This window comes from Myripristis murdjan, chromosome 15 (assembly GCF_902150065.1).
Source record: "Myripristis murdjan chromosome 15, fMyrMur1.1, whole genome shotgun sequence".
Taxonomy (NCBI): domain Eukaryota; kingdom Metazoa; phylum Chordata; class Actinopteri; order Holocentriformes; family Holocentridae; genus Myripristis; species Myripristis murdjan.
The window spans coordinates 22,388,317-22,532,495 of NC_043994.1; the positions used below are offsets into that span (position 1 = coordinate 22,388,317).

Consider the following 144,179-nt stretch of genomic DNA (forward strand, 5'->3'; position numbering starts at 1 on the left):
CCTTACTGCTCCTTTAGGGCAGCTAACGACAAATAACAGGCTTGATCGTACATACAGCATATTGGACATTGTCCTTGGAGGCTGAAGACATGAAGAGAACCAGACTGGGGGTGATGTTTTTGATTACTGACCTGCAAAATCACATTAGGCTATGAGAACTTCACAGCGTCTTCAGTTGCCACAGGAAAATGTCCTTTGTTGGGCTTTAAGCAGGGCATCTTCTTTACAGCTTTAGTGACTCAGCTGAAGTCACAGTTGAACTGTTGATCTCCACATGGATCTCCATCTGTGAGCGTTCTTAGAAAATCTCATCTTCATCAGCACACCACAATGTGAAGAGGTCTACCTCAATCCTGCAGCCCTTATTGGCAACAAAGCCCACCAGGATGGTGTCTCTTTGACTAATCTCCACAGATGGACAGGGGTCAGAGGGGACAATCACTGGTGTCAACAGAGAAGGGGGGTAAGCAGAGATACCTGTTGTCCACCTGTGTTCATAGGGAAGGGGTGAGACAGATCGTCATCACTAACTCCCCTCTTTGTGTCAGAAAGTTGCCTGTATATCTACAGACTGAGGTGTTCGAACATAAGCTGGCATAGTTTTACTGCCATCACTGGGATTATGATGTAGAAAGCTGAACAGGATCCTGACTTAAGGTGTCCAGCTGCTGACGGCTGAAACCACCTTGTCCTTCTTAAAGACAGTATCAGGGACTTTGCTTGTGGATCAGATAAGTTGAAGATGGTGCAGAGTGGTTTATATCATCAGATGCTGCCACCTTCCTGATGCTTAGCTATAAAATCTCTTTTGTGTTTTCTGTATCTCTACTTACACAGGTATAAATATGTTATACAAATATAAACCTTTGTAAAGGCCATGTCCAAGCTATTGTCCAATTTAATGAGAATATACCTTACATTGGAGCACAAGAAGTTTTGCTTCCCTCTTTCAGTTCGATCAAGAACTTCGCTTGTCCATCCTGGTGTTTCTTTATTGTTTTGCATTTTCAACCAAACTTGTGGGACATTCCTACTATGGGTTAATTTAATAACAAATTTTATAGCAGTATAGCAGTATAGCAGATCATTAGAGTGATTATTTTGTTACTCTTCTCTTAGCAAATGGTATTTGTTTTGTTTTTGTTTTTTTTTTGTTTGTTTGTTTTTTTTTTTATTTGAAGGCATTGTTTGAATTCTTGAATTATTGCATTTAACACTCAGTTCTGCAGAGGATTTGGCAGTAGATGACAGAAGAATATGCATGCTATCTCCAGGGCAACAATCCCTGACAAAGATGTCCAGTCTGAAGTCCCAGCTGGTAATAAAGCATGGCAAGATGATGTGATCACAGTGTTCTGCTCAATGTGTTGCTGTGTTCTGTCTGGCATGATATAAAATGTAATTAAATATATATATTACCTGGTAAAATTCAAATGAAAGCTAAGGAAAAATGTGATTTGGGCATTTAGCAGGATTTCTCCCAACAGTGCAACAGGAGATATTTCTCCTTTCAGTGCAGTTATGAAATGTGCCTAATCCTCTTACATTTAGTTTGGTTTGTATTAACACTTGTGGCCAGGCAGATGTAGGTGAAACCATCTCCTGGAAACTTTCTTTGACACTGCAACCGAGTTCCCGAGTTAGAAAAATAGGACAGCATTAATAAGTGTACAGTATATTTGTATATTCAGAGAGTGACGCAAAGTACAGGGCAGTAGAGCTGGAGGAGTGGAAGAAAGGCATTATGGCTGAACTAAAGCAAGCCCCTCCAATGGATACAAGAGCCCATTCAGCTCAGAAGATCAAGGTCAGCTTGTAAAGACATCATTACATCCTCCCTCTCATACAAACAGCAACCACAGATGGAGAGGAAGGAACAGACATCTAATCCAGAAAGTCAAACACACAGCTGACTGATTTACTGATCTCCATAAGCGTCTGTCTATCAAATCGATTAATAAAATAATCTATATGTTTTATGATTAAGGTGCTGTTGTCTTTATCTCTTGGTTTCTTGTGCGTGTGCATGTGCTTTGTGTGTCACTATGTGTCGGTTCAGATTTTTGAAACTGACTATTCATGCACATCTGTGTGAAAGGAGACAACAGCATACTGGGTGCAATGATACAGTGGAGGAGTATTATCCATGACATAACTGGTGATAATTACTGAGGTGTGGGGGGACGACAATTTCCTCATAATCTGGGTGGTTCTATGTTTCTCCAAAATAAACACTGAGCTTGTTTTATCAATAAATGCACTGATAAAGGCCCAAACTGAATCAGACATGGAATTTAATAACTGAGCACTTATAAACTATAGTAAAAAGAAACAAAAAGAGACCATGTGGTATGATGATGATGATGGTGGTGATGGTGATGAATTATTATAAAATAGAAGGGTAATAACTTGCACATAGAACAAACATACATGGGAACAACTATTAATAATCATCATACTGCTAAATGATCTACAAACCCAATTCTGTCATTCTAATGGGCTATCTGAGATATAATTATTTGTGCCCCCCACCCCCTTTTTGTTATAAAACATAAAATTAAAAGCAAGAAAAGATAATGGGGCATCTTTTAGAAAAAGAAAAAATCTAAAAAGCCTTGAAGGCTGGGTATTTCTCTGAGCCTAATAATCCCATTATGATCCCATTGAGAAGAAAAAAAAAAAAAGAAAAGGAAAAAAAAAAAAAAGCTCTGTCAAAGCAGGGAGCATTGACGCAAGCATGCCTTGACGTCAGTAGCTGCAGTGAATGAGGGATGGGAGGGGGGAGCTGGAGAGAGAGCGAGAGAGAGAGAGAGAGAGAGAGAGAGAGAGAGAGAGAGAGAGAGAGAGAGGCGTGTTTGCCTTCAGAAAATACCACGAAATACCAGCGTCATTGGCATAAATGCAACTGTAGCCCTTTGCATGAAACCGCCTTGGTTATACGCATGAATGCTCAAAAAACCTCCAACTGAATTCAAAACTGTGGCCATAACAATGAATTGACACATTTTGGGTAATACTATAGGTGCTGCGCTGGAAATCTAAACCAGATGTAGTAAATGGAATATGATCCACTGACCCGGGAATGTTCATAAATAAATCAGTATATGAGAGAAAGGGGGTGTTCAACTGGTGTCAGACACCTGTCTGTGACTTTCTCAAGAGAAAAATGAATATGGGAAAGTATAATTCCATGATTGTTGTGAGAGGGTATCATCTGCACAGGCTGTGCAGTTTTTCTCCCGTTTTATTGTCTCTCAAATCTGCCAGGAACACAGAGTCCTGTTGCTGCTAAATGGACAGTGGAGGCTTGGAAGCTGTATAGTAGCCTCATTTTTACTCGTATTTGCACAAGTGGCAGGTGCTTTTCGGTTTGGCACTTGGAACTGGGTCGACCAGAGGGGAAAACTACCATCAACTAATTTGTAAGACAGGCAAGTGGCGTCATTGCCTCCCCCCCTCTATAGTGCGCGTAGCACCAGTGATTTTCTTTCCTGGACTATTTATTTAGAGTTTATTCTCAAGTTGCTCCGTGACTCCTGCAGACACGAGTGTAGAAAAACAAAGAGGATTTGGGTTTTTAACACCATGCATGTTTGGTCGATTTGTGTTTCCCCTGCACCAGGAGTGGGAGGTGTTGCGGAAGAACTAACAAAGTCAAGTAGACTATTTTCTACACATCGCTGGACTGATGGTGTTGTTGTGAAAGAAAAGGTATTGTACCGCGCACTCCCCCCTTACTATGGCTCAGTGTATCCAAATATTCGCTGGGGAGGGATCCTCTTTTCTTTCACAGATGTTGGAAAGCATTTGCTATCCACAACTTAGAGTGCGTGTCAAATGTTGCTACACAGTAGTTTAGAGGGCAGACCACGTCCAGTTAATCTCAGTTTACACTGGCCTATACTCTTCAAGATACCCAAGAGTTCCCGTTGTGTCGGCTGTGCGTCATCCATGCCTGATTAGACTTGTAGTCTGACGTCGCCGAGAACTATTCAAGCAAAATATCTCATGTAATATTGAAAATGAAAATAGACTTTTTTTTTTCTATCGTGAGCGAAACCATCCGGAGTGACGAAAGGGACCTTTTCAGGAAGAAGTGGATCAACAAGTTGTTCTCCAGTGCGTAATTTCCATTTGAGCACGGTTCGACATAATCCTCGACACACGTGATCGACAAATCACTTCAGCTGCAAATATTTCTCATTTGTCAAGAGAAATAAGTCCCTCTCTGTCCGTGGAAACACATCTTGTCCGATCACGGCTGGGATCAGCAGGTCCTGCAGGCTGACCGTCTCCATGCCTCACTGCCTCTCCAGATGCCGGCTGTCCACCACATGGTAACTTTGCGCACACAGCACGCTGGAAAACGGGCATACAGAGAAGGGATCTGAATGAATGGGACTGAGATTTATTCGCATTTGTCTTCTCGCCTCCCCCTGACAGTTGTATGTGTTTTATATCCTGCTGGTTGAAAGTACCTTACACTATCAGCAGAGAACGATTCAGCGGTGGATAGATTGCCCACGTCGTTCAAACAGGGAGCAGCAAATGTCGAAGAAACGGAAAAGTCCTGACGATCAGGGCGTCGAAGAATCTCCGCCTGCAGGATGCAGCGATCAAGGTAAGGAGTCATGCTCCAAAATGGCAGTCTGAAAGTTGAACTACAGTCTAGCCCAGAGTACAGGTATGTGGTTTCCTCCGGGACCCAATTAAAGAATTTGCCTGTTTGTGGTGACATTGCTGTGGCTGTAGAGATGAGTATAATCAGGGGTGGCCACGCTTGGTCACCTGGGTGCACAGCCTGTAGCTGCTCGAGTGGCAACGACGTCTTCATCGAGTTGTGCAATGTTCACTTCATCATTCAATCAACTCTCACCCACAATAAAAGTATTCTCATCCTCAGAAACCATATGGATTAATGCTGCTGATTACTTTTGAATACCTCACACCAGTTCTTCAATTTTAAACATGTTAGTGGTGTTACATTAAAGGTGCAGTGCAGTCTTAGTCTGATTTGTGGCTGTCAGTGAGTGTAAGAGTATAATGTTCACTCAAACTGTCTTAAGGCATTATGGAGTTACAGAGGCTGGCTGTACTCCTCCTCACAGTGAAAGTGCTAGCTGTTGAGGTGGCTGGGTTGGTGGCGTGTCTGTCTGTCATTCAGGCAAAGACAGACCTGTGGATTTTCAAAGCGGGAGGATGTTCCCCCCCAAGAGGAAGTGGGCGACCCCTACTCTCAGTGATTATGCTCTGTCATGTTCAGGACATTTTCACCAGGATTACTGGCTTTCATGATGAGGTTAATTTTGTCTTGTGCAGGGTGAGTTTAGAGGAACGGCCAGTGATGTTTGAAACAAACAAGTGGCTAACCTACAGCCCTCAATCAGTGATCACCACTATAAAGAAACAACAAAATGATTTTCCTTAGTATAGATAAATAAATACATTTGGTGCTCCTTATGGTGTACTGTTAATTTAAATGATAAGGATTTATTTTAGACTAAATATCCGGGGTGGGTTTAGTGGGAGTGAGCATAGCTGAAGAGGTAGGTCACCTCATCTTTTGGATGAAATCCGTTCTAATTAAGGTTTTTAATTAAAAAGACTTTTTTTTTTTTTTTTAAATACCATGGCTGGCAGTGTTGCTGTTTATTGAGCCAGCAGACAGGAGTTCTAAGTTCAAGGCCAGGCAAAGCTTCATCTATGAGGAAGTACGGTGTTCGATAGCATGAATGGTACAACTGCAGCAGCAGATATGGCCTGCGTGAGGACTAGAAGTCTGTGGTGTTCCCTTTTAATTGCACCACATTATGGCACACTGAAAAATTCATAGGCATGATGGCACATTAGTTTCTTATGTTGGTGTCTGTACTGTGTGTATGAATAACTGAGCGTTTATACGTAATTTTCTGTCTACTTCTCTTTCAGTTTTTGTTTCTGAGGATTACAACATGTTGAACTTAGCACCGAGGCTTATCATGCAGTCTCATTTTGTGCTTCATAACAGGGCCATATTTTATACCGTGATAATACCACTCTTCAGTATGTCCTTGTGGATGCAGTGAAAGTACTGAACACTGCCACAGCATTTTTCTGCGTTTGTCAGGTCCTGTTGAAATGTTTGCACACAACATTTGACACGTTAGTATCAAGAGTTTGTGATTCTGTGTCTTTTTGGGTTTAAGCCCACACGCGAGTTTCCCCTGGAGAACACGGAAGGAAAACCGGGCGCTTCCTTCCCCCACTGTGCCTGGCATCTGTGACCACTTAGGGGGTATATTCTGCTACCCCTCCCTCTGAAACCCTGCCATACTGCACACTTTACTGTCACATGCAGGCCTCGCCATGGCTTGGTGGAGAAATTTATCCTAAAAGCTGATCTAGACTTTAAACCAAATTGTAATGTGAACATTAGGCTTTAGATACACATTTATAATGCAAAAGCCACACAATGTATAATATAATTTTTCTGAACTTATGAAAGAAGCATGTATGAGTTGACACTGAAAATATGACTTTTGTCACAGATTCTTCTAAAGTGGGGCAGTGATGTATAATCTGTCACATATCTTCAGAGCACCTGGTGCAGGTTATCACTTGTAATATGGGTTTAATTCCCCACTCTGATAATCTGGTGTATCAAAGACAAACCTTTCATGATGATGACGTGGATCTGACTGCCAACTGTATTAAATAGCTTAAATGCTGCAAACAACATGCAAGCAAGCAAACCAGTTTGAAATTAAATCATGATAGCAAAATTGGATTAAACAACAGTTTTCTGAGTGATCCTATCAGATGTTTCCTGTTACAAACAAGCAAAGCCGTTCTATGAAGACGTTTGTGCGCAGCGTCACAAACAGAATCCGAGAACTAGCATTTGCACTTCCAGTATTCACAATGGCTTTGCACTGTTGCTGTCACGGCCTCATTCACCGTTGCCTCCGAGTACTCAGGCTTGTATTTCCTCGTGGAGATCGTTTTTGTTCACTTTGATATCCACGGCCAGGCCAGGAGTGGAACCATAGAAATGGGGGCATTGAGATTCATATCAGGACCACAAAGCATTTATTGTCTTGCCTGTTGGTGTGCAGCCTGGACCTGTCGATTACAGGGACACTCCTGGTTGCTCACAGGGCTCCTCCCCTGCCCCCCCACCCTCAAACCCCACCCCCCTATCCCCCAACCACCATCACCACTGGCCAGCAGCCTTCAGCCATACCCACACCACAGCTCTCCCATTACAGTGTTACGCCAGTGCAAACTGGATACTGAAAGCACATAGACAATGCCTGGCCACATGCAATGACCCCTTAACCCCTCACACACTGAATGATTTGTGAATCCACTGCTGTTTCCAAGTAGCATCTGAGTCAGCAACCCCTGGCAAGCTCGCCAAAGTTGCATCAATTTTGTCAGTTTTCTGCAGCCGAAATGAACTGAGCGTCTTGTTTTCGTAGTGGTAGTGGTGTAGTATCTTGCACCTTTATTCCGTTCCTATTTGATGACGTATCTTTTGTGTGAGCAGCAGGGCCACAGTTGTCGACGGCTAACAATTTCCAAACTTTTTTAATAATAATAAATAAGGAATATTGGTCCTGGGTACAGTATACTAAACTCTGCAGGATTTTTACAGGTGAAAAATTCCAGCAAACATGTACATCTGAAATAAAGACATCATACCAAAATAGTCAAATATGATATGTCATACAAATATAATTTAAAGATAAAATAAGCACACGGATCCAACAGGAAACAAAATGAATGTATGCTCTTGTCCAAGTCTGGTATATATCAGTATACAATCCGGGTCTAATGTAATATACTTTAAGTGGATAAAGGTCAGAAAAGGAAAAAAATGTATGTGTATGATTAAGGCAAAAAAAAAAAAAAATCACTAGATATGAGAAATATTTTTTTAAATGGTGTAAAAAAGCTGATTGTTAATGTCCAGAGCCTTTTGAAAAGGCTGATAAAAGCTTCTGAATTTTCAAAAAAGTACAGGGAGGTAATGGTGGGTGGCAGGATAGCATTTTCAATGTGTCATCTTTGTTTTCCCTGCATCTGAGCCGTTTGAGCAAATGGCTGCCATGCACTGCCTACTAAAACAATGGAGACGCTCCCACCTCATTAACAATACGTTAAGAAGAACATTACAAAATGGCATGCCACTCACTGGAACAAAAAGCCCCTGTTCCTGCACAGCAGAAGATCAGTTCATTGAAGGCCAGTTAGTGTCTCTCTCTCCCACTTTGCATTCACCCGTCCTGCAGTGTAACTTACTTTTAAGAATATAATTCCAGATCTTGTGGATTGGTTTGTCTTAATGGATTAAACTGAGGAACAGTCCAGCCTCATACTCTGGCATGGCTTTCCAGCGGTGCGCCATGTGTGTCTCTTTAGCTTGGCAGCCTGCCCGGGATGCTCAAAGACTTTGTGAGTGCAGCAGAGGCTCGCAGGCCTGTGTTTGCCACCCTCTTGACGTCACAACTTTGGCCAAAGGCTCAGAGCACTTAGTACTTTAACCACATGCAAACTCACACACGTACAAGCGCATGGACACACACACACACACACACACACACACACACACACACACACACACACACACACAAACACAAACACACTCTGACAGACACACAGATACACACATCCTTCCATCCTGCTGCTAACCTCATTCAAGAATATTCTCCGTAATTTTGCTTAAAGACAATATTATAGAGCAAATGACAACCTGAGTGTTTCAGGGCAGCATTTGTTTTCTTGGTTGCCTGTGGGCTGTTGACCGTGTTCAGTTTGTGTAAGTATACCACCTAGTGGTGTGGCTGTGAACTGCAGGCCATAATGGTGCCCTCAAAAGACTTGAGGAGGGAAAGTATCCAAGACGTATTGACTATCATCTCATCATATTTATTACATAATTAAATTTTTGCCAAATGCTGACCTTTGCCCCAAATTTGACAACAGTTCTCAGATGCTGCCATCTGTGCCCACTGACAGACGGACACTAGGTGGAGCTAAAGTATTAAAAGAAGAGGAGCAGGGGGTAGCATCAGAGAGATTCACCAGGGAGAAGACAGCCATTAACTTTGGTTTGAGATGTATGTGGAGTTAGAGTTGGTGTGGATCAGGAGACGCAATAACATCATATCTTTAAAAAAAAAAGCCATGTTATCACAGTTTCCTATGAGACCTCCAGTGTCGAACAAAAACTTCAACACAATTTTAATTTTATTTTTTTGAATTAGCAGATGACATTGATTAGTGTTTGTAGTAAATTATCTTCATTGCAATGTTTTAATGAAGTCATCAGATGTTGTAATATTACATACCTCATTTATGATTTTCGTTTCTTGGAATATTTCACATTGAAGTGATTAAATACGAGTGGCTCTTCCTATTTCTGTTTAGAGCAAGTGGATGTAGATGAAAAAAAAAATACAGTACAGATGATAAAAAGGCGGTGTGGCACTTGAAATGTTTTACGTTAATAATCTGTTATACATTTCAAAATGCACTTATCTAGGTGTGAGTGAGGTGCGTGTTAAGTACGTGAATGTGTGTGTGTGAGCGAGAGAAAGAAAGTGTGTGTTTGTAAGGGTGTCCTGAGCATGAATGGATTGTGTGCATGCGTCCATGTGTTATCAGTAAACAGGCAGACCTGACGTCTGGCTGCTCAGCCATCTTGGCCAGTTCTGATGTCTGGTGTGGAGAGAGATTGACAGGCCTGTACGTCAGCACCCATATTTCTCACCTATGATTCATACTGACTTTGTTTGGCTTCTGATGAGGGCTGCTGGCAGCCGGCTACCGTTAGTCCCCGCAGCCACTCCTTACATTCTTTGAGCTCCGTACAGAGCTCTTTCTTTTCTTTTATTTCTTTTCTTTAATGGCATTTCTATTGTGAGGCACGAATAATGTTGCTTTTATCTGCATTTAAAAATTAATGGTAAACTCAAGGATATTTCATTAATTTTAATAATTCTATCTTTTTTTTTTTTTTTTTTTGCATCAGTCTCTACATGGTAGCTTCTCTCAGCATTTAATTGAGCTGTACCCCATAGAATTAAAGTTCAATTCCACAGAATTTCGACAAATATATATTTTTTTTAATCAAACATAATAAAGTTCATTCATTAGTGTCTCTTTTTTTTCAGCCTGAGCTCAACTAAATTTTACTGTGATTTTAAGAATTTGTGGTTTGTGCGCCCATTAGCGGTGCCATTCCCAAATTAGATTGTCATATCAAAGAAATAACAAAGTCATGATTCTTCTGCTCTGCTCTCATGACATGTGAAAGCACATGAGAGGAGAGGAGGCTGGAATAAAAACAGAGCAGGGAGAAGAAACTGAATAAACACCACATGTAGAAAAACAAATGTAATTTTATTTTATTTTATTTTTTTCAATTTGAAAATGCTGTTAGCTGTGTTGCTTTGTCAAAGGTCCATGGAAGGCCTCTTGCTGTGTTAGTCTGTTACAGGAGGGCACCTCGCTGTACACACAATCTATACACGACATGAACAGTCACAAGAAATCCAGTGACAGGCTGTATGCATCACTTGGCTGCAAGTAACGGCCTAATTGCTCCACTGTTGATGTGTTTTGGTGGTTAAAAAGCCACTTTGGGGTCGGGACGTTCAGTCCTGGGTGTTAGGAGCTCAGCGCAGTGATCAGCAGGGACTGTTTGGAGCTGAATGGTAGCATCTTATAGCGCTGGGGGGGGTTACTTGTTGAGCCAATAACAAATCATCCATCAGTGTGTGTGAGGTGCAGAGCAGTTTGATGGTGTGGCTGTGGTTTGGACGTCCTGCTCACGTCACAACCTGTCCTATCTGATCTGAAAGTGGCTCTAAATCATGATTTAGCCCATAGATGCACACAAATCATCAGGCAGATTGCAAAGACTAGCAATATTTTTGCCAAATGAAAAATGATGGATCACTTGCTGAAAAAATGGAATTTCTATTTTTATTTTTTCATCACTGGATTTCAACTGGATAGTATTTGCAGCTATGCGGTACACCAAAATATGTGTGTGTGTTTGTGTGTGTCTGTGTGTGTGTGTGTGTGTTGTGCGTGCGAACACATGGCCGTGCATGTGCCCACTTGTACGTGCACATCTGAAGACACACGTTTGACCTCGTGCCTTGCCTGCAGTTTTTTACGAGATTGCACAGTGAAGCGTTTTACATGCGCGAGTGAGTGACGTCAGCAGAGCCAATGAGCAGTGTTTGTTTTTTCCCCCTGAGACTTCTGACCACATGCTCATCATCATAATCATCCTCCAGAATTACGGGTGTCATAATCTAGGTCAGGAGTGGCGCCAAAAGAAATACCGTCCGCTAATCTAAATAACCAGAGTTTGCATGCGTGAGAGAGGTGTGTGTGCATGTGTGTAAATGCTGAAAAAGATCCATCATTCATCAGTCAGTATGCACGTAAGAGTAAATATTCATAAATATTACTCTCTATACTACAATAGCATTCTATACTGTCTATTATTGTATTGATTGATGTATTCTGTACATCAAATATGTATAATACCATGTTATACCATGTCATTACCATGTTATACTATACTATAATCCTACAGTATCCTATCCTATTCTGTGCAATACTACAGTATACTTTACTATACTATACTATACTATAGGCCTACTATATTATTTTTTAATAAATTGCACTGTCATTATGAATTTTTTTGTGAACAGTTACATTTTTCCAAACCGTGGCTGCCTCATTCCTTCAAAATAAAACAAATAACTGTGAGACTATTAAGCAGTTATTATTAAGCCATCCATCCTTTTAATACATTGCAGAAAAGCCATTTTGGTATTGGCAGTATTGGCATTTGTACCAGCTACAAGCTGCCTTTTATATAAATACATACACACCTTAAAATAGCAGGGTGTTGTATCTGGCTGTCGTGAAGAAGGAAAAAAAAGACGTTTAATGGCAGAATGTACAATTCTGAGCCCATTTTCAGGCTTTTCTTTTTTTAAAAAAAAAACAAAAAAAAAAAACAGTGATGTCTTAGTATGTTTGCACTGAATTTGGAGGGGAGTGAAATATACAGCTGGGAGTGTGCTAATTTAAATGTCATCACATGGGCCTGTTTACGTTCGTAAAACATATAAAGTATGTCAGTACATTTTAACGTGTGTGTGTTTGTGTGTGTGTGTGTGTGTGTGTGTGTGTGTGTGTGTGTGAGACAGGAGTTGAGGCAGGCGTAATTTGTGCCAGCTCTGTGACGTCGGGGACATGAGGCCCAGGCGGGTGCTGTGAGTGGCAGTAACAGCGTCTCCTGCTTGAGCCTGCCCCATCTCTGACTTCATTGGCTCCAGCTCTGACGCACTAAACCCCCCCACACCCCCACCCTCTCTCAACCCCCCCTCCCTGCACACTTTTTTTCATCACGTTTTTTTTTTTTTTTTTTCACGCATTTAAATGGTTTTTTGATTCATGTGCTTTCTGCAGTTCCCCCACTGCAGCTTTCCACACGGCTCAACATCACATATCTGCACCACCTGTCTGTTGTGCGCTCTCTAAATGCTTTCCTTCAGTTTCCTCTCATGCAACGACAGAGCAACCCCCCCCCCCCTTCTGTCTTGTCTTCTTTCTTCTCCTCCATATTATGCACATTAATTCTCTTCCCCTTTGAATTTAATTGTGCAGTATAGTCTCTTGAATTATGGTTAGGCACTGGGAGCATTAGCGGCCGTTACGGTCACATGAAATTTATCAGCGTGTGGCGCACAGTTCCAAGAGGAAAGGTCCCCAGCTGGTCAAGAAACTGCTGCATTAAAAGAGTTAAAATGTACAATGGACCATGTTCATCCTAGATGACGTCATTCGGCCTTCCCAGCCAATCCCTGGTGCTCTAGTTAGGTGCATTCATAAAATCCAATCTGACAGTGTTTAAAAAAAGGGTTAGATGGCACATATGGTGAAGGGAAGATAAAATAAACACAACGTCAAATTATTCATTAGGCTCACAGTTACATGACGAAGCCCTCCAGTAGACTGAAGTAAATTTGGCCAGTTTTGATTTAAAGAAGTTATATTCATGCAGAATGGTGAGGAGGTGTGTGAGCATGCTTTGCCATTTAGCTGCATACACAAATGTCTGCAGCTAAATGGCATTTGCCAGTGCTAGCGTTGTATCTTAATGATCTGAATATGGGTAAAAAAAAAAAAAAATTCAGGCAGTCCTTTGAATTTACAGATGGTTCATTTTGCTGAGTTTACGAGTGCCAGCTCACAAATCTACTTAATGTTTTGGTGCTTTGCTGGTAGTCAAATCGACCTGTTGATGGTGTCATGACCCTGACCTCTGACCTCTGACCTCCATATGGAAGGGTCAAGTGGAACGTGAATATCCCAATAGGAATCAATAAAGTGTCAAATAATTTCATTGCAAAAGAAGAACTACTGAAACGATATACTGTATCATCAAACCTATATCATTTAATACAACATTTGCTGCACTGTGCAACACCATTTTTACAAACAGCACCGCTATAAAACCACATAGCAGTAGTGTTGCACAAGTTTCATCTACATTTAATTGCATTCATCACAGCTGAATTACAGTAGATTTTTGCCTCTGTCATCCCTCAGTTTAGGAAAATATAATTGATCCCCATATCCAAGATTTCCACTTGGACACAATTTGTTTCTTCTTAACACAATGAAGTTATGAGTAACACTACAACGACATCCACAGAAGTGAAGTGAGCCTTCTGCTAACAGGAAGGAATAATTGTATGTAATGTGTTATTTTGACATATAGGCCTAATTTGTGTTTCTAGTTGTAGTGAGTAGTGAGTAAAAAATAATCCAATCTCACTCACACACTTTTTTCCACTATACCGGGCTTCTATGAGATACATGACCCTATTTGGAAACCACAGCATATCATATTTTTCAGAAGCGCATGGTACAAGAATAATATTTTGTTAATACCGCATGTTTGATAACTGATGCCTGCATTGTCTCCATTAAAACATCCCTTTGGTTTTATCTTTTGGGAGCTACATAATGTGACAGCTAATGTATTAGGGCAAAATTAGCCTTAGACATTTTATTGATTTTCTGATACATTTGATATTATAGAGATCTTTTTGACAGTGGGATGATTTTTTTTTTATGTATGTAGCTGATGAGAACAAACCACAGATGGACTCGGATTTAATTAGCTAGCTGTAAGACATCTGTAAATGATCACACATATGTCTCATTTAACTGAGCTTTACTTCTTGTAGAGCTGCTCCTGTTTGCTGTATTTCTTCACTACAGCTTTCATTTTTTTTTCCTGAATGGTTTATCTTACTTGCACTTTGTCCTCACAAACCTTTTCATGGATATATTTACACTCTCACTCAGTGCGATTTAAGCCTGTGTACAATAGGTGTTTCTGTAATTATTGTAGTTCTCTGCTGTGTGTGTTTCGAGGGAAGCCATGTTCTTGTACAGTCGTGTTTTAAACGTGATGCTGTTTAGTGGTGTCTAAATGTCTTAATGAGCACAAGTTTCCCTTTGGCTGACCCAAGGCAAAAAAAAAATTAATAATAATAATTTATATAGTGTATGAAAATGGTATAGCATATGGTGTGCATATAATGAAAGTACAACAGTGTTGTTAATGTGGCTGTTTGGTTTTAATTATTTTATTTGCTTCCTGTATGTTTCATCTTATTTTTTAAATTACACACACACATGCACACACATGTATAGATAGATAGATAGATAGATAGATGAAAATGTATTGATTTTTTTTTTAACAAGGTTGCCTTATTTTATTTTATTTTTTTTATTATATAATTGCTTGCTGTATGTTTTGTACTATGTATTCTTTCAAATTGTAAAGTATATTGTTGCTGAAGGATGAGTCTGCAATTCAATTAAAATTGATTGATTGATTGATTGAATAGGATGATTAGGAATAGGATGATGATTGGGAGGATCTCATTACTTTCAATTATTTGAGGCAGTTAACAGAGTTTGTCTAATTACAGTGCATATTGATTTATTCATCTAAGCTTTATTTTTACAGTTAAGCCCAGCAGAGATGAAGCAGATCTCTTAGTGTGTGGCCGAGACCACGTATTTAATTCTCAGTGCAGATCTGCACCAGGCATATCCCACCTTCTCCGGGCCACAGGCTACAACACTTTTCAAATGACTGCATGATTCAAATATTATACACTAACAGTACAGTATAGAAATTAACTATAAAACTCTTGAGTTTAACTGTTTCTTGTCCTCTCTGTATCTGTTTCAGATTATTATTAGGAACCTATTGCTCGCAAGACGTTTCTGCCTCTTTGCCAGAAGTCATATGGCTTTTTGAGAGAAAACACATTTCAAAAAGAGCACAAATTAAAACAGCAAAATTCAAAATTACCTCTAAGGTGTCTCTCTCTCTCTCTCTCTGTCTCTCTCTCTCTCTCTCTCTCTCTCTCTCTCACTCTCTCTCTACATCTTCAGTATGTTTTATTAACTCAAAACCCAACAACCCAAAAAACACAACATGTCCTGGATTTTTTCACCCACAATCACGGGTCACAATAGGATAAAAAACAAACAAAACAAAAAAACAAACAAACAAACAAAAAAAACATAAAATAAAAATAAAATAAAAACAGCGAGCTAGAGTCAAGACAGGGAATGAAGTGAGGGAGCAGCGTAGCGACCCAGCAGGATGCAGAGAGAGTGAGGGGGGAGAGCAGCGGTGGTCGAGCGAGCTAGACAGTGAATGAGGAGAGGGAGCAGAAGTGGCGAGAACAAACATTTTTACATTTTTAGAGGTTTCGAATCACTGCCACCATGAGGGATTCTTCATCATACAGTACCAACTGTGCACAAAAAATATGAGGCTGATAGACCCAGTGGACACAGAGACAGACACACACACCTAACCAAATGCTTGATCCCCTCCAGGCTGTCCCCTGACGGAGACAATGAGAGGAAGAGGAGAGAGAATGGTGACATTAATGGTTTCTCAGTTTGCTTCAGTGTTTTTCATTAGAAATAGATAAATAGGTAGTACATTCCAACAAAGGTCAATTGTACTTGTCTCACAGACAGTTGTCCTCTCATTTTGATTTCTCATGCCCTAATGATGGTTTAGAAGGAGAAAAAAGAAAAAAACAGGAACAGGTTACCATTCAGCAATAAACAAAGATGTCATCTTTTCTCCTGGGATTGAGGAGACATCTGAGTGAGCAACAAACCTTTCCTCCGGGTATGTCTGATATACCCCAATCTGACAGCAATTATTCAAAAACGACAATTACGAAGACGACAGAGGGCAGGTAATGATTTGCTGTGATAACCTAAATTATGCACCCATCTCATATTTGTCCTAATGAATTACAGTGTGGTGACGTGCATTGACGTCACATCTGAGACGGTCCGCATTGCAGTTGCATGCAAATATGTGGATGCCAGGGCTTTGTATAAATGTGGAGAACTCCTTTTTTTATTATTGCATTTTCTGACAAATAAGAGTAAACAGAGGCAGTAACATGCTCATTGGTTGTTGAACTAGTTGCGAGCCAAGCTGTGAAGATGTGCATAACTCCCTCAGCCCCCCAGGGACCCTGTATTTTCATGGGCCTGCCTCTGATGTCAATGCTCCGGCTGTCCTGTGGATTGTCAGAACAGACTATTCAGTTGGGGGGGAGGGGACTGGAAGTCTCTGTGGTGTGTGTCTGCTGCATGTGATATGTGTGTGTGTGTGTGTGTGTGTGTGTGTGTGTGTGCGTGCGTGTCAGTCTGTGCCTGTGTGTGTGCTTGTTTGCATGTGCTTGCATGTGATCTGTAAATGTTTCACTTACATCTATCTGCGGTTTTGTGTGTGTGTGTGTGTCTGTATATGTGTGTGTGTGTGTGTGTGTGTGGGCAGCGTGCAAAAAGCTTGTACAGTGCCTCGAATCAAAAGTGTGCTTAAGTGGATTGGGTTTGTAATGTGGGGGTAGGGGGGTTCGGCTGTGTGTGAACAAGTGCACAGACGTCTGAAGATGTGCAGCTCTTGCATCGGGAGACAGAGGCCCCAGTCATCATGGATGTTCTCTAAAAACAGCCGTGGGGGGGAACAGTAAAGCACGGCAGCCGACGACCTCACTCCTCCTTCAGCCGCTGATCTCCTGATGGACAATAGCAACTCCGGGCTTTCACCAGCCGCCTTATAGGGACCCTCTGCATCACACACACACTCGCTCGCACACAACCTATATTAAAACAGACGAGATTACCGCTTCTTTCATCATCACCTTTTTTGATTTCCATAAAATTTCTCCGTAACACACATGGTATCCATTCACAGTTGGATGTGGGATTTGGTGGCAGGATAATGTTGACAGAGAAAAGAGTGCGCACAGGGCCTGTCCAAATTGATAGAGATCAAGCTGCAGAGAGCCCTGGCGGACATTTTGAGGTTTTCTTGGGTCTGTAGTGCTTAGTTCATTTATTCCGGCTGTCTCCACTATGAAATAAACATTCAATAAAAAGAGATTGTGAAGCTGGAGTAGACTTAACCTCTAAAGAATATCTCTGTAATTGTCTGCAAATGTATATCTATCTATCTATCTATCTAACCCTAACATGAATAATTCCAGGAATTAATAATTACAAAACTATGTAGTTTGATAGAAGCAAAGTGCTCACACTGGAACATGTTAGCATCTCTGAAGTGGCCATAATAACAGCAAAGCATAGGCCTGTGATTAAAAAGATGCAGCGATTAATTGCAAAAGGTTTTTGTCAACAGTTTTATCTAACAGAATCCCAGCATGCCATGGGGAAACAAGCGAGCTGGTAAACTAGTCCCTTAGTTGCCCAGCAGAAATGCCAGGCGGCTCCCTAGCAACCCACAGTGTGTCCCTAACAAAATGCAGCTTGCTTTGTGTACTTGAAATAGTCCAAGGAGCATTTGACAGCCCAAGATTGGCTGAGATCATTCTGTTGCTGTTGTCTTTTCCCAACCATTCATCCAAAACTACATCACCATTTATATATATTATATTCCACTGCAATGGATGTTTGGATGTTTAATTTAATTTAATTTTTTCTGATACTTGTGATGTAGCAATAAGGCGTATTTCATACCAAGTGGAATCTGTAATGCTGAATTTTAATATGAATGGAATCCAGATTTCATTTGACGATTCAGACTGGTCAATTATAACCTGTTGTACAGTCTTTTTTTTTTTTTTAAATGAAAATGTTCTGCTTCACCACTCCGGGGAGCTCCGGGTCAGAAGGGTTCACTGGTGGGGCAGGAATAGGGTTGTGGCATTCCTTGTGATCCACCACATTTCCCTATAAATTCTTCATCCATAACCATCTCACATAAGCTCATAAACCTCCTGTCATGAACTTTGCAGTGAACTTTACAAAGCACTAATAATTTTCCATGCATAAGCTACTTGACGTTGAGGGAGGAAAGCACAGAAGTGAGGCATGAAGGAGCTGACAGAGCATCTGAACTTCTTGAACTCCAAGGTTCTTCTCATTCCTCCAGTGCCTCTTTTTTCAATGGATTTTGTTTTGACTGAGTTTGACAATGATTATACAGCCTCAAATACCTAATATCTAATATCTGCGGTTTTGTGGTAATTCAGAATAAAATCTCATTGATGTTGAAAGGAATATAAAACCAACTGATTTGGAGTTTTTGTGGGAATATCCCAGATTTAAATGTTGAATATCTCATCATATTAAAGATGCACAGATTTCCCTCAGTGGCTCAGGAGCTGTTGCATGTCTTGAATTGTTTTCTCTCACCTATGGAATATTTCCTACATCGCCTGATTTGTGTGCATCATGCAGTCGTTGCATTGGGACTCCTTCACGGTGCTTTATTCATAGCTACATTAACATATCTGCTCTGCCACAGATGCCATAACAATAATATAAAGAGATTCTTAGTCAAATAGTATTTAAAAATGTAGAAAAATCTGTCTGTGTGTTGACTAATTTGACACAATACTTTCTGTGCTCAGATGAAGCTAAATTTAACTTAGATATGTGGCATATCTATCTGCCTAGCCTACAAAAATCTCAATGTCACATAAGACTGTGGGCTAGGCTGAAATTATGACTGAGTCGGAGGGATAACAGACATGGGAGGGGTGCAGAGCAGCAGAGAGAGACATGCGAGGAGAAGAATGGAGGGAACGCGATGAGAGGGAAAAAGAGACAGAGTGTGCCAGTAGGAATACATTATGTTATGCATGACCTCTGAATGGACCAGCTGCTCCGGAGTGTAGGAATGCCACTGATTGATAGCACAGATGCTGACGTAACCCAACACAGCTCCCACGCCTCTCTCCCTCGATATGATCAGTATGTAATGCCGTGGCCATGAGGGAGGCTGGAAGTCTGGCACAGTTTATGCTGTATCATGTTGCCGGCTCAGAGCTGTTTAGGTGCACCGAGTGCTGATAACAGGTTCACATCTACAAAGGTTGTAGAGATAGCGAGCTCTGTTCATGCGAGACTGCGCTCTCTCGATCCACAGCAGCGTGGGATCACCCACAGAGGGGAAAAAAATTTACAAAACTATTAAAACAGCCATAATTTAAGTAAATGTCCGTAATTGTTGATGTTTTGTACTTTGAAATCAAAGCGAGGTCTTTAAATAGGCTAAATATTATGTGCATTTTGTGGATTGATAGCACAAAGTTAGTCCAGTGTCAGGATTGTTTTGCTCTGCCGAGGTTTTGTAAGTGAATTATGTGTTCCTTTCATACAGCAGAGCATGGATAGTTATGGTGCAAATGAAAACTTTAGTACACACACACATACACACACTTTAGTACTAGTACTATTTTTTAAGGCTCACTCGGTGCAGTTCATAGACTGTCATACATGCAGCGATTTGGGAAATGTGTGGGCCCCTAAAGATGTCAGGGAAAGGTCAGACAGATACAGGAAGTCCTTTGAATAACTCTTGTAGTGAAAATATGAAAAAAATATAAACCAAAATCGAGTAATGGGACAACTCCGCACTGTAATATCTCAGCAGCTGTACTGCTGTTTCTAATTCTAACATGCTTTAAAACATGGCTGCTTGTCTGTGTTGCCTTCACATTATACAATATGTATAACTTTTCATCATTCATGAGAGTGCATCTGTGTTTTCAGTTTCCGTTCTCTCCCTCCATCACACGGAAGAAGGTTTTTCTCCACTTAACATAATAACCAAAATGTGAGAGTTTTAAGTTCAATTTGTTGATCATAATTTGAGAAAAATGGGATTATAGTGATAAATATTAAACGGGATTATAACCATAGTCTGCTGTTAGATATTTTAGTAGTCATGTCTAAATATTTTAATTGCACTGCAGATGCAAAGCCTTTGCAGTGATTTGCAGACTTAGGCATTTGCTAAATGAATGTATTGCATTGATTTATTTTATCAGGCCAATTCGGGGTGATATTTACAATTATAATGTATGTAAATGTACAACTGAGTTGGCCAAGTGAAATAAATCAATTTAATACATTCCTTTGGTAGACGCCCAACTTTGTGAATCTCTACAGATATTTTTAAGTCAGCAGCTGAAATATTAACAGTGATCCAGATATAGAGAGACATATTTAACATCCACATTCATGATGCAGCATAAAAACAGCAACAGGAAAAAAAAAATCTTAAATCTTAAATAAAATCATGGGTCAGACCAGACACAGAGTAGACGTTGGAATGATAACATTTTAGAGTATCTGTTTTTGTGACGCATGGCATTCTCCTTCTCTTTCTCTCTCTGTCACTCACACACACACACACACACACACACACACACTGCCTTTCTGTATTTTTATACATATGTAAATGAGCTGGATCTCAGTGAGTGTGTGCATTAACTGCACATACATGTTTAACTTGGCTTTTATTTTTTATCACCAGAGATGTCCTCTTGACTTTTTGCCAGTTCTTGCTAATTTGATTGAAGGTGCTTGCTGGACTTTGTACACAAGACTTTTTGAAAAATGAGTTTCTAATGCCTTATATGATTTTTTTTTTTTTTTAATGTTCTCTACGGATCCATGTATTTGCTCCTCTCCAGGGAGGTCAGAGGTCAGCTACATAACCGCACCTCTGGAGCTGATAGGGATTCAGTGCCTTGCTTTGGGACACTTCGGCAGGGCCGTTTACTGGGAATTGATGATTTAACCGAGTCTCTTTGACGACCGGGCCACCATGTTTCTCCCTCTGACTCATTGTCTGTGAGACGCTCCGCTGCCTTGCCTTGCCATGCTGTAAATTTAGAGGTTGTCCATTCCCTGGGAAAAAATACTCCCGGTAAAACCTCTCCCGCCTCTCCCTGCTCTCCTCCTTGACCAGCGAGTCGTGGATCAGGAAACAGCAGCGTGTCTCCGGAGAGCACTGGGCATGTGGCTCGGCCCCTTTTACGCAGCGACACCCAGGAACAGGAACGGCAGGCTGGGAGTCAGCAGCGTCAACCGTGAGCCTCCCAGACGCGTCAAGTCAGGCAGAGGCAGCCAGAAAAATAGCAGAACCTGGGCGATTTGCTCTTCAAAATAAAAGTTCAGAGTGTGACTTGAGAGGGAAACGCGAGCTGGAGCCCCCCGTTTTGTCGTCTTTACAAACGGGTAGGTCAGATGGTAGCCATTCCTCCAAGTTATCTGATTTGTATCTTGGATCTTGCAACATTAACTTGCATAATAATGTAACTGTGTCTGAATAGGCTGTATGATCATGTGCATAGAAAAGGACATTTTCAGGAGGAGGGGGGCATTTAATTTTTTGATTTCCAATAGATTCCTCAGAGAATACAGTCGCAGGTTTAACTTTGGTGCATTTTTCACTAAAATGTCCAACGCGTTCGGCAATGTGCCTTTTATTTTGAAAGTTCACACAGGAAATCACATGGTATTATTCTGATGGCTTTGACAATGCTGCGCTCCTGTCTCTCCCTCTCCCTGTGTGTTTACTCCCATTTCTCTCTGTCTATGCGTCGTCGTCTCGGGTCCTCCAGTCTGCTGCACATTCACAGCGGAGCTGCCACGCCGAGGAGGCGGACCGACTGTAGCTACACCTCGGCCAGTGGTGCTGGGTAATAGCGCTGGTGGAGGGGGAGCAGCGGATTGCTCTTGCCTTTACCGTGCACAGCATCAAGCATTAGGACATCATCACCCCGACGCGTCCTGGAAGAATAGTTTGGTTTTGCCAGACGCACCAAGTTGCAGCTGCAGAGGCGCACTTTTCTCCGTGGCTTCTCTCTCCTTTTGCGCTCACAATCCGACATGGAAGATGGTCCGTCTTCAACAAGCTGTTTCAGAAGGTTAACGGACTGTTTCCTGGGTGCAAGTAGGTACTTTTCACTTACACTTTCAAACAAGGGGGGGGACGCAGCAATTTATCTTTTAAGTCTATGTGTCTTGAATAAAAAGTGCTTGGGATTTCAGTCTCAGCAGGAAATGGAAACCATCAACCCTACACATCATAAACGTGTAGAAACCTTTCGAATATTTGATGAAGATTTCCAGCAGGCATAAGTTATTTACCCATAGGCCTACCCAACTTTATGAATGACAGATTGATAGCTGATCTAGATTAGGACATGGGTGGGGACTTCATTGGAGGGATGTACCACAGAAGAAGTGTGAACGATTTGGAAAATGTAGTCTGTGCCTAAAGTCTGTTTCATAAAAAAATAAAGTCTATATATAACGGGCTACGAATTGGATTAGAGCTGATCCTTGGAGGCTCTCAGGAGACAGCAGTGCTACAATAAGACATGGCATCAAAAGGCGAAGTACAGGCTGCATGCACTGAGGTGAAATAATACGTAGCTTCAATAAAAACAACAACAACAAAATAGCTATTATTCCCATAATATTCCTATAGGGACTTACTGTGTGTTTGGGATACTCAGTATTAGATTTTTCTGACCTAATCTTACTCCATGATATTTTATCTCCCATGGAATCAATATAATATTTCTATAACAGGGCAACTACTTTAATATTCTTTACGGATGTGTTGTTTTGCTGTAATAATTATTTGGCATCCCACTAAAAAAAAAAAAAAAAACAAGAATGCTCTAGTATCCACTGTACACAATTGCGTTTATTTATTTATTTATTTTTGCAACTTCGAAGTGCCCAACACACTCCACATTTACATAATTTTAATAAAAATTTTTAAAAAAGAACGAAACCACTTGAAAAATGTCTGCCATCACTAGAGAAAGCCTTAAAAAGTTTGTGCCAGTGTGCTTGTGGTGTTTTGTCAGCCGCAGCAACCATAATAAAACTCAGTAAAATATCCCTTTAGTATTCATATAGCGGGGTATACCCAGTCTGTATCACTCATAGTGAATTTATAGCGATCTTGCTATTTTATGTGCTATTGTTTTACTGTAATATTCCAACTGGGACTTAACTTACTTGTATAGATTAACGCTCCCTCTGGTTTTATTATGTGGTAGTTATTTAAGCCAGGATTTTGTTTTACAGTAAGCTGCACTTTTTGTGTGCCCCATGAAAAATACTGTGGTGATGCCAGTGGTGGAATGGCACCTCAAGTGACCTTTTTAGTAACAACACAGTAATAACATGTTAGCAGTTTGGGGCCTGGGTTGCTCAATGATGCCAAAGCACACACATAGCAGTAAACTGCAGTCATGGAATGTAATATTGAGATATGTAGGTATCCCGCTTGCATACAGACCAAAAAAGGACAAGCATTTCAGATTTCAGAAAGATTGTGCACTTTCTGAAATTAGAAAACAACTACATGTGGGTATCTGTGGCTGTCATGCAGTATGAGGTGGAATACTCCATATGTCGCCTAAAATGTCTAAACTTAACACTATCAAAACTAAACTCGTGTTTCATTCATCATTCACACCTTAATCTGTGAATCTAATATTTTTACCCACAAGTGTGTCATTGATTGCCCACTTCCATGTCTTTTCCTGCTCTTTTACAGTAGTGTTATGATATCAGTGTCACAGCTCGCATTTGCACCTCTTTTTTCAAATGTTGTGCAGCTGTCAATTCATCTGGCCTAAATGTAGGATTATCTCGACACAGTTTTGTTGCCCTGTCGCTGCGCGTGATTGGCCAGGACTCAGCGGATGGCGTTATTGTGTGTGTAAGGGCTTTTGACAGTGACAAAAACCACACGCACAGGTACATTTCTCAACTCAGGGCATGCTACCTGATTAAATGTCTTGCCTCTTTCCCGTGTTTATTTTTGATATTTCCAGCAGTGTTTGCACAGCGTGTTTTGTATAAATGTTCGCAGAAATGTGATACATTGCCTAAGTATATCAGGAAAGTACACAGAGGCAGAGGAGGAGCGCTGGCCTTTTTGGGCTCGGCAGCATTGTTTTGTCATCGTTTGTCCCCCCTGAAATGGGATTGGTTGCTGGACTGTCCTGCTCTGAAGGCGCAGCCAGCAAATCCAGTCCTCTGTGGAGAAACAGCCTCCAGTTTGTAAAGGCAACAACAGCATCAGCTCAGTCAGGCTGTGGCTTCTCACATAATTCAAAAAACCCACAAGCGTTAGTCCTGTGATATTGAGGCATGTTCCTTATAGCTTCATGCTGCATCCATATGTGTGTGTGTGTGTGTGTGTGTGTGTGTGTTTATATAAATGTTCAACAGTGCTGGTCAGTATCAGAGGTTACTCTGGGTTAGCCATAATGTGATCTGTCAGGCATTTTCAAACCCAATTGGATGTCGACGAATTGCTTAACTCAGTGAAGAAGGCTGCATTGTCAGGCAGGAAGTGCTCATGCTGGACATTTCCTGCCGCACCGCGTGCCATCCATCTCACAGCGCTTGCCCTCTCTCAGAAAAACATCAGCCAAGGCACTGAAGATATGACTGTGTGCAGCCAGTGGATATCTGAACAGTTGTATGAATATGAATGCTTGATTGAAGTAATTCCAGACTGGACTGAGTGTACGCCAAATCGCTTCTCTATTTGATTTGTCCGCAGTGTTTATTTAAATTCGGAGGAAAATCAAGCCAATGAAAATTAGCTTGTTATGTAATTTGCGCCCATTTTATGTCAAGATCCATGGAGGACTGGACAGGCGCCAGGGTACAGTGCATGATTTTTGAGCGCTGAAACAGATGACATTCTCCTCAAGCCGTCCGTTGACCCTTTGTCGACTTGTCGTGGGTTGAAATCTGAGGGGATGGGAAAAGGCCACATGCGTGTAGATTTCTTTACAACTTGTCCTTGTGTCAAGGCTCATAAAAGAACACGGCGTTGAAGAAGAGGCCCGGGATCTGTGGTTCTCATTACCGGGTCCCCGCTGGCCGCTGTTAGTGTGGCTGCAGAGTTCAGCGTCAGTCCAGATGTGGAGCGGGGAACATGACCCTGTCGCTGATGTGGCTCTGGGGGACGGAGGCAGTGCTACATCAAACCAGCAGTTGGAAGAGGACGCTGACTCCATGACAGAACCTTCAGCCATATTGCTCTGATGCATTATCAACAGTGTGGTATCTCCCACGACTGGCCTTCGTTCGAGTTTCCCTTGATGTGTTTTCAGACAGTTTGTTCAGGTGAAGTTTGGAGTTGCACCCTCTGAGCGGGGAATGATCTCAGTGTTTATAACTTCACCTTGATGGCCCAGAGGACAGGGCCTCTCCTACTTGAGTCTGAAGGTTGACCTGATATGTGTCTAACTGCAGTAAGAGTGGCGCAGCTTGCCTGTGACCACACTATTAGTCTGCGGATCAAGGGACATGCCTTATCTACATCTCGGTTTGCCATTTATAGCCCTTACCCTTTACGTTTAATGACCTGGACCATGGCAGTGGAAATAATGCAAATTACATTTCCATGGAAATCTCTCTCTCTCTCTCTGTGTTTCTCCCTGTCTCTCTCTACCTCAGTCTCTCTATCACTCTCTCTCTCACTTTCTCTCTCAGTGTGAGAGGTGTGAGCTTGCATGTTTGTGTGGCGGTGTTTGTTTTCACCATGTGGGGGTGTGTCTGTGGAAGTGATGTGACTGCAGTTGACAGTGGAATTACCACTTCAAACCCAGGGTGAAACAGCATTTTTTTTTTTTTTTTTTAATTTGGCACCTTTTCACTGACTGACTGTATTGATCAGCTACAGCTTGTGGCACCGGGGCACCTCACCTTTGGCTGGCCATAGAACGTGGGGTTGTCGGGAGAAGTGTGTGTATGCGTTCTGTGTGTTTGTGTTTGTGTGTGTGTGTGCGTTCAGCGGCATAGACACACATACTCAGTTTCACAGACACGGGCAGAGTGAATAAACGAGGTGAGCGGTGTGAGAAGAGTCGACGCGCTTTCATCTTTAAGCCTTTGCTCTTTCTTCCGCGTCGCCACTTGCTGAATGTCAGTTTTGGACGCCGTGCTCCAGCCCTCCCATAGATAAGATAAGAACCACATGCTCTTCCCACCTCCTGGCAAGGGAGTCCCAGGCGGACCTGCTGACGCACGCACCCCGCAGCCCCCCTCCCTCCCCTTTCCTGCCTCAGCCTCATGTCAGGAAAGTGAAAAGTAGTACCTTGGCAGCTTGCCCTTGACTCCCTGCCAGAAGGAGTGCGCTTCAAGAGAAGTGGTCTTTTCCCTTTTTCTCTCATGTGCATTTATTTATCTATGTGTTGCAGAGGGGGAACATCTCGCTCACTGAACATCAGCGCCGCTGGGGTCGGCCTCTGCTGTTGACATTGCTCCTGGACATCCACGGACAGGAGCACCAAAGACACTGTTCACCTCCGTTTGAGCGCGATCACACAGATTGTTAGCTAATTTATAAGGAATAGAGACGAAGCGATTGATGAAAGCGTGGGATGGGTGGTGGTTATTAGCAGCGCTTTTAGTGCTTCCCTAACCAGCAGCAGCTTGCCATGTGAACACAGTCCTTACGGTAAAAAGCATGCATTAGAATTTGTGTAATACTTTCACAATCGTCACACAGTCATACTGAGTTGAATGGAAGTGGATGGGGAAGTTGATCAACCGTTCTCCATTTCTCCCCTCTTAGATAAAAGCTAGACATGTGACACAGTGTTTAGTGTGGCGTCAAACCAATGACAACGAGTGCAGGCTTTTGAATTAAAAAAAAAAAAAAAAAAAAAGGTAAAATAAGGACAGACTTACAGATGCACAGAGAGAAATGAGGCCTTGCTTCACAGGGGTTTCTTTTCTCCTCCTATTCTCTCATGGACCCTCCTATAAAGAGCTGGCAATGTCAGAGATACTCTCAGGGCTTTTCCTTTCTTGTGCCATCAGTGAATGTTGACCTGCAAAGTGTCTTAGCATGAATTTGAAATATTAATGTCAGATTTATGTCTATACTTAAAATCTGCTACCAATTCTAAAGCACAATGTTTTTTAAAGACTTCTTCATTCAATGAAAGTGCATTTCCTCATACAGCAATTACTTTAAGTTTACAACATTACTACAACCATTTACTTTTCCATATAAAAAAGACTTGCCTAATTGATTTCCTTCATAAAAAATGCCAATACACTAGAAGAAAGATTGAGTTCCAATTCAAGAACTTACTGTTTTGAAGCTTTTCAATATGTTTTAATGCCTTAAAATCAATATTAATATCAAAACTGGTGCTGATTCAGTAAATATTGTTTTCTGATACCCAGCCCCCACTGTTTGTAAATGCATACCCTGACAAAGTGGAGTGTGTTCATGCTGAAACTTGGATCTGAGAGAGCAGAGAGGGGCGACCCAGACAGACTGTGATGGGTTTGGCCTTCCCAAACCCAGGGTGTGGTGTGCTGTAGTCAAGATAAGTGTTATGCAACAATACCTCACTGCATGAACTCAGACTCCAGTTTTTACACAGGAAGCCCATGGCTGAGTCAGGCAGAGAAGGCTGTGCCAACTTGGGCTTCAGCCTCTCACAAACACGCTGCACAACAAACTGCTTCCTGCACATATACATGCTGCTAAAGAGTGACTTGTCAAACTCATTTAAGCGTAACCGTAAACATGCAAGTAGGCGGTTATAACCTGCCACAATCTCCTGTACAGACGGATGGATATATACACAAGAGAGGTGCTAACTGTTGGAGGACCGGCCTGAGATCGGTGCCGTACTGTAATGTGACAACTGGAGCAAAAAGGAGGGTGGGTCTCATTTGGAGGGATGGCTTCTAGTTGGGTAGCATTTTTCGGAGATATGGCCACTAAGACTGTCTCATTGCAGGAGGAAGCATACGACACATTACATTCTAGGTTTGAGAGTTGGATTATCAACTGTTGGATTATCACTGTGCGTAGTGTGGAATTAAATTTGTGACGTTTTGTTGTTAGATTGTCTAAATTCATGCAACCTTTTTGACAATTTTGTTTTTCATCTTAAGGAATGTCTCTAACACACCGAGGTGATAGGAGGCTTGCTTGTAAACAAGGCAGACCTGAGGAGTTTTTTTTTTTTTTTTTTCTTGTTTATCATGTTTATCTCTTAGATGATGAGAAGCTGGGGTAGACTTTTGGTCGTGCAATATTTCAAACGCTAGGATCATAATAAAGACGATGTCAATGAGTGTTCATTCATTGATTCATTTCAGAAACCATTCGCAGTGCTCTGTTATTATATTACATTTCCATCCAGGCATTATGCTATATTATATTTCCATCCATCCATTTTCCATATTTGCTTATTCCTACTTGGGGTCACAGGGTGGGCTGGAGCCTGTCCCAGCATGCACTGGGCAAAAAGCAGGGAAAGACCCAGGACAGGCTGTCAGTGCATCACAGGGCTCAGACGTAGACAATTACACACACACATAAAGGCAATTTACAGTCTGCAGCTCACTTGACCCGCATGCTTTCAGGCTCATACACAAAGAACCAAGGCTGAGATTCGAACCCAAGGCCTGAGGTGCCTGGACGGTGCCACTGAACCACCACGCTGCCTTCACGGTTATGACACTCAAAAACAATTCCTTGAGCAAGCGTGACGGCACGCGAAGGAACAAACAAGCAAAAACATTTTATCGCAATCAAATCAAAAGGACTTTCTGTTTCGCTTATCTTGATGACGCCATTGTCTTTTCTCCTTCTGGCCCAAGAGGGAAGGAAAATTCTACTGAGGTTTGTTGAAAAACCTTAGGTCAAGCCATTGACCAAGCTGCTGCTTTTACCACAGTGGTCTGAGCCCCGTCTCTCTCCCCTGATTGAGTGAGCACATGTGGTTGCCTTCAGGGTTAACCATTCGGGACCACAGCATGTGGGACAGCGTGTTACAGATCTGGCCACACCTTTGATTAGCCGCCTTAGTTGCAGGCCCAGGAGACTGACGCATATCCCATGGCTCTGAGTGTCACTGCGGTCACATTATGTTGAGCTGTGGCTCTAAAGACTTCATAAAGAATCAAAGGAAAAGCTTTTAAGGTCGACAAAAAGTAGCAGGAATGTCTGTAATGTTCTGGACAAAACACTATCAATCACCATCATGCTGGAATGGCGGCTGGTGAGCCAAACCAGTCTTTTCTTTGACGACACATGGTTTGTGTTTTTCCAGAGCTCTTTATGATGGGGTTAAAAACGATGAATGTGGCTTATTTTCGTTTTCCATCGTTGTTCCTGTTCTTGTTACAAGTTTGTCAAATATCCGTCAGCCAAAAACTTAGATTCAACTTAAACTATGTCCTTCCTAGATGCTACTGCGCCCTGTACCTATAATTCAAGAGATGTTTTTTTTTTTTTTTTTTTGACCAATGTTGCTATGAGCAGGGAAATCTGGACTTTTCTGCAGATGACTGGAGATGCTTCACCTAAATTACAGCGTTAAGTTATGGACCCACGCAAGGCACAGAGTTCAAGGAAAATCATGAAGTCGGCAGCTTAGAAATGTGTGTACTTTGTGACCTGAGGACATGCTGCGGCCCTCGACCATTATTGCACCCGATGCCATGTGATGCCCTGACTGCAGTAACTTTGATGATAACACATGTGATTTCGCTATTGATATTTGTGTTATAGTATTCATAGAGATGAAAGATAACTGTGGTTCAAGTATGGGGTTGAAGATGGGGAGTGGTGCGAGGGAACGGGTAGGTGGAGTCACTGCGGTTTGATCTGAAAGGATGCAAGGTTGAGCTAGGGGTCAGGCGTGAATTGTGGCTGTGCTAAATGGTCTTGCTTTGCTCTGTGGCCAGTGATGCTGCACAAAAACCCTTTTCACACATTATTGCCAGGGCTTGTACCATGCACCCTCAGTCCTCCTTGCATAAGACCTTGTGTCTTTGATGTACTGCTCTCTATAGAGGTTAAAAAAAAAAAAAAAAAAAAAAAAACCTTCAACTCTATGGGAAGGTCATTTTATAACCATGAAATGATCATTACAAACTATTACCTCTGTTGTTTGTTTATATCCCACAGAAATAGGACCTGTGACTATTTCTGTTCATGCACACAGCCCACACACACACGCACATATGGCAGTTGAATAATTTTAAGAGCTAGTTGACACAAAACTTGTATTCATAAATTCATACAGTGTCCTTGTTTTTTTTGTGTAGTGTCACTGATCACAGTGCCTTCTTTGTGTCTCAAATTGGACAAAGTTGTAAGGGACTATCTTTTCCTGTGCCCCCATTTTATTACTGTGTGTCTTTGTGTCCCCTGTAGCTCCACCGGCCCCCCCTACTTTCTCTGATTTATTAAGCCGTATTCTGCCTATTTGCGTCAGCGCCGAGAGTCTCGTGAGGCGTTCCGCTCCTGAAGAGCTGTATCTCGTGTCTGGACAACGTCAGACCACGCTGTCCCGCCACCCCCACCCCCCCCGTCTCTGTTTGGTTTATTTGCCTGCAACCTCAAGCCGCTTAATCTAGACACACTGGAGCAGATGATCCATCCCAGCAGAATATTACGTGGTTCATTCTGGGGGATGGGTCAAAGGTCACAGGTAACCGGTGCACGAGGAGTCAGCCTATTTCTCGGTGTCGGGATCAGCTCCACTTTGATTTTGGCAGTTTAAGAAAAGCAAATGTGAGCTCAATTCAGGTCGTGAAAAATACAGAGATCATTCCTCACAAGGAAGTTTTGACTGCTTTTTCACAGAAATACCTGAATTGAAGTGGAAGTTGGCACAACACAGCTGTCTCCTGCATCTGGATTTATTTTATCGACTGGCATGGCGTAAGAGCGAAGACCGTGCCACCCTCTACGTAGGGGCTTTTAGAGATGTGTTGTTATTCACAACAGTCTGCAGCCCCTCGCTACCCTGAAATCATATGGGATTTCAGACAGACACCCCACTTAGTACTATTTTCATGGTGTGTGTGTGTGTGTGTGTGTGTGTGTGTGTCTCTGTGTGTGTATGTGTGTGTGTGTGTGTCTTAGGGCAGAACACATGCCTCCCAGCTGCATGTCCTCCTGTGATTCATAGTCTACACAGATGCTGCTGATAACCAGACATCTCGTGAGAAAGTGGTATAAAAATGATCAGGGCTGTCTACAGGAGATGAAACTGAATACAACGGCCTTCTTTCTAGTATTATCTGATGAGAGATACATTTACTGTGTAACATACCAGAAAATGCAAGCTCAATACTGCCATAGATTTTTTTTTTTTTTTTTTTAATTCATCATGAATTGACATTATTTTTGGTTGTGTCAGTGATAGGTTCACGGTCTTATGATGAGCTGATGTCCCATGCCTGACTTCATACTCATATCTGAGACCTTGTGTTAGAGACACAGTCCATTTGTAACCCAAACATGATAGTTTCCTGGTGTATCATGGAGGCCTCTCAGTCAAATAGCGCAGACGCCAGTGGGTGTATTAAAAACAACTTTCCCTCAATGATGGTCTGGCAAATGGCTTTTTTCCCTGACAACAAAGACAATAAACAGCAGCACTTAGCGAGCTCTCAAGAACCTAATTGCCTATTAAGCACAATCGAGTCCTCCTTTATCCTGCTGCCTCTGTTGGGGGCTCCTATCCCTGGAGACACAGCTTTACAGTAAACACTAGTGAGCTAGCCTGGCTAGCCAAGAGCCTGGGCAGGAATCACAGCACCGCTGCCACGCTCACCTCACAGTAAGGAAAAAGAGATGACCTCAGGCGATGTTTCAAGCCTGTGTGTTTGTTTGGGTGACAGTCAGGAACACTGTGGGCCTTTGGCAGTGTGTTACATGTGTTGTCACGCTGAGAGCGACTTTGTTTCCATCCTCTTGCGCCTTACGTTGCACTCTTAAGCGAATCTAATATTTCCATGATCTTGAGCAATACCTTAGCTTTTAAATGATTTGTTATTAACATTTCTTTTTTTGCCGTGGTGTTGATGTGTGTAACTTGAACATGTTATAGAGGTGTGTTATGTTCTTGTGCTCGGCAGGTTTGACAGATGAGAAAGTGAAGGCCTACCTCTCACTCCACCCGCAGATGCTGGATGACTTCGTGTTGGAGAGCGTGAGTGCAGAGACGTTGGACAGATGGTTGAAGAGGAAGACCAGCAGCAGGCCTGCAGGTATAACCCCCCTCCACACACACACACACACACACACACACACACACACACACACGCGACACCGAGTCATGCACTCACTGACAAACATGCAAACACACATAAAGACCGGATCAATCCCTATGGACGTTATGATTGGATCAGCAGATTTCAGCATATTGATAGGCACTGTAGGGAGCAATATTTTAAAACTATTTTACTTTGGTTAAACATTCTCCTCATATAAGTTCCCGAACAGTTAACCACAAATACTGGCTGCCCCGAGTATCTATAGCCGTGTCAGCCGTTTGCTTTCTTTACATTGAAAACCAAGTAAATGGGGGGAAAGAAAGAAAAACAAAACTGTAACCTCTCTTGCACAAGACCGCGGGTTAACCAGAGCCCGAATGCCTCTCTGTGGGTTTTATTTCTTAACCCCCACCATTTGCAACACAAATCACTCATTCATCTTCACGTGTGTCTCCTTTAATCGTGAGAGTGTGTGATAGACAGACAGGAGAAAGGGAGAGGGAGCAGGCCTGTCGGCTCTTTACGGGTCATTAGATGTGTTTGAGCGGGCCAGGCTGAGTCTGCGCCGCGCGCTCCACACAGCGGCCTGCCTCACAGACCAACCGCATCCATCAAGGGCCCACAGGGCTGGCACTCAGCCCAGTTGAGCTGCTGACGTCAGAGGCGACCTCCAGGGACATGCAGCCGGCTGAAGTGGGCCTGGAGGGGGGGCACTGGCTCAGGGTGTGGGTGTGTTGGAGGGGGAAACTGGCAGAGGATGGATTTGTCGCATTTCGGAGCTGCTTTCTGCATGAGGTCTGCAAAGAGTAATGTCCAGTTCCACCATGCAGCGATGGCCGTTTCCTTTAACTCTGGGCCTCTCTGTGAAACAGTGTGTGTGTACGAGTGTGTGTGTGTGCAGATGGGTACCAAAAGGAGGCCCTCGTGCCAAGTAGGACCAAATAATTTCATGCATTCAGCTCTGAGAGAAGAACGCTGGACGTGTGCGCGTAGCAAAAAGCGGATTCACAGACACATTTTCACGTAGCAAAGCCAAGGCTCCACCGCGGCAAGAACAGAGCGAGGTTTCGAGGCTCTTCTGCCTCTGTATTTCATCACATGAGACGCTGAACCAAATACTTTATAGAAAACACCCATGACCAACAAAAGCTTTTTTTTTCCTTCAGCTCTTAATCAATAACTAATAGATACATCTCTTTTATGTTTCAGAGAACCTTGAAATTAAAACAAACAAACAAAAAAAAAACTACCTTTTCAAAACAGTGATGTGAAAATGTCTGGAACAATTTGTGATAGTTGAAGGTTACTGGCATCACTGCAGGTCACAAGAAAAATTAAATATTTTTTGCATTATGACTACAATTGTATGCTGCTATGTAGTGTTTTTTTTTTTTTTTTCCAGAAATGTGCCACTGTGTGCAAGGAAGGAGCGCTGTGCTGTGCCTTTACCTTTTCCTTATGATCTTCCGTCAGTGTTTTATAGGCAGGTTAACTGAGGCCTTGTAGCTTGGCTGCCGATCAGATGTTGATTTGATCCTGATTTGATTGTCGAAATTTACGGCAAGTCATTTTTATGTGCGGTGATTGACAGGAGGATAGGAGACACAGTAAGGATGATATGCGAGGCCGTGAGCCAAATTTTAAATCATAAAGTCATGAGGCAGGGTTGTGCTACTGGAGTCCACTCTGTGTCTGGAGTCCAGCAGCCTGTTGCACCAGTTAAACTTGTAGATTAATAACAGAACTGTTCATGGGAGCTGGTAATTCAGCACATCCAGTATTTAACTCTCTTGTTTTATGTTTTTTTTTTTTTTTTTTTTTTTTTCCCCGCTGTCTCGGGGTATTTTATATAAGTTTTTCATCCGTTTGCTCCCTGGGTGCAGTTCTCTTGTGAGCGTGCCTTTTATCTGTTAAAACTTCTCATGTTTTTGGTGTTTCTTCACGTGGCCAAGTGAATTAGTGGCCAGCTGCAATTAGCTCACCTTTCAAACACATGCACTGCAAACTCAACAATTAGCTTTTGCTGTCATGAAATACGTTGATAAATGTTTTGGATGTTGAGTGAAAAACCTGTAGCCAATAGTGATGTTTCAAAATTCACTCAATATTATATATATGATATATTATAGTGCATATTACATCAGTGTGTCCCTAATTGTAACACAAGTAACATAAAATATAGCCTAATACCTGGTTGTCTAAGAAGAATGCTGCATCAGTATTGTTGCAAACACAGTAACTTTTCCACTGATCAAGCGCATCTGTAATATGAATAAAATGTCCTCTTTAATCTTTAAGGTTATTTCACTCAACATTACAATGAGGCTTTCTTTTTTGTTACTTTTTGGTGTCTCTTTCCTATTTCCTTCTTTTTTTAATATATTTTTTTATTTGATTGGCACCAATACAATGTACATAGACAAAGGGGTGTGCAATATTCACAAAAAACAACTCAGAAATGTGTTTGTAAATCTCTTGTATTGTACTAGCCTGCTCTTGTTGACATTAGATGTAGTTAATGATATTATTAAATCCGTTTATTGTGGCCAAATATGAGACCGTCCTCAGTTTATGCTCCAGAGTTTGGATCGTACACTTCAGGCAGAGCTGTATGACTGAAATATTTCTGGCCAGACAGGGTGTCCAAAGTAGTCGAAGTTGTTTGAAACCAGCTCTCGAATTGGCATCAGATCCTCTGCAGTGTAATTGTTGACAGCGTTTGTTATTTCTTGCCATCTGTTGCCCTTCTTGTCGTAAGGCGCTCTTTTGCAGAATGACTCTGCCAAACTTTGCTGAGCATGTTTTTGTTTCGCCGGTACCTCAGCTGGTCGGTCATGGTCGCCCACTGACTCATCTTCATATTTTGTGCATTTGTGTGGTTAATTTGCAAACAATGAAGCAAGTTAGTTGTGGAGCTGTCTTTAACGGCAAATATTCTGACACAGTCTGCAGATTGGCATCTTTTCGAAGCCGAACCACCTCCATGCGAGTGAGGATCATCCATTAGCAATGAAATCGAATGAGGTTGTTTCCGAGGCTGGTGCTGTTTGTGTTTGTTCACTCATTTTTAACTTCAGCCATTCAAATGGCCACGCCAGCCGAGCTTGTTGTGAAGCGTGAACGCTGCATGTGTTCTCAATGCCATGCACACTGGTCTGTCCTACCCGGCTTGATCACATGCAGTGAATGCGTGCAGACTCTCAAGGCGTAATTTGATTGTTTTTTTTGCAAAATGAGTGACACTCAAGTTAGTCATTTTGCACTTTGTTAAGTCCACAATTAAGATGTTATCGTAACATAGACAAATTGAGCATAGACAAATTGAAAACAGATACCAAATGCAAGAAAGAAACTTTACAGTGGCCACTTGAAGCTGCTCTGGTGGATCTGCTGCTACGTTTCAGGTGATGCATCACCTGCAGCCTCAAACTTGCACTTGCCCACTACTGGGTCTGAAGTGTTTGATACAATAGATTTTTAAAATAGCCTCTGACATGGGGCGTTGATTTGAAAGATGGAAACCCATGTTAGAGGACTAGCACAGCAAATACAACATGGTTTACATTAGTCGGATGTTACTGAACTGACAAAAAGGAAAATTACAGTTTTATCTGGCTAACAAAAAGAAAAAAATGAAGTTACAAAGGGGAAGACTTTGGGCACTTCTGTTTTGCCTTTACCCTCTTGAAATGAACTGCTGCACCTCTTGAGATCATTGCTGTTGTCTTTATTCATGTAAACTAGTTGTGTATGGATATGGGAGATGTATTCATCCAAATACTTGCAGCCGATGTACTGATTCTCTTATAAGCTCACTCTTATTTGGGGCATAAGAACTTGATTTTGGCTCACATGTTGTTTAAGACAGAAAGTGAAAGCATAACTTTTAGGTCCCTTTATGCTTTGCTAGTTAAGATATAGCTCCATGATGTTAACAAGTTAAATGTCTCAGTGATAAACCCAAAGCCTCTGTGTCAGACTTGTTTAAACATAATGGTTAATGTAGACCTTACACACTTTAAACCCTAAGATCAAATACATGTGCACCTGGTGCCGCAGGCTGCTGGTGTGCATGATGTCAGACTCGCTCTGGACTCGGGCCGATGCTGACTCAGTGTTGAGTGTTGATTTGTTTCAGATTTCACATTAAATGCAGTCACGTAATATTTAGTGCATGTTGGAAACCCCACCTGGCTGGATCCTGACTCAGATTCAGCTCAGTTGATCTCAACTAGTGTGTCGGAAAACTTTGGAAAATGAAACTCACTGAATAACACTCGGCCACTAGCGAGGTATCGTTGGGCAGTGATGCCAGGTGCCGGAGCTGTGCAGGAGGCAAGCAGACTCAGGGAAAACAGGAGTAATCAGCCTGACAGCTCCCTCGTTATGCCGCGTGTCTCTCTCGGGGTTGATCTGTACGTCACATCAGCAATATCACTTTAAGTCCACTTCCTCTGTACGCACGGACACCTCGGCGCCGCTCGGCAGCATCTCTTGGTCTCCCTCTCGGTGGCTGTATCCACTCAGATGACAAGCGCTGTCTAATTGCTCCTTCATCACAGACGGAGAGCGGTCATTGTGTGTTGATGAGGGCTGGAATTGGTATACGAGGTGGTAAACTTATAAAGCTTTATTGGGCACATTTTACTCTCTTGTTTAAAATTAGATCTCCTTTTATATTTCTGTAAGGATAAAGTCTTTATTTCGTTCTAAACATACACATTTTTGCGCCCATGATTTCAGTGATTTTTTTTTTTTTTTTTGGAAGAGCTCAGATTCATCTTGTATAATTCTTTACTGTGAGCGGCCCTCGCCAGATCAAAGGATATTGACATAAGTGCAACAGCAGGACCTGCCACCATGTGACTGTCATTGAGATGTGCACTGTTTCCTGGAAGCAGTCCCTCCAGCCAGTCCCGTTCTCACTCATCATGTGATGGACAACATTGGATTACATAAGTGAGTTTTGTCCGTACACACGCGCGTGTGTGTATATGTGTCTATGTGCGCACACAAAGGCTGCTTGATGGCCTAAAAGTGCAGAAACAGCATTCACATTTGTGATCACAGTGAACTTCTGCAGCTCAGATTTGGCTTTGCCACGCTGACTGAGTCATCGTTTAATACCAGTTTTTCCTGTATCAAGATGACGTTTTACCTAAGCATGCGGATGCAGGTAGAATCTTTTTTTTTTTTTTTTTTGTCTGTATTTGGGTCGAACACGGACCCCCAAGCCCTGCTGACGTCAGTTCTCTCCTACACCTCTCTTGACCACTGTCCCACTGGCAATGTTTACTTCACACCACACACTGTCATGGGGTAATTAATAAATCCAAAACCCTCTGCTGGCCCCCTCCTGAGGCCCTCCACCACTCATCTGTGCCCTCTGCAGTGCACACACACACACACACACACACACACACACACATACACAGACTGTCTCTGTTGGCCAGACTGTCTGAGGCTTTGCGACTCTGAAAACTCCGGTCATAAAAAAGAAACGGCGTTGTGGACAAAAGGTTGGAAAAAAATCTGCAATGTGCCATTACGCTACAACACTGGAAGACATACAATCCTATAATTTTAACAATGCAAAATGTTTGTCTTTTTTTTTCCTCGGCTTGTGGATAGATTCAGATTTCTACACCAGTATTTCCATGCCATGGTCCAGGCGCTCATTATTGTGACATAATTTGTTACTCCCTAAATTTGCGATTAAGAGAGAAGACTTTAGTCAAGCTTAAATAGAAATACTGGCACAAATATCTATATCCAGAATGCCATGCATGAAATATAACCTGAGTAAAGAAAGAAAGGTAGGGTGATTATCCCATCATATTGTCTGCTCTCATCATATGAAAGTACATAACTGAGATCTTGGACAGAAAAGTAGTGGTGAGCTACAAAGGAGAAGAGCGGGTGCCAGAGTCCCCGTTTGGCCGGATCCTGGGCCTTTCTGGCCTGACAAGAGTGTGCTGAGCTGGGCTGAACTGAGCTGAGCCGGGCCAAGCTGGTAAGCAGCTGATGCTGTTTATCAGCTGTGTTTGGATGGCGGCCACAGGCAGACAAAGATGTGCTTGTGTGGCAGAAGCTCATACCCCACCGCTGTGATAAGAGGGCTGCCTCACCTGCAGGGCTCGCCATCAGGAGGGCGGCCCCCCGTGCGGCCTTCCCTCGGCGTGATTTCATCCCCTGGAAAATTTGACAAGTGTTTTGGCATAGCTCGGGTTTAGATTTGCATGTGTTGTTTGAGCAGTGCAGCTTTTGCTGATACAGTTATATGCCGAACATCATCGAATGTGTAAAAATGTAAGTCTTTGTTCACCTAAAAGTATCGTTGGAAAGGTAGAAAATAAATCTCTCACACTTTTCGGTTGATCGTCTAGAGACCTCACCTCCGCTCCTTCACCGGCCCAGAGGAGAGCGGGGAGCTCAGCGCAGGAGAACACTGTTGGTTTTGGCAGCTTCACGTCCTCCATGGGGCAGGTCGATGCAGGACGATCACTAGGTCGACACGTATTGACCGCTGAGTCACTGCTGGCCGACCGTCCGGTGGGAGACTGTGTATCTGTGGCGGCAGATCAATAAAGCGCCCGTCAAGACTCGCGCACACCGGGCCCGGCTGACTGAGGGCTTTTTCCACAGTGAAAGGCCTCGACAGGGGCTCGCTGATATCTCCTGGGTGCTTCCTCTGATCATCTATCACTACACTGTGTATCATCCCACAGCCCACCAGAGACATCGGTGCTTGAATGTAGGCGTGTGCATTTTGTGCGCATCAGTGTGTGCGTGTGAGCATCTTTGGACAACGTGGTCAGATAGATACAGGCAGACACAGTAATTCCCAGAAATCATCAGAAAGGCCACTTAGGAAACGCAAAGGTTTAAGTTCTTACTGTTAAAATTATATGAAGAAATGTAGGCATCAATAGCTGTCTTTGCATCCAACATTCAAATATATTGCAAGCTTATAATAAAAGGCCCCAAAAAAACAAGCAAATAAAGGTACACTTCCATAGCATCTGTTTAAGTGACAATGTAATGTAGCTTATATTGCCCTTTGTCATCATTTGGTACCTACATGAAAGAAGGACAGAATCAAAAGGTGCATAATACTGGGCAAGTTTGCATTGTACTTTTAATTTAATTCACATAACTTTTATCTAGTGTTGCTATTTCCATCCAGTTTGTTATCTAATACCCAGTTAGTTTTTGTTTTTTTTTTTTGTTTTTTTTTTTGCATATATATCATTATTGTCATTATAGCTAAGTACAAGAAATCATCATATATCAAACAAAGAAGCCATAGATATCATATATAAGACATGTACCTACCACCATATGCCATGCCAGAAGTGAAGGGACAAATGATCATGTGATTTCAGAATCAGAATCAGACTCAGAAATACTTTACTTATCCCCAAAGGGAAATTGGTTTCAGTTGCTCAAATTTTCAAGAAAAGAATGTATATAAACATAAGTGAAATTATAAGAAATAGAAAAAAGAAAAAAGAAATTAAAAAATGTGCATTAGAAGTTTGTAAAAAAAAAAAAAAAGATATGCATGATGTAGAAATATGTGCATTAGTCCTACAATAATATTACATGAATACAGACATAAGAAATTGAGAATGTGTTAAAGTATATCTATATACACCATATATACACAGGGGTATTGCACTGTTTAAACCTGTTTCCTAATTCTATTTGACAAACGTGTTTCCATCACAATTTATTGCTTTTTTTTTTTTTTTTTTTTTTAAATAAAAAGTATATCAACCCAGCATATACATTCTAGCCAAATATTTGGACTTTTAGTCAAAATCTGCATTAAATATTTGTTACTGAACGGTTACTATGATATGGTATAATACATTATTTGATATGGAATAATGTGCACAACATAGTCACATACAGTACATGCTGACAGACTCTTAAAGCTTGAGCTTGCAAACAAGATTTTTAAACAAGCCGTGCAAGCTACGCAAGGAGAATATATGCATATAGAAACTGATACTTGAAAACACACTCTTTCACACACACATACACACACACATATATCCTAGTGCTAAACACACTGAGCTGCATTTTGACTGGAGTTGTGCCTGATGGAAATCATACATCACTCTTTTGAGGTGGACTTTTTTAAGAGAGGCTCAGAGATTTGAATGGGGCAGTGACGTTACTGGAGGAGGCCGTTAATTGGCTGATGTAATGGATCTTTGTTGCGCCTCCGGAGCTGCTGGACAGTTGTGTTTAGTGTTCACTGTTTAGTGACTTGGCAGTATATTCTCTACGAGCATGTTGGCCCTCTCCTCCAGTGTTTACTCAAAGCACAGTAGGCCCCCTGAAAATATGGGATACCATTAGACCAGACTACTGGTCTCTGTCTCCGTGGTGACGGCTGACCAATGTGGAGTATGCTGATTACACAAACATACACACACACACACACACACACACTCACACACACACATGCATACATACATAACCTTCCCTCTCTGCCCCAGGGGGTATCTGTATCATTAGGGTCATTCCCTCGACACAGATCTGATGAAACAACAATGTCTCTGTTACAAAATGGACAGGACAAATTGTAACTCGGTTTTGCGTGGTTGAAGAATTGCAGTGGTTTTTTTGTTTGTTTGTTTGTTTTTTGTTTTGTGGTTTTTTTTTGAGTGGATGCTGAAATGAAAAAAAGAAGTGCACACCTATGTTTTTATCACATAGTGAGGTGGTGGTCTTTTTTAGTGCCCTCGGCCAGTGATTCTCAACCTTTTTCATGTCAAGGACCCACAAATTACTGCACATCATGTGTAGTAATTTGTGAAAAGTGTGAAACTTTTGAGCAGAATAGTCATTTTTAAACATTCTCTCAGTGGGCTAACTTCTGGTCTGTGAAATAATAGTGAAATTAAATTATTGCCCATTTTTCTGTGAACGTCCTGGAACCTCCTTAAGGACCCTTGGTAGTCCCTGGACCCCAGGTTGACAACCGCTGCCTTTGGCGAGCTCATACAATGCCTTTCATCCACACACACACACACACACACACACACACACACATACACAGGGCAATCAAATGTCATTATATCATAAACACATGTAAATCAGCTTTAACTCTCACGGTGACGCACCATAACCTCAGTCCAGCTCCAACTCTTTATCCAAACTGATTAAGAGAAAAAAAAAATCAAGAAATAACAACACCATGAATTTTCCCTGCAACTGCGAGCGCGAGGAGACAGTCGATATTCACTTATCTTGATTTTACAAGTCAAAGCTGTTATGTAACAGAAGGAGAAAAAAAAAACATGAATGATGACACATACCTCTGTCTTTCGCTTGCTTCTCCTCTTGAGCTTTTCTTCTTTCTTAACCGCGCACATGATGGCTCTGACCTTTCGGTGATGCAGTGGAAGCTCAGCTGCGGTGTAATCTGCCTTTATGTGACGACCATCCATCCCGCCTAAGTGTTTTTCTCAACAAGAATCACGTCCAAAAACTAAATTTCAGATAATTCAGCAGAGGTAACAAGCTTATGACCATATTCTGTTTTGTTTTTTTGTTTGTTTTGGGGTTTTTTTTGTGGGGCATTTCTGTGCTTGTGTCTGTTTTTTTTTTTTTTTTTTTTTCCCTCTTCAGCTCAGATCCGTGCGGCCGACCCAGCGCTCCTGTCAGCAAGGAGAGCAGGAGGTGGGACAGCGCTGCTCATGGGCCCCTGAGCCGGCTGACGGATAGATTAGTTTTTGGGGAATTAAAAACACTTCCCATGCTGCTTGTAGCTAGAGGGCGCCCCAGGCATCTGTTTGTGTTGCATTTGCTTTCATCCACCACTGACAGAGGCAGTGTATGAAATTCAGTGATTGTACTTTAACAAGTAAGTAACAATCACTCCAGTAAGGAAGCTCTGATAGTGCGTTTTTGCACCGTGTGCCTACATGAAGTGTTTTCCGCACTCGATTCTTTGGTTTCTTTTTCCTCAGCACTAAAATCTCTAAAGAAAAATTCATCTACAAACAGAATATGTGTATGTTATCCCCATGACGTTGAACAGTTTAGTTTTACAGGCATGGTCATCAAGAAACATGTCGGAGCTGCTTTACTGTCCCCGAATGACACGTTGACTTTGTGGACTTGGTTTAAGCTTTTACTTTTAAATGAATATTCATTTTCTAACCGTTCTGAGCCAGAAAATGGACCCGTATCCCTTGCAACTCTTAGTGGGTGCTGCGCTTGGAGTTATGCAGATCTTGGTTTTCTTTTCTAGCGTTGGGTGAGACTTTTTTAATGCAAACAAAACAGAAGAAAACTATCCACGTTCATAAGAAAAACAGTGTGAGCGTGGATTCTTTCCCCTTAACAGCTCTATGCAGTCTGTGTGGAGTATTGAGGGTATGGTGAGGCAGTTTTTCTGGCGTTTTTTTTTTTTTTTTTTAGCCTAAATTCTCTCATAATCAAGATGAATGTTTTAAAGGGTTTGTGTTAAAATGGGGAATTCTGCCCCGTACACCCCCCCCCTCTTCCAATTTGCCCCCTGGCTCTGTATAACAAATGCCAATAGACAGAGCACTTTTGAACAAATACCTTAAGGTGTTCTTCACGAAGGTTTCATGTCGACACATTCACGGTTTCATTATGAAAAGGACCGAAAACGGTTTTTAAAAAGGAGCTTTTCAAGTGTATCTCCATGTCCCCTGATTGACGTCATCCCTGGCCGGGGGTTCACTCTAAAATAGCTCTCAGGGCTAAGTTAGGAAACTCATAGCATACTGGAGGAATGTTTAAAACAACAAACAACGTAGCCGGCTTTATTTTCTTTCTTCACATGTACAAAGAGGCTCATTTCAAAAGGAGGACCAGCTCAAGAGTCAGCATTTCAGTAGACATTTCTAAAAATCTGCGGGGCTTTTCGCATGGCTCGATCACATGAAAAGATATCAAAGGGATCTAAGCGGTTATTGTTCTCATGTGCCGTTGGCCCGTGTCTAATGAAGACCGCTTAAGAAAGTACTGTGTGAATGGTTTTATTTTCATCCCAAGTCGCTCTCCCAGACCCACTCCCAGACTTGAAGTCCAAGAAGTGTTTTGATTGGCCAGAGCTATCATTATTATCACATACTTCAATGTCTGCTTCCAAAGACAATAGTCATACGTCTACTGTCTCTCCAACAGCCTGAAATCACACCAGGAATTTGCACTTGAGGCCACAAAATTCTGCATGTCAAGTTAAATTAATATGTCTCTTAATTCTGTTAGGCAAAGAACATAATTTAAGAAAATGTCGCCCTGTATCAAAAGGAGACAACATACTCATTTATCATTTCCGCACATACTGTGTGTTAAACTCCCTCAAATACAGACATCCACTGTGCATATATTTTTCTTTGCATTATTGTTCATTTACAATGCTTTTATACCTGACTGTCACCGTGAATGCAGCCATATGGTTTTGCTTACTTTCTGCTCGTGTTGCTGTGTTTGTGTAATCCGTCGGTGCACATACCCACCTGACCCCCTTTCCTCCAGACACCCAGGCCAGGTTCCCATGTAGCTCAGCCCTGTTTCTTTTCTGCGTTTTTTTCATCCAGGGAAAGTTGACTGAGCATGTATGTTCTTTTCCAGCAACGCCCAGCCTCACATTCACATACTTACACAAATTTAGATGTGGGAGCATCCCAGTGCAACCACAGCCTTCCACTGTTTATTCACTCAGCAGCTCCACTGGAGCAGCTGTTAAGTGCTTTGCTCAAAGGTACAGTGGCAGTAACTGCTGCTGAAGGAGGGAAGAGAGCTTCTTATTCACTCTGCCCTCCTGGATTTTCACAGCCAGCCAAGATTCAATCACCTGCAGTGGTTACACTCCTACGTATTAGCAAATGCTTATTAGACAAAGCAAACCCTTATTAGATCAGTGGTTCTCAACAGCTGGGTCGTGGTCCAAAAGTGGACCTCAGGTTTAATGTGAGGGCATGGGTTTGGACTCCTGTGGGTCCACTATGTCAAAAAAAAAGTGCTTTGATTTTGAACTACCTTCTGCCATTTAATAAAAACATCTCATTATGCGTTTCAGCTAACGTTACCTGGTTCCACTGGCTCCTCATGTTTTATCAAGACTAGAAAAATTATTCATTTTTGAACAGAGTCCAGTTTTATTGTAGATTGCTATTAACTGTGATTTTTCTCTTTACAGATGACACGTCAGCTAAAGAAGTCAGCAGGGTAAGTTTTTGCTACTGTATTTGTGTGTGTATACATATCTATGTGACTGTGTGTGTGTGTGTGTGTGTGTGTGTGTGTGTGTGTGTGTGTGTTACATGTCATACTTTTTTGGTTCTTGCCGTGTCAACGACACTTTACATCCTGAACTTGCCCCGCCGATTCCCAAAGCGGACATCAGTGAGTTCATGCTCAGGAGTGGACGCTGTGAATGAACTTTGAGGGGAGTTCAGCTCTGTGTTTGAATAACTGCAGAAATGTCCTGGTGTACTTGATTAGGATGCAGATTAACTACACACTTTGACAACAGCTTCCCTTGTCCTTGTGTTCAACTTGGTGAGAACGGCGTCCTTATGCTTTGTCTTTCAGACTCGGAAATGTTAGAAATCCTGAACTACTTTCCAAAAATAGAGCTACTTCCACTTTGGTAAAATGCAGCGTGTTTTTAACCCTGTTGGCCCAAAAAGGTTAGCCTGTATTTGTGCTTGGATCATTGAATGGATATCAAAACTGTATGAACACGTTGCTGCATGGATCATCAACCAGAGATGTGACAGTGTGAAAATTCAAAATGACCAAAATTGGTTTTCAATATCATTGTGGCATTTTTCAGCACAATCAAAATGTGATGAATAATGTTGATTAAGTACTAATACACTTTGAAATCTTTTCACCATGCTTTGCATTGAAAATCACAACTGAAATTATCAGCACTATGCACGGCATTAAAATAGTAACACAACCAGTGCCATCTGTTGACACATGAAACACATAAGCGAGATTCCCAAGAGATTCCCAAAGATGCCAAATGTGTCCAGCTCTGAATGACAGGGAAGTGAAACGATATGAAACGATGCGGAAGACTAACTATCTAGATAGTTTGTATCAGATGTAATGGTGCAGCCATAAAACAATGGCTTCTTAGGTTTGCATATTACACGTTATATAAATGTGATGTAGCTTCAGTGAAGTGTTGCAATAAGCACATACAGAATATTTAAGTGACAATTCAACAATATGGAAAGAAAAGAGGCTTTGAAGCTGCTGAAGAGGAAATTTAAGGGAAAATCAGAGTTCAGGGGATAAAAAAGTAACTAACATAACTAACAGGCGAACGTGTCAGCACGCATAACGGGTGAGCCACGCCTGCAGACATACGACACTAAAGAGCCCACGAAGAGAGTGTTGAGGTTGTGTTGACTGAAAGAAACAATAAGAAATAAGAATATGAAGAATTAACTGGTTGTCGTTGACTTTGGTTGAATCTAAAGCAGAGGTGGCAAACCAGTCCAGCATAAAGAGCCCGAAAAACCCCACACCGTTGCAAAGAGCTGCACAGCACATGCATGCCCACACTACAACAGCAGCAGTGGTATAACGGTTTCCTGACTCTGCCGCGGCGATTCAGTCAGTTTCCCCGGCTAACAAACGTCTGCGCAAGTATGTTTTATGTTTGGCCTGGAGTATCTACACGCATGATGACAAAATTATTTTTTATTTTAAAAATATTGCCAAATGTATTGGCCGTGCTGTTAAATATTCAAATGCATGTTGATGTAGCCTATCAGAAATATAGAACTGAGCCCTGAGCTACACCGGAGCAAGCAAAGAGCTGCAGGTTCGTCCTCTCAGCTCTAAACAGTATGTAATGAAAACATTTCAAAAATATGTAAAAACATAATTATTGTGATAGTTAAAATTTGAAATGGTGTAACTAACCGTCAGATATTGTATCACTGTTATAGTAAAACCAATAGAAAGCCCAGCGGTTTGGGTGGGAGGTAGCTGGCAGGATGTTCATGAGAAAGGATAGGTCCCTCATGCTGCACATGTGTTCACAGTCGTTGGTGCCGCTGCCCCTGGGAGACAGAGTGTCAGCACCTAGAGGAGGGCCGTGGTGCCGGGTAGAGGGGACTAACACACACTCACAGGAAAAGAAAGGAGGTCCACTCGACCCCACAGTGCGTCATCCATACGTCTGCGCAAACAGGATGTGGGAGGATAGAAGGCGTCCCGTGGGGGAAGCTTTCTAGTGCGCCACTCTCCCTGCCGTCCTGTCCTGACCCTCTCTGCAGGCACAGAAATAGACGGCTCTCTGGCCCCGTACACGGCAGGAGGCCTGCCTCTTACGTAACCGCACTTTTAAGCCGAGGCTGAGCAGCGTGGCTTGCCAGGGCTCTAATCAGAGCGGTGGGGCTCGGATCGCCTCCTCATGGGACCGCGGGGGGATCCCTGGGCTTGAATGCAGCAGTGGGGTGGGCTGGAGGGTCACAGTTGTGATGAATGGTCTCTGTCAGGGAGATAAGCCCCATTCATTTAAATAGAAGGGGGTTTATTTTGATTAAGAACTCAGTGCTCGTCTTTTTAGCACGGCTGATACAGTGACACTAGAATGGGCGCAGCAGAAAAGTGATGTTTTTGACACCTGGTTTGCCGGCAGAGCAGCAGTCAAATTTTGGCAGACTCAGTGTTTAGGCTATGGAGTTGCATTGTATGTGTGTGTGTCTTGTGTCCAGCAGTACCAGGACACGAATATGCAGGGTGTGGTGTACGAACTCAACAGCTACATGGAGCAACGCCTGGACACTGGAGGAGACAACAAGCTGCTGCTCTATGAGTTGTGCAACATCATCAAAACAGGTACATTACAGCAGAGACGGATGCCGACAATTCGAGGTGCAGTTAATATTCTTCACAGCTTCAGTCTGCGTCACTATGAAGATGTCAGCTCAAACTGATGTTGACAGCATTGATTTTTGGGCAGACAAAATACTTTATTATAACAAATATTCACTAATTTGTATAATTTATGACCCATTCTGGTGATTATGTACTTGAAATAAATTTTGTCTTGACTTGACTTAATGGCGTTCCCCTGTTGGAAAGGAATCTGAGCTGCCATGGCAAATTTTTTACACAGAAAATTAATGAGAGTTTTTCTTCGAAGGAATTTAAGGTTTAGGGCCATTAGTTTGACTATTTTGATCCTGTGGGGGAAAATGGACCAAAGAAAAAAAATGGCTGAAATATTTTTAAATGTAAAAAAGTTTTTATTTTATTTTTTATTTTTATTTATGTTTATATCCATGTATCCCTGTTTTTATCCCTGATTCTTTTTTTTATTTTATTTATATTATTTATTTATTTATTTATTTATTTATTTATTTATTTATTTATTTATTTATTTTTTAATGATTTTCATGGACTCCTGAATTATACATGAATACATTATTCACGAGTATAGTTTGTTTACAGTATAATGTAGTATAGCTAAGTAAGGTGTTTATGTTTGTAGTCTTTGGGAGACACCAATCGAAGGCATTACCAAATATGTTAGTCTTTGTTTTTTGTTCTGTTTTTGTATTGTAATGATAAATTAGTAAAATAAAAATAATAATATAATTTACAAATCTCTATTAAAGTTGAAGCAGATATTATTTGGCCCAGTCTATTTTATCTATTTGAAAAATAATTTAGCATACTTTTCAACTTAGCTCGCAATATGCAAATTGTCCTGATGTCGTTAACTCCACCCATCTGATGCTCCAAGTGCAGTAAAGCAACCCTGGCCCCATTCACAAAACTACAGGCATCTACAGGAAAGACATTGAATTCGATAAATATTCTGGACAAGTTATGGAATATCATGGAATTTTTGGTAGCTTCACCTCAAAGAAAAATCAGCAACTAGTTATTCACCAGACATAATATTTATTTTCCACTGTGTTCAATGTTCACCAACAAGCTAAGCTAAGACGGTTTATATAGGTCATGGAAATTCAGCATTTTAGACGTGGAAAAGTCAGGGAATTTTACATTTGACAGCACATAAAGCGCTTACACTGTTTCTGTGTAAGCAGTGACGCTCCCTGAGCTGTGTGCTGCCGTCACATTGTGTGATATCATGACCCATATATCAGAATCAAAAGGGATGGGAGAATACGACTGGGAGTGAGACTAACTGATGGGAGTGAGAGCCCTCGGTCACTGTGCCCTTGTTGTTATGTAGAGCGCTGTTATTAGATTGTTATTGGGCTGTTATTGGACTGTTCCCTGTTTGTCACACTTCCACTCCCAAGTATCCCTGACATTTACCCTCATTCACTCACCGCTTTGCACACCGCATTAAAGAACGTACTGTGCACATACGCGGACAACAAATGTCAGTCGCTTTTTTTTTTTTTTTTTTTGTGTTGACTGCCACCGTACGGGAAGCATTCATGTGACCCCTGTGTCTCTCAACTCTGCAGCAACGAAAGCTGATGGATTTGCACTTTACTTCTTGGGAGAATGCAACAACGTAAGTGCAGGACACGCGTCTCTGAACTTTTTTTTTCATGGTTGAAATGTGTGCATGTTTTGCATTTGTTTTGTCAGTGTCACTCTGAATTGTGCATGAATCCTGCGTTTAAATTGAGAAATGAAGTGAAGCTGTGAAGAATTCCCGTCTTTGAGTGCGAGCCATCTACCTGTTTTGACTCAGTCTCTCTCTCTCTCTCTGTCTCCCTCTGTGTTCTGTTCCACTTACCTCTATAGAGTTTATGTTTGTTCACTCCAACGGGGGCCAAGGATGGCCCTCCAAGCCTCATCCCTTCTGGCCCCATTGCATTTGGCACTACCATTGCCGCTCATGTTGCCAAGACTCGCAAAACACTGCTAGTAGAGGACATCATGGGGGTAAGAATCACAATCACAGTCTGTACTGATTTACCTATCAATTTTTTACATTTTACTTATTGCCGTTGCTCCGTTATAGAAAGATTGTTTGAAAACTTCCAGCATAAGGAATGACTTTGCAAACAGCCATTTGAGAGCTGTGAGTTTGGGTATGCATTATGCCTGTTTAGATCTGCTTCATGTTTGCAGCGCGCTACACTTAAACATTTACACTTGGGTGCCTGCAATGTAAATGCCCTGCAGTTGTAATGCAGGACAGATGCATGATTGGAGCCTCCTTACAGCCAGAAAATAAGTCCATCCAGGCTGTTTATTCACACCTCACACTCTAAGTAAGACATGAATGCCCAATGCTAGTGGGGAAACGTTGTGTTGAAGCTTTGGCAGACTCTTTTTCATCCATATCAGCTGCAGTGACCTCTCCTGTGCAGTGCCGGTGACGCTGAACTTCCCTGACCTGTGTGTTGCAGGATGAGCGCTTCCCCGACGGCACAGGGCAGGACTCAGGGATCCATGTTCACTCTGTCCTGTGCCTCCCCATCCTCACTGCCATCGGGGACCTCATTGCCATCCTGGAGCTGCATCGGCACTGGGGCAAGGAGCCCTTCAACCTCAGCCACCAGGAGGTCAGTCTGACCCAGACAAAACACAGCAAGATTGGGCGGCTGGAGCAAGGCTCACAGAGCTGCATTTAGCCTGGTATTCACCGTAATTTGGATCTGTTTAAGATCTATATAGCCTTGTGGGGTTCGGTTAAGTGTTAAAAATGCATTATAGCAGTGTGCTGTCGTCCCGGAGGACCTGCCAGTAGGTGCTAATGGGATGAGGATAGTGGCTGTTCACTCAGGGAGAAAATATTAGATATTAGATACGTACATAGGAATCAGACTTGGAAGGATTATTTTTGTTTGATAGTTAAAATAAATGTACGTAATGCAAGTGCAAGTAGAGTATAAAATCATGGTGTGTAGCCTTTGCAAATAAAAACACAAAATCTCCACTGTGACCCACAAGACAAAATACAAGAGTGAGCAATCAAACACATAAAATTAAAGACTAAAGCAGAGGCACCTTTATTTATTGATCATTTATATTTTCCCTCTCATAACAGAGCATCTCCCTGCTTTTATTTGGAATAGGATGAGTTTTTTTAGGCTATAGAACGAGTATAAATCAGAGTACAATTCCCCAGCGAGTGTGTCAGTCTGTTGGTTCTCGCTGTGAGACTCCCTGACATGTGCATAATTACAATTTAAATAACATGGAGCAGAACAGATACGTGTGTTTAAATACACAAAATAGAAAATGTGACAAGAACCAGGAAATGTGTCATAATTTGTATTTACTTTGATCTCTTAATTTCCTTCCAAAATCCAGCGCTTTCCAGCTAAACTTCATTTTCTTTTTTTTCTTTCTTTTTTTTTTTCAGGTTGCAACAGCTAATTTAGCGTGGGCGTCAGTCGCCATTCATCAAGTACAGGTGAGACGTGGGGTTGTTTTCCAATTAAGACTTCGAGAATAATTATGAATCAAGCTTCCATGTGAATGTGACAGATACAATACACCACAGGGCTCTCTGGGAACATGCTGAACCCTACCTGTCCCACTTATTATGATCTTGTGTGACTTTGTTTGTTCTGGTTCTGCGCCGGTGTTTTTGATGGGGGAAATCCACTGTGTACAGGAACTGGGTTGTCAGTGGGCCCAGTCTAATCAACCAAGCCATAGATTTAACAAACAGCTCCCCGTGGACGTCATTATGACCCAACGCTGTTTTTTACATGAACGGATAGCACAACACCTCAGAGAAGCCGCGTCCCAGTGCAGCGCAGGCCACAGTGGGCCTCCGTGGCTCAGTGAGGTTGGCTTCGCTGGGTTGGCTGCTCGCTGCAAAACACTGCAAAACACTGTTGTCACTGCATCTGGTGAAAAGTGGCCCTGAGCCAAGCGTGCAGCCTGCAACTTGGCTCGTTTACAGTGCATGCGGGATGCAATAAAGCGGTTAGTGTTGTATGAGAATTGTGCAATACCACCGTGTGTGTGTGTGTGTGTGTGTGCCAGGTCATGACCTACTTCTCTGTGTTTCTGTGTAGGTGTGCCGAGGCCTCGCCAAACAGACTGAGCTCAATGACTTCCTACTGGATGTGTCAAAGTAAGAGCAGCTGTCAGTTTGTTGGAGAGAAATTATAATGTGTAGTGTTAAATCAAGGCTGATTAAGAGGAGGCAAAACCTTGGAAAAGATCATTTTCAGAGTGTTTGCACAACTAGCTTTTGTTTTGGTCTATCAGTCTGAGATTTGAGTGCTACAATCTCTGTTGGTTACGCAATAGATCAGTTTTTGGCAGCTTAGCCTCTCACGTCTTGAGTGTGAACCTCATCAGAGCTTCCTTCCCATTTGTCAAACATCTCAATGCGCCATTTCTTCTTTTTTGCACAGAACATACTTTGACAACATTGTGGCAATAGATTCTCTACTTGAACATATTATGGTGAGTGTGCTTCCTGCAAGTGTGTGTGTGCGCTGATTTACCCGGTCTTCAAGACCACTCGTTGGGAATGTGTGTCAGATTATGTGTGTTTGCACAAAGTAGTTAGTAGTTGAGTAGTTGGTAGAGATACACACAGGCCATCCTCGTGCTTGGAGTGTATTATTGACAATTTTTGAGAGTAACACCAGTCTCACTGAATACTTAAAATAAAGGTATGAATTCTGACCATCTTAAAGGAATAGTTTGCCCAAACTTTTTAAAAAAGGGAAAAAAAGATATTTTAAAACATGTATAAAAATATTATGGTGACGTTTCCAGTTTGCCATGACTTTCCATGACTCCCAGCACTCCAGTACAATGACACTGGATCGAATATTGTCCAGTCCAGTCACTTTTGGGGGTGAAGAATTACTGCCGAAGAACACCAGCAAACTTTATCTATCCTGCCTGAATGGATAGATTGCACTTGTGATAAATGGGAAAATGTCTTTTTTTTGTATTTTGGGTGAACTGTTCCTTTAAAGACACCTATGTAAAATTGGGCATGGATGACAAAATACATAATTTGGCTCCACAGTGATCTTAAAGCAGTGCGTCGCAAGTTTGGCAAATCTTGCACTTTGTTTAATTTCTTCTGGTTTGCAAAAATAATTAAAATGTGAGATGGACTGGAATCTATAAGTGGAGTACATGTGTGTAACTCACTGGCATGTTTTTTTTTTTTATCCCTGTTTCTTTTTTCATTAAAACCCACCTCTCTGTTTGTGTGTGTACCTTGTGTTTTGCCTTGTGACTTGTGGTATCATCTTAGGTCATTCAACTCATGTGGCTCCAGTGCTCACATGAAGTGCAATGACCCATAATTGTACTGTATGTGTTACAGTTCTCTGCCTTTATCTGTTCATCTCATAAAATAATATTGGAACTGTGTATCTGAGCTAATTACGTTGTAGGTCAGAGTCCTCTAATTGGCCATGTTTTTTTTTTTTTTCAGTACTTCTTGACAAGTTTCTAATAAGGCATTGTCCCTCGTTTTGTGTTGCAGATATATGCAAAAAACTTGGTGAATGCGGACAGATGTGCACTCTTCCAGGTAGATCACAATAACAAAGAACTGTACTCTGACCTGTTCGATATCGGGGAGGAGAACGAAGGCAAGCCTGTCTTTAGGAAAACCAAAGAAATTAGGTGTGTGAGACTTTCCCCCTTTTTCTCCTGTGCCGTGCTAAACCTTGTGTACGCTTTCAACCGCTGTCGTTTTTTTTTTCCTGTGATCTTCTCTGATATATTTTTTTACACACGTGTTCGAAGAATGTTGTGGCAATAACATTCCCCGGCAGCAGATGTAGGGAGCCGCGAGTGACTGTCCGATGACTGAGGAGCCATGACAGCCTGAACTCTCATCTCTCTCCTCTCCATTCATTTCCTCTCCTCCTCCTCTCTCTTCCTCTCCTCTCCCTTTTCCCTGCAGGTTTTCTATAGAGAAGGGAATAGCTGGCCAAGTGGCTCGGACAGGGGAAGTCTTAAATATCCCAGATGCCTATGCAGACCCACGGTTCAACCGGTAAAATCCTACAGGCTCGCCTATAAGCCGTCTTTATCTGTTACTTACATCTGTTATTATCTGTTACTCATGATTATCTCAAATCTAATTAAACTTTGCCGGGTAATAGCTTTGCCATGACTTATCTGTGTGGAAACATTCTGCATAAATCGCTTCAGTTTGCTTTATTTCCTGCTGTGTTTACGATATAAAAAGTGCCGTCGTACTCCTATCCTATTCATTAAAGAGCCTGTCTAGATTTCAGTGTAATCTGAAATAAGATGATTATCCAAAGCCCGGATGAGTAAGCGATCGCACTTCACTACTCCTCAGCGCACAACAGTAATCAAGGATTAGACATGCTGCACCTCTACGGGCCGCGTTATGAACCGGGATGAATGGCAAAGTGATGTTTGGTGTTTTTGCGTGTCTCCCTTAACAGAGAAGTGGACCTCAAAACTGGCTACACCACGCGAAACATCCTGTGCATGCCCATCGTGAGCAGGGGGACCGTTATCGGTGTGGTGCAGATGGTGAACAAGCTAAGCGGAAGTGCCTTCACTAAAACAGATGAGAACAACTTCAAGATGTTTGCTGTCTTTTGTGCTTTGGCCTTACACTGTGCAAATGTGAGTAACAGTCCACCTGAATGTGTTAAGACATTGCTAAAATACCTGATATTCTCCAAAAGCAAAAAAAATAAATTAAAAAAAAATCCTTCCTATCTTTCCCCACAACAAGCCTGATCGTTATCCCTGGCTGTGCATGTACAGTTATGTGAAGGTTATATAATACATGGAACACAAATTCACTTCATGAATCATGCCAACTCTTGACGCTGGAGTTGTGTGGTCTGTCTGTCAAAGCCTCTCCCCCCTGTGGGGCCTGACTCACCGCCTTGTGCGACAAACTTACGCAGGAGCGGCGTCACGAAGTTAGTTTTAAAATTGATGAGGCATGTTAATATTTTTCAGAGAAGCTCTCTGTGTCGGTCCACTGACAGGATTTATGTTTAGCCGTAATTTATGCCTCGTGTCTTTAGGTAAGTCACTTAGGCCAGCTCCTGATTTATTTGTTATGGCGGAAGGTGTGAGGGTTGGCGTCTGCACCTGAAAGTCTTATTCCTGCCTGTCTGGGAAGGGGACGGGGATACAAACCAGATGTTGAGCTGCTTTCTGGAGACACCCAGCTAAATTATGTTGCAGGACTGTTGCGGATGTGTATTAACTTTGCCAGAGCCCTCCACTACACTGGAAATGCCAGCAGCGGTGGACTGATGACATATTTTCTTAATACATTTGAAGAATCCAACATGATAGATGGCATTCACCGTATACAGAGAGAGTTCAGTTCGCTGGAGTGTTCATCTTCTGTTTGAAGTTTTGAATACTAATTTCCCGTTCCACAATTTTTCTCCGTGTGCCTGCAGATGTACCATCGGATCCGGCACTCAGAGTGCATTTACAGAGTGACGATGGAAAAACTGTCGTATCACAGCATCTGCACATCGGAAGAGTGGAAGACCCTTACACAGCTCAACCTCCCCACGCCCATTTATAAGGAGATTGAAATGTGAGTGTCTTTCTCACCGCTGCTTCATCAAGTTCCCTTTATGAGTTGTCAGGACGTCCCGTCACCTTGCCGTGCATTTGGGATGTATTTGTTGCGTAGTGTTACCATGTTAGCCGCAGATTCAAAGCAGGCCTTGGTCACTATCTCTGTCTATATACTAAACCTGTGACCCTGACTGTAGTCTGGCCTACAGCCATGTGTCTGTGAAGGAGACGGTGACAGAGTCCAGGCCTGGATGAGGAGGCTCTGCAAGAGGGGGGACACTCCACAGAGCAGGAAGGGGCGGGGCTTCTGGATGACAGCCTGTCAGATCTACAGCTCCAGACCTCAGATGTCCCCTGATCTGTCTCTCCTCTCCTCCCTCCCAGGTGTGCTGTCCATGCTAATCTGAGACTCTCCCCCGATCTCTCCCTCCCTCCTCCAGGTTCCACTTTGACATTAGTCCCTTTGAGGAGATCTGGCCTGCTGTCTTTGTCTACATGGTTCATAACTCCTGTGGAAAGAATAGGTAAGATGTCAGGGGCTGTGTCGATGTGGATATCATTACGCCACAAAAAATACCCATTTTAACAAATCATTTAGTCTCTAAAATCTTGTTTTTCTTAAACAAAACGGAAATGTAAGCTGCCACTTGTTTCCAATGCTAATCAACTTGTTTCAGGAGTTTTCTCAAATAAAGTGTTATTTACTCTAAACTAATGGGCTGATCTGCCTTATTCTCCCTTGTTTCTGTATTGTTTTAGTATTTATACTAAAACTCCTGAAACAAGTGAAATTGCATTTTGAAAATTTTGTTTTTCATCTTTTAGTTTTTGAATCATTTAGTCTGTCATTGAAAATCTGATTGTTAACACCAAATATTAGACAACATTTTTGGTAACATCATGGAGATTTATTTTGCAGTGTGCTTCAGTAGCAGTGCACATGGTCAAAACAGTCATCAAAGCCCCGATGATTAATTTTTAATTTTTCTGCGATGGTCTCTCACTGTGTGTTGGCCTCAGCTTTGAGCTGGAGAAACTGTGTCGGTTTACCATGTCCGTACGGAAGAACTACCGGCGTGTACCGTACCACAACTGGAAGCACGCGGTGACGGTGGCTCACTGTATGTACGCCATCCTGCAGAAAGTCTCTGGGATCTTCACAGAACTAGAGGTTTGCTCCTTCTTGGGTCCGACACAAAAAAAATGAATGAATTTGGAAATAAGATGAAGTTTCTGAGGTCCTCTGGTGCTTTCAGGAATTAATCTCATCCTTGTTTGTCCTCTACCCACGACGGTATGCAGAAGAAGGGTCTATTAATAGCCTGTCTGTGCCATGACCTCGACCATCGGGGGTACAGCAACACATACCTGCAGAAGTTTGACCATCCGCTGGCCGCTCTGTACTCCACCTCCACCATGGAGCAGCACCACTTCTCTCAGACTGTCTCCATCCTACAGGTAGAGCTCCACTAAGCAGAACCACCTACTGTGCAGTGAGCACAACGAGCAAAATGTCAGAGGACTCTTTTCTAATTGACCATTCACTAAATTCTAATATAGCAAGTAAGTAAGCATGCAAATAACAGGGAATGGTGCAATATGTGTTGACTTTTTCATTATTTAAGCAACAAATCAGCAACACTGTCGTCCTGTTGGAGAGTAAGTGAACCTCAACCGTTAATTGTTTTCAAATTAGCACAGATGAATGATCGACCTGACCCAAACACTGAATTAACTGTTGAGCCTTCTTGTGCAGCAAGCAGCACTCGGCTGTGGGGAAAAAAAAATCTGAACCCAAAAGAAAGAGCTTCTTCACATTAAGTAGTTCTGATTACAAGCTGAACATTTAATCTAAATTTGAAAAAAAAAAAAAGTGCAATATGCAAATCGCAGAAGATTTTTTAATAACTGAACAATGTATGTCAAATAACATTTTTTTTTTTAACCACAGTACATTTTAAGTATTGCGGTGCTACTGAGACGACCTAGTATATGTTTTGTATTGCAAGAAAATATGCTTAGCAAAAATGAAAATTACTTATGAGTACTTATGATTCTCACTGAAATTTTGACTTTCATGAACATGTGGAAATCTCAGTATCTGTTGAAATAATTCTACCTGACAAAGCTAGAATTTTAATATCACATAATAATGGAAACACCACATTAAAAAAGGATATTGTGACTGTGCACAGTAACAGGAGCAACAGAGTTATCAAGGGCAGCGGTCTTATTAACCATGACAGCATACGCCTAATATGGAGATGCTTGCAAACAGGATCAGTTGTTGCAAACGTAAGTTTACCGACACGGGTAGATGGGCACATAACAGGATGCAGGAACAGGAACATCACAAAAGAGCAACCTCAAAAATAGCCACAGGATTGAATCAGAACTGCAACACATTTTAAACAGACACCTGCTACTGTAGCTTTACAAAAGTGGTTTTGAGGCAGGGCTGTCATTTAGAAACTACTTTGTAGCCCACACACCTAAAGCCAAAGCACAAAGACACATAACCTAGAGGAATGTAAAATCCTAACCTCCATTAAAATGAAAAAACAAGCCTGATTTACTTGTATTTTTATTCTTTTAACAAAAGAGAGCATTCAATAAAAATTGGTTCATATCTACTCATATGGAAAGTATGGCATCACATTTGGCCTGTACTTTTTATTTTAATTTTCACCTTGTTTTTATGTTGCACCTTGTTGTGAACCACTTTCTAGTGTGGTTTTGAAAAGCGCTCTGTAAATAATTTATTTTATATTTTTTATTATATGGCCAATTGTATACAAGACAGGTAGGCCTACTATGAGCACACAGCATACTGTGCAACATAGCTGCTGAAATAATGAAATTAGCAAAGCCTGTCTGGATAACTAACGTGTGCATCTCATGCGTGCACATACATGCACTCTCTCTGTGTGGCTTCCTCACGTATTTGCATTGTGTTGTATTTGTATTGCTCTGAGAGTCCTCCTCTAAACCCCCAGGATCGTCTGACAGGGGCTCGCCCAGAGAGGCCCGCTGGCTTTACAGCCTGTTGTAGTCTAGCTAAGCTGAACGCCCTCATAAGTGGAGCTTTTGCTTTTTTATTGATCTCTTTGTTTCCCATAGCTGGAAGGGCACAATATTTTCTCCAACCTGACTTCCAGTGAGTATGAGCAGGTGCTGGAGATCATCCGGAAGGCCATCATCGCCACCGACCTCGCCCTCTACTTCGGCAACCGCCAGCAGTTGGCAGAGCTGCTGACCTCGGGTACGCTGGACTTCAACAACCACGGACACAGGTCAGGTCACGACTCACACTGTGCCCTTATATCGGTACGCAGGTCAGGGCGGGGACTCTGCCAGGCCTCGTTGCAGCCCGCTGAGAGACATGGACCTGGTGCACATGAAAAGCACATTGAGTTTCACAGCACAGCTATAACCAGGCTTTGTTCCCCCCAGGGACCGTGTGATTGGTCTGATGATGACAGCATGTGACCTGTGCTCTGTTACCAAGCTATGGCCAATCACACGACTCACAGCCAACGACATCTACGCTGAGTTCTGGGCCGAGGTACAGTCTGATGCTGCTGGAGCTGAAACTGTTTTTCGTGACGTGCTCATAACGCAGCCAATACTCGTAACTGTGCTCCCACACTCACTCGAAAGGCTCACACTGCAAAAACTCAAAATCTTACCAAGATTATTTGTCTTATTTCAAGTCAAAAATGTCTTATTCCTAGTCAAAATATCTCATTACACTTAAAATTAGACATGATCATCTCAGAAGTAACTTGTTTTTAGACAATTGTCTCTTGTTTCAAGTGAAAATTTGCTTGAAACAAGTAAAAATTTGCTTGTTTCATTGGCAAAATTTGTTTCTTGTTTCTAGCTAATTTTCACTTATTTCAAGTGAATTTTCACTTTTTCCACTGGCAAATTTTGCCAATGAAACAAGCAAATTTTCAGTTGTTTCAAGCAAATTTTCACTTGAAACAAGTGAAAATTGTCTAAAAACAATTTACTTCTGAGGTGATCATGTCTTAGTGTAATGAGATATTTTGACTAGAAATAAGACATTTTTGACTTGAAATAAGACAAATAATCTTGGTAAGATTTTGCGTTTTTGCAGTGTAATGTAACTAGTGTGGTCTGGCAGTCAGTAAGCTTTTACAGAAGGGAGAGAATCCGATGATGCAGATGTGTTGTGCCTCTCCTCAGGGAGATGAGATGAAGAAGATTGGGATGCAGCCCATCTCCATGATGGACAGAGACAAGAAGGACGAGGTGCCACAGGGCCAGGTAAGACCAGCACCTGGACTAATATGACTCCTTTTTATTCTCTCTTCTCCTATCTGCTTTGTTTATCTGTCTCTTTCACATACAAGGCCTTCTGTTTTACAGTCCAAAAATAAGAATACGTTCCAATAAAGTTAAATAAATAAGTAATGAAATATATGTTTTTGTATTTTTTTAAACTAATAAAATGAAATAAAATAATAATCTGCACACCTAAAAGTCTTTAAGGCAGGTGCAAATGGAGGAAATGGCTAACCCTAACCCTAAAACAATCAAAAAAAGACAAGAAAATACCAAATAATATTACACACACGCAGACACACACAAACATAAGTGCACATTAGAGACAGTTTGTCATCGCAGGTAGCGCGTGTATGTGTGTGTGTTCATTCTTTTAGGCAGCCGAGGCTAAATCTCAAACTTTTGTAGCTAAAATCACAATCACGTAATGTCCCGATAAGACATCTCCAGAGTGTTCCGGTAAAACCTAAACACTTCTATCCTCGCGTCGTCCATCACCGACCTATCCTGTAATAATTCAGTCCGTTAGAAATGGGCCCAAGACGTCTGTACAATGTTAACACTTCCCTACATGGGAAACTGACCCGCCGCCTCGACTCGCATCAAACAGGATTACAATAGAATGTAAAGCTCCGGCCTGCCGTCTGCGGAGAGCATCATAAAACACATTATACCTTACAAGTACACATACCACACACACACACAGCTTAACAGCAGACAACTTCAGAGATAAGAGGAGCTTTAACATTCCTCAGATACTAATCTAAAGCTGCGCCTTAAGGTTCACGTTCGCCCCCAAAATATCCCAAACTAGCTGGGCGTATGTGCCGGGGAGGATGAGCTCTCGTTTTTTTGACTCATAAACAACGAAACGAAATGCTCAAAAATTTGACATCCTACGTGGAAAAGCTTCATGTTTGTTCTTTCAAAAATACAGGAGGGGCTGGACAAAATAACAGAAACACCAGATGAAAAGATACTTAGGTAGTGAAGGATCCTGAAAAGCTATTAGCAATGTGTCAGTCTTAAAGGTAACAACCACCGCTTTTATTTATGACTTTTTAAAGCAGCATAAGGCAATTTTCAGAGGTCCGAAGAGGCCAGAATGTCAGTGCATAAATTATAAGTGCTTCCCCCAAAAGATGGAAAAGCTTTCCCTACTGAATAATCGCTCAACATGTCACCAGACACAGTTCAAGATTTGTTTGGTAGCTTTTTAAGGAGGAGTGAAGCTGTTCTAAATGAGTCTGAACATTTGATTTAGCGTACTTGTTGTACCAGGTGGGTGGGGTTAACTCCATCAGGAGGTCAGTCAGTATGTCAGGGTTGAGGGGGAGGAGGGGGTCACCTGGCCACAGTGGGCGTGGCCTCCAGCACATTACATTCAGTGTCAGTGAACAGTTACAGTAAAACACATGAAAGTCAAGACTCAACTCTTAAAATTTGTTATTTTTGTTCATGAACCTGAAGTCAGCTGCCATTGTGTTTCTTTTTCTTCAGGAAAAACAACAACTGCTCCTAATTGTAAACTGTGAACTGTAGTTTGACTTTCATGAATTTTTTCGGGATGTCCCGTCACCCCACCTCTATGTAAAGGAATTTCTAAATTTATGTGCTAGATTTATCACAAAATTTGGGTCAGGTCCTCAGATATTCTGAGGATTGGTCACCAGAGACAGAGCAGTTCTGTGGCCTTGGAGAGTAAATTCGGCGTGCCAACCCCTCCCTAAAAAATTTTCTTGACAGTCCCTGTCCATGAATAAGTCATCAGTCCATCTGAGAAATCAGACAGAATTGAAATCATGATATTTATTGCAGAGCGGACTGTTCATTAGAATTTATAAAGGTTATCATTTCTATACATTGACTTATCGCTCATTCTGTCTTTCAAAGTATTTTACAACACTGAAAAAAAAAACTGAAAATTTGCTTTTTGATTGTTTTTCAAGGTGGGATTCTACAATGCTGTTGCTGTTCCGTGTTATACGACATTATCAGAGCTTTTCCCTCCATCTGGTCCTCTTCTAAAAGCCTGCAAGTGAGTATCTGCCTCGCTGACCCAGTATAGACCCATAGGCTGAATGGTGTGTGTGTGTGTGTGTGTGTGTGTGATAATGTATATGTGTTGGGGCACTGGGAGGGTTGAAGGTTGCCTGTATGTACATCAGTGTGTTGCGGTATGTTTATCTGTATGTTTCTGTGTTTGTAGGGGCTGTGAAAATAAATTTCCTACAGGACTATAAAGACCATATCTATCTGTATCTATATCTATATCCACGTCTGAAGCTATAGCTCATGGAATATGAATCCAAGCCTCTTTGACTCTGTGTGTATGTGTGTGTGTGTGTGTGTGTGTGTGTGTGTGTATGTGCGTGTGTGTACTGTAATAAAAAGCTAAGATTTTGAGGCAACAAAGAGCCCATCCATAAACTGTACATTTGCCACAGGTCATTCTAGCTCTGGAAACAAGCCCCTCTATTAATTCTTTAATTACCCGTGCAGCGTGGAGATTTTAACGGCTGTACTGTGTGCAGTGCAGTGCAGTGCGTTGTTCAGTGTGCAGAGAGTTTAGTGCCTTCACATGGTATTGTCACACACAGCCTGGCAGAGGACAGGCGGGATATTGACAACAACTTGCGTGCAGGACATCCCACCAAGCATGCATGGGAACCAATCCGATTAGAGGTGTTGAGGAGAGCGTGGAAAAAAAAAAAAAAAAAAAAACACATTCCAAGCGTTCCTTGTAAAATGGACACAAAATTAATGTTAAACTGATAATGGATCAAACAGCTTAACTTTTTGAAGAAATAATTCATTTAATTACGACATGATACAACAACTAAATGGTGGCTATGTCTAAATAATTTCTAAATTACATTTCACTGATGTCGTGGTTAGGATACTTTTAGGTGGATTAGCATTTAAAAGGAAAGTTTAATAACACCTAATCACCATCTCCGCTGACTGAACAAAATCTACATAGCATGTTTAGCGTTCTGCATATGGATGCTGTAAGTTACATTTGGATAAAGCCTGCACTGCCCTTGTAAATCCTGTATATGTCTCAGCTGCTATATATCTGCACATTCACAGCTTTTTAGCATTTTCTTATTCAGTTCTATTGCATATTTTGTATTTAATAAAGTATTTAATAATGCTTTGCTTTATTTTTTTTGTTGTTCCACCAATATCACACGTTATTTTATTTTTACTGTTAGAAAGTTTCTCCTCTTTTTTTGCACAAACATACCAAGACAAATTCCTTTTATGTTTTGGTTTCACACCTACTTGGCAACAAACGTGGAAAAATTCAGTTGGTGATCAAGTGGGGTGCATAAGTGTGTGTGTGTGTGTGTGTGTGTGAAACCTGGCATGGCTGCGCATTTGTGTGTGTGTTTGCCTTTGCTTCCACGTGTGAATCCATATGTGTGTGTTGATGAGGGCGTGAACACGTATATGCCTGGGTATACTCTACCTGTGTGTGTGTGTGTGTGTGTGTGTGTCAGTGTCTGCATCGCGTGTAGCTGGCTTGTTTATCGGGCTCACGTTGCACACTTGCTTCCCCTCCTGGGTAACCTGGTGCGTTGTAAGCCGTTGTGACCTTGATCTGCAGGGAATGCAAACAAAGTGAGCGGCGCAGAGTGAAAGGCCGGCCTCGACGTCAGCGGCAGGGCTCTGCGCGGGCAGCGGGCCTAGACCCTGCGGAGCCCGGCTTGTTGTGGGATCAGCCACAGACGTGTAAACTACATCAGGCCAGAGTTAACTGAATGGAAAGGCAGGGAAGGGCAGCACTTTTTACGCTCTCGTGTCAGGCTCGATTATGGCACGGGGGGGAGAGGTTACCTTGACGACAACAACAAGAATTGATGGAACTGCTGCTACGGTTACGATTGAATTACACGGTTGCTCTCTGACTGTGGTGATCTGTCTTCGGCCGCTGTTTATTTTAGCAGCTGTTACTGGGAATTTGATCGTTTTTTTTTTTTGTTTTTTTTTTCTTTTGCGTTAAATGTTTATTTGAATTTTCTCAATTTTGGTCATTTTTTAATCAATTTTTTGTAACCAAGTTTTGCAGTTTAGTCCAGTCTCTCCTAAGTCATTTTTTATTTTGCCCCTTTTCCAAACTACACTTTCCCAGTGTTATTATTGGCTTGGCATAATCACTTAAGACACAGTTATTTTTTGTTCATGAATCACCTAATACAGGGTTTTTAAGCTTTTTTAATGCTCCACATGCCCAGCTTGACTTTCATTAAGCCGTGGATCCCCACTTGAACTGATTGTCTGGATAGATTCAAAGTGGTGAGATTAATGCATACTAATCACTCATGCATTTTTGGTGCTGCAACAATTTCTAGTGAATTAAATCATAGTGAAATTAAACTGTTCCTCATTGATATATGTTGTCTTAGGCGTCTGAGTCTGGTGGAAACAACAAATCCTTTTTTGACAGCCGATTATGTCTGTTTTTTGCTAAGTTTTTGTCATGTAGAAAAGAATTATCAAATGTTTTTGCCTTAACACTGATGAAGTTAACAGCCAAAACTTCAGACCTGACTGCATCCTCTCTTCTCAGATCTTTGGGCATTTATTAATTCTGAGAAATTAAAATAGATAGATTTACTTTATTGATCCCAAACTGGGAAATTCCCAGTCTATCTATCTATCTATCTATCTATCTATCTATCTATCTATCTAAGTTTGCAGCCAAGGCCTGATTCCAGCTCCACCAAACACACACACACACACACACACACACACACACACACACACACACACACACACACACACACACACACACACAATGCATCATGTTAACCTGTATGTGATGGAGGTGCTTGTGTTTGCAGGGAAAACCTGTGCCAGTGGGAGAAGATAGCGCGGGGCGAGGTGGAGGACATCGTGGTGAGACCCTCAGACCCTGTGGAGCCCAGCCAGCCATGTGATTCAGGCCCCGTCAAGGTGGACAACTAACTAGCAAAGGCTTGCCGGCCCACCAAAGGAACACAACCTGAATCCTGCCGCAGACCCGGGACTTCGCAGAAGAGCCCGTGTCCTGTGCTCGCAGGAAAGGGAAGAGCTTATGGGTAGTAAAGGTGACTTACTTTGAAAACACACGGTTACCTCATTGGGTGACGGAGGTGTCAACACTGACGGTTTCACCGGTCCCAGAGACTGACAGACAGCCGATGGGGAGGGACTTACAACCCATCACCCTACGTCCACTCAGCTTGGGAATTCATTAGGTAGAATGGACTTGTGCAGTTTTGGTTGTTTATTTAGCTGTTTTATGTTATGTTATTTTATTATTTTTTATTTGACTTCAGCTGGTTTCTTTTATGGTCTTGTATTTGCAGAGGCCTTACTCTCTGAACCTTTCACAGGTTAGGATATGTGAAATCTTGTTGTCGGTTCAGGCTTTTCGAAATGGTACTGTTTGCCTTCTGTGGTAGGGTTATCGTACGCAAACTACTTCAGAGAGGTATTCACAGAGACAGAAGGAATGTTCAGAGCAGATGCATGTTGTAAAGCCATCTTATTGAGAAGGTGGTTGCCAGAATGTTTTCTATTACTTTTGAGCAAAAATCCTTTGCAGTACTTGAATAAAGACATACAGCCTAATCTACGTGGAGATTGCAGAAATCCCCCACAGCATATTGTACAAAACGTAAATGAACTGTGACGGGAGGAGTTAGATAATGTCAACACTTAGCAGAGTCACACGAGAGTCACAATGTTCCATCCAGAAGTGGCCCCCGCAACACTGCCATCAGCCCCTGGCATTGAAGAACCTGCTGCATACATCAGCTTTTGAGTGTCTGATTAACAGGATCTGACCTTGGGCTAGCAGTCTGTTTTTAGAACAACCGCTGAGTTCACAAGATCTAAAACAGCAAGATACACACATGGGATCAATAGCAATCATTTACAGTGCGCCACTATGCTTAGGAGTGCATACTGTTTGAATTATGCTCTCACTTTCATAACCATGGCCCTCTCAGAACTTTAATTATTTTAAACAAAGATGTGGGAGATCTACCCCTCGGTAAGCTTTAGCAATCATTTCTACAGGGATAAATTATTTAACCCTTCTAATTTATCCCCTCAAAGCTAAAACAAGGAAACTGCATGAGTCACTAGGGGTCCCAGTGCAACATAAGTAATAGTTTGGAATGATGCAACACATTTTCTTACAGAGATGCTGACAATTTTGAACAGTCTTAATTTAAAGCAGGCGACTGGATTCACGAGGTATAAATGAAATAAAAGCAGACAATTGGAGCAGGTAGTAGTCTGTGCTGTCTGGGATGTTTTCTACAATAAAATTAGCTCTCCATTTGAGGGACATTACAGCATTAGCCATGCATTCATAACCTCAGTCGAACACTGCATGGCACGTTTGCCATTTTAGCTGCCTAACAGAAGAGGTCTCCTGATCAGTAAATTTACACACATCACTTAAGAAGCCGCCCTCAGTGTTCTTCTTCAAAGCTGGGGGGGCAGACTGTCCATCAGGCCAAGTAGCATCAATCGTCTGCGTCATATTTTCCCACAAAGCTAAACTCCAACATGTGTATCTCTGGGATTGCTACTCAAGAGGGTAAGTTGACTATTTGCAGGTGTGTACCAAAAGTCCCCCACCCATTTCCTTAACCTCTGTCGGGAACTTAATTATCCTGCGTTACGTTCGCATTTGCTCTCAAACAGATGAACAGATGTAAAGTGTTACATTTGAACTCTTTCAGATGAGTTTCCAAGATCTTCCAAACAAAAAAAAAAAAAAAAGAAAAAGAAAAGAGACATGCTTTTGTCTGAAATCGTCATTCCAAGTGGACACTGTCCCTCCGAGACTGAAATTACTGCTAGGATAATTTGTTTAAAGACTGGTACTGTGCCCCCCTCCCCAACCCCCATCCCAACCCCAACCCCCACCACCCCCAAAAAGGTGTGAATGTACATTTTGATGAATGTCTTGATGATTGCAGATCCTTGTCGGTGGCATGTGGGTTCGTGCGCCATCAGTTTCCATGATGTGCTCTGTCTTACTTTTCAGAATTGCTTCCAGTAACCTTCAACCAAGAGCAACAATAGCATGCACCTAAACTGAAATTTTATATATGATTTTGCATATATGGTAATAGGTGTATAATGTGTACATTCTAGATTTTAGTTTGTACAGACTAAGATGTATGCTCTGTTGGTGCTAAACTGAATGGCAGTCATGCACTTTCTGGCTGTGCGTGCATGCATGTGTGTGCGTGTGCGTGCGTGTGTGTGTGTGTGAGAGAGAGAGAGAGAGAGTGTGACAAAGAGAGAGAGTGAGCGCTTTTTACTTTTCCCCCCACCCTTAACCCCCACCTTAAAATATGGATAAGTCCATAACACTGCACTGTCCCTTCTATTTTTCAGCACCAGTTATATCCCATTGTCTGCACTATGTTTAGCTTATGATCTTTATCATTATTATTGATGATGATTATTATTATCACTATTATTACTATTGTTATTTTCTTAATTAGAGTTAAATTTAAATTAACTTATATTTTTTATACAAAGAAAAAAAATGTTGGCCTTTTTGTTTTGTACAAAGTGAACATTAAGATAAACACAACAGTCTAGACATGTTACTGTTGCCGAAAATAACTGAGGAATGTCTCTGTAAATGTAAGAGCAGTAGCCCTAATGACTTTTATTAAATACCTGAAATACACATCACTGTGCTTGGGTCATTTAATCATGTTTCCCCGTAACCTTTTTTTTTTTTTTAATATTAATACTACTGCATCAACTGCTAAACTGCTGGGTGCTGATGTGTTCCTGCTCTTCTGTCAGCATTTTGTGACCCTGAGTCAATGATATGTTTTATCATCCAAGACTTGTCTGACAGCAGAAACAGAAAGATATGTCCATGTCATCACTTGCAGAACGCTATACATGCATCGCAAAAGTGCAAAATTAGTGATAACAAAGTTAGAGGTGGCTTAAAGTAATGGCAATAGTGAGAGCCCATTCCCTTCCTCTCACTTTGAAGTGTGTATTCAAAATGGGAGCTGTGTTGACGCATAAAATCACCAGTAAATATTTCAAATTGAAGTGGAAAAATATACTAAAGTACATGGTCTATCATATAAAAAAAAAGCCAGGCCATTAAATAGTTGATGAAAACAACAGATAAAAAAAAGCAATCTCAATCTACTATTTTGCAGTTAATTCATTTGTATTTATGAATATGTGTATTTATCATATTATTATGGCTGCATTTTAGAAGGCTATATTGGTCATATCAGAGCTTTACATATTTGGTATGTTGCCATCAGCCTTTATCAATAAGTATTTATATGAAGTTTACATTTTGGTCCATGGATTTGGCCAGTATCAGTTGGGTTTCTGTAAAGCGCCTTGAGATAACTTTTGTTATGATATACAAATTAAATTGAATTGGAAATTGGATTGAATACAGTGATGAGTGCAGCCACCGGTCTCCCTCAGTCTTCACTGGTTTATACAGGTGATCAGCTGTGTGAATTGTGATACTGTGCCATTCATCATGAAGGTAAGCCTGCAACTTTGGATGAAGGAGCTCTCCAGGGGTCCAAGGATGTTCAAACCTGATAAATGGGGAGGTGGGATGAGATGCTGGAGTTCATGAAACCACGTCCAGCGCCCACAACATGTCCACTAAAACTAAACACTGACATCTGAGCTGACAGCAGAACTGGAGGTAGAGGTGGCACGGTAAAAATCACAGAGGAAACTGATATTTTCTGAACATTTTTCCCCAAGGAGTCATCTGCCGCTAGTGCCTTGTATTACCTCCATGCCAGCTGAGCTCTTAAACTTTAGTTCCTCGACTCCTGGCACCAGCAATGAGATTATCTCCAGTGCTCCTCTCTGTGTTCAGTCCTTGTCATGGATGTTCAGCAGGAAGGCAACCAGGAGGTAAGGTGTGAAGGATGGATTGAAAAGGTTAAAGGTTGGGAGGCATGACCTTGGCCTGATGTGGCTCTAAAATAAGTAAGTCCACCCCTGGCCTTCCTAGGACTCCGTCTCAGATTTTGGCAAGAGGCACAGATGGCCAGAAAACTACAACTCCCAAACCAAACCGCCTTGCCCAGGTCTCAATTACAGGCTACAAAACTCAGGCTACCTTTTGTTATTTTCTCACAAAGTAAAACCTCCCAGTGTCCAAATAAAATAATGAAATAGTTTGGGGGAAGCAGGAAAACTGGATGGGACAGAATGAATGAATCTGTGGCAGGTTTATTATTATTATTATTATTATTATTATTATTATTATTATTAATGTTGTTGTATTGAAGTCCAACGTACATTATAAAACTGCAGCTCACAACATGCGTTCAGGTTAGGCAGGTCTGCATCATTTACGTCAAAGGTAGTATGCTATGTTGATGGTGCATTCAATTCAATGGGAAAGATGAGCTTCCACCTTAGAAATACAGTTCCTCAAAATGCAGGTTGAGGTTGGTATTCATTGGTATTCATTGGTATTCATTCTTTCATTTGTTTGTTTGCTTGTTTGATGATTCGGCGTTCAAGTGACAATTATTAGACTGATTTGCTGCATTTCTGACACCACCAGTGAGAATTGGGAATGATCCTAATTTAAAATAAAATGCAGTCAAACTTCCATCATATAAATCATTGCGGGATTGCAACTTTCAACGGCGTAAAAAGGCCATGTGCTAAGTGTGAAGTGATGGTGATGGCCGGCCAGTGTCCACAGACGCTGCTGCACACATCGGGGGCTTCACGGGTTCATTTTGAGTTGCAACATATGAGTCCCTAAAGCTGTTATTACCAGACACCATGAACGCAGCACAGGTATTACGCGCTTCGTTTCTCATGACAACCGAGCAAAAAACAGACGTTGTCATGGTCACGAAAGAAGTTTTTTCCTTTTTTTTTTTATTTTTCTTTTTTTCCGTAGCAGGGTCTCCGCACAAACTTGCAGATAAACGGTGAGGAAATTATTATTTATGTTGATACCTTGCCTAGTTTTTGCATTTTTGCATTTACATCAGTCAACTTTAGTGTTGCTCGTAGCCTTCATTTGTTTTCGTGAATTGCTGCTTTTAGGACACACCCTTATTGCTGAGGCATTCACCATCATAAACTTTATTTGTAGACTTCGGTTTCCTCAAAAGAAAATGAGAAATAGGATAGTTTGATTTCACTGTAATTTAATTCACTATAAATTGTTGCAATGCTGAAAATGTTTGAGGGATCATTTTAAATGTTCTCTTTTTTTTCGTTAAATCTCTGCACTATTTGTCGTTGTGCAAGCATGACGTCTTCACAGATTCACCCTCTGAAGTCTGCACAAATTCACTTGATTTCTCTCAAAAATAAAAATGAAAAAGGTGATTTGAAAATAACAAAATTTTGAAAATGACAAATGACAATTACTGCAGTACTGTACTAAAAAATTAAAAATAAATCTCCTGAAAATTAGATAAAAGACAAGAAAACAGTACCTCTAAATATTACAGAGATACATAGTGATATCTAAATGTCAGATTGGTGATTCTGGATTAAAGGATTGGATTGGAAGGATTGGATTGAAGATTTTTGTGTTGTAATGCTTGTAAAAGGCATTTGAAAGCAACTTTTAATAAAAACCAAAATATCTTTTGATGTAGAGGGGCAAAATCACTTCAAATGGGGTTCCACAGCTGACTGAAAGTCAACAGGGAGTTCAGCACTTGAAAAAGTTTGAGAACCCCACACTAACAGGCTTGAGTGAGATATTTGTTTCTTTTGATGCTTTCAGTAGCAAAAGAAATACACCTAAATCATATCTCTTGTTTGTATAGATTAGGTTAATAGATGTATCACAGACCTGCACTAACTATGTGCAAAAGCACGAGTCACAGGCAATATTGCAGAATATTACGTGTGTCCTTTGAGCAGTCTATACAGTGTAATGGCACTCATGCTTTGTGTCCTCACAGCCATGTCCACCAGGTGTAAGCCAAAGGCTCGGTTTAGTGATATGCAGAGAGACATCCACAGGCTGCTGCTGGCCGCCCAGGCAGCACACAAGGCCGACATCCTTACCTACACCTCTGGGCACCTGGGGCCCCGCAGCCTGACCCAGAGCCAGCCTCACAAGAAGACAAAGCAGCCTTTCTGGAGGATGTCTCAGATCGGGGAGGACTCCTCAGACCTTCTGACACTCCAGCTGAGAGAGACAGAGGCGTTGGCCAACATAAAGAAGCAAGAAATAAAAGACTCTCTCTGTGAGTTCACTGCTGCCACTGTTTCAGTCGAGCCTAAAGCAGAGGCCACTGATAGCTCATCACAGGCAGACAGGAAAGAGGAAACGAGGCCGCCCAAGATGGTTCTGAGTACCTCAAACCCATCGCCGGTCAAGCCAAGATCTCTGCAGACGAAGTCACTTTCGTCTGAAGAGGAAGAGCAGCAGAGATTCTGGTGCAGTGATTCTCCCCGGGTGGGCCCGACTAAGAAAGACCAGCCTAAGATAATGCAGCGGTATGGCAGGCGAAGGCTGGGCAAACAGGATCTGAGCTGTGCGGCTGGGAGAAAGGCCGCTGAGATGCATGAGAGGAAACTAGAAAAGGTGAGACTGGTCAGTCTGATAGGGCAGAGATTGCACAAACACAGTGTGAAAATGGACCTGACTGTGTTTACAGGCCACCAATATCATCCATTACTCATCAGATGACTATTTGAATATGCCCTGCCAGTGCACTCTTGCAGGAGGTGTATGAATAGACACACACACACACACACACACACACACACACACTTGACTTGCACAGACCCTCATACATGTGCTGACTTGACTGTGAGCTGAAAGTGTGTGTGTGTGTGTGTGTGTGTGTGTGTGTGTGTCATATCCAGGAGCTGAAGAAGCTGTCAGTGCAGAGCTGGCCCAGCAGAGACCGCCTTGCGGTGTTCAGTGACGTCTTTGATGATGTATGTGAAGGCTCACCAGTATTTGGACGCATCCTGAGGGAAATTAAGGTTTTTCCATTTCCTCTGTACCCACAAGCACATTTTTAGCATGTGCTGTCAGACATATTACAGCCAAGAGAGAGTGAGTCCCTGGTGTAGGAAGCGGAAGTGGAACATCTACTGGAACCTGGTCGGGATGCATCAGGGAGCGGGTCATCAGAGGGCGCTGGCTCTGTCAAGCTCATTCATAAGAATCAGCTTAGGCTCATATGAGTTTCATTTTTTTTGCATACAGTATCTTTTGTCCTGCTCTGTATCTAATTGTTTTTAAAATTTAGTTTAATATTCACTTCATCTACATAATGTTTTGACAAAAAAGGCCTAGAGAACAAGATGAGTTAAATAAACACGCACACACACACACACACACACATAGATATAAATATAGATATAGATATATGAGCATATAAATATATATATATTCTCTTTTTCCTCAAGACGGAGTATGATTTGTATCTTAACTACATTTTGGACTCCTACTCATCACTCCAGGACATGGTAAACTCCACTGCCTCTAAAGTGCTCAATACTGATTTATACTGCAGTATTATTATTATGGTTGGATTTAAGTTGTGAGGAATTAAAGGGGAATACAGCCATGTAGAGTCATAATCTATTTACTATAAATCTAGTTTACAATCCATCCCATTCATTTTGCATACTGTATGTATGTTTTGGGATTTTATGAAGATTTGCTTTTTTTAATTTGATTTTTAAGACTTTAATACTTATAATACAAAATTTTATCATGACCTAGCCTTAAATAATCAACTGTCACAATTAACAAAAACACCCTAATTAGAAAGACATGACTGTGAACTTAAACTTAAAAAAAAAAAAGAAGAAATAATTCTGTGTAACAAATGGAAAAGATAACAGACTGGACATATAGAATAAGTAAGAGATAATCTAAGATTACGTGTGTATTAAAAGGTTTTAACATGTGATGTGAAGGTAAAGGTTTCACCAGACAACAGGAGGAGCAGTGGCCTCTACTGATAGTGCATGTGTTTATGGTCACGTTAAGACACTGAATACTCCACTTGAAGAGCCGGACAGCAGCGCGGTCAGGGCCGAGGAGCTGGAGGAAGCCGAGAAAGAGGTGTCCAGGCTGGAGGAGGAGGCCAGGAGAGCTCTAGAGGACAATGACAGGTACTGCAAGAGTCTGTTCATGAAAAAAGTATATAGTGCCTTTTTATTTTCTGTCACTAACAGTGGTTATTTAAGCATGCTTCTTCCTCCTCTTTTTTCTTTCCCCAGAGTCCGAAATGAATTACAGAAAGCACAAGCCATGACAGAAGAAGACAGAGGTACAAAGAGTAGCTTTACCATAGATTTATATACAGAGTGGTGTGGCTAAGCAAAAATATATGTGTAAAAAAAGGCAAAAAGAACTCGCAATATTAAATTACTCCTCTCGTCATTTTTTTTATCATCTTGTTTATGAGAATTTGAGGAATGTACTGTTTTGTCAAATATCCTCAATTTCTACTGATTTCTTTGTGTTGAATAATTAAAAAAAAAACTTGAGTAGTGCTTCGAGAAGTGAGCCTTTTCTGTAACAGATTTTATTTGCCAAGTTTGGGAGAGAAGGCAAAGTATTTTGTTTAAGACTGAGTTCGTGCAATAATCTGTAATTTTGTGATCACATTTCTGCTTCACTGTTGCAAATGAGTTTGTGTGTGTTTGTGTGTGTGCGTCTTGTTACTTTTGTGTGCATTATACATAAATAAAATATCAATGAATCAAACATAAATTCCACATCTGATGCTTGGTAAGATACCTCTAAGCGTTTATTTTTTTAGTTTTTGTTAGCCTGTCAACATGTATGTGAGGCCAGCCTGTACACTCTCAGCTGTAAACAGACAATAAGAAATAGTTAGCTGTGCTCTTCGAGTACCTGGAGAGGCCAGGTGTGTGTGTATACAGATATGTACACGTCACCAGTCACGACAGTGCATTCTCACCTGACTCCTACATGTTTGGACAGGTCCGACTCTGTCAGAGTGGTTGCAGGATGACGAGGCCGGACGAGGCCTGTGGAATGTGTGGAAGGAGATCCAGCAGCTGGAGCAGGAGATTAAAGACGAGATGGTGTCCGCTGACTCAACCGCCGCCACTGAGCGATGCATTAGAGAATCAAAGGTCCTGCACTACTGGGAGATTAACAGTCTGCTTATCCACATCATATTTTCTCAGTGTGCCCCTTTTACACACAAGAACAGTACAGCTTAGGTTTACATAACTCCAGACATCACTTTCCTTCACTTCCTTTGAGAGATGAGCAGCCTTAATGACTGAAAAATGATTTTATGAACTCAAAATGTACTAATGAGGTCAGCATAGGGCCATGGAAATGGTATTCATTTTTTTTTCTTTTTCTTTTTCTTTTTTTTTTGTGTTATTTGCTTCCAGGCTGAGATAGTGAGACTGATAGCCTCAAATGATCGCCTGAAGACCATCAGCAAGGCAAGGGAGTTTGACCTTTTTCCCATCGTGTTGTCATTTTCTTTAAAGGATTACAGATAATGAATGCATGTTCTAGCTGATAGGGAGTCGTGTCTTCACTCAGTGTTTCTCTCCCCAGGATCTGGAAAACAACATCAACTTGGTGCTGGATAGAGAGAAAGCAAGCGAGGCCTTAAGACAGTATGTGTGACATGCATGTATATCACTGCCGACTTGAAGACTTTTTAAGCTTTTATTGAGACAAATTGAATCTTTCTCACCACAGCTCTGTTCTGTTTTTACCACCAGGGAACTGTGGGACAAACTATCATGCGGTCTGCTAATAGAAGATGAATAGCTTCATCAATAAGTAAACATGAGGATCGTCGTGTTCACTGGATCACTGGAAATCATGCAGCACTGTACAATAAGTATTATTGTGCAAGAAAATGTAAGGGATTGCATATGTGCTGAAATTGACAATATGAAGAGTTTATTTGCAAAAAACATAAGTACCATTCCTGGATTTAAAAAAAAAAAAAAAAAAAAAAACGGACTTATACTGTAATTTATGCTTCACATAACATACTTTGGATCCTGGAAAAATGTGGTTTATAGAAATGAATACATATGGAGATATCTGTTCTTGCAAATGAGTTTGTATAATCTTCAGAATATCCTTGACATAGTGCCTGAGTTTAGTTTGCATTAACAAACCAGAGGATGTCAGCTGGTTCTGCTGTTTCTGGTTCGCTGGCAGTCAAAGGAGAATAGCAGCCAGTTTGACACTTCACATGTGTTATAAAAGCCTATGGCGGTCCAATTAGTATTTGCAAATATGAACAACTTTCACCTCAAGCAAGAAAGCAAATAAGTTGTGATGTCCTACCAATGTACAGCCCCAAGCTGCTATAATGTTAATGAATGAGAGAATTTACATTAAAGTCAGCTGTGTATTAGTCCTGAATGCAAACAGTTTCAAAGCAGAAGATGTACCCTGGTCCTCATCAAATCAGCCTGGACATTGTCACAGTTTGTTTCTAATTAATTCTATATGGAGCAGTGTACAGAAGATGAAGAGCATAAAATGAAAATAAATCCCTATCTCATTTATGGCTTCAAGAGGCAGTAATAGACCTTCATTCATACAGACTGACCTAGAGAATAGGACTGAAAAGATAAGATGAAAATCAGTGGTATGAATTACATAATCCAAAAGTGTTATCGGTGAGTTGGCCCATGTTTGCTGGACAGCTGCAATAAAAAAGGACAAGGGGACACAAGTTCAACAGCATAATGGACACATAGCTCCTCCAACACTAGAGGGCAGCAGTAGCACACTAAAAAATTAACAGCATGTTCCTAGACCGTATCCTTAGATAGTTTACAGTATACTAAAGAAAGTATCAGCTGCCTACATCTGCTGTATAATTTATGAATTCTGGCTGGTTGGCAGAATATTTTTAGGTTTCCCGCGAGATTGCTCTTGAAAAGGGAATATCACAAAATGTCCATGGGTGATTTTTCATTTTGAAAGATCCATAATCACTGCCCACAATCTCATAGTTTTTATGCCATACTGTATGAATAAAAGAACGGTCTGTTTGTCTCTGAACTTATTCAGCGTCGAAGCGTCTGTCTGTGACCTTTATCAAAACACAGTGAAGATCATTTGAAGTTCATGATGTCTTGATAAAGGTCACGAGCTGAAATGCCAGCATTAGATGTGCTAAGTGTTAAAATGAATGCTAAGAAGTTTTCCTTCAGGCTCCAGCTGCCTGTGATTTCTGAGCCACAAAATGTTTGGGCTTTGCTGACAAAAAATGTGATGAAATTACTCATTTGATGTGTTAAAGAATGACAGAGAATGATCACTGAAGTACTGAAAGTTTGGAGAGATGAATAGAATCAGGGGAATTGTAGCCCCTCGCTTTTGGAGATATGGGCTGACCTTTGCCCTCAACATCAGACAGTGACTCGCTGTCTGCTAGAACTAATCAGGGTTCAAAGTCTGGACAATGGACTGTGTACAGACTAACAGGCTGATATTCTACTGGTTTACACTTTTAAGTAACCCCTCCCCATGTTATGTACCGCCCCAACACTCTGTACTGGGGCAGGACATAAAGTGAAAACATAAGTTGAAGGAAGTGCAGTAAGATAGCCATTTCATGAAGTTTTTCACAACACCTCATTGTGGGGGAAGCTTCCTTTGCTTGGGCTGTGGCCAATCCAACACCATGCTGCTCAGCACTGTGGTCTTGCTCCTCCTCTGCCTGTCCTCAGGAATGGGTGCCACTTTGGGGCACTTCCAAACTCAAGCAAAAGAGGAGGAGGCCATCCCTACTGTGGATATTGCTGCTGCTGTTGAACCACAGGAAACCACAGTTGCTGATGCTCATGAAGCTGGGGATTTTGTTGTAGACAAACCCATGTCTGATGAGCCTGTAGCTGAAGAGCAAAATACCCAAATTGTAGATGCACCAGCAGCTGAAGAACCTGTTGCGGACACCCTTATTTCTAATGAAGCAGCAACTAAAAGGTCTGCAGCTGATAACCTGGCAGCTGAGGAACCTGACATGGATGGCCCAGTAGCAGATGCTGCTGCAGCAGAAGAGCCAGGGACACATGCTGACATGCTTGTTGCAGATGCCCCTGCTAAAGAGGCCCTTACTGGTGAAGCTCTGGCCCAGGATGGACCTGCTGAGGAGAAGGGGAACGAGATTACAGCAGTCCAAACAGAGCAGTCTCTCAGCAGAGCCTTGGTCCAGGAGGATTCAGGTTCTGGCCTCAACTCAATCAGAGGCAGTTTCCAAGCTATCAGCGGATACTTTGACTCTTTGGTGGAGCTGGTTGGAGGGCGCAATGGTGTTTGCCAGTACCGCTGTAAATATGGTAAGACTCTTTTTAAGCCTAGGACTATGAGGGTATTGCACTAGAAATACCCTTGCTGAAGAATCATTGTGCTGCTTATTGTGTGCAGTAGTTTTTCCACCTGATTGTTAAATTATCAACATCCACAGTGGATTCTGGCTGATTCTGACTGATTTTGGCCTTGTAGCTAATGCTGGAATATATTCTTGTTATCAGTCAAGGAGGGCAAATACTTCCTAGCTGTTACACAAGCCGGAGTGTCTCAGATGGTGCACTTAATAGATAAATATGTACATGGTAGGTGTACAATTTTAGCCCCACTAGCAGTAATTCTATTGACGCTCTGTAGATGGAAATTTTGGTCTGTAGGTCTGTTCACCGTTAGACCGTGTGACCTGCGGCTTGCACTGGGGTTTCACTTTTGGTTGAAAGACTTAGGTTTCACTTTTAGCCGGAAGAAGTCATCACAGTGATGGTTTAGTGTAGATCATGCAAAGATCAAATTTCCAATTTTAGCAAAGTAAATTTGTGTCAAGACGCACCTTCTTTACCAAAGTGACAAACAACGCATGGTCACAAACAGAGCAAGAAATGCTCATACACACTGAAGTAGGCCTAATGCTCCCACAGTATAGTATTCCTATGGTAATTCTATAGTATTTCTACATAACATCCCTGCAGGTGAAAATACACTCCCCTGTTGAAGCATTGGCTGTAAACAAAAAAAAATCATGTAACAGAGCTGTGTAGGCAGCAAGCCCAAGCAGGAAAAGTGAAGTTTTTAATGAAAAGCCTCTTTATTAAAGAATTATAGTCTTGTAGAGCTGAGGCAAGCACAGTATTTGCATAATTTAGATGTTCTGAGAGGAATTTTCTCTGATGTGAGCATCTTCCCATCACTACAAACTTAGTCTTTAGCCCCATTAGCAACAACACAGGCCTCCAAACATGGCACTGTTATTAACTCACTCATTCATTCAGACAGCTCATACAACCAATGTGTCTTGTTTTTCTAAACAGTACGGCAGGGCACTATGGACAAAATCAAATGTCACAATATCTCTTCACAATATCACAAAATCTATATTAAATGACAGACTATTGATGCTTTCACAAAGTATTGACATACATAAACAATATATAGTACAAAATAGAACAGCTACAAAAGTCTAATAAGTTCAAAATATTGCATCTCTCAGCCTTTAAAACCACGAAAAGACAACACTTATTCTACATCAAAATTAAATATCCAGTATCCCAGAAGATATCTAGTCTCATATCACATTATTGATATAATTGTAAGTGGCATGTTTTCCTTAAGGAAAACCCAGGGAAAACCTCAGAGATCATGATTGAGAGTATGTAATGATATTAATTTTTCACTGAGAGTCCACTGAGTTTCATTTTATGTAGAAATCAATTGAATCTTCGCTATTTCCTCAGAGAAAGTTCCTGAACCTCGCCCCGGCTACCAGATCCCAGAGCCTAATGGCTGCAGCTCGTCTCTAGTGGGATTCCAGGTAGATGGAGCTGTATGTGGCTTGTTAATAGTGCCAGAATTGCTTAATTAAGCTCACACTGGGCCTGAACATTAATGCAGTCATTACCTCTTTATGCATGCGCTGCACTGACACAATATGGTGCTTCCTTGTGACAGTTTGACCTGGGGATCCCTGCCATGACCAAGTGCTGTGATCAGCTCGATGTGTGCTATGACACCTGTGGCACGAGCAAGTCCAGCTGTGACTCCAACTTTCGCTGGTGCCTGCACGGCATCTGCTCTGAACTCAAGAAGAGTCTGGGCTTTGTGTCGAAGGTCCAAGGTGAGCTGCCTGCTACTATATCTAAATTCAAACAATGATTTTGAACTCGGATTATTGCGAAATATGTTATGAAACTCTGCCTTGCTTTCCCCCTCTCTCTCTCTTTATCTGTCTTCCCCTCTCAGCCTGTGAGTCAGTGGCTGATGCCTTATACAACACAGTGTCAACGCTTGGCTGCAGGCCCTACATGAACAGCCAGAGGGCAGCGTGCATCTGTGAGGGAGAAGTAAAGGATGAACTGTGACACCAGACACCTTGGACCACTCATGGACACTGACACAGTTTCATGTGAAAAATGACTGACTCAGGGTATTTCCTCAGAATATATATTTATTGACTTTTTGTCGGAGAGGAAATAGCTCTGAAATTTAAACAGACAACAAGAGGCTTCTTAAGATTCAGAGTTAAAAAGGCCATAAATGAAAAATGCAAATGAGGACTTTAATAGGTTTTATCTCTGTGAAGTACTAGCAAATATTAAGTATCTGAATCTGGCCAGCTCTTTTTTAGGAAATTAGTAAATTTCTCATGCATATTATATTCTCCAACATTTGTTCTCCATACTCAGATTCATTTTTAGACCATGAATATGACTCCATTACCATAAATTATTTTCATGACTCCAAAGATGTGCCTGATGGGGAGAATATTTTAGCTGGCTTAATTTCCTCTAGAAGGACACAGGTTTATTACACAGGGGCAATTTGTTCCTTGCATGCCGGTATGTTGAAGTTATTGAGGCATTCTGCACAAAACAAACTTCAGTGTCAAAGTCAGTGTCATGTAAATGTATGTCTATTACTCCTACTTTGTTAATGTTTAATGAAGTTGTTATTTTGCCTTGTTATTTTTCTGTGAATAAATGCATTACTAATTGTAATTTATCTGACATGATTAAGTGCGTGTTAATTGTCAGAGTAATGAAGCGCATGCATAATTTCAAGGCACACTGGTATTTCTTCTCCACCACCCACAAATTTATGACATGCTCCCCAAACATTGGTAATGGATGCTGAGAAAATGAAGAACAATTTATCAATGGATGCTCTACATGCATTTTATTATTATTATTATTATTAAAATTATGTTCCCGTGAAGTATAAACCATTTTCACAAATGCACAAATCTGTAAGCGGGGAGCTGTAATCGGGCTTGAAATATGTCTGCATCCCTGACCTAGAAAAGCATCCTTCATTCTGTAGTAGTTACAAATGAAATGTGTTGGCTCCAAATGATTACTAATAGAAATGTCAGTCACTTTAATGTCAGTAAATTGTGCCGCTGGGCAGAGCGGCAAAAGACAGACAAACATGGATGTATTAACCAGAATGCCAGCGAAACACAGTGGTGTGACATGCTGGGAAAGATAGGAAAATATATCTTTGCATGTGTATAGGTACGTGTGGGACTTTGAAAGGGACAGTTCACCAATTTTGCAAAATGTAATATTATTTCACTTACCCCGTAGCTGTTATGGAGCTGTTATGCCATCTTCCTCTCATTGCTACTGAGTGTTTGATACTGGCTGGATGATTCAAATGCTAACCATTAGAGAGGAAGATAGCACCACTACTGTCCTACATAACAGCAGGGGGGGTAAGTGAAATTATAATACATTTTTGCCTTTGAAAGAGGTTGTACAACTGACTCCTGGTGTTGGTGTATTGTATTCCAAATTAAGTATTATAATACAGTATTCATCCCACAGTCTACAAGTTATTCTGCAACTTTCATTTTCAGTATGTGCCTTTGTAATCCTGGCTTGTGTCACTGCAGTCACATTCAGCTTGCGGGTAGGTGCTCTTATGTTCACGGTGTCTCATTGGCTTTTTGTTCTGCTGGCTGCAGCTCAGGCAGAATAAAGATGGGACCTCCACTTAGCACCCGCTGGTCCACTGGATCTCTGGCCTGAAGCTCCCTGCGGACACGTCCTCGACAGTGCTGAGCACACTGGGAGTCTCCTGCCCCACATACTAACACACGGCAATGGAGGAACACTTCCTATAAAGCACCCCAACACACACACACACACACACACACACACACACACACACACACACCCATACACACAATTAATCACAGTAGAAAAGCTTCTGCTGCAGAAAGGGAGATGGGCACCACCACCACGCAAGAAAGAACTGCTGATACAAACACACAGGATTATTCTGTCTAGAAATACAGTGTAAACAATATGTCACTATGCAAAAATAAGCATGCACCACACACACAGAGACACAGACACACTCACATACACACTAGCCAGCTGGCTCCCAGCATGGTTCTCTTACTCACTCGGTTGTCCTTGCCAATGAACTTGAAGACAGGAACCTGGTAGTGTTTGGATAGTTGGTCCTTGGATGAGTACTGCTTTACCGTTTCATCAGAGATGCACCTGCAGAGGGAGGCCACAGAGGGAAAAGAGTTCATCTTAACACAGCAGTCACTGATCCATGCATGTCTCTAACAAGCGATTTTGCCGCCATCAGGGTCTGAAAAGCTGTTGTCTTTTTAATCGGAAATCATGAAAATAGATGACAGCACTGCTGGGCTATTCTACCATGGTGTCCAGTAATAGCAAGGAAAAAAAGAAGAAAATGTCTCTTCAGACTCAGGGGAGAAACAGCAAAAATTGAGTGTTTCCCAGATGATAAGGTAGTTTTGTGTTTCGATTTCTCACTGCCCAAACCATTCCTCTGTTTTCTCTCCATATTAGTCAGAGTGAGAGCCAGGCGGCATTGGGAGTTGGGATTTACAGTCCTATATCTGTCAAGCTGATAATTCTTCTCATGGGAACACTGTGGTTGGTTTTGAACCTATTGACACTCACTATATGGGTCACCTGGACCCACTGGCGACAGACGATATACTGCAATTTAGACTGCACCAACCAATAAGACATTTAAGGTGGTAACTTTGGTTACTGTGGTGCTGGTCAGTATTGCAGAGTTTTATCACGACACATGTCAGAGATCACTTGTCAGTCAAACTGGGAGACCAGGACTTTGATGTCTTTTTTTCTTGGATTTTCTGTCTATGAAGTTTGAGTTTCTCCAGGTGGCACTTTTTTTTGTGTCTGTTCAGCCATGGTGGCTGCTACTGCTCAAGCTAACCAAGATGTTCTATGTATTCTCAACAAAACAAAACAAAACAAAACTGCAAAACGCATCACATACTCTGTACCAAAAGGAAATTGTAGCTTACACCTGGTGCTTAGAAAAGCAAAAGGACTAGTTTTCATGAACTGGCTATAGGTTGAATCAATGTTATGTCAACTGGCTACAGACAGTAGGAAAAGGGTAGGGTTATATGCCAGCAGAATGATGCACTGCAAAAACTCAAAATCTTACCAAGATTATTTGTCTTATTTCAAGTCAAAAATGTCTTATTCCTAGTCAAAATATCTCATTACACTTAAAATAAGACATGATCACCTCAGAAGTAACTTGTTTTTAGACAACTGTCTCTTGTTTCAAATGAAAAATTGCTTGAAACAAGTGAAAATTTGCTTGTTTCATTGGCAAAATTTGTTTCTTGTTTCTAGTTAATTTTCACATATTTCAAGTGAATTTTCACTTTTTCCACTGGCAAATTTTGCCAATGAAACAAGCAAATTTTCACTTGTTTCAAGCAAATTTTCACTTGAAACAAGAGACAATTGTCTAAAACCAATTTACTTCTGAGGTGATCATGTCTTATTTTAAGTGTAATGAGATATTTTGACTAGGAATAAGACATTTTTGATTTGAAATAAGACAAATAATCTTGGTAAGATTTTGACTTTTTGCAGTGTGTGACATAGAGACTGATAATATTTCTGTACTATTCACCCGTCTTTGATGAGGAAATATTTAAGGGCCTGGTCAGGTTTGGGGCTCGGTGTAGCGAAGCAGCTCTCCACCAGGGCAGCAAGGCCTTCGACTTTCTCCCTCGGCTCGACCCCAAAGAACAAGGAGTCATCCAGGCGGAGCTGGGGAGGAGCACGGTAGGTCTCAGAGAACTCAGCGCTCTTGAAGAGCTCCAGGGAGAAAGGGAAGACCCCTTCACTGTGGCCTGCCAGCTCCAGGGCAGAACTGCGCTGGCTGGCCTGGTACCCGTCCGACACCTGGTACTCCCTGGGAAACTCACAGGTGATTGGGAGCAGCAGCTTGCTGGTGCGAACAATCATGTCCCTGCTGCTGCCCGGGCTGGTCCTGGGGAGGCCCGTCACCAGGTTGGTCCCCACAATCTTGTCATCAGTCACCTGGATATCAGTGTTCAGTCTGAATTACTTCAATGGCATTTCCTGTCAGTGATCAGTTCAAGACAACCCACATTTAAGGCACCACATTTCAAATAGTCATGTAATGATCAAATATTGCTCCTAGTGATGTAATATTTCTCCCCTCTCCCTTTATTCACTGAATCTAAGATGCAAATCTCAGTGGTCCTGACCTCCACCACAGTGCCGCAGGTCTTAAGGCTGAAGCTGAGATTGATGTGTGTGCCGTTGGACACACCGCGGCAAGAGGAGTTGGACAGGAAGAGATCCAGCCCTCCTACTAGGTCCTTAGGGACTGACACTTTTATAGAGCTTGAATCACACTGGACTGGCACTGCAGCACAAAGGAGTAGGAGGAAAATGACTGTAACATGAGCATGACATACGACAATCCCATAGTAAGATAAAATGGCACAAATCATGAGGGACATAAAAACAGTATAAGCGTACAGCAGGATAAGATCAAAATGCACACTGTACATCATCATAGGATAAAAACACATCATACAATCAGTCCTATAAAACAAAGCAGTCAGATTCAGTCAGTTCATACAAGTAAGGAAACAACAGGAAAGCAAGACACTGTGCCAGTGAAGGGACTGGCTGAGGAGAGATTTGGGATTTTTTATTAAATATTAGTCAGACAGTTATGCCGTCTACTACCATTATACAGTTCCTCCTGACTACAGTTATGTAAAAACTCTCTATAAAACCTGCAATGAAATATTATATTATGTTCAGCACATTTAATTCATTCATCCAATTGTTCAGCTGAGTTTCTGTAAAAACACTTTGTTTAAATTGAATAAAAGGCCTCTCCCAGTGAATAGATGGGTCAGTCCATCTACTTTAAGGAGCTAACTCAATCCACCTAAAAGAATTTCATATAGCTGGATTTCATTGGTGATTATTAGTTTCATTTGACTCTTTAAATGCTGTTTAAGAAGATTTTCGACCCTAACAATAATTTGAGGAGGAACACTCGTTATAATTTAGCAGACTCAAATTTAAATATATATATATATATATATATATATGTATATTTTTGTTTTTTTGTAAACCTCTGGGACTGTAAAACCCTTTGAGACTGTAAACTCTAAATAAACCCAAATTAGACCTTGAATAATGACACAAAATATCAGCTATCAATGACTTAAGTCTAAATGTATTTGTACCAGACATAAAAAAAAAAAAAGATATCAGTTAAACCCTACTATCCACGATTCGATACTTTTTTTTTTTTTTTTTAGATTAATACAGATGTCCACATTCCTTCAATAACCCCCAAATCAGGTGGTTTTGTGAGGACCTTGATTTTGTCCCCATGAGGCAGGTGGTCCCTATGAGTACTTGAGTAAAGAGAAAAAATTTCCCCACAATGTAGAGAATAAACGCTCACACCCACACAGACACGTACACTGCTCTTACCTTGGCACGTGCGTTTGTCTTCTCCCAGTTCCAGCCCTCGGGGACAGCGGCACTGATAGGAATCCGTCAGCGAAGAGCAGCCGTGGCTGCAGCCTCCATTGTTAACGTGGCAGCCTGCTATCTCTGCAAAAGAGGGAGAGGCAGAGATAAAACACACTGTGTGGCTCCCTCGCTTAATTATCTCTGTGTTATGCTGACTGGTTTGTCATATAAATACTCGTAGGCCAACATAAATGTACCTCTGCAGTTGTGTCCGTCCTCGTCCAGCACTCGGCCCGGCCCACACTCACAACGCCTGGAGCCCTTGGTGTTGACACACACCTCCGCACATCCGCCATTCCCCTTTTCACACTCATTAACATCTGAAGATGGGACACACCAGGCCTGGGTCAGACAGCATTTGCAAATGGTTTCTGCATTAGTTTTAATTGACGGTGACCAGCAGATGGGTGGGGTTAGCACTACTTACTTTAAAAGACTTCAAATTGGTGTCATAACATTACTGAGAGGACATGTGAAGAAACAGAGCAGGATGGAACAAAAATGAGGCACGAAAATGGGTGTATGGATGGATGGCAGCGAGAGAGAAAGAGATGGGTGACACCAGCGGAGTGAGGACAGAGTCATTGATTGAAGACAGACAGATGAAGTAGAGAGAAGTAATTTCTCAGAGTGGGCAAGACATTTGGTTGATGGGTGAATAATGAGATAATGGCACTTTTCAGGCTGACTGGGCTCCCGTGGCAGGCTTGTCACCCGTCATTAGGTGTACGGTGCAGTGTAGTCTCAGTGAAATGCCCTCCACCATCCACGCAGTCTTCAACCCCCCCCCTTCAAATACTCTCTTTCTCTCTCCGTCTCTCTCTCTCTCTCACACACACACACACACAAACACGCTTCACCCCATGCCGTGCGCCTCCTCCACCTCTAGTTGAGTCAGCAAATACAAGAGACAATCTTTCCATCTCTCTTCTCCTTCCTCCCTCATTAGGTTTTGTTATTGTGTGCTATCAGCCCTCCTATTGTAAGGAGTTCACATGCATATTCATCTTCCACTATTACTGGAGGAGTCGTGATAAAGAATTACCATTAAATGCTATATCCCATCTACACTAGCCCAGATAAGTTAAAGGAACACTTCACCCAAAAGCTACATAATTTGCATCGTTTATTCCCCACTGGGTTGTCTTGAATGACTGATGAAAAAAAAGTTTTCGCATGCCTCACAGAGAGTAAAGGCTCCAAACATTGTGGCCATTTCTGCAAGCGTGGACGTGATACGCAGCTTCGATAAACAGCCACAAAAAAGACAGAAATTGTTGCTAAATAAACCACTTCCTTTTCACTGGCTCGGACTCCTCACTTACCGCCTTACTGTCAGTTTACTGGGTCACACTTCAGTCACAACACTGACTAAAGCAACAGTGCTGTGCCTGGGGTACATGAGTAAAACAGTCAAGACAACTTGGTGTAAGTAAAGGATACAAAATGAATTGTTATGTGGTGACGTTTTCGTAACTAAGTGGGCAGGAAAAACAATTAGAACTAGAGGGTTGCTGGTTTGAATTGAGTGTGAGAAAAGGATAATAATTATACAGCACTCTCCACTCTCTCAGCATGAATAGCCATAATGTAGGGTGTCACCTGGGAATAAGCAAGCATGTTCAGTCAATTTTCCTGGACAAAAAAAAAAAAAAAAAAAAGACATTACTGTGAAATTCTCTCTCTGTTTGAGGTCGCAGGTCAGGATTGGCCACAGAATAGCATCACTGGAGCTGGTAGGGATTCAGTGTCTTATTCAAGAACACTTCAGCAGTGCAGATGCTTGCTAGGACTTAAACTTGTGCCCTCCGTTTGATACTCACTGATTGTGAAATAATATTACAGATTACCAATCCTTGTCTTGTACACTGAAGCAAGAAACACAAACGCCTCAGTGTAATTTTAATTTTTTAATTTTTTATTTTTAGGTCTGTGGTCGTTCTGCCCTCATGGCTACATTCTGAATATCCAATTAAAGCATGTATATATGGATATTTGGATCTGAGGGTGTATGTAAAGAGATTATCCAGAATAAGTCCTTAATTGGGATATGAATTATTTGCCAGAACAATAGTTATATGTAAATCCATTCAGTGATTTATTTTCCTAGTCATTGTTTCTCTGATAAAATTCCAAGTCTGTTTCTCTTGCATGTTCTCTTTCCTTATCTTTCTGTGTTGTGCAACTTTTTTTTTTTTTTTTTTTAAATCTGTCCTCTTTCTTCCTCCCTCTTCCTCTCATGCTGTCTCACCCAGGCACGTCTGTTTGTCAGGTCCCAGGACGGTTCCAGGGGCACAGCGACACTCAGACTCAGGACACGGGGGACCTCTGCACTCCACCTCATCGCAGATGTCATAGAAATCTGTGCAACAGACACACAAAAACAGGAAGAGATAAGAAAAAAAAACGATACTAGAGATGTCAGAAGAAGCCTGCTCGAGCAACTGTATTAAAATCTAGTGTTTTAAGTTTCGCAGTGTTGATGCAACTTGTTATTGCAATGAAGGCTTGGTCTAACCTGTTTAAATACCTGAAGCATTTAAAGGTACAGTCATGTTCACAGGACTGTAAATCAGAATGAAAGCACATAATTATACAAATATTTATTGTTACAGCATTACAACATTTCCTCTGATTTGAAAGTGGACTGCTTTGCTCTCTACTTTAAAGCTACAAGCCAGTGCTGCACTTGTATTGCAGCCTATATATTTAAATATTCAAAATACATAAAGTTTCTGTTTACTTGTTAATGTTTATACAGACTACAGAGTTTTTAAGTAAAGGAATGTTTGCTGAATGGGATTTCTGTGTTTTTTGCCATGAAACTGAAATAGGTATCGTGAATCATGGACTTGCACTGGTGCTGGGGGCAACTCCCAAAATTCTGGTATCCTGAAATGGACTTTTTCCACACATCTGCCATCCACACTCACGTCCACAGTAAACGTGGAAGCAGACAGAGGGTCGGGGCAGACGGTACACATAGTAGCCCCCAGTGCAGGCCTTCACATCCACGCTGGCGTTCCACTGGCAGCAGTTGTCATTGAAGCTGGCACACACAGGCAGGGTGACGATGCCGTCAGAGGGCTGGGGGTGGCTGCCGTTGAGCCAGACGGGAGCGTGGGTGCCACAGTGATTCTCAGAGATGCAGAAGGTGGGCATGGCGTCGCCGGCCATGCCAGTGAAGCGGTACCACTCTCCAGAGACGTGGCTGTCGCACAGGGGCACGCCTCTGGACTGATTGACGTGGTAGTCTGTGTTCCTCCAGGGCTCGTTCAGGCTGATGTAGGCAGAGCACGGGTCCAGAGCTGAGGCACACATGAGGGAGATGTTGGGGGGAATCGGAAGCAGTAAATATGAGAAGATGAACATGTGTTATTAAGGGATGCACTGATGTTTCTCTGAGGCTGGTGCTGTATCTGATATCTGTCCATCCATAACTTCCAACACCAAAACTGATAATAACATGCATTTTTCGTAAGAATCATAATAATGGAGATTGTTGGTAATTTTTTGCTTGTTTGTTTGCTTGTTTTTTAGAGTTGCATTAACAAAAACAAAAAAGGTAAAACAACTGCCAATTTCAAAAATAAGACTGGACAAACACCAATATTGCTTATGAAAGCTGATATTGGTTAATACTAATAGTCTGCTGAGCATGTCGTTGTAAATTTTTGAGCGACAACATGGATTTGATAAACAGGGATGATAAACTAAAATATGTAATATGTAAGAATGGAGTGATCCAATCAGAATAAGGCCTCAGTTTTTATTCCTCCTGTTTGACTGACAGCCTTCAGCTGCACCTGTTATCTTCTGCTAACTGATGTTATGCCGTGGGTATAAATCATACATTTTTATTTTACAAGATTATTTTACAGATCTAACATTATATCAGAAGAAATGAGGGCTGGCAAAGAGCTTAAATTTATCATTGAGTTTTCCTTGTGATGACATGGGCTTTTTCACATTAATTCTGCAACTACAAGCCTCCAAAATGTATGTTTTCGACAACATTTTATTACCCTACAACACACCCTGTCTGCTGGAATGAAAATGCAACCCCCACAACTCAGTGGTGGATGATGAAAATAGTGCTCAAGAATAACACAAAATAAGAAAATCCTCCCATAGTTAGAAATATAATTACAGTGTGATATAAAGAAATATTTGGGGAAACCCCTCCCTCTCTCACACAGCCTAATATGGAGTAACCACTCTCTCCCACCAGGCAGAGCAGATCCAGCTCTTATGAAGTGGAATGAAAAGGGTCAAAACAGGGCATCTCATGATATCAGATGATGGGACCTTAATGTCGTTTGAGGAGCTGGCTGCTAAGATATCCCACGCAACATTTCTTCAAATACCTAAAGGTGCAAAACTTATCTTCTTAAAGTCAGAGTTTCTTGATTACCCCGTTATCTATTGTGGAAAGCAATAGAAATGCAAAACGATTGCTTTGGAAAGACTATCCTCTGAAATCGATATAATCCTTTAGTTGAGGGATCCTCCGAGTCTTCTTTACTCAAAATGAATGTCTGGAGAAAAGAATTACAAGAGGATTTCCCCTCCAGAGGGCTGAAACACAAAGGGAAAATGTCAGCTGCTGCAACATAATTGGCTGATGAGGATGTATTTAACACCAGAAAAGCTAAATAAATATAACAGTGCAATTCTGGATTTTTGTATCAGGCGTAAGGGACCTTTCACCGCTGTGTTTGGGAATGCGATAAAGTTAATCTGTTTTGGACGGAGATTAAACAAGCTCTGGAGAGTATATTGGGCATGCACCTAAAACTTACACACATACACAAGTTTTTCATTTGAGGTTCATACACTGATAAACAACATACACCTTGGAAAGATGTTGCTGCCTTGGATCTCTGTTTACTGTTTGCAAAAAGAGTTATCTCACTCTCTTTGAAGACGACCAGTACACCAGAATTCAGCAACTGGATTAAAGAACTGTCCACCACTTCACCTCAGGACAAGATTACTGACATTATTACAGGTAAACAACTGCATGTTTCTTTTTTTTTTAATTCAATTTTGTTAATTTTATTTGTTAATTTTATTAAAATATCATGTGTTTTCCAATTTATTATTGGTCTTTGCACTCTGATAGTATCTTCCAAATGTCTGACATGTGAGGGAAGGCCTAATTTTAATGCTGGACAATAATCTATTTGCCTTTTGATATTAATATCACTCTCGCTGGATGAGAGCAAAGTTGTTTCTTTGTTGTTGGAGGTAATTTGAAAATATTACTAAAAGTATTGCTAAAAAAAAACAAAACAAGAAAATCCCTGTAATTAACTGGGTTTAACCTCCCTTAACTTTGATGTTTATGCAAGGAGAAACCGTCTGAAGTCAGTATGTTTAAACTCTGCTCAGTCGATTTTTTTGTACAAATAACCACCTTAACTTTTTCTTCCTGCCTTGTGTGCATCAATACCAATCACTTGGTAAAACTTGTTACACTGAAGGAAGCCTTTGGACTGTCAAGATAAAGTATAACACCTGTTTAGTCAATTCCAATTGAACTAAGAGCCAACAGGCCATCCACAAAGGAGTCTTTATCCTACAAGCTCCGTCAATGATGAGTCTTTTCACTGCAGCCACTGGTGCAGGAGCGGGAGAACAGCTGAGCGAGCCGGGTAAACAAAGTGCAGCAAAACAATCAATAGCTTCTCCCCTCTCCACGCTCTGTATGCCCTCTCGGCTATCTAATTAAGAGGTAGACTTAAGCCCTAGCTGGCCAAGATGACATGAGGGATGATGGGAGGAGCACAGGCGAGGGCAAGAGTGAATGTTAATCACAGGGCATCAGTGGGGGGGGTACAAAACAGCAGGGGTGTAATTTTCCCGGCAGTACAGCATCTTCACTGACAGGCCAGAACCAAAAGACATGACAGCCAACACGTACCACCTCAACTGAAGCAGCAGCCACCACCGCACACCACTCATACTGATATGGCAGACTTTGCATTGAGTTATTGAGTTGTAGTGCTCTATATAAAAAAAAATGTACATGTGCTTTTTTACCTTATGAAATAAATCAGTTTTACACAGTACTGAGCAGAGGTTGAAGATGATAGAGGCAACGCTGCAAAAATCTCCATTTGAAAAGGTAATTTTGCCTCATATTCAGTCTTAAAATCTTTCCTCTCTTGAAACGAGCGAGGAAAATCTGCCAGCAGGATGGGATTATCCCACTTGTTTCCAATGCTAATTAACTTGATTCCAGAATTTTCCTGAATTAAGTCCCATTTTCTTGATACCAGCCGGCTGATCTGCCTCACACTTTATACTTGTTCCAAGAAAACTTCAAGTGAAACGGCACTGGAAACTACTGGGATTATCCCATCCCACAGGCAGACTTTTTTTTTTTTTTTTTTTTTTTTTTTAAATTGTTGGAGAAAAAACAAGATTATAACACTGAACATGAGACTCAGTGGTTTATAGCAGGGTTTTTTTATTATTATTGCAGTAAGGAAGCAAAAATATCTCATGAGACAATGCTTGTCCTTTCTCCAACTCTGCACTTAAAAAATGCATGCTCACACACACACACACACACACATGCACAAACCTCCAACTCATGGTTAGACAAATTTACTGACAGCACCTGAGTCCCTGAAGCCGTGCAGAAACATTGGGGGAGCAGAGACTAATTTTATGGCCATGAAATGATCTCAGAGCACACCATCGCTTTCTCTGATAGGCCCTCCCTCCACTCTGAGGCCCTGCAACCACTAATGGTCAATCCATCTTGCCTCTACCTGCTGCCCCGATTACAGCATGGGGATCAATCCACGGCCTGGGCTGCTGACAGTATAAATAGCTGTTTTTGGCGACGTATGATTGACCAACTGAGCTCCGGCAAGAGCAGCACAGCAGCAGCAGAGGACATAGCTGACTCAAGCGGGGGTATGCTAATGGGAGCTCTAAATCTTCCAGCAGGGACTAGAATGAGTTAATATGGCCATTAAGGGAACACAGACCCATGCCTGACCTGCATGGTGAGAGGAGCTTAACAGTATATATATATATATATATATATATATACATAAGGGCTCTCAGAGACTATTAACACAATAGATGTGCAGTATAAGGTGTCCCATTTAATTGCTCTCCATAAGGAATCAGCCAGTTTCCATAGAGATCTATAGAAAGTGAGGAGAAAATCAGCAGGCCACTAGAGAGCAGTTGCTCCTCAGTGGTGTGATTATGATTATTTTAGTGTGAACGAGTGTAAACACGGTAAATACAGCACTCACCTATAGCTGCAGCCGCAAGTACTTTCTCTAGCAGAATGCTCAGCAGCAAAAATATCATGGTGACTGCTCTCTCAGTATTGACAGGTGATAATCCAAGCTCATGCCTGTGTGTGTGAGTGTGTGTGTGTGAAGGTCTTCTGGCTCACTCTAAGGGGAAGCCGGTCTTTAATATTCAGCTCTTATCTCTTGGAACATGCCTGTATTTGTGTGTGTGTGTGTGTGTGTGTGTGATTTGAATGTCAGTTTTACCTTGACCCCAGCCTCTGCTCCCCAAATCCAGTGATGGGACCATCCTCCCATTGTTCCAGAGACTCCTCTTATCCAGAAGACACACTCTTCATGTCCCATCCTCATCCTCTCTATCCCTAGACTCATCCCCTCACACACACACAGACACACACCCCCTCCCCACCACCCGCCTTTATTTAAGTCCCAGGCCCTCAAGTTGACTCTCATTTACCCACAGACCCCTTATTTGAAGTGATATCACTCTCGAGACACAAAATAAAATATAAAGATATATTTATTTATATTGACTTGTAGAATATCAAATAATAATATATTCAAAGTGAAGCGATTAAAAGATAATGTTCAAGTAATCATGGATGCTTTTTTTTTTTTTTTTTTTTGTATCTTCATTTCCAGTGAATTAAATTAAATTGAAATGAACCTCCTCCACATTTTGCTGAGGAGCCCCTGAGGGCTTGTCAAGAGCCCCCTGCCAGTCCCCAGCCCTCTCCTCCACAATCACCGTTCTGGAGTGAATCTGATATTTTTGCTTCTCATTTTCTCCTACAGTAGTTTCTCTGCTACCAATATCTTTAACCTCACAGTTTTAGATGGTGCGGAAACAACAGATGTCTGCAGGAAATACAGAGAAATTATCTTATCTGCGGCTGCGTTCCAGTGGTCTGACTTATCAGAGTTTGTACTGTATTAACAGCAGCTTATTTAATGCGTGGCAGACCGAGAGCCGCGCTGACAACACACCGAACAATTTCTCAGCTAATTCATTACGTGACCACCAGTCTGACCTGGAAACATAAAAGCCCCGGCCCTCCCGCTTAGACAGTGCAGGACCTAACCTGACATTTGCACTTTTTTTGCCCCTCATATGTAATGAAATCAATGGATACTTTAATCAATATGTCTATTAAGAGAAATGAGGTGGAAAATGTCAGCCTTCTTTTGTGATTACTCCTGGAAACAGACATTGTTAGCTCCCCTGGCCTCCTACCACACTCTACTACTACTTATTTTTACTACCATTAGTAAAGGTCACTATAATTTCATATTTTTCATGATACCATAATTTGACTTGTGCATTTTCCTTTTCATTATATATTCTTCCGTTTTTATGTAGCTTTGATGTTTTTTTTTTTTCTACTGAACTAGTCAAATTTAAATTCTTAAAGTCATAAACAACTTCAAGATGCTATGTGTTTTCCCTACACAGTGATAGAAACCAGCTTTTGGAGGGGGATTTTATGTTTCAATATATAAAACATATTTCTCACTCTCTCTCAATGATCAGAACATTTTCAGTGAGAGGAGATTTATTTGATTTTTTTTTTTTTTTTTTTTTTTCCCATTTCCCCGGTTGTCCGCTGGAGGAAAAGATCATAGTGTAATTTTAAATGTTTTCAACACTCTTGAGCCTCTTTGTAAACTTCAAGGATGGTTCTAGTAGTCTGCCAAAGCCAAGATGTGTAAGCACATGTACACGCTGTATACAAACAGAGTTGTTTTTTTTTTTTGTGTGCTGCAGCTCTATCTTCATAGGATGTCCTGTGCGGGAAGAGCTGGGGGCCAAGGAGAGCCAGAGGAGGTGGTTGTGACCTTGAGAGGCCGCAGGTTGTAAACATCTGTAATGTGTTGCATTCATCACAATGTCTTCACCAAGCTGATAAAAAAAAAAACTCCAACTGGACCACTAGCTCCAAAAACTGGATAAGGATTTTATTGATAACTGAATTACATTTCTCTTTTATACATATTTCATAAATGATACAGGATTTTACATTTTCTCTTTTTTGCCAACATTACAGCAAACAGATGTCAACAGAGAAAAAAAAAAAACTAAAAAAAAAGAGAAAAACTTAAAAAAAAGAAGAAGTAGGAGGTCAGAATTGAGTACAAGATCATTTCAATCCTATATTCTGCTTCACTCTTTAGGCAATTTAAACATGTTTTTATCGTAAGAACACACAAACAAGATATTGAAAACATAACACATTCAAAACATAGAATAAATGTAATCGGGAGGGGAAAGAAAGGCTGAAGGTGAAAAATGACAGGACAGAGGGATGAGTGGGAACGAGTGAGGTACGAGAGGCGTTCCCCGACATGCTAGCAGAGTGCGCCCTACACCTCCCTTTGGAGTCAAATCCAGGACGTTAGCAACTGGGGGGTCAAGAGGTCATAAAGGTCTTCTTAAGGTGCACCGAGGATGGAGGCTGGTTTTCCATCAATTGGGGAGTATAAATACAAGCCGCATGTCTACACAGGGGGGGGTTATGGGAGTAAATAAGGGGGAAATGGGTGAGTGACTTGGAGGGGTGATGGGGTGCGGTGGGTTGGCTGGGACCGAGTCAGATTTGGCAGGGCGGATTCTAGCGACGCGGCCGAGACGCAGGCCTGTCCGTTGCCCTTTACAACTAGGAGTCTCTACAAACGACGTTCTTAAATTATCTTTGCAGTTTTTTTCTTTTCTTTTTTTTTTTTTTGGATAAATCATCTTTTATATTTTTACATAATTTTCCCATGTAAACATACATTCATGCAACACCCGCTTTATAATAAAGTTCCCTATATTTGATATACTGTTTTGTTTTTTTTTTTGGTTTTGTTTTGTATTTTTTTCAAAAAAATGAAAGACAAAAAGAACACAAAGCAAAAGGCAATAAAAGGTGGATGGCATGATAAAAAGGAGGAGGTGATGATGGAGAGAAGTTGTGTGTAGAAACAGCAGTAGGTATGGTTGGACTGCAGACAGAGGGCTTAACTCTCACTCCTCCACAGTAAATCTCCAAGGTAACTGTCACACTGGGTGTGTGTGTGTGTGTGTGTGTGTGTGTGTGTGTAAAAGCATCTATGAGAGTCAGCCTGTTGTGGAAAAGAGGGATTTAAAGCTATTGATCGCTATCAGATGGGATGAGACCAGAATTGATCTATACCGCTACTGACCAGCAGCGACTAAGGGCAAGGGATTTATGGATATAATGATCTGCCCTTTGCCCCCAGCACACACGCACTATTAAAAACATGTGGATACAACAAATGGACACACACACACCTACACATCAAAACTTATTTCAGCTTGCAAACATTCAAAAAGAGCCTTCCAGCAGAGGAAGTTGCTTTCCAAATGCAATACAGACCAAATTTGTCAAAGATTATCCCATCACCACTCATCAATTCTTTTACACATTTAAATCCTTCGGTATCCAAAAGGCACCATTTCCCTTGGAGATAAAACACACACGCACACACACACACACACACCCATATGTGCCAGGTCACACACATAAGGCAAAATCCTGCTATGAGATCCACACGGATAACTTTTGATTTTACATAAAATCATGCATTTCAGTAGAGAATCTGCAGTTACATACAAGGATCTCTGCAGCAGGATTCAGCCACTTGTCCACACGTCACCAACAAGCAGAGGATGATTTTGAAGTAGTGTCTCTACCCAGGGGCGTCAGGTTATTGTGCTTCCCCTCACCAGAGGTGACCTACAGTGGTCTCGGTCAGTTCAGAGTGAAAAAGCTGGCTTTGAGACCTGTTTAGACTAGAGATTTGAGAGTCAGAGAAGGAACAACCAATCCTCACCGTAAACACAAAACTAACCGAAGCTGACAAAGGTTCATTGGATGACAGTCCCTTGAATGGACAACATAGATATGGCTTCTATAATCTTCGAAAATAACCAATCGGGGTATGAGATTTGAGCTAGATGTGGCAAAGAAAACGGCCCAATTATAAGTACAAAATTGCAACAATGCTCCTACACATTCACAAATTTCTACTGAGGGCATACCATAGCATGCAGTCTACCCTGCCTTACCATCGAGGGAGCAGGCGGCGTTACAGCAACAGTGGGAGGAGAGAACTCTGACTATTTCAGGATGAAAAGCCTCCTGTGAATGAATGTCGAGCTTATACTGTATGTACCTTTTTGTTTATTGTTATTGACTCGTTGCTTAGCTTCATAAGGGAGAGTCACAAAAGCACTCCCTCATGTAACACCATATTATTTCACAATTTGTACAATGCAATGACCAGTCCATGTTAGCAAGCCAAGTTTATGCCTCTTTACATAATGCTTCCAATTGGGGAAAAAAACATGATTTGACTGCATGGGACACTGTACTGTAAGGCATTTACTCAAACCCTATTCTTCCACACGGTGGCTTATTTTTTTTCTAAAGCCATAATACACACAGAGCCCATCAGAGGTCAAAACCTATAGCATGCCTACAAATATCTCTGAAAAACACTCATTATTACTGTAACTCCTATATTATATTCAGCATCTTCTATTGCAATATTCACAAAATGAGGGTAGTGGGAAACAATTTTAATGCATGGCCTGATACACTGGTATTTTTTGTTGCTGCCAAACATTTCCATCGAAGCCATTTTCACCCTCATTTGCCTTTAATGTTACTTTCCATTACAACTTTACTTTGATGGCCATGCACGGGGGGGATGGTGCTGTTTAGTTTAGGATGTTCTGCGGGAATCTGCGCCTTACTGGATGTAGTTGAGATGGAATATGTGTTCATCACTCGAAAGATACAAAAGAGTTCGGTCAAGGTCGTAAATGCATATAATTATGTGTGTGTGTGACAGAGACAGAAAGTGGGCATTGGACTGTTAAGGCAGTCCTTAATGGAGATTTTCAGGAGATGCATGATTTTTCTAATGAAATGATGTTTGCAAGAGAGCTCCTCCCCCCACTGAAAAAAAACTAGCCTCTGTTCATCTGTTTATTTGATTGTATATATATATTTCTATTTATATATATATATATTTATATTTATATATTCTTTTCATAACAAATATACTATGGCTTTCAAAATAAAAAGTGCCAAAATATTTTTTGGAATAAAAGAACACACAGTGATGTTTTTGTCGGTAGTACTCTCATCCTTGCACAGACTGGGCCGGCGCAGGACATCAACAGGACGAGGAAATGAGGCTCGTTGCCTAACGTCACTCCCGCATCCTGTGAAAACCGAGACAGGCTCCTGTTAAAGGTCACACTGGGCAGGGCAGCTGTCCGTCACCCGGAGGGGCGTGGCCCAGGGTGGGAGGAGGAGGGGCAGCAGTTTGCAGCCACAGGAAGACGAAGGTCCGCTGGTGGTCCGACTGCCGCGGGCCCCAGCCCTGTCCTCCATCCATGCAGAGAGCAGTGGGCAGGTTGAGGACTTCCTTGTAAACTTTGATTCATTGGGATAGAGCCCCTCCCTGGAGCCCACCCCATCCAGGAAGAAATATGCATGCGTGTGTTTACAGCGTGACTGCTAAAAAAGCAAGACACCACTGCTGTGTTGGCCTGTAGGGTGGCCGGGGTCTGTGTCCCATTGTCCCCAGGATGTACCACGCGCGCACACACACACACACACACACACTCAAAGATGGCTGCCCCTCTGCATGTACCCTCAGCTGAAGCGCCTACTGACACTTCCTGTGTTTCCTGGGGTTCCCTGCAGGCTGTCCCACTGGAGTCTTGAGGCATATCCACAGTGCCCAGTTTAATTCCATCATCATCATCATCATCATCATCATCATTCTTTTTATCATCCGCAGCCGTGAGAGTTTTTCAGTTCCCATCAATCCTCACCATCCTTCTCTTTCGGCGGTTTCACTTGCAATCAACTTCCAACTGGACTTTTCAGTCAGAAAAGTAAAGAAAAAAAGAAAAAAAAAGAGAAAAGAAAAGAAAATACCTCCCACAGTCAAGAGAGGGATGGGCTTACTAGGTGTGGGAGGGAAGGGTTAAATAGTGGGAAAAAAGAGAGGAGTGGGGGTGGACGGAGAGTGGGACGGAAAGGAGTAGGAAGGGGTTACGGAGGTATGGAGGAGCTCATCGGGGAGGGGCCTCACTCGTCCCATCAATCTTTACTGGCGGTGAGCTGCTGGATTGGGAGCTGCAGCTGGAGCGGGTCCCGAAGACGCTTGAGATCCAACTCCACCTGGACAGGGGAGTGGGAGGCAGACGAGAGAGAGAAAGAGAGAGAGAGAAAGAGAGATGGAGAGAGAGAGAAGAGGAATATGGAGAGGAAGAATGTGAGAAACAGCTTCAAAGTAAAAGTCTATGTAGCATGCGTACGGCTGTTACAAATCCAAGCATCAATGTGTGAAATGTGCGATTCCCCGGCGTGGCTCCAGCACTCCATTTATGTCACAAAACATCCAGATATCGCACAGTGACTGTACCTCGGCGATGTCATCCTTCAGCTTGTTGTACTTCTCAATGTCGAAACGTGTCCTTTTCACCCCCTTGTGGAGGAACAGCAGATACTGTCTGTCTCTAGCGTCAGGATAGATGTACTCCTGCAGGTCAGAGGGGGACACAGACAGAGCACAGCGTAAGAAGAACAAGTTTATCAGATGTTCTCTAGGTCCTGCTTTGTGGTCCTTGGGCCAAAATCATATTGGCAACCAATCCAAAATCAGCTGGCCTTCCTGTCCCTCAAGTTTAACCACCGTTTGAAACATTAGTGGGCGATTCTAGATGCTGAATTCAATTTTTGCAGCTCATGTCAACAATGCAGGTCTGGTTTTCATTACCTAAAAACAGACTCCTCAGGCAGTGCTAGGTTTTACCCCTCATGTTTAAAGAGAGGTTTAAAGAGAGAAGACGGTGCATGATTGGATTACTGTAATGCTGTTTTCTGATCTTCCTGGTTTAGCTCATTTATACAGCCGTCCATCACACAGGCCTTCACAAAGAATGAGCTGAATCTATCTAATCAACAATCAAACACAAAACAAAACGATGTAACACAAACGTGAGGAGGGAAAACAGACAGATGGATGAGGACAACAGATCATATTACACCTCAACATGAGAATCACCACACTGTCTCTCAGTCAGCTCTAGTATGAGTTGTAAAAGTCTTCTGTTGGTTTTAACTCTCTTAACAGCCTGGCACATACATATTATCTGATATTCTTGTTTGAGCCATATGAGCCACACAAATGTTTTGGATCATGAGGTGCTGAACTTACAACTGTTTCCACAGCTTAGAGCTGATGTGTCAGGGGATGCAGTGTTTAGCACTGTTTGATTTTATGTTACACCTGTGCTGGCTAACATACTGTTTTAAACATGATTTTAATATTTATACTTTCACTGTATTTTAGTCTTTGCTTTTTTTTTTTTTTTTAATTTTGTTTAAAGCCCTCTGAGCTGCATCACTGTAAGAAATGCTCTCCCTAAACGTGGTCATAGAGGCCGTCCTTCGCCCAGATATCTTGCACCGCCCTGTCAGCTAGCATTAACCCTGCGAAAGTGCTGCTGCGCAAGACACTGCAGCCCTTCCAGCGACAGGGCTGCTCCTCTTTTGCTGACCCTAAGCTCTGATATCTCTGTGCAAAATAGCGTGAGAAAATACAATTTCCCCACAAGGTTTAATAATGTATCACATTTTATGCGCAACAAAATCACAAAAAGCAATGACAAATGGGCTTGGTTGGAGGAAGGAATAAAAGATATGAAACAAAGTTTTATGTGCACCACACCGTACACCACTTATCATTCCGGGCAGGATGCCAAATGGATGAAGAGGCTCTCTCACTTCAAACAACCACTTGAAACATGAAAGCATCCATCAGTATCATAACATAAAATACATGTGTGTGTGTGAGTTTGTGTGATTTCCCATATGCTGTTTTCACATACCTGACGTGTGAGCACAAAGTAGGCGTACATGGCCATAGCTGTGCCATAAGTGATGAAGTAGGTGACGGGCTCCATGATATCCCAGGAATACTCCCACCAGGTCAGCCTGGCCAGGATGCCAAACTGGGTGGCCATGTACGCCATGCCGCCCCACAGCACCCAGGTGGTACGCCGTTCTGCCTTCTTACTCAGCTCCTCTTTCACCTGCACAGAGGTCAACAAATAAGCAAGCAGCAAAGCCACAGCAACGTCAGACCCAGAAATGTAGGATTTTAAAATTAGGAATTTACTGCGAGCTAAATGAGAAACAAGGCTATCACTCAGGATTCACATTAAGGGGTTTCAGCACTCAAATGGAAGCGAGAAGTTGCAAATTATGAATATATTATTAAAATACAGAAAGCAGGACACAAACATGTCAGTCATTATAGTGAATTTTGAATTACTGCACTTTTCTACATGCATAAAGTTGAGTCCTGACAGCAGTGAGCAGTAAAGATTTTGAACAGCCAACAAGAAGAATTTTTAAAGGATGCCCTGGGTGCAAACGCTGTACTTGTCAAAAAAGGGGGGAAAAAAGGAGGAGGGTGGGTTGGGAGGGGCCAAAGACTGTCGAACATGCCCCACAAAGGAAGTTATACCTTCTCTAGTGGGCGGAGCTGTGAGTTGAGGTCCTCCAGTCGCCCAATCAGCTCTCGCTCTTTGCTGAGCTGGTGCTCCTCGATGCGCAGCGTGGTGTAGAGCTGCTGCACCAGGAACTTCACGTCATTCAGCCGCTCGGCCTCCTCATGGGCCAGCAGCTCTGAGACACCAATGCGCACACACACACAAACACACACAGACAAATAAATGTGAACATGCATGCACACACACACAGATAACATTGGTTTAATACAATCCAGTAATCTATAATCACCCTAGCAACAACCAAGAACCCCCTACACCTTATTCATGATGTAGGAATACATAACAGCCAGAAAACACCCTTGTAACTACCTGACACACCTTAGCAACCACTTAATACACCTTATAAACAGCCTAGCAACCACCTGGAATCACCCTAGCAACTACCTGGTACACCCTAGCAACAACCTATAAATAGCCTAGTAGCAACCAGCTACACCCTATCAAATGCAATAGTACAGTACCTAGAAATACCTGGTATACCTTAGCAGCAATCAAGAAATACCTTAGCAAACACCTAGAAATACAACCACCTAGTGCTCCTTAGCAATCACTTACAACACCCTGGCAACAACCTAGAGGCACACACTTAGTTTTTTTCCATTTTTGTTGGTTGTGTAGTGTTTTTTGTTTGACTTGATGTTTTATGACTTTGGTTTTTTAACCTAACTTTCTTTTGTTTTTTGTTTTTTTTTTGCCATGTTTTGCTACCTATTTTCACACCCTAATATCAACAAGCTCCACATGTCCAGCGGCACTGTTGCACAGCAATCATCCACATTTTCTCCAGTAAATGCATCTGTCTCTGTTTTCTTCCAATTATTGGCAGGGACCCTGGCATGAATGACCCCGAGTGCAGCAGATAGTCTCTGCTTTACCGCCTGACCTCACCTCTCCGTGGTGGCCGCACGAGGTGTGTGGTGTCATTGATGACAAGCTTGAAGTCATCCAGCAGGAGGATGTCTATACCTGTAGAGGAGGCCACCCTCGCCCCATCTGGACAAAGAGAAAGAGGGGACAGTGGGTGTGAAGGAGAGAGAGCACTGATTGTTAGCCACTAGAAAAACCCTTCACCTCTTTGTCCTTTCGGTCTGAATTTAAATAAGCTCTCAGGGAAATCAGATGTGTTTAACACTGAGAGTTAAGATTTCAAGAACATTTTTTTTTTTTTTTTTGGAATAATGAACCTTTTGAGTAGATCGGGAATTGATTTCATGGTCAGTGCAATGGCGTTAAACGCTATTGCAAAGCTGCAAGCACCGGAACATTTAACAAGAGCTAACTTGAAAATGGGTGGACGCCCAAAATCATGTTCAAACATGTGTGTATGTAACTACCTGAGGCAAAGGGAAGTAGTCGTGTGTGTGTATGTATGTGTGTTTGTGTCTATGTGCTCCTGATCATACCTGTGGAGTAGATGGCTACCCGGTCAATGCCCCTGTCTTCTGCCTGGAGCTGTTGCAGAAAAACTCCCACACAGTCACTGAGTGGCTTTAGGGTGAACTGGCACCTCTCTCGCCTGGACGGCAAATTGACTGAGATCACTGGCAGCCCGTTCTGATACACCACTGTCACCTCTGTGAGGGGGCGGGGAGGGCAGAGGAGGAGGCCGCAGGAAAGAAAAGAGGTGTCAGACAAATATCTCAGAAACAGAAAATGAACAAAATGGGAAAGGTCTGAATTGAATCAGGGAAAAAAGGGCTTTCATGTACTCCCTTCCTGCTAATGGGAACTTATTTCAAACTTATTTAAAACTGAAGAGACGGTTTCTCTTAGTGATTGACATTGTTGAGTGATTATGACAGCTCTTGAAGCAAAATTAATGAGAAGCTGTTCCTCTTTGTTCTGTTGAACTGCTATCTTTCAAAAGCTCACGCACTGAATTTTGAGTTTCTTATTTGTACTGTGACTGGAACTGTCTTTTTTGGTCATGTACACTGTTCACTGCTGTTTATCTACAATTTAATTTCATGTTGCGCCTCACTAGGCCAGGCATAACTGAATCTGAGCTGAACGACCTACAGCCTAAATAAGGGTTTAAAAATGTTTGCAATAGTACCTTGGTGTTGAGTCCAAGGCTTAATTCGGAATAGACTACTGCACGTTCAGCTGCACCAAACACCAAAAAAACAGTACAAAGTGTGATATGCTCAAAGTGCTCTGGTAACTTTAATGTTTTTCTCTCAGTGTCAAAAGTCAGGCACCACTCTGGTTGATGAAATAATGGTGTGTGGTTTAATCCCAGCAGGGGGCAGTACAGCAGCAGCACCACCCGTGGGAGTTCAACAGTAAAACTGCCAACCTCGGAGGGGCAACAACCCTGCAGCAGCCTCGCAGCCTCACAGCAAACCCCATATATCAACAATACACTTCACTCACAGCAGACCTGGAGGGTATTTCTCAAAGCAAGATTATAAAGTTAGCCAAAAAACTGTGAGGAAGATTATGCTGTATCCTTGTGATAGTGACTTGAATCTCTAGAACAAAACTTGAGGGTTTGGTTTAAGAATAGGATTCGGTAATGCATGCTGATGATGACTAAAAATAAACACAATTTCAGAGATATTACATAACATTTTTAAAAGTTATTTGGATAACCCTGCATTGTGAAATACCCATCTGGATCAAAGTGAATTTGCCAAGTCTTGCTGGTGCTTGTTTTTTTACCCTTCTTGGGAGTGCTGGGTTGGGTTTGTCAGATGCGACACACAAATTAATGCCTTCAAATTGATATTCTCCTCTGGGATTAACAACTTATCAGTACACCTGATACTTTAAATGCCACCCATCTGGTACTGTGCACCAGGCAGGAAAAAACAAACACTAAGAGTTATTTTCAAATACTGCTTGACTGAGGTCTAGTTTGCATACCATCTGCCTGATAGCTTCATATAATTAACATGCATGAATAGAGCTAATACTAAAAGTGTGCTGACACACAATCGCATAGAAATACACACACTGTTGTTTTGTCAAAAACTAGGCTGCTTTGTACTGTCAGGTCCTTGGGATCAATGCAATATAATATTACTAACCTTTCCCCCACAAAAGTTATATCGATGCACTGATGCTAATGATCAATACTTTTTTATTTACACTGTAAAATGAAAAAGACGACACAGTGATGCTTGTGTACATGATGTGCTTGAAAGTGGTACATCTTAAATCTTCTTTACTCCTAAGTTTCAGCTTTTGCAGCTGGGGAAAAGAGAGATGGCATAATAAATGGAAGCAGCTAACACAGTTTCCTCTGCCAATCTTTAGTGCACAGAAAACAAAACCATCAGAGCGCTGCACGGATATTAATGCCTTGGTAGCTGTCACCTGCACTTTCCAACATCCAGCATCACCATGAGAGGTGTCATTTTAGTCCGAGACACCTGTACCACTGTTAACGCTCGGTAACACTGTGTTTTTCTGGCATAATAGTCTCTGATCCAGCCATAATAATAGCTCCTGACCCAGCTCTGTTGGTCCGTAACCAAACTCTGGTTATAATGAGCCAGCACAGCTTATACCATTATCATGCTGAGTGGTCCCTAATGACAGAGCGATGAATCAAGCTGCGAGCCCACGGCAGAGGTGATCCAGGCTGCCTTGTGCTGCACCCGACAACCTCTGTCTCCTCCTCGGGACCACTGCAGTGAATCAGCAGATCTGCACTTGGGCTCACACCAAGAAGTGCAGGATCACGGCTGCATGGCGGGCTTGAGTAACGCCAGCCAAGATCAGTTACAAGTTTGTCTGGAAAATGTTAAAAGATGCCGATGTATGCTTTTGCACTTTAATTCGCTTCATCGCTGAAACTGTGTCATGCCCAATTTGTCACCTTGCCTCAAGTGTCTGCGCTCTGCACCTGTTCTCTTTGTCCTCCCCTGTCCTGTTTTTGCACAAACAGGACTCGTGGTATGTGGTACGTGCTTGCCTACCTGCTTTTCTTGTTGCTGTACCATTAGAGCCCGGTTTAAAATCAAATCAGCATGCTCTGCAATGCTGCTGCCTTTTCCTCTAAAGCCCTCCCCACCACCCCGCCTTTCTCTTATTCCCCTCTGCTCATTGCTCTCCATCTCTACTGATTCTCACACAGACGGGCAGATGCTGGCCTGAGACGGATTCCATATTAATGACTGCTGGCTGTTAACTCGAAATGAGCCTCCCCTGTCTGATCAATGCAGAGTTCCCGTCCAGTGCGGAGCTCATTTGTCTCGGAGTGGGCAGGGACTGTATTCAGGTTTTCTCTGACAAGGGAAACCCGGGCTTCTGGTGCCTTTCTCCTCAGAGCTGATACGGCTCATATGGTCATAAATAAATCCAGCCCATTAGCCTTAAAACAACATCTCACTCACGACAAAAAATTTTCAAACCACTGCAAAGACAGTGCCTGGAATGGCTGAGCAGCGTGCGAGGTGGAGACTTACCCTCTGGGGCAGTGGAGGAACACAACAGTCTCTGGCCCTGCCATGAGGGAGAGCCCCTCCAAACCTGCAAGACAGGATCAGAGAGAGCCTGGTTACTTCAACTTGGTTACTTCAGCCACAGAAAAGCAAACACCTGTATCTCTCATCTAACATTTCTCTGTCTGCCGACATAAAACCAGATGTGCTGCTGGCAGCTTTGGGTGTAAAATGTTCACTGGTGGGACTGATCTGGAGGATTACGTTACAAAATGGCCCCCTCTGTTTTTCCCATGGAGAGAATGGAGCCACACCCAAGAAACACAGGCATACAGATCCAACTGTAGCTGCCCAGTCACGGAAATATTGTACAATACTGCCTGTGAGGCGCTCACTCAAACACACACACAGACACACACACAGTATCTTACATCATATCTATATTCACCAACATCCAGGCAAAGAAACTGCTACTTTGAAGACTACAACACAATGGGAGACACACTGTGGGGGCAGCAGAATGCACTCTGAATAACAACAATGTGGTTCAGTATGCATACTTCTCCAAGAAAGGAAACACTCCAGTCATGTCAGACACTGAGAAAAGCAGAGAGGCAGGGAGGGAGGGAGGGAGGAAGGAGGAAGGAAGATGAACAGAGGAGGAGCTTGGGAAAACCCTCCCTTCTCTGGCACTACCGTGTGCTGTTAGTGGGGCGAAACAGGGAGTGTCCGTACGCACTGCACATGTCCTGAATCACATTTTACGCTGAGCCGAGATCAAGCCTTCTAAGGAATTTCTTGGGAAGGGGGGAGGAGGAGGAAGGAGGTGGGTGAAGACAATGAAGACAAGACAAAGCAAATCAAGGAATAAGAAAGACGCCAGGGGGTGAAGAAGACAACTTTTGTGATCAAAGTTTTAGATGCAAGCACACGCACAAACAGGATATGCCTCTAGTGCACCGCGATACAAAGCACTGTTTATATCCTGGCCTAGTCCTGATAGAGGTGCCTGCAGTCATGCAATGTGCCCAGCTGCAGTGCTTGCCATGTGTATGTGCTGTATGTACTATGTGTGCAATGGTTTACCTTTTTTCATGATTTGGTTTGTACCTTGGCTTTTAGGCCATAGTTTGTTTGTTTGTTTTTTTTTTTGTTTTGTTTTTTTTGTATACTGAAAAAACTGAATTCAAGTTATTTTCTCTTAAGTGAAACAAATACCAATATTTCTGCATAAACAGCGTAACAGGGTTTTTGCCAATTATTTTTTATGTAGCTTAAGGAGAGGTCAGGTTACTAGGACTGATGTTATAATTAATCAAAAGCCATGTTTAATGATCTGCATAACAAAATTGCAAAACCACCTAGAAAACAAAATTGTAATTTTCTACTGAGCAAAAAAACTTAATGAGGAAGAACTACAGTAAAGAAAGAGAGAAGGACAAAAGAAAAATCACGGTTCATCACACGTATGATTAATTGAGGACTGCAGAATCACGGTTTTGACCCAAAGCTGTTACACCCTTAGGTATCTCCCCAGTTTCCCCTGTGTGCTCAAAGCCTCCCCAGCCACAGACTCAGCATCTTCCTCCCTCCGGCATCCGACTCCAGCCAGCACCGTGCAATTTTCACACTGTGACTCCTCAGGCTTTCACATAAGCCCAACTGCACCGCTCTCTATATCCAACCTTTCTCAGCAAGACCAAACTGATGCTCTCAAGGAAGAAATCTACTAATGTCAGATTCATATCAGGTTTACAACACACACACACACACACGTGCACACAATCTATCTCACTCTTACTCAACCAAACCACAACAGATGACAGCAGATTTAAAGCACAGTTCCTCTTCTAAACCTTCTAAAGCTGTTAAAGTGTAGGTTGAAAAGATCTATCAGACCTGTGTGTGTGTGTGTGTGTGTGTGTGTGTGTGTTGCCAGTACAACCTGTCTGACTCAGCTGCGTTCTGGATCTGTAGCACTTAGCTAAACACGAGCGCTGTGGCTCCCTGACCCTGCACAGCATCTCCTTGCTTGGCAGCCAGCAAATGGCCAACTTCAGAGGAGCAAACGGGGCCAAAGCTGGGATGCTAGCACCCAAACTCTGTGAGTCGGGTGCCGGGGCCAGATTTTATCATAGCTCAGCACAAATATCCTGGCTCCTACCTCTCATCGCTAGCTCTTGTGATATAGGCACCTTCAGAGGAAGTGCAGGTGCCCACAACACAATCATTTTTTCCACTGAGCTCTTGTTCTGAGGCCCAGTGACGCAGCCTGAGACTTAGGGAATAAAAAGGCCCATGCATCAGTAAAAAAAAAAAAAAAAAAAAAAAAATAGCACTGGGTCACATAGCTTTAGCAGTTACTTTTTATGGTTTGTTTTAGGCTACACAGGTGGGGCTTTCAACACAGAACAGCCCGATGAGTGCCAGAAACTTAAAAGAATCGCAGGGAAGTTGAGTGATTTTCAGTCCTTCCTTTTCAGTTCTTTCCTGTGACTGACTGACTAAACACTATCTGAATCATCTTTATTACCACAAAACATAATTCCAATTGAACTCTAAACTTAAATGCTGAGAGCAATTTGCAAATAAACTGTCAAAAAGGTGAGACTGGGTCCAGCAGCGGGGCTCTAACTTGTAATCTGAGGATAAAGTGAGGTGCAGCTCTTCAGCAGAGGCTCTGACAAACTCAGCGGTCAGTCAGTTGCTGCCGATTAAACGTCTTTGCTGTCAATCAGGAGATGCGGCTGCCAGTCGCAGGGCTTCAGCTGTCTTGTCCAGAGGGCCAAAGTTTTCAGTCACACAGTGCAAACAAACCAGACTGCTGTATTTACTGTAATGAGGATATGGATGGGAGGAATGTTGACTATAACACAAACAGTGACAGTTAACAATTTCTGAGGTTGGGAGTGGCAGCAGTGGTGGGTGATGATGTGTTGATCTCGACTTAGATGAGTGGTGACATTAATTAGTGATCAAGTCCTAATCAGCCTGTTGTCTGCATTGGACCATGACTGCTCCCTCTGTGCCTCCTCTCCCTCTGAATCTGCCTCCATCTCTCTCTCTCTCTCTCTCTCTCGTCTCTGTATCTAGCAGGATGGTCCTAAGAGAAGGAGCACAGAGCCAGAAGAACTGGGGGCACCTGCAATGCAACACTTCCCTCCATCCACACCCATCAGAGGCTCAGTGGCCACATGCAGATGGAGCTGAGTTTTCACCACACTAGTACTGCATTTTTGCTCCACTCCCAAAAGGAAATAATACTGTCTGGCAAATTCGAACTAGGGCCGAACAATTAATCAAACAATATACTAGCGAAATTGCAGTATGGCAAAGTGCAATATCCAAATGAGAGGAGGTGCAAGTATTTATATATGGGTAAAATGTAACAAAATACCATTATAAATCAAGCACTGTGGCGCTACAGAGATGACTGGGCCTACAAACTGTATTCTCCATATGTAAGGAAACATGCTTGCTTGGTACAGGCACAGGCAACAACAACAACAAAAAAACATCATTTTAATGGGTTTAATGGAGTAAATGAAAATCAGAACCCAAAAGGGATCATCCCCACTAAAATCATAAATCATATTGCAGCTGCAATATCTGTCAAAGTCACTGCTGTATGAGTTTTCACACCATGTTGTTCAGCCCTAATTCAAACTTTATTCTCTTTTTCACCATCAGCAAACACTTGGAATGGCAAGGCAAAGAGTTTGAGGCACAAAAACTTCTGCGTACTCTGAAAATATTAAAAAAAGAAGTGCTTACTGCTGCCACTGCAGCATAATAAGGGCAGAAAACTTATACAACGACATCCACTGTCGACTGAACACCACCATGGGGATCACAGGTGTGCGCTTGTGTGTATGTGTGTGTGTGTGGATGTGAGATACAGTAGTCTCAGCACCTGCATCATGACTCCTGTTTTTGATGGTAAACAGGCCGCAGATGAGAGAATGTTGTTACTCGAATCTCTCCACAGGGAGCTGTGTGTGTGTCTATGTGTGTGTCACCCCAAATGAGGATATAGCGATTACTGTCCCATGGCCAGGGTACTAAGTAGAGCCCAAACAGTGATTAGGCTGCTGATCAGATAGTGCTGAGAAAGGCGTTCTGGCTGGCCTGGAATAACTGCGCAGCCTGCAGAGAGCAGTCCAGCACTGCTTAGCCCATTCATTAACTTGGAACTAATTTCCACTGGATACACACAATATCACCAACACCAACCCACGCACCCTGACACAGTGCAGCAGCACAAACATATGCACTCTGTGTGAGTGATGTCAGTACATATAAGTGCATGCATGAACTGTGCTTATGTGCAATGTGTATATGAGCGTATATCCATCTGTGTACATGTGTGGTCTTTGTATGCTTATATCCATGTGTGTTTGCAGGTGGCATACGTGTCTCTGTGTGTGTGTGTCTATGTGTGTGTGTGTGTGTATGTCCACCCGTCTGTTCACCAGTCTGTTTGTCAGTAGCAGTTGCAGAGCGACCCCCCACCCCACCACCACCACCACCCCTCCCCCCTCCCTCGGCAGACAGCCACCGAAATGCTGCCTGAAATATTTAACAGCGAAGCAGCAGTCAATAGCACAGCAACCTTGGAATCAATGTCATACAGTGAGGAGAGAGAGAGCGAAAGAAATGAGATGGTACTGAGGAGGGCTAGGAAGATGAGCAGCGAGAGACAGAGAGAGAGAGAGTTGAAGGAGGTGAAAGAACGGAGGGATAAATGGAGGAGTGAGCAGCAGCAGCAGCAGGGGAGCGATAGAGATAAATGAAGGCTGGAGTAAAACGGCGTGAGTCACGAGCATGCGCGCGTTTCTGACCATGTGCTGCATACTGTACCCTGCAGCAGACGGCCCTCCCCTCTGAAACGTGACTATACTGGGCGTAGTGGTGATGGCTAGAGAGAGATAGAGAGGGGTGGGGTGGTGGTGGGGGGGTGGGTGATGAGAAGCTGAGGGAGGTGAGGAGAAAGGAAGAGAGGGAGGGAGGGAAATAAAAAAGAAAGACTAAGCCGAGAGTGTGAGAGGGCAGCCAGAGGGAGGGAGGGAGGTGGAGGAGAGGAGTGGTAGACTTGGTGGGTGGGTGGTGGCGGGTGAGGGGAGGGGGGAGGGACTGCTGATCACTGCAGTAAAGGAATCCCTCGTCTAGAAAGGGGGGTTGCCCCTCGCCTTCACTCTCACTTCCTCCCTCCCTCTCTCCATCTCTCCCTCTCTCACACTGAATCCTGATGTGCTTGTTTGATCTGCTCCATATCCTCCTCTGCACTGCGCTTAAACTTCCCCTGCATTTCATTGCACCTCCTGTGTGTGTGTGTGAATTGCAAGCTCCTTCAATTAAACTCATGCCACCATTTAAAATCTCCACTTCATGTGCTGCATGCACAACACACAGGGACCTGGTGAAAATTTATGCCACTGTGATAAGAGAAGGCAGAACACTAAGCTTCATGCTAGCAGCTTTGGCTCTGCAAAAGAAAGTGCTGGCTATCGTGTCCTTTCCGCTCTCTACACAATGATCATGCACATACTGTAATAACCTGTGCATGGGGCATGACACCAATCTGCAATACATATTAATCATCCTCATACGACTGACCAGTAATGACAGTTCAAGTGCATGTGCAAGCTTTCAAAGCAAGCCCCTCCACTCACACATTCATACATTACACACCACAGAGTAGGAACTGGCACATGACTTTTAAGCATGAAAGTGTAACATCAGCTCTATCTGCAGCCTTGTCGCTTTGCTACATTTGAATTCCTGCAAAAAAAAAAAAAAAAAAAAAATTATGCTCATGTAATCATGAACTAGAGCCCATTTCTGTCTATATTATGTATGTGGAGAAATTTGGAAGATTTATTATCTTCCTCCTGTTCTGGCACATACTCACATTCATAAACCGTTACTAGAGCTGTGCGGAGGATAGATGGAAATTACTGCCATGTTTCCACAGTCAGAAAAACTAGGTGTGAAACAGGCGTATTCTAGGCTTTCTGTGCCACTGAGTAGAATCCTTAAGAAGCCACAAAATATAGGACGGATTTTTATGCCCATTAGTTTTCTAGGCTATATGATAACACAAAAACCCACTGTGCTACAGTAATCATACTTAGGCGCTGTCGCTTCTTTTTGGCTTTGTAGATACGACTGGGTCTGGACAGAGGAACTGGCAGATGCACACAGACACAAAATGACACAGCAGTTTAAAAATCTCTTCTTTCTCAGAAGACATCCTCTTATTGCCAGACACGCTGCAGGGGAATGAAGGGTGCAGAACATGGCAGGAAGTATGCGTGTGTGATGATGTGACACACCAATGCTGCAGAGTCGTTGACATAATTCCCATTTCATGGTGCCCTTCTGCGGAAGTGGAAACCTCTTGTCATTTATCTACACATAACCCACAACCACAACCACATCTACTTGCTATTTTGGCATCGTCAGCCAGATGACATACTGTAGGTAGTCACACATGGCATAATCACTATACACAGTTTCCATCAAACATATACAGACATACAGACATCTATACAGCATGCACACTGAGGCCTAGGCATGCATAGATGTGCACACACTGACTAACACAAAGTTGCTGCATGCATATCCCTGACATTGATCTCTAATATTACTAAGTCTCTTTATTGGGCAAGCTCAAATCTTTTATTTCCTCTTACTGGTAGAAATCATAATGTGAGGATAGATTTACAATCAGGGGAGCTGGGATCAATTTCCCAGCGGCCCAATCGTTGTGATAATGTCTAGGGTCAAGGAGAGGGGGGAGCTCCATCATGCTACCATGACAGAGTAGGCCAGGAGACGAGCACATGGTCAAGGTAGGGTCAGTGAGAGGTCACTATACATAGGATGGCAATAGACATTGTACTGGATCAATAGAAAACAAGACTATAGGACAGGACAGACAACCAGCACATGTCTGAGCTTTCCCTAAATGCCTCCTTCTCTGTCTTGGCATCTCATTGCAATGGTTGAACTGTGCTGTGCTTGAATGCAACACATGTAATGCTTGGTGTGAATTCCGTCACACTGGCAAAGACTATATTGGAAAGGTATTTATGTCTGCACAAACTATAAAACTGGCATGTTATGGGCAGGATGTGGTGGTGCAGCTGACGCGTGCAGTCTTCTATCTCATTACTGCACTGTGTGTCATCCTCTTCTCTCTGTTCTGCTCTGCAGGCACGGTCCTGTCCACTCAGCCCCTGACAGCCCACGCCTTCCCACTGTGGGGTTCAAGAATTAAAAAAAAAAAACAAAACAAAAAAAACTCACATGCACTAACTTGAATGCACTCATGACCCTGTGCACACACACACACATACATTCTCAGTCTTTTCAGAAGTACAGACAAAACCACACGTACACCTAGATAAGATGAGCATTCAGTGAATACCATAGAAAAAAGGGGGTTTATGCACAGTGTGACAGTAATCACTCTGTCGTTTCTTCCGCCTCAGCAGCGACAAGCTTATGTAATGAAGAAACTGCTGCCTTTTCTCTCTGCTGTTGTCCTCGCCTGGTAAATGCTATTAACAGATCCGCAATCTGAAATCCCATTCTTGAACACCACGGTATTGAACAGCCTCCATTCACACATACAGTGGGAGGGAAACTGCGATAAAGCACAGAACACCCAATGAAAGCATGTAACAGTCTCCACTGCATTGCAGAGTTGATAATGAAAACAACCGTTCTCTGATTATTTCAAACATCAAAAAACACACCAGTTAGGGCGAGCTATAAATAATTCCTGCTTAATCTTCCACTCAATTTCAATAAATTGCCTTTCAGACCATGGACACGCTTTGATTAATTAATGCTAGCTCATGGCCTGTTTAATCCATGGGATAAGATCTCAGCTGTGAAGGAAACCATTTCTATGACACATGGGCTTAAGGTGCAGGCCATCGGAAACGAGTTGTCTCCAGCCTGCACTGGGAGTACCTCTGCACCCAAACCACACCCCACCACCCCCTGACACCGGCACCCCTCCCTCTTCTCCCAGAGACCAACAGCAGTGGAATCCGATGCATTATTGAACAGCAGCCCAGGCTTTCGCGCCTCACTTTAGAAGCCTGCAATCGGCCACAGTAGCTTACACCGCTGCTTTCGGTAGCCCCAGATCCACCGGGTACCAGAGTTGCAAATGAAACGCACACAACTACACACTCAAACCACGTCTGCATATCTGAGCCTCCTACGTCACTACTGAGATCAGGAGGTGAAAGGAAGTGAATATGATGCCTGCATGGTTGATGTATGCATCTAAGTGTGTATGTGTGTGTGTGTGTGTGTGTGTGTGTGTGTGTGATCAGACGGCAAGCACAGTGTGACCCTCTATGATTGCCCATACGCCAGATGGCAGTAGCCGCTGGTGTCAGTGTTAATTTCAGTGTGGGTCACGCAACACCCAGCCCTGTTACATCGCACACAAGATGAGGGAACTTCTTCATGGCCTCCTCTGGGTCTTTATTTTTTCCTCTCTTTTATCTGCTTCCCTTTATCTTCATTTTACGCCCACCTCCAGCTTTATTAGCTTTTCTCTTTCTTGCAAATAACTCCAGACCCTGCTGATATTCCCAGACTACAGGGCTTTAGTTGACTGGTCCGTTTGATCGGTTGGTTGAAATGCTCTCGTCCGACCCAAATTCTCACTGGTTGGGCAATCACTGCTGTTACTTTAAAAAGCAGAAGCATGTGTCATTTTTGGGGGGAGCAGGGGGGACATATGCAGACCTGATGTATTTTTGTGTGCCTCTCCCATTGAGTTAAGTTAACTAAACTTAACACGTAACTTGAGTGCATTTTAAATGGGTTTTCAAGACGTGACCGATGAAATGCATTGTGATCCGCAGAGAAACATTTGAACAAAGCAAAATGAGCTCTTAGCCTGTCTTAGCCACTAAGCCACCGCATGGACTGCAAAAAAAAGTTTCTAAAGTTGCACTTCAGACAGTGACAATGGCTGACAACCTGAGCAAGGGGAGCGAGCCCAGTGCACCAGTTACTTTGAGGATGAAAACAACAGTGAGCTATAACATTCAGATCCAGGTTATGATGTGACTGCTGCCCGTTTAGCCGAGGCTCAGTGAGTGAGAGACATGTTTGAGGAGGAGGAGGGGAATTTCAGCAGAGTTTGCCAGATTCCAAGATGACTGGAAAATGGGAAACTTTCACCCACCCTGTAAGAGTGTGTATGACCACAAGCCAGGAGTAAATATTTATCAGCATGTCAGTATAAAATAATTAGGTTAAAAATGATTCAGTACACTACAACTTGCTTTTTATGTTTATTTGTAAATCATTTAGACTACCAGGTAGGCTACGGTGTCTTGGGGCACTGTTCTTTAGATTAACTAAATCAGGAATGGTGCATGCTATCTCTAGATTCTCAAGATAAGGTGCAGACATCCTGTTCTTTTCCCCCATAAACCAGTCGAACAGTTGAAGAGTAGGTCAAACTTTAGTCAACCAAGATTTTATTTGGTTGAATACAGTCCTCCCAGACTGCAAGTAGCATTTACCAAATGATCGATCTAACATGCAGTATCTCAGGAATGCATGGAAATCCGGCCCTGCACACTTACACCACACAACAAACACACACATCCCTATACAGCCCTTGATTTCTCTAGTGGTCCTTATAGTCCTGATTAAGCCTCAGGAGGGTAGGAAGGTGGAGGCCAGCACCTCCTTAACTTCACACACATCACAAACCAATCAATAATGCTGAAAAAGCACCATTCAAATCTAAACTCATTCTCATTTTCTCTCACATTGTCCTCCCACCACCACAGTATGAAGAGGCTTGCTATCTATTCCTCAGAATATTTCCATTATTCTCTTTGCAAGCACAACATTTTGCTCCTCCATTTCCCATTGCTTGTGGATGCAGAGATCGTATAAAGGGAGATAAAATATTTGTTTAGAGCCGAGCAACAGAGATGAAGTTCGTTCTACTCTTTCACTACTTGTTCCTCTTTTCTCTCTGAGACACTGAGGTGAGGACAGAGCTCGTCAGATTTCAAAACACAGCATAAACACAGTGCAAATTATGTTGACACACGCAGGAGAAGCCAAGCAAAAAGCAGTTTCAATCCCACAGTGCATGTTTGACTCGCCTATTTCTGGACTGATGTCACATTACTGTCTTCTCTTTTCCTTCCTCCCTTTCCATTGTGACCACAAAAATGGGTGTTTCTCACAGCACAGTACCTCTTCTTACTGCTGAAGTGGTTTGGGGTAAAGGACACACAGTCATATTGCATCAAGTGAGTGAAATACACAAATATTTGTGCTCGAGATAATCCAACGAATTGCCATGCTTTCTAGTTGTGGGATAATTGGTCCTTTAACATAACGTTGAGAATGCCTCCTATGGCAAAAAATACTCCCTTCAAGATTCAAAATGTATGAACACTTTTATTTAAATCCATATTGAATAAAAAATTCTGTTTGGAGCACATACGTAGTACTAGGTCATCATCAATTTATGTCCCATCTATACTGCTGAAGGGTTTAAGATGTTCCACTTTTCCCCTCTGCTCCTTCTCTTGCCTCACTTTCCTAATCCGCCCTCCACGTTACATTTTGGCAAAGAGGCAAATACACTTGGAGAAACCTTGGACCTCATCTAATGAGGACAAATTAACATGTTTATTATGTATTTATTATGCTGTTCAAGACCAAACAACTTTCTGTTTAGGTCATTTTTCAGGTTATTTATTGTAGCTCATTATGTATTTCTCAACATGCACTACATTTGAATATGGTTTGTAAAAACAAGTCATCCATATGACATAAATCTGTATTCTTAGTCCATTCTTAATGTCTTAAGTTCTTTAAATTTTGGTAAATGAAAATAATGGTGATTGATGATGAAACTGGTATCTCAACTCTCATTCTTGCCTGACTGAAAAAGTTTCAAACTTTTCAGTGGGTGTGTTCAGTTCAGGCGCTGACTAATTAAATGTCAGTTCAGACAAAACAGTCAGTGAAACAAAGCTGTCAAAGCATCAACTTTAAATTTGAAGGCAGCCAGGTGGCAACTATTTATGTTGATTTGCTGGTGGTGAGCGATGAGCGGAAGGAGGCAGGACTCTTGGACTAATAGGATGCACCATGGTGACACTTTGCTGATTTATTAACCTGCTGGCACTGGAGTCATTCATTGTGGCCAGACTACTTCAGGGTGATTGGAGGTGAAATGGTTCGATCAGGAAATCTTTATATGAAAATTACATTTCAAAAGATTAGCTGTGACAATACCAAGTCCACTCAAAGCCCTTCAATTTAGAAACACACATCCAAATAATCACTAATACACAAACCTAAAATGGAAACAGTTCATGATGTTGCAGACCTAATATCAAATGCTAGTGTTGTAAATGCAGTCCAATCTACTCTGAGTGATTGGACAGCCCCGTCGGGGTTTAAATATGCAGTAATTTTTACCATCTCAAAATTCCACACTCTCCAATTCCAAAGCTAATTCTCATGTGAAAATGAGATCACTCTGTTTGCATCTAAAATTAAACCTAAGACCCACTAAGTTCATTTGCAAGCATCTCCTCCATGTAAAACAAGCTCAATACATCCTTTCTTTAAGCGTTGAGAGCAGTGAGAGGATTTATGGTAGTTGCACAACTGCATGCTGCTGGTTAATGTGACAGATTCTAAATTTGGTACTGTAAATGATCAAAAGGGAGCCAGCAATGTACAAGTTTTAACAATTTTTCCACTCATTCAGACCTGACCCATCGACTTGCATGTCTGTGTGCATGTCTCTGTTCTTTGAGAAGATGTAAGGTGACATTCAGGGCAGCACACAGTATTTCACAGGCAGCCATGAATTCTTCTTGAAGCGACTGCTGTTATTTATGGAGCTGTGGCTGGGAAAGCTCCTTTTGAGGAGCTTCAAGAACATTCCCTCTCATCAGAGACTCTCTCTTCTGACCCTTCATGCCCTGGATACACACGCACACCAGGCTATGAACATGCATAGCTGCTGACACACTGCCTCAGTGTTTGAAGTTGGCATGGATTGCAAAAGTACAAAGGCCATCACAGCTGCCACTGTCAATGCACAGAATGTCAGTGCTCAATGCTTAGGAGGCCAGCATTCAAACTAGGGCTGCTCGATTATGGCAAAAATCATAATCATGACTATTTTGGTCAATGACAACTCGCTGACTTTGGAAACATCATGCATTTATTAAACTTAAAAATGTCTATTCAACAGTGGATTTCATTGAACTTTAAATATAAACATGTCATAGCCTGGCTGAGAGTGAGTCTGGGCTTTTAGGGAGCGTGAAGCTCACCACCGCAAAGGAAAGGGGTAAGCTGGATTTACAACATAAGACAAAATGAGAGCATCAATGCGAGACAGAATGTGGCATAATAATCGTTTCATCTCGATTATCTTGTTTTCATAATTGTCAGAAAATTAAATTTGATTAATCATCCGGCACCTAGTTCAAACTATCAGTGTGCAACACTAGCTGTCTAGCCCGTTTCTGAGACAGTCTGTAGAAGTAACCAAGTCCGGCAAACTGAAATAAGAGAAAAACACTCCGACCCCCCCTGGCTGAGTCAGCCAGACTGTCAGAGTTTTACTTTGCTTGGTCTACATGGACATATGGCAGGCAGACATGCCCAGGCTAATGAATGCCATTCGGAAACAGATTAGACAGTGTTCAAAAAGCTAAGGAGACTGTCTCAAAGAGAAGTGTGCACCACAGAGGTTGACTCACAGGCCTTCTTAACTTTAGCATTTTACATGTGTCTTTTATCCAAACTGTGTCAAGACCTCAGTTGCTAGATTATAAATCATGCCTGGCATTAAAATACATCTCTAATATATGCACTGAAATTCAATCTCTTTCTCCTCTTTGTAAAGCACATAACTTTCTCTTGTCTTCATATTTAGGTTACATACTTTAAAACGGACAGAACATATCTTGTATCCACATTTTAAGTTTTATTCCTGCTTACACAGCTCCTGATTTCAGACAGTGAATTTACACTTAGTTGTTAATGAGGCAAAATGCGTCCTTGTCCACGTCAGGAGCTCTTTTGGGGACTTGGATTACAATCAGTCTTCAACACATCCCTGGTGAATTTACACCTTTATTTTAATGTACTAGCTATTCATTTACAATCTGATCATCCAAGACGCATGTTAATGTCAAGTGTAAAGGGAGTCATAGAAAGTACAGTCACACACAGCTCCCTTCTAACAGGGGCTTCATTTGTCTTTGCAAGGTCATTTCTCTTTGGCCTCAACGATTAGATCTATGGTAATGAGGTCAGGGCTGCAACGAACATAATCAACACAATTGGTTATGCAAATCCCTGTCATCAATGTGTCCCATTATTTTTTGAATTTCCAGGCTGTATATATCAATGATAATGCATGCTAACGGTCAATAACGCAATGTACCAAAGATGTGCAAGGTGACAGCACTATTTAAAATGTCTAGCTGGTCATTGTGCATCAGAGAGGCAAAAAATACATTTTGCTCATCAGATGGCCATGAGACAGTCAAAAAGAACATTTGACCATGAGTTAAAAAAAAAGCCTGGGAATATTTCAAATCCATCGCCTATTGTGTCAGTATTAAACAAACTAGATGCCATATTTTCTCTAAAAGAAGATAATTTTTCTGTCACTGAGCACGACGCCACATGTTTCACTGCTCCAACTGATTGTAGGTCTACCCAACTGTGTCCAGAGATATTTTGGTCTGTGAATGCTGCTGGAAATCAAAAATGATCTGAGAGGTTCCACCAGTCTAACCACACACAATGTGAAGGAAAAAAGACAAAAGTTAAAGAAATAAACTCTTGCCCTCACATCCACTTGTACACAGAGAACCCATGACATTTACAGGCATAACACTGCAGAGTGAAATTCATTCAGCGATTTCTAAACTGCAAGCAATTAATAAATTACATAAAATTATGATAGTTAACAAAAGGTAGTAGATTTCTGTGTTTTCCTCTTTCTGTGTATGGATGATGTCTCTTTGGGGACTTGGTATGAGTTTTGACAGAGAGCATCCTCATCCTGCTCCTTAAAGACATGAGAACTTGATACATCTTTGATTTTTGAGCTGTTCAACTATTTTTTCTTTTTGTTATGGCCAATGGAACTAAGAATTATTAAATTATCATTAAATTAACTGATTTGCAGTTGCAAGACTGATGACCAAAAATAGTCATTAGTTCATTGTGGGCTACTAGTGATTTTTTTTTTTTTTTTTTTTTTTTTTGGCATTTCTGCTTTATTTGACAGCCACAGTAGAGAGAGATAACATGCAGCAAAAGGCCTGAGGTCGGATTCAAACTCAGGACGCTTAACACATGGTATGTGCTCTTAACCGGTAACCAACCGGGGCGCCCCAAAAGATAGCTTTTTAGAGAGATGGATTCCAGGAATATTTCTTTTGGGTCCCATTTGTCGGATTTGTTCATAAAGGCGAAGGCTCAACTCCAGGCCATTCAGAATGAGCATCAAATATTCACCGGTCTTCTGCCGTAGGGGCATGTAGAGAGCAGCACTCTCTCTTGCAGAGCTGTGACAGTTTGCGGAAATTGGGCCACAGTCTGTGAACCGTCTATCAATCGGCTCACCTGCAGGGTTAAGGGAATGACGGTCACAGCAGTCAAATATACAGACAGCCTCGCTCGCAGGTTTCAAAGGGTCCTGGGCAACAATACTTAACCTGATTCCCGGATGCGATGTGATCGTCGCTGCTCCAGGAGATTAAGGAATCATTCTAAATCACCACACTGACTTACACATGGGGCAAGACAGTATCTAAAGCTGTCTCATGGAGCTGGCTCATATTAGTGCCATATCAACGTAGAGCCGGCGTGGCTGATGACTTTGTAACGGGGTGTACCCCATCCTCCCATCTCTCCATTCACTCACCTCGCCATCTATCTCTGTCCTTTCATCTCCACTAAATGATATCATGACCTCAAATCGAAGACTGCTTGTCATTCTCCCTAATGTGTGCCTTTAGCTCTGATGAAAACACAACCCCAATATATATCCGTCCTCGTGCTGTCATTCACAATGTCTTGATCGTCTCCATTAGTATTCCTCCCATTGTGTCATCTTTCCTCTTCAATTTGTTCCAATTTGAATGCAATTTGATTTTCCATCTTTCTGAAGGGCTTTCTCCAACGCTCACCCCTCCACTGCCGTCGTTCCTGCCTCTTTTCTTCCCTGCCTCTCCTGCGGGGTTCTGTGCAGCATGGATGTGGGTGAATGAGCTCAGACAAGGGCAGGCAAGTCGTCCCCATCTTGTTCCCTCAGACGGCACAGTCTCATTGCTGCAGCTCTGAGCACTTTCCACGGATGATTCAAGTGCCTCACAGCAAATTGTTTTTCTTTTTCTTTTTTTTTTTCCCGTTAAACTGATGTTAATAAAAAATGTGTGTTTAATGAATCCCCACGGGTTAATACAAATTACGGAACAGATTAGAATCTCAATAGCAACAACTCCATCGTGGTCTTTCTGAAAATGGAGCCCTGTGGAGTCACCTCTGGCAAACAATCACGGGGCAAAGACACAGCAGGGCCGCAGCTTGATCACTGGTGATAGCTGGAACACTACCAAGGCTGTAAAATAATTTCCTTTGATGTCATCACTTAAATTAAAAATTGAAACTCTTGACCACTATTTAAAAAAAAAAAAAAAGCAATTTGGCGATGTCCTGGGCTCATTTTGTCATTTGGTGGTAGGGCCGTGCGATATGGCCAAAAGCGATGCTGTGATAAAACTCCCAGGCGAACGATCACACTGTCAAGCTATTTATGTGCCCATACACCCACTGTGGACCGGATGAACACGTTCAACATGTTCACACCACAAAATAAAACCGAGAATGCACTGAACATCACAGATGGATGATATATGTGTAAGAGTATGGCGTAAGAATATCCAAGAATGGCTTTTCAGCTGCGACCGACAACTAATTTAAGTCGCCCTGTGACTCGGTTGGTTGAGTTGGTCTGTCGGTCCAAAAATTTTCAAAATGGCTCACTGCACATATATAGAGCCACAGAATACAAAAATACAATATCTTAAGCTACACTGGTGCTTTAACTTCCTTGGTTGTGTAGTGAACTGGACTAATGATTCAGAGAGAGTTTGACTGCTCAACCCAGCAAGCGCCGAATGTTTGCATTACACTATCTGACACGATCAATGTAAAAACACAACATTTTTCCTCTGAGCGAAAAGTTGCACCTCACACCGCCATATATCTTTTAGTCTGAAAATACTTACTGATGTTACACATAGTCGGCAATTGCCTTAAATAACAGATTATTGACCGGGCCCATTCATGAACACCAAGCAGCTCAAATAAATTACAAGCCGTTCCCTTTGAGAATAGTTTACCCTTTCACAGAATAACGATGACTTGGTGAACTGAATGTGCTATTAAAGATTATGGCAATCGGATGGTTCAAACAGAGATGATCTGGCAGAAAATGTCACAAGTAATGCCCTGCAAGGAAAAGTGCTTTCTTTCAATGATTTTGTGATCAATAGCAGCACTACACTGAAGAATACACACAGGCATGCGAGCATACAGAAAAAGGATCTGATTTTGCATCTGATACCGATACAATTAGGGAGGAACACTGACATCATCAGATACGTCTGCAGATATACTGTATATTTCTGTAGTCATATCAAATAAACAATAGGGTTGTAGATTTGTCTCAAAAAATCCCTGTGGAAAAGGGCTGCACTGATAAGTCAATGACTTGATATGAAACACTCTAGCCATAAGAGCAATTTGAGAATAGTCATCATTTTTGTAAATGTATTACACACTGCAAAATGTTACCAACACCTCTATCCCAACCTGAAGTTATTTAGCTCATACAGACCATAATCTGAAAAAACAGCATTCAAAAATCTTCATATGAATTAATGTATTGATTTTTTAATTAGATTTATTCATGAGTGTATTTTCATAGGGGCAATGCAAATTGCATTGCCCCTATGCTGGCTTACAGGAAAATGTTAACGATTTTCACCCCAATCTTTCTTTTTTGTTGCTTTTATTGATGCAATATCCATGAAAGGATACAGCAAGCACATGCACCAAAATCGATAATGCAGTTAGACACAGTGATGGTATCTCAGTCGTGACAGGCTTACAGGTACTGCAGTTTTAAGATACAGTGGTGTCATACATCCGGGTGTTATGGTGGAATCTTGTGTTAACAAAACCTCAATGCCAAATTTAATTCTCGACCCAGATTCTTGACCCGACTGCACTGGCTTGAGGTGGTTTGGATATTTTAGACCAATTGTTCTTTTTTTTTCTCATGATATGAGCCAATTAATTTTAGGTTCAAATGACACACTTCAGAAGTGACAGCAGCTCTGACGAGTCCTCGCACTTTCTTTGTTGTCACTGAAAACAGACTCATCATCATGTTAATCTCGGCTGTTGTAATGATAGCAGAGCAAACGAACTCGCGCCTTGAGGGAGTTCTGGCTGTTGTGTAAGCTGTCCCATTGCAAAACTATACCTTTTAAAACCCAGTGTGCTGTGGCATCACAGTGTTGCTGTAACTAACCACTAACTCACACCAAGAAGGTTTTACACAGATTTTTTTTTTTTTAAACTGAGACTACCCACTACAAAAAGCCTGTCACACTGTTTACATTAGCAGAAGTCCTCTATGCATATTACACCTCCTACATAACTGGTCTCACAATCTTCCAACCGGACTGAAAAGCAGCATTTTCTTACACGTTCCACCCACAGATCTCTCAGCACAAATGCATTACAAGCATAAGTCAGAGACTAATCCCAAAAATAGTGATTAATTGTTAATTTATCACATAGAATAGGTTAAAGCTGCACAGAGATTAGGAATGCCTACCTCAAACAGAGCATGTCCTGTGACGCAGTGCCAACTGAAGCTGAACAGGACACACCTTTTGACATGAAACAGCAGTGTAAACACAGGTGTGGCTAATGACATTAATTCCATTCCATTCCATTTCAGTCCAGAGCCCTGGTACTGTGCATGCTGGCTCACTGAAAAGGCTCTGGTTGCTTAATTAATGTCATATTGATGACACCTGTGTTAACCTGTCAATTCATGTCAAAATGCCTGCTGTGAAAGGGTTTTATTACCCATGGCTGTTGAAGGATTTACAATATGGGCCTAAAATGTGAGGTTAACCCATTTACTCTGAGCTCAAGTCCCAGATGGTAGAGGGATTTTAGGTCAGGGACTGAAGAGGTAGCAGAGAATCTCTTCAGTCATAATTCATGTGTTGACTTAGCCACTACTACTCTCTGATATGTGGTTGTGCAGCACCCCGCCTCCAGCTGGCTGATGCCTGTTTGACTTCTACCATATTGCCTACTGTACGAGCACACACTGTATTTCTCAAATGCAGTGCTCCTTGGGGCTCTGTGCCTGCTAAACAGTGCATACAGCAATTAACCTGAGCGCTGTGCATTGCCAAAAAAAAAAAAAAAAAAAGCTTCACACGCCGACAAATGAACAAACAAACGTATGAGCACGCACAGCCCGGCTCTAATAGAGGTGATCCTGACTACCTAAAAACAATCAAATGCAGTGCTCCCCCTCATTTATCCCCCCCACCACCCCACCATCACCACCAGCAGCCTTGAGACATGAAGAGTAAAAGGGGAACAAATAAAGAATGAGCAACTATGGATCAACACACATTACACCACTCTCCCCTCCCCCCACTGGCCCCGTGTGGGAGCCAGGACAGCGCGCTCCGACAAAATTAGAGGAGACCTTCAGAACAAACAGGCGACACATATCAATCTATTGTTCAAATAACAGCCAGCGGGCACAGATTATCAACCCTGATTATTAGCTCCTACGTCGTCCTTTGAAGATAACTGCACACACCCTTGGTACACAAACACAGACGCTCAGTCTCTACAACCAATGTACAACAATATACACAGTGAGATTGATTTGCTGACACACAGGTATGTGAATCTGTTCATCATTTCATTTTTAAATTATAATATATTTTGAAAATTTCCGGTTAATCTCCGATGAAAATAAATAAATAAGCAAACACTAGGTTTTAAAGAGGCACAGGAGTTTTCCCAAATGGTGTCATCATAATAGGCAAAGAGGTCTAGAGTGTCCTTCGAGGGTGCAGCTGAGACTGGAGAAAGGACAGTCACCCCCGAAACACCAGTGAACTACCGGGAAAGGGTGATGCTTTATATGGCTCTATAAAAAGAAGAATGATTGTTGATTTGTTTAGAGTGCAGACGGGAGCGGGAGCATCACCAGCCTGATCCTAGTCTTTGCTATCTTGCACGGAACATCTCCATAGACCATTCTTACTCTACACAACTAAAAATAAGTCAAGTGTTAACATGACTACGGACAGGGAACACAGCATGACGACATTAAAGCAGTATCCCTTTTTGGCCCTGTTGGGAATTGGCCCTGGGAATTGTGGGATGAGTTATGAGTTTGGGTCAGCTCCTCCACATAGTTTAATCAGTCTAAATGGACAGTATAACATAAACTGCTCTTGAGTTGCTACCATAAAAGGAGGAGAGAGAGAGAGATGGAAATAGAGAAAGAGAGAGAGAGAGAGAGAGAGAGAGAGAGAGAGAGAGAGAGAGAGAGAGAGCTACAGTACAGACAATCATTGGGATTCATGCTTAAAAAAGTAGTTTGAGAAGAAAGAACATCTTCTACCTCTGTTTCGGCGGTTTAATGTGTCAGTAATTTTTTTTTCCTGCTTCCTGGTGAAGACAACCGAGTCATTGTTTGCAGTGATTGCTGACATTAACCTCACCTTATCACATTTATGGGTGAAGGATTATCACTTTCTTGAACTACACTCATCGCCCAGTGACTGTCAGACAACTGCCACAATCATCCCACAAAGAAAGTAAAAAGGCAACAAGCACTTGAACTGACAAAACCAAGTATTTTCTTTCTTTTTAAATATATATATATATTTTTTTTTTACAACCAATGACTGCTGAGGCAGAATGAATCTACCTTAAGGACGAGCGGTGCAGGACGGACCAGCTTTCTCTGTCAGCAGAAGGAGAGATCCTTTTAACAGCGGGTCAAGCTCACTAAAGAGACACAAGCCAGGGAACAAGGGAAGAGGTTCAAAGTGCCTGTCAACCCCGCACTGCTCCAGAGCTCAGGCCTGCAGCCGCACCAGGAGCTCCCGTGCGCTATGAGTGGACAAGAAGCACCACTTCATCTTTAAAATGCTGCTATCACAGTTTCTTTTATCAGCTCCACTCCCCCTGAAGCTCTCCTAAGGATCTCTTTTGGGTATCTTCACATCTTGTATTCATCTACCCATTCGGGGGGAGAGATGCGGTCACGATTTTAGTGGGAGTGCAAAGTTTTGCATCACAATTTCACTCTTCACTGAGAAAACTACTAAAATGATGATGAAGATGAGGGGTCTGTACCAAACAAACACGTTTTCCTCCTACAATTACCATGGACCACAATTTGCAGGCCATTGTACACATTTTACCTTTATTAAAAAAAATGACAGCTTCTGTGATTCTGACATTTCAATTTTGGTTATATGTTGATAAAACGGATACTAGGAATACTAGGAATACCATTTTTCTGACTTACCCAGGCTAGGACAAGATGTACAATACCATTTTCACCTCTGTATGGTTCAGTTCCCTTTGCAGCATTTAATGTTGGCTTAGCATAAAGACTTGAAGTATATGGGAGTCATTAGCCTAGGCCATCAAAGTAAAAAATAAACCTTACAGCAACTCAGAAGCCATCTGATTTACACAGTGTATCACGGGTATTTGAAACACACATCTTGAAATAATACTAAAAAAATATATTATTCCAAGATGTGTATTGTTCAGCCTTACCCCTCGCGCTCCCTGTTATTTAATCTTATATACTATAATGTACAAGAGGCATGGAGTGATGCAAATTGCATGAACTGCTTAGTTTCCGGTAAAGAACCAACAACTTGTTTCCTCTTTATCGAGATTTCTCTATTCATGTGGCTATGTGACATTTGACAACTTCTCCAAATTGCCACGGCTCCCATCTGTAAAAGCGGAGTGGCAGATGGGTTGTGAGGCCTATGTGTGAATAGTGCTGCTGAGTTTGGCTCTGTGTGTGTGTGTGTGTGTGTGTGTGTGTATGAGCGTGTGTGTGTTTGACTGCAGCCTTGACCCATCAGGGCTCGGGAGAAACTGCAGCCAAACTGATGGATGCCAGGGGACAACAGAGGGACGAGGGAAAGGAGGGGAGAGAGAGAGAGAGAGAGAGAGAGAGAGAGAGGGAGAGAGAGAGAGGAAATACTAGATCTGCCAAGTGGGAGACGAGTGCCTCTACTGCAGCAATGCAGAAGTAAAAGAGAGGGGTGTCAATGTGATGAAAAAGAAAGACAGAAAAAAGGATGTATTGACTCAGAACAACGCAATATACAAATGTCAAGCAGTGTGACAGGTGCTGCCAAGCATCCGTGTTGCCAAGGCTGACAAGTTTTTGCGAAAGAGCACTTAATTTCCATTCTGCTGGAGTTTCTGTTCGATGTCATCCTTTTGCTGATGCACCCACCATCCACCCTCCATCCATCCAGCCAATGCAGTTATGACTACATGATCCTGGAGCCTATAGCCTCGGCGGAAAAAAAGACAAGCCAGGCAATGCAAACAGTCCCCGCTGAGCCTCGTGCCTTTCCTTCCTCCCCTGCCCTCTGAACAAACAGCTCTCTCCGTGGAGGCCACGGTGCAGGGAGGGGGGGACACTCAGGAGTATTGACTGGCTCCTTCTCTGCTCTGCTGTTTCACCACATCGAGAAGACAACAAACCAATAAGTCCTGCAGCGAACTAGACCTCGCAAGGACAACCCAAGGCAGATGTTTTCACTTCCAGACAGCGTATACATTTCCTCCGCTCTCGCTCATCAGCCCCCAAAGCTGAACAAAAAGTAGCTGCCTCTGAACGGCCTCGCTGCAGCAAAACGTAAACATGATCCCAGGGAAGCCTCGGCTCACTTTTCGCTGTATCCTGTACAACCACTTCCACACTGCACAATCCCCTGCCTGCCTTCTCCATTTCATACACGGCCTAATGACACATAAACACGCATGCACCGACACAAACAAAGCATGCACACACACACACACACAGAAAACACACACTCGCGGAAAAGGAGATGAGTTAATGCACTGCTGTCCACAGCGAAAGGATTGCAAGCACTCAAGGAACAAATATCCTGTTCTCATCATAAAATTTTCATTCAATGTAAGCTCGTTGGTGGACCGAGCGCATTTCCTGGTGAAAAATATACACACTTAACCTTGAGCTGATCTTTTTAACATAATGCATGTGCTTTCCTGGATTCTGGCTGGCCCTTACTCACAGGAATACCAAGTGTAAGGAGCTGTGCAGGCCGACTTGGTGAGGAGACAAAGGGCAGAGTGACAGTGTTGTGAAGTCCTTCTGCCATATCTTATGACTGGTTATCATGCTCTTTTTGGAGGCCACTGACACGACACCTTGTGATGAGAACACTGTGTGATCACAGCACTCGAGTGACACTGCGAAGGAACCAACTGACCTGCATAGTCTCACTCTCTTTCTCACACACACACACACACACACACACACACACACACACACATGCATGTACACTCAACAAGGAAGCGTACTTTCACAGTTCTCCAAATAACTTCGAGCTTCTCATCAGATCCAAATCTCGTTACTGGAAAGTCCAATTCTGAAATTTGAGCTAATTCCTCTAATCTCCTCACATGTGAGCTTGTACAAGTACAGTGAATTTCATGTGATATTTTCTCTGTAGGATCTAATAGGGCTTGGAGATTTTTCTATATTAACATTTATTGTCTTTCAGTGGAATCATATTGTGATGATACGGTTATTTTTGGACATCCTGACATGCAATTCTGCTGTCTACACTGATTCATAGCAAACACACATTTATTTAAAAACAACAGACAACATTAGGCATGAAAAATTTCAGGATATATTTTACAGTTTGACAGTACACCTAATGTTACCATTTGATTAAATGGAGTGAACAGAAATTAGATTATTTAACATCTGATTCTGCATACATAAGTGATATTGTGACATGTGCATCGATATAGAAAAATCCTTTTCAGAATCACAATACTGATTTCAGCCATATCTCCCAGACCTATGATCATATAAGATTTGTAAATAATACCACAGTACCAGATATATGGGTTTGCAACACAGCAGGGCTTCCATAAACATATTAAACTGTGGCAGGCCACCCCTGTTTCATGCTGAACCGACAGTTTCAAGTGCACCTCCACAATCAGCACTGAGTAGTACAGTCACTTCCCCGTCACTCCCCACCCCTCGCTCGTCCCCGACAGTCACCTGAATAAACTATGACAACTAACCTGACACAAATTCAGCTGCCCTGAAGTAATAAACCCCGCCCATGTGGTACTAAGCTTTATTTGCAGTATCATTTAGTATTGATACAAACTCAGTTTTTGCTATTCCTCAGGTGTACAGCGGTGTTGTGGTGAATAGCTTGGTGGGACCCTTTTTGAAAGGTTTGTTTTTATATCGAAGCCATGTGTCAACAAAATAGCTTGTTCTCCACTGTTACATGGCACATTTCATCAGCGAAACTTGCTTGCATTTATAATAAAACAACATTCTTGTCAAGCTGTTGATTTGCAGGCTGCATTATGGTTTGATGTGGGACTTGCCGCACATGGCCACATGTGCTGCTCCGTGAGCACCCATCAACACTACTGAATCGAGGCAATGACACCCCAGTGCACCCGATGCTTTGAACAGTGGGTTTTTGGAATACATTTGAATAAATTTCCCCCAGTAATGGCGTTATCAAAAGCTTGCCATCCAGTGACCTCATCAACCATTTGGACATTTTCCCCAAACTGTCCTTGTAAGTTAATCACCGGTTTGCAGAAAAAAAAGGAAATGATATACTTCCAGCTAAAAGTATCCTTCCCTTACTGTGTGTGCAGTAGGGGGACTTCTGGGACTGTTGCAGATAATCACTAGGGTTGGACAGATGGGAGTCTTGAAAGCTAATAAACACCGATATTTTTCAATCTTCACTGCCAATATTTTAGTGCCAGCAGGCTTATATTGTGCTGATTTTGTGAAATTAAATTTGATCATTCTCATGACCACATTAGTTTTAATTGCAATAAGAAGCTTCCCAAAGACTTTCACTCTTTGAAAGTGGAAAAGCCTCCAAAACAGCATTTCCACCATCTCATGAGAATAAAATTGTCCAATAAAACCTAATTGAGGTCTTAGGTTGGTTAGCAGCTTCCTAACTCTGATATATCCAAAATATATCCAATATCCAATTTCCACCTTCTATTGAAAGGCCAACATGAGCCTTATGTTTCCACAGACCGATAACTTGGTCTCATAATGATCTAATTAATCACGTTTGGTAACTGACCTTTCCAAATGAACTTAAAAAATATCGAACAGCGTGATGAGGGAATTTGATGAGAGCTACTGTTAATATAATAATAAGCTGCAGAGTGTAGATACCCATGTTGTCCTCAATGCTTTCAAGGCTTTACAGCCCACAAATCAATAATGTCCAAAATGAGACAATTCAGAAATCTCAATTCCCTTGAAATCTGTAGAAAAGATATGTGTTTTACCACACACAGACACAAACACACACACCAACCTGTGGAGACAGGGCAGTGGGAGGCTGGGTGAAGAGTGTGGAGTGGGCTGCTGACCGTAGGCTATGTGCTCTCCTGACAGTCTGGTGTGGGAAAGGAGCAGACAGCACCTCCTGCTGAGGGGAGGACACACAAAGAGACAGAAATGTCAAGTTAGTCTTATCGTTCACTTCAAGAGGGAGCAAATTGTCCGGGAGAATCACAATGGAACTGGGAAAAAAACAGCCCTCAAGCTATTTTCAAAAAAAAAAAAAAAAAAAAGGAAAAAAAATGCAGGGCCCTGTCAGGACCTACGTTGCTATGAGCTAAAAAGAGGCTTAAAATAATGAGGCGTGAAAGTGGCAATACTGTTCTATTTTCTATTCCTGTCATGGGCCTGGGATGTTTCCTTTACTTTTCAATTCAAACCCACCATGTGGTCAGGGCTCTGTGCGTGTGCAATGTAGGAATATCAAAAGCAACTTCCTGTGTGTACACTAGGGAGGATGAGTGATGGAGCCACTGCTGTGGCTGTCACTCAGTGAACAAAGAGCTGGTCAGCTGGCAGCTGCTCTACAACCAAGTCAGGATTGGATTCACTTTCTATGAAATACTCTTCCTACAACGTGGCTTCATGTGACACTTTGGTGAAAGAGCGAAAGAGCACAGAACACCATTACCTGGAGGTATGTATTTGTGTGTGATCATGCCTTTGTGAGTTGCTCAGAGGGAGAGAGATCTGAACTATATGTGTGTATGTGTGCGTGCATGTTTTGTGTATGTGTGCCGTGACAGAAAGAGTGTGTAGGTAGGTGGATGATAGAGGGTCATGGTGGATTGAGATGCCAAAAATAATTTCACCTTCAAAGTTAGTGTAAACACTCAGATGTTTGCTGCCTCCCGGTGCTGAGTAGAGGACAGATAAGATGGAGATAACGTGGGATCCACTTCCCACCTAAACTCTGAGAGCACCTGGGCCGTATGCACTGAACAGCACCAGCACTCCATAGCTACTCAGATTAGACTCATACGTTTGGAGTGGTTTTACCTTGCGGGTCTCGCTATAGCTTCCATCGCCATATTAGCAGGTTATTTCTCAACAGCCTCACTAACAGCCTCACTAACAGGCTATGATCACAGTTAATAGACAGCTCTCTGCAGTAAGAGGTAATGCCTCAAAAAGGTCAGGCGTGAATCAGGTGATAAGGTTTTTAAAACCACCCACACCCACATCCAATCCTCCTGAATGTACAGTACAGAAAATAATAAATGTAGCCTCTCTCAGGCTGAACAGCACGTGAGCAATTAATTGGTAGAATATCTTCTCTTTTTGGTATGCTTGCCTGCACAGGGGTTCAGGGACAGCCAGTTTCACACAATAGCTGTTCTGTAGACATGCTGTCATGAGAACCAGCACTGGGGAGTTTTCCAATATCATCAACTACAAACAAGCAGAACTCTTGAAAAGAACGATTTTAGCACACTTTGCTCCGAAATGTGTTTGACGTGTGATTTTTGGACAGGGTTTTCAGAATAAAAGAAATTAAGCGGTGCTGATTACGACTCCCTCCTGGCGGCCGATTTCAATGGTTGAGCGCTCACAAACGGTAACAGCTAAAACTGTAAAAGCTGCATGAAAGGGTAATATCACTCCAAGAGTTTTCAAACACAATGTCCTCGACATGCAGATAGGCCGTGGACCTTGGTCCTAAGATAGCGTGTTGCAGCAGGATCATTGCTTCTTTCTTATCTGTGACAAGTCAGGCATACAGTATCGACTCGGAGGAGCGGCCTGTTTGAAAGACCCCAGTGACTGTAAAAGGTGTCCATTACGCGCCAAGAGTGTCTCCTCCGGTCACGTCTCTGCTGCTGTGGAGGAGGAACGCCATTTGTCAAATTGCTGATATTGTGATGTGGGATATTTATTTTCTGAAAGTACGTCTCTCTGCCAAGCTACAAAATTGACTCATTTTCATTCTGGCAGTGAATTCTAGCTGTAGCAGTGCAGTAACAGAATAATGTGGAGGTACGAGTCAATAATCCCCCGTTAAAAGTGGCTAGTTTCGATTTATTGTAAAATGTGACTAAACAGTAGTGCTGTGCTGATGTAGATAAAATTAACATTATAATATACCAAGAAATTATTTTAATAATGATATATAATGATAGCCACTAACATGAAAATCACTGTAAATAATTAAACATGCATCAATCAGTAATGCAATATCATTATTTCATTACATACAAAGACAAATCTATCGACTGATACGTGAACTGATTGCCTAGAAACCAAGATGTCTTTTACACTAACATCAGGAATAATATAGTGAAGGGTAAAGCCATCAAAATTCAGATGAGCCAGTTTAGTTTATTAAACTACATTTATGCTCATGCTTTCTGGAAATTGATTTTTTTTTTTAAATTCTTACAACTGTAGGTCACAGTCATCTTCTAATTTGCCACAACGCGACTGGATGCCTGAGTTGTTATTAGAGGCAAGCAATTAAAATGGCCAATGTCAAGCCACTGAATATTACAACAAATGGAAACGAGATACTCTTCTATCCAATGATTAATGTTAATAGAGACCAGGTTTAACACCAGACTACTGATGTCATGCAAAACAAAACAAGGATCCAAAGCCAAAGGAAAACAAGAACTGAGTTGGCAACAAAACTTTACAACCTAGTTACTAATTTACATGGGTTGTGTTGTAGTATGAAGTGCAACGCTAGTGTGTGCTGAGGTCGGCTTGAGGTGAGTGTTTTGGAGAGCAGTCGCTGTGGCCTATTTGCACCATCAGGCCTGTGGCCCAGCGAGGGGAGGCCCTGTCTATTTCTGTTGATTAGATTGCAACAGAGGACATCAGCTGCTCTCACTAGATAGCAACCATGACAGGCCAAACCAGGTTCGCACACAATGCATACACACTCAAAAACACACACACACACACACACACACACACACACACACCACAAATTCCCCTGACACTGGCCCCAGATGGCCAAGTCCCTACTGACAAATCTCATCTGCGCTTCAAAAGAAAAAGCAAAATAAGGGTCACAAACAGGTGAGCCGACAGACTTCAGGCTTCAGAAACCTGAAACTCAAGTCAACCAATGAGGCAAAAGTGTCTGCTGAGGTTCTGCGATGCTCAGTTGGTTTAGGAGTTAAATTCCCAATGGGGCCGCCATGCTAAAAATGTATGGGCTTGTGTTAAAGCAAGTTACGGAAAAATCCTTGAGGTTGATGTTTTGATCCAAAGTACGGTCCTTTCAGCGCAGCTAGCAAATGGTACACACTAGTGAGGCTGCACTAATAGCGTCACATTCAAGACTTAGACATAAACATACTTGTCACCGTGAGAAAATAAGCGACCGCTGGCTGCCATGTATTGATTTACTAATTGAGTTATGGCACAGCACGCTGGTGAGCTAACTGCTCAGGGAGCACTTTCAACTAATCACACAAAGCTATGTGTTGGGTGCCGCTCGGCCAGCGGTCTTCTCAGGCAGTCCCAATCGCACTAATCTGCCACCCTTGTACTTCACATGTTGTTGGTGTGCTGTGTTTGACACCTGAGTGCTACATGATTCACAGCAGTGGATACCAGAGTATTCACAGAAGCTCATGAGCCCAGGCCAGGCTCGAGCAGTCTGCCACCTCCACACAATCCCCCCGCCTGGATTCACATGATCTTCACCAGCCCTCATTACTGGAAGCTCCTCATCAGCACGGTGCCAGAGCGCTCAGATGTCTCCTTACGCAAGATATTTCATAGCTCAGATCCACTAATGGTTAATCACACCTGTCAGAGAAGGCGCGTCAAGGCTCAGTATATAGTAGGGATGTCTTGAGAACCAAAACCAAGTCGATGCCAATAGTCCAAAAATACAATGGCACCCAGTTTTCTGTGGCACCGTAGGTACCGGATGAATTTAGATCTAGTATTTATTTAAATTTAGCCTTCAGCGGGCCGTATCATATTCTTCCAGAACTGATGGGGCAGTATGTGATTTACCCCTGTTAAAGTGTGTGCCGAAGAAGAGTTAAACACATGTGACAAGCCTCGGCTTGTCCAAAAGAAACAGCATTTTGCATTTGAGGGCGACGCTCTGACGATAGTAATAAATTTGCAAAACAAAATGTGCAAACAATTCCATTGAAGTTCCTGATAAATGGTTGTTTATTTTTCTAAATGTGCATAAGCCTACTCATTATTTCCATATCTTTCTCGTGTCTCTGCGGGATACTGCAGTTGAAATTCTGTGAAATCTGAAAAGTTGTTACTTAAGCACAGTTGACTTATTGTTTGTTTTACATACCTGAAGGCTTAAATACTCAATGTTCAACAGAATTTAATAAATGTCTTTTTTATTCTTTCTTTTCTTCACCATGGTATTGAAACGGGTATTGAGAATCATGGAAATTCACTGGAATTATACTACTGAATTTCTGGTATCGTGACAACCCCAGTATATAGTTGTATAATCGCATAGGCCTGTAGGCACGCTCTATAAAAGTCAGCATTTCAGATCATCCATCTAAGACCTGATGAGGCTCAACAATTTCCAATTTTCAGCATTTTGTGGTCATGCTGAAATGATTAGTCAATTGAATTTGTTACTTACCAAAAAAAAAAAAAAAAATCCAAAACATTTAGTGGTTCCAAGTACACAAAGATCACTAAGATGCTAAGATTTGCTGGCTTATTTCCATTCATATCATGATTGATAAATATTCTTTTTTCTGCTTTTTTTCTGGCTGCTGGTCAAACTAAAGAGGCATTTTGAGGGCACTACTTTGGGCTCTGCTAACTTCCAGTGAGACTTTGTCATGATTTTTGACACTTTACAGCATAAACGAATACTTGAAAAAAATAACTGATGGACTGACTGACAATAAAAACAATAATCCTTAGTTGCAGCCCTAATGCCGGGTTGGCATGTCTCATCCAAAGGCTTACAGTGCAGCAACAAAAAATGGCACAGACATGGGGTCAACATTTTTGGAAAGCTCTTGACCTCTACTATCATGTCCGATGGCAAACCAATAGGGGGCGCCACCGACTAGTGTCAAAACATGGAAAAAACATGATTTCACTATCTTAAGAAAAAAAAAATTAAAATCTGACCATTCAGGCGTTCTTCCCACACCCAAAAACTTTGATTAAGATTGCAAAATTAGTGATCACCACTTCATATAATAGACATAACATGTTAGAACTACAAAAGCTATGGCGCAGGACAGCTCTGTGTGTTGCAACTCTGCACGAATTGTAGTTCTGGTACCCCTCTTCCGGGTTAGGATAAACATTGTGAATTTAGGTTTAAAAACCATACATACGGTAGTTTTTCAACAGCAAAAGCATAACCTTAACATGTAGCCTATGTTTATACCACGAGTAAAGATGTGTTATGAAAAAAAAAATATATATATAGACTATATAAATCTTTAGTGCTATTTTTGACGTGTTCCGACGGTTTGTCCACCCGCTCTGTTTCGCTGACTGAAAGGGTTGTGTTCAATGGCGTAACATATCAGCACATTATCAACTTTCATGCACTTTATTAGATTTTATTGACTTTATTGATGAAAGCTGTCGATTCAGACACGTCGCTGATAAACACTAGGATTATGGGTAATGTAGTGCTTCTCCGTGATATGATATCGCAAATAAAACGTGTTTTCTTAAAATAAAGTTGATATTATACGGGACTTGTGGACACATGCCATCGTTACACATCCTCATAGCTCGTGGTAAGTCTGCCTTGGGTGGTTACAACGTTATGGCTAATAATCAGACCTTTTTTTCAGAATACCGATTAAATTTGCACTTCCGGGATCTATGAACCACCACCCACGGCGTGACGTCTTTGAAGCCGAGAAGCCGGGAGTCACCAGGTAGCATGAAGCGCGTTGCCTTGGTAACGCCGGTGTTTTTCAGATTAAAATAAAATTTCGTTCATTGATTTCAAAATGGCTTAAAATGTGATTTTTGTGGACTAGAAAAATATGAAAATGATGACATTATAAACTATACAGTGGCGGTTCTGCCTATGTGCCGCCCTAGGCGAAATTACTGGCTTGCGCCCTTCCATGTTAGATACTACTCCTACCGGCCATGGCACCAGGCGGGCCGACCGCGGCACTGACCGCTCACCTGTCAGATCCCGCAGACCTGACCGGGTGGGCGCGGTACCAGCCGGTGCCGCGACCGACCCGCCTGATGCAGGCCGGTGGCTTTTTTATTCAAACAAGATTTTGTCCATATAAAAAGTAGCCTATTTTCCAAAAAATGGTCTTGAAAAAGAGGGGTCATCTTAATATCAGGGTCGTCTTTTATGCGGGTCAATATGGTAGGTCTAGTCTAGAAAACTGGTGATTTTTTATTTTTTATTTTATTATTTTATTTTGATTAAATTTGCACTTCCGGGATCTATGAACTACCACCCACGTGAAATTGACTTTCAGTGGACAGCGTTTGCGTGGTGGCCATACGACACGGATCCTAATTGACTTTCAGTGGACGCTGTTTCTGTGGTGGCCAGACGTAATTATAACGGGTTATGTGCCAGGAGCACGCAATGCGTTGTTAAGAGGTCGTGCTCATTTCACGGATTTCTGTGAGATCAGGTTGCTGAAAGTCTAGTAAATCAAGGCTGTGACTCAAGTCTAATAGTGTGAGGTAAGATGGAGAGGGGAGGGGAGCGCGAGCAATAAATTAACTTGGAAAAGCACCAGTGCAGTGTGATATCCTTTGTCTGGATTAACCCCTTCCTATGGGATCAATGGAAAAACACAGTTGCAAAGGACAATCAGGTCAAATATAATCCTCAACGACTGATATGCGATTCCAACACACATAACGCTATACCTCCATCTAAAAATAACTCAATTAAACAAACATATCTAACAATTGTACCTGAGGATAATTCGAGAGATTACAGTAGCGGCTAAGTGAATTCCGATGGCGCTTGTGACCCTTCTATGTTCAACAACAAAAGACGCAGGGTGAACGCTTGCTCAGCAGTGTGAAAGTCATGACCTCCTATAGATTCGGTCAACACAGGGTCATGCTAACAATTAGCCATGGATGCCTGGTCCACGGCTTCAAATTTAACTCTATATCACAGGCCCGAAACCCTCGATTACACACTAAGTCACCCTGTCTAACTCTGCTTTGCTGTTGGGGTGAAATGAAAGTGAAGGTAATAAACATTAGCTCATGAGCAAGGCTGTGTGCAGTTATACAACAACATGGCAGAGGGTCCAGGCAGGTGTCAGAATATAATGTGCTTGTGTGTGTGTGTGCGCGCATGTGTGTGTGTGTGTGTGTATTTCCAGCAGCAGATCCCCAGCCTGGCGGGTGGGAGTACAGCTGAGGGATAATCAGCAGTGGAAAAAAAAATAATCAAATTCTTTACTTAGTCCTCATTGTGAAGAACACTCCCTTTCAGAGTGTTAATTTATTGATGCATTAACCTGCAAGAAGCATTTTAATTTACTGTTGTAGGTCAAACGGTGCATTCATGTGGTGGCAGATTAGCTGTGCGAGTCCAACATTATGACGTCCACCGCTACCATTATTAATCAAGCTAGAGACAGCATGCCTAGCAAGCAATCTTCACCTATTTCAGGGATTTATTCATCTGACTGCCAAAGAAAATTCAATGCCAGGAAATATCCATGTCTCTTACATTTGTCCTTGTGATTCATTTTTAGCTTTACAGAGTGAAATTTCCATCTCTATACTCATGGCCATGGCCATTCTAGCCCTTATGTCCCGTGTTGGGCAATTTATGCTGCATTTATGTTTTGCATGTAAAAGCATATTCTGCAAAGTAACTAGTAACTACAGCTGTCAGATAAACACAATGCAGTAAAAATGCGATCATTCTCACTGAAATGTAGAAAAGTAAATACAAATACTGAAGTTTAAGTCCCAGTACCTAAATATTCACTACAATACTTGAGTAAATGCACATCCACATGAAACCTACTGGTGTTAGTCCCTCAGTCAGTTCCGTTTTCCTTGTTAAGTGATTTAAATGGAGCAAAACCTCTACACCAGATGGTAGATGGAGAGCAGCTTACACACAAAGGGGCTACTCGAGTTTCATGTCTGCCATCATCGCCTACATTCCCTCCTCTTGCCCTTCACATGTGCTCAAATGCACATAGCTACTTAATATTGCATGCTGGGTATATAAATGTGGAGGTGACGTGGATCATCTATTGTCTATCAGCCTCAGACTCTTTCGGCGCTCTAGGTGAAGCTTTGTTGCCCTTGTGCCAGCATGCACCGTGAAACTCCAAACTTCAAATTCTGATCCAACCATCTCTCCCCATTCATTTTCTTCTCTCAATTCATCTTCCTCTATCGTGCTTTTTCTTCTCTGCATCCTCCTCACCAGCCAGAGAAAGGCGGCCGGCCACAGGGAGATAGAGGGGTAAGAGGAGGAGAAAGTAGGGAGGCTGCAGGCAATCACCGGCCACAGCGAGGGGCGAAGAGGAGAGCGAGATAGGAGAGGAGAGACGAGAGTTAAATGAATTTTCCACCACATTAAGCAGACCCTGTTACCCAGTGCCTACGCATGCACAGTAAAGGGGGTCGGTGGGGGGTTTCGGAGAAAGGCTGAGTGACCGCTGGACAATGAAGGTCTTTTCTGGGCAGAGGAGATGTCATGGGAGCACAGGGGTTCCCTGGATGTTCCCCGCTGACAGGCTGACATACAGAGAGACATACAGAGAAAAGAGAGGGATTATAATCCTGGCCAAGCTACAGCCAAGAGATCTGAAGGACACCGCATTAACCCACATCAAAGATATGGTCATATCTCCTGAGAACCCAACTCCTGACCTTCTGTCAAGGACATGTGGATGGTGAGTGTGTGTGTGTGTGCGTGCGTGTGTGTGTGTGTGTGTGTGTGTGTGTGTGTGACTTTACTACTGGACTGGACAAAGAAATCCTTAACAGGAGCCTCACTGTAGGGTTCCTGCCAGCTAACATCAATGAGAAAGAATGGGAGAAGGTTGCACTGTTTTCATCCCTGTCCTCTCTCTTTATCCCATGGGAAATGTGGAAACAAACACATGCACACACACACAAACACACACACAAATGCACATACATCCACACATGCGCACTGTGCCAATGTGTGCCAACCCTTTGTCATTTAGCATTGTTCATGTGGGACACACATATAGACACACACACACACACACCTATACACAAACAGGGTCATGAAGGCGGAGTGTGCCGAGTGCGAGGCTGACAGCTAGCGTCTCCTGCTGCAGCAGAGATGAATGGGTGGGCTGAAAACTGCCTTCATTCATAATGGAATACAGCAACAAAGCAGCCTCATCCCAGGTGTCTGGAGGACTAAGGACTGCAGAACAGAGGAAGAAAGGAAGCAGGGGAGACTACAGGAGGAAACAAGAGGACCGCTAACAGCACCGAGGCCGATACTATGAAAATGTGCTAGATCTACCATAGAATATTCTTCTGATATTCTGCCCCAGGTGCTTATCCAAATAAAGCTTAGCGGGAAGGACGATGCAATGCTGTAACACCCCTGGTAATATTAGATAAACTTGCAGTGTAACACTCGGGATGCCCTGGAAATGTCAGGATAAACACTGCTGAGTTTATCAGCCTTTGAAAGACCTCAGCGTTCCAAAGAGGAGACCAAGATTTTGTAAACAAGGATGAATTAGAAGTGGATGAATGCGAAGAGCGGAAAGGAGAAAAAAAAAAAAAGTATACAGCAAAGAGGATGTGATTACAAAACTGGACAGAGGGGAAACCAAACATGTTCTGTGGGATGTGCTGTTTGCTTTCCTTTCATACAAAGGACACACATGTACCCGCCTAGCCATAGAGATGAAGCTGATGATCAGCAGCAGGGAGAGCAGAAGCGTGGGCGTGAGGGGGAGGAGGCTCAGGCACACCAGAGGAGAGAGTGAGAAAGCATCAGTGAGGAGAAGCAGTGGGAGGACTGTGCAGGAGAAAATCCTGTCTGAGGGTGTCTGTGTGTATGCGTGTGTGAGATGCATATTCATATTAGCGGTGTACCACCAGCACAAAATACTCATTCTTAGCATCAGTGGTAGCCACAAAACCAAGACCACCTGCTGGCACAGTGCTATTTAAAATGCCTAGTAGTACAAAAATAATAGATCAGAATGAATTAAATATGTGCACCCATGCCTTTAAATGTATTTACAGTTTGCTAAACTTGCCGTACAATGAAAAGACATGGCTAAAAATTGTGCACATAAAGCACACTTCAGTATCGGCGAGTCCTGAAAATTAAGTGGGCCTAATTGTGCACAGCCAGCAGAAAGTGGTGTGGTACTCTTTTGCATGCAGTGACATGTACGACCTAGCTGGTTACAACAGCCAGCTGCTGGATGAGGGGAAAGGGCACAAACTGTGCACACTGTGGTTGACTGTATATCTGGAAAAACGGGGCAGCGTCTTTGTTCCTACCTCAGTAACGAGCAACCACATCTATACAGCTAGGAGTGTCACCCAAGCACTGCGGTCGCCTGTGCAGATGCTTTCTCTGTTAGTTTTACTTGACTTAGCCTCCTGACGAAGGGCCTGCGGAGACCGACATGGCATCGCAGCTCATCTTTCACTACATGTTGCGCCTGTGCTGTAATTCTAGTCAACTACATCAATCAAATTTTTATGGGCCTGTCATTGTAACTGCTGGTACTGGAGATTCTCGGGTGAAACCGATGATGGCCTGCCTGAGTAGGGTTAGCTGTGTCAAATCAGGACAAGCTTCTCCGTACCTGCCAAGCAACTGCAAGACACTTTCTTCTGATTTTATCTATGGTGGACAAATTGGACTGCCCTGGCACTCTGTAGACAGGGATATGGGAGATGTCCAGAACTGCAGCTGAGGACAGTGATTGTGCATTTTACCCAGCATTACTGCTAACAGCGCACATCATATCACAGCATAATTTGTAAAATTCAAATACAGCACTGTGCTTAACAGATTGCTCTTATAGCTGTATGATGTATCTGGCCTTCCAATGTGTAACCAAATGAATGAATGAATGAATAAATAAATAAATAAAGTTTTTCATTGCAGCAGAATAGACTCTGCTTTCTCTTCAATATAAGAAACCAGTTTTAATCAGGGCAAGTAGTAGAGATGACTACTGGCGCTTTCACAAGCCATATATACAAGTGATTTTTGATAAACAACCATTACTAATATGGATAGGATGACCAAGCAGGCACAGGCAAATATCAGAACTATATGTTCTATAATGCAGCCTATAAAACCAGGAGAAAAACAACAATCAAGGCTGGGTGGTATCAACATATCACCCATCCCTAGTCCTAATTTATGATCATAGTCTGAATTCAAAACACAATGTTAAAGAAAATAACTTTGGGGTGTCAGTTGGATGATACTGGCAATGTTGAAGACCTGCTCTGCTAGCTGTTGTGATTGGGTAATAGACTTCTCAGCTTATAAGCCAGTCATGACAGGCCAAGTCACCAACCACCAGCTGAAAACATTATTCAAGTGGATTTACTCAAGTTCAAGTTTATTTAAAGCCCAATATCACTGTTTACAGTCCCAACAACTTTGAAATAAATAAAACAGGACAACACCCTCGACTTAATCCTCATATCAGGTAAACGGTCAGTACATCCCCTGTCAAGGTTATACACAGAAATTTATGTAGAGAATACCCATCTCTGTGTTTCGCCTATTAGGCCCATACCAATCTCCTCAAGTCCTGTTAAACCACTGTGAAGCTCATTCTCCGTCCTGTCCTGTTGTTTCGCCTTCATAAACACGGCCCCATGGCAGCAGCAGAATCTGGCAAACACAGTCGCCATTGTTCTGAGCAATGACGACTGCTATGTTTGCATAAAGCCAGGTGAATGAAAAGGCCCCGCTGAGCTTGGCCTACTCTCATTTACACACAGATGAACCTTAGTGAAATGTAGGTAAGCCACACTAGAAATTCACGTTAACTAAACTATCAAGTGAACCACAGGCATTTTACTATTAAGAACTTCTGTCATTACTCAAAGCCTTCAGATGCATGAATTCATATTACTGAGAATTATAATGTCACCGAGCAAACACAAGGTGAGGAGAGAGGAAGGTTACAATACAAGTAAAATATCTATAAACACAACCAGACATGCAGCAGCTAAGCTACTTTATGTAATTCTCTTTGTGGGTTTGTGGGACAAACGCAATAGAAGTGAATGGCAAAGATAAAGTAGAGCAGCAAAGACTTCTCCTCAAATTACTTTTGATGAAATAATGTTTTACTTTCAATTTACTATCAGATGGAGTTCAAATGGAATATAACTCTTTATATGAATTTATGGCCCATACATTTAGTGTACATATTTAGTTATATGAAGAAAAGCTTTATAGCCTTCAATAATTCAAGACTGGGGTGAAAAGAACATGACCGCTGCCTGTGCATTGTAGCGTTATATTTATTCCAAAGAGCTATCTGAGTGGGAGGAATTGAAGGATGCAGGAGTGTGCAGCAATCCAACAGCCAATGCCTTCTACTGTGCACAAGTCTGCACAGAGAAATGCTGTGTCCTTTTGCCAGAAATGATGTCAAGAATGAGGTGATATATGTGCGTAGGTAGCAGAGAAGAAGGGAGCATGAGATGGATAACCTTCAATCCTCTGTTGGAAAAAAGACATTCTCTGCGTGTACACCGTTTCCCAGGCAACAACAACACCGGGCCTGATCCTGGAGACTACAAAAGGTCAAGGAAACTGTGCATTCACAAAGTCGCTATCTCTCTCGCTCAGCTCAACGCATCTGTCACACAACACATACACACACTCACGCGTGCATACTTCATAGCCTTGATTTCTCGTGCGGAGACTTCGCCACGTCTACTCTATCTACCTAGAGTCATATAACAACTCAAAAGAGTGTGCCTGTGACAGCACATTAACATTAGAAAGGCTGCCTCAGGCTGACAACACAAAGACAAGCAGTGAAGTGGCTTTGGAGCTGGAAGTCTTTTGAGTTGCTTTTTTCCATTAAAACAAAGTGAAGGAGATTTACCCAATTTCCCCTTCTGCTTCCACATTTTTTCTGTGTGAGGGCTATGCGATATGATGATATATATCATGGGACGAGAGAAAAATATGCTATGTTCTGACGTACCGCAACGTACGATGGGTTTCCACATCAGACTCAACACAATAGACCTCCACTCTACCACTTACAGAAGAACCACAAAAGGTAGGCCTACTACTGGGAGATCCAAAAGATGAGCCAATGGAAGGCAAGTGTTGAAAGCAAAAGCAAATCTCAGTTCTGTTCAATGCAACTTCCAAATAAAAAGAGAAAAGAGAACATGTCTTTCATTTGTATTTATTTCACAGAATTCACAGAATCAGGTTATTTTGTATCAGAATTTTTTTCAGCAAATTTACAAAAAACATTCTGTATCATGATATAGCTATATTGTTATCAAGATATGAAATGGTCCATATTGTGATGGAAGATTGTCAGTATTGCACAGCCCTACTCTCTCTCTCGACTCAATCTCCATCCTCACTCCACCCCTTCACTGTTCCCTATCCAGTTGAGGGCCGGGCAGGGAGTTCCCTGGGGTTCCTCTACAGGAACAGGGGGAAGCTGATGTGCCACCAGTTGATGGCACAGCAGCTGAAGGTGGCACATCACTCGTTCTGCACCACCTAGTACTTCTGCCTAAAAACAACAACCAAGCTGGACACTGGTTTGCCTGCTGGCTGACTGATAAGCTCTTCATTCTCATATTCAGGTTGTATAGAACAATACTTCTGTCACACTGTTATGGCAACAAGATAATAGCGTGTTGTCACTGCATGTAACAGAAGACACAGACTTCTACTGCAGGCAGAAAACTATCAAATAACAGAGGCAGCGGATAGTGCAGCAACAGAGTTATTCCATAGTCAGGGAGGGGCCTTGGCTTCGTCACAGTGGAAACACAGCACCCTTTTCATTCTGACGCGACTGGAATGACGGGGAACCCCACCCAGTCTCAGATCAATAACCCAGAGGCAACAGTGACACTCTGTTAGCCACATTAGAAAAACAAGGCAACAGCTGAGACTGAAACACTCATCATTCAAAATAGCTGGCCCAAGCTGGACATGTGACCATTCTTAAATAACTCGAGGGCAACATAATGGAGTACAGTTACATTGAGTGCGCATGTCCGCACACACACACTCCCACACTGTGCAGGGTGCCAATGGGTCATGAGTTCCCAATTCCACCCAACAGCCTCAGACACTCTTACCTCTGAGATTGCTCTATGAAAATAAGATTCAAATCTATGCGTCCATACGCATTTTGCATGCATGAAGGGTTAGTGCTGTACCTGCTTTGCCTATATGTTTGTGTGTGCGTGTTTGTGTGTGTGTGGTATTAGTGGAGGCTGAGGGGTGGTGGGAGCTTCAGGAACAAAATGGTTTGCAGAAAGCTATTCCTTGCTGTTTTGTTAGTAAAATGGAGATGATGCTGCTGCTGTATTTAACAGAGTCAAATCTCCCAGGACTGGGACAGCTCACACAGCTGCAACCAACAGACAGCACAGCGCTTGTTACGATTTGCCATTCCCAGACTGCCATGGCGACATTCCCCTAGATATGGCACGTAACTTACATTAAACCACCAGACCATTACTATACTTTAACCAAAGGTGGCCCAGAATCCAATCCTGTGCAGTGGCTTTCTGATCATGCAGCCAAAGCCCAATGAACACTGACTTGTCTCCATGGAAATGCATGTTCCATCAAAGTCTTTTCTCCACTAACATCCTATTTATAGACTGGTGGAGCACTAGCTAGCTGGCAAAGAACGAGTGGTACTGTAGTGAGAATGGAAATGTCTGGTATCTCAACCTCCCTAAGCCTCCTGTCTTTTCTTTCCCTGTCTTTTTCCTTACAGCTTCATTTAAAATCAATGGCT

At 42.2% G+C, this 144,179-nt stretch overlaps 5 protein-coding genes across 11 annotated transcripts in view; 3 read left to right on the plus strand and 2 right to left on the minus strand.

Moving 5' to 3' along the window:
• The first annotated feature begins 3,760 nt into the window (after window positions 1–3,760).
• pde10a (phosphodiesterase 10A) lies at window positions 3,761–66,985 on the plus strand. 5 transcript variants are annotated; one of them, XM_030070653.1, is made up of 23 exons: window positions 4,571–4,621; window positions 22,014–22,345; window positions 32,341–32,472; window positions 44,672–44,700; window positions 47,214–47,337; window positions 48,948–48,997; window positions 49,234–49,374; window positions 49,845–50,000; window positions 50,804–50,854; window positions 51,468–51,526; window positions 51,813–51,864; window positions 52,910–53,052; window positions 53,336–53,428; window positions 53,850–54,036; window positions 54,837–54,979; window positions 55,404–55,487; window positions 55,984–56,134; window positions 56,266–56,421; window positions 58,084–58,256; window positions 58,417–58,528; window positions 59,176–59,256; window positions 61,224–61,312; window positions 64,125–64,254. In XM_030070653.1, the coding sequence occupies exons 2-23, from the start codon at window positions 22,282–22,284 to the stop codon at window positions 64,246–64,248; spliced, it is 2,394 nt and encodes a 797-aa protein (XP_029926513.1). In that variant the 5' UTR covers window positions 4,571–4,621; window positions 22,014–22,281; the 3' UTR covers window positions 64,249–64,254. The 5 variants fall into 5 exon arrangements, with proteins under 5 accessions (XP_029926510.1, XP_029926511.1, XP_029926513.1 ...); XM_030070650.1 differs by lacking the exon at window positions 22,014–22,345 and having other exon boundaries at window positions 3,761–4,621; XM_030070651.1 differs by lacking the exon at window positions 22,014–22,345 and having other exon boundaries at window positions 3,762–4,621; window positions 58,087–58,256; window positions 64,125–66,985.
• A 2,244-nt stretch (window positions 66,986–69,229) lies between these two features.
• Window positions 69,230–74,080, plus strand: LOC115372952 (uncharacterized protein C6orf118-like). The gene is made up of 10 exons (XM_030071121.1): window positions 69,230–69,254; window positions 70,248–70,876; window positions 71,161–71,283; window positions 71,713–71,772; window positions 72,302–72,426; window positions 72,535–72,584; window positions 73,265–73,419; window positions 73,690–73,743; window positions 73,862–73,923; window positions 74,032–74,080. Exons 2-10 carry the CDS (start codon window positions 70,250–70,252, stop codon window positions 74,078–74,080), a joined length of 1,305 nt encoding a protein of 434 aa, XP_029926981.1. The 5' UTR covers window positions 69,230–69,254; window positions 70,248–70,249.
• Window positions 74,081–75,962: 1,882 nt separating this feature from the next.
• pla2g12b (phospholipase A2, group XIIB) lies at window positions 75,963–78,663 on the plus strand. Its single transcript, XM_030071122.1, has 4 exons — window positions 75,963–76,617; window positions 78,040–78,128; window positions 78,254–78,419; window positions 78,545–78,663. The coding sequence occupies exons 1-4, from the start codon at window positions 75,963–75,965 to the stop codon at window positions 78,661–78,663; spliced, it is 1,029 nt and encodes a 342-aa protein (XP_029926982.1).
• A 1,565-nt stretch (window positions 78,664–80,228) lies between these two features.
• Window positions 80,229–91,485, minus strand: oit3 (oncoprotein induced transcript 3). The gene is made up of 9 exons (XM_030071123.1): window positions 91,428–91,485; window positions 87,081–87,455; window positions 86,399–86,509; window positions 84,345–84,467; window positions 84,106–84,228; window positions 82,851–83,011; window positions 82,247–82,659; window positions 80,712–80,811; window positions 80,229–80,420 (listed from the first exon to the last, which is right to left on the minus strand). The coding sequence occupies exons 1-9, from the start codon at window positions 91,483–91,485 to the stop codon at window positions 80,229–80,231; spliced, it is 1,656 nt and encodes a 551-aa protein (XP_029926983.1).
• Window positions 91,486–93,365: 1,880 nt separating this feature from the next.
• The window catches only part of mcu (mitochondrial calcium uniporter), a 63,308-nt gene continuing 12,494 nt past the window's right edge, over window positions 93,366–144,179 (minus strand). The window contains exons 2-9 of one of the 3 annotated variants that reach the window (XM_030070633.1): window positions 129,215–129,325; window positions 104,448–104,511; window positions 101,436–101,606; window positions 100,921–101,025; window positions 99,987–100,147; window positions 99,346–99,549; window positions 97,878–97,994; window positions 93,366–97,633 (exon numbers count right to left, since the gene is read on the minus strand). In XM_030070633.1, coding sequence (XP_029926493.1) covers window positions 97,553–97,633; window positions 97,878–97,994; window positions 99,346–99,549; window positions 99,987–100,147; window positions 100,921–101,025; window positions 101,436–101,606; window positions 104,448–104,511; window positions 129,215–129,325 — 1,014 coding nt within the window. In that variant the 3' untranslated portion in view covers window positions 93,366–97,552. Of the gene's footprint in view, window positions 97,634–97,877; window positions 97,995–99,345; window positions 99,550–99,986; window positions 100,148–100,920; window positions 101,026–101,435; window positions 101,607–104,447; window positions 104,512–129,214; window positions 129,329–144,179 lie in introns of all 3 variants that reach the window. The other 2 variants (XM_030070632.1, XM_030070634.1) reach the window with 2 other exon arrangements.

Excerpts from the sequence above, each read along its gene's own strand:
- pla2g12b (XM_030071122.1), top strand. The coding sequence starts at position 75,963 with ATGCTGCTCAGCACTGTGGTCTTGCTCCTCCTCTGCCTGTCCTCAGGA. Across the intron at positions 78,129-78,253 it reads GATTCCAGGTAGATGGAGCT|TTTGACCTGGGGATCCCTGC; the intron begins GTATGTGGCTTG and ends TCCTTGTGACAG. Across the intron at positions 78,420-78,544 it reads CTTTGTGTCGAAGGTCCAAG|CCTGTGAGTCAGTGGCTGAT; the intron begins GTGAGCTGCCTG and ends TTCCCCTCTCAG.
- pde10a (XM_030070650.1), top strand. The coding sequence starts at position 4,549 with ATGTCGAAGAAACGGAAAAGTCCTGACGATCAGGGCGTCGAAGAATCT. Across the intron at positions 53,429-53,849 it reads GCAGACCCACGGTTCAACCG|AGAAGTGGACCTCAAAACTG; the intron begins GTAAAATCCTAC and ends CTCCCTTAACAG. Across the intron at positions 56,135-56,265 it reads GGATCTTCACAGAACTAGAG|AAGAAGGGTCTATTAATAGC; the intron begins GTTTGCTCCTTC and ends GACGGTATGCAG.
- LOC115372952 (XM_030071121.1), top strand. The coding sequence starts at position 70,250 with ATGTCCACCAGGTGTAAGCCAAAGGCTCGGTTTAGTGATATGCAGAGA. Across the intron at positions 73,420-73,689 it reads GATGCATTAGAGAATCAAAG|GCTGAGATAGTGAGACTGAT; the intron begins GTCCTGCACTAC and ends ATTTGCTTCCAG. Across the intron at positions 73,744-73,861 it reads GCCTGAAGACCATCAGCAAG|GATCTGGAAAACAACATCAA; the intron begins GCAAGGGAGTTT and ends TTCTCTCCCCAG.
- oit3 (XM_030071123.1), bottom strand. The coding sequence starts at position 91,485 with ATGATATTTTTGCTGCTGAGCATTCTGCTAGAGAAAGTACTTGCGGCT. Across the intron at positions 87,456-91,427 it reads ACTTGCGGCTGCAGCTATAG|CTCTGGACCCGTGCTCTGCC; the intron begins GTGAGTGCTGTA and ends TGTGTGCCTCAG. Across the intron at positions 86,510-87,080 it reads CTTCCACGTTTACTGTGGAC|ATTTCTATGACATCTGCGAT; the intron begins GTGAGTGTGGAT and ends TCTGTTGCACAG.